This window comes from Muntiacus reevesi, chromosome X (assembly GCF_963930625.1).
Source record: "Muntiacus reevesi chromosome X, mMunRee1.1, whole genome shotgun sequence".
In the NCBI taxonomy this organism is placed as follows: Eukaryota; Metazoa; Chordata; class Mammalia; order Artiodactyla; family Cervidae; genus Muntiacus; species Muntiacus reevesi.
The window spans coordinates 38,612,616-38,754,869 of NC_089271.1; the positions used below are offsets into that span (position 1 = coordinate 38,612,616).

The following is a 142,254-nucleotide window of genomic DNA, read 5'->3' on the forward strand; positions in this document are numbered from 1 at the left end:
GTCCTTGGCCTTCATTCCAGTCTGTGGCTGTGTCTGGTCTTAATCCCACCTGCCAGTTCTAGGAAATGTTGCTCTTAAGCTATGGGAAGTGTCAGGGTGGTGGTCATGGGTGACCAGGGGAACAGAATCCAGGACTCAGGGGACTAACATTCTTATAAAAAAAAAAAAAAATTGAGAAAGGGAGTTCAAGAAGAAAGCTACTTATAAAACACCCATATGGGACTTCCCTGGTTGTCCAGTGGTTGGGACTCCATGCTTTCATTGCAGGGGGCACGAGTTCAATACCTGTTTGGGGAACTAAGATGCACGCACATGTGGGTGTGTGTCTGTCTGTGTGTAGTATAGCAAGAAAAAATAAAAAAGATTTTTAAACACTTGTATAATGTGAAAACAAAACAAAACAGATATATGAATAGAAAAAGAAAGTTGAAAGGCTATTCACCAAAACCTTGTCTCCCCCACCCATGCGCTTGCAGTAATAAAAAATTTAAAATTTTTAAATTAAAAGAATTTTTTAAGTTCGTGCTTTATACTGAATTCACTTATTCACCAGGAAATTAACCAAGACCCCAGGCTCAACGGCCTCACTGCACTGTTTCTCTGGGGGGCACTTAAGGCAGAAGCTCTTGAAATTGTCTCTTTGATGGTCCAACCCCCCCACCAGGGGGTGACTCATCCAGACTATGTGCAATATGGGAAATTTGTGTTTCATATTTTTGAGTGAAAGAGAAGGAAACCCTCCAGGGATTTACATCAGAGTTTGCAAACTGGTAGGTCTGGGCCTTCCTGAGATAGTTTTGCTTGGCCTATTCATTGTTTTATCAATGTCATGAATGCAAGACCTGGCAATCCAGGGTCCAATCACAGCCACAGCTAGTCCCAGAGGCACACTGCCCCTTCCCATAGGGCATGGATGGTTCTCACAGGCCCTGTCACAATCTGGTGTAAGTAACCCAGTGTCAGATGCATGTGAGCATTCGGCCCAAACTTTCCTCCTTTATGTTGTTTTGTGAAATGTAAATTCCTCTGTGGGTATTTCAGCAGGGCTCCTTGGTTTACACTCACTGAATGGTTTCCGCTCCGTAAAGATTTGGAGCAAAAGGGAGTGTGATGGCTTAAAATCATGCCTCCGAATTCTCTGATCCTCTTCCCTCAGAAGATAGAGTCTAGGGAATTCCCTGGCTGTCCAGTGGTTAGAACTCCTTGCTCTCACTGCCAGGACCCCAGGTTCAATCCCTGGCAGGGGAACTAAGATCCCATAAACTGTACAGCACGACCAAAAAAAACTACAATAAAAAGAAAAAGGTGGAATCTAATCCATCTCTTTTTGAATACAGGCTGGACTTGGTTATTCACTTCTCACAAATAGATGTGGGGAGAGTGACAGTGGGTGACTTTCAGAGGTGGGTCATAAAAGGAAAGCCTCAGAACCATCCCTGCTTTTAAGGGTTGCTTGCTCTGGGAGCCTGGCCTCTGTGGGAGGGAAATGTCACAGGCCACAGGCAGAGTGTAGGTGTGCCAGCTGTCAGCCCACTCCCTTCATTGGAGCCCCAGCCAACAGCCAGCTTCAACCACCAGATGTGTGACAGAAGGAACCTCCAGAAGATTCGAGCCCCAGCCTATGAACCACCCCAGGGGATCCCAAGTGGAGTGTAGGTGAGTTGTCTCAAAGGAGGCCTGCTAAAGTTATGGATTCATGAACAAAATGAATGTTGCTGGCCTTGTGCGTCTGGCTTTTTTCATTCAGCATGATGTTTTCAAGGTTCATCCACGTTGTAGCAGGTGTCAGTACTTCATTCCTTTCTATAGCTAAGTAATATTCCACTGTATAGATAGACAACATTTTCACATTTATTCATTCATCAATTGATGGACATTAGATTTATACTGTTTCCTTTTCACTCATGAATAACACTGCTATGAATATTCATGTACAAGATATTCTGTGACTGTTTTCCTATCTCTTGGGTATATGTCTAGGAGTGGAATTGCTGGGGCATATGGAAAATTCTCTAGTTAACATTTTACAGTATGCCAAACTGTGTTCTAAAGTGGCTGCATCATTTTACATCCCTACGAGTGATGTACACAGGTTCCAATTTCTCCACATTCTTACTAACATTTGTTATTATCTGTCCTATAGGTGTGAAGTGGTATCTCATTGTGGTTTTGATTTGCATTTCCCTGAAGGCTAATGATCTTGAACATATATTTTAAACTACTTTTTGCCCATTTATTTATCTTCTTTGGAGAAAAATCTACTCAAATCCTTTACTTATTTTTTTAATTGGGTAATTTAATTTATTTTTGTTATAGAATTGTAAGAGTTCTTTCTATAGTTTGAATATGCGTCCCTTATCAGATATAAGATTTGCAAATATTTTCTCCCAGTCCGTGGGTTATCTTTTCACTTTTTAAAAAAAAATAATTTTTATTTATTATGTATTTATTTACTTGGGGCTTCCCTGGTGGCTCAGACGGTAAAGAATCTGCCTCCAATGCGGGAGACCTGGGTTTGATCCCTCGGTCAGGAAGATCCCCTGGAGAAAGGAATGGCTACCCACTCCAGTATTCTTGCCTGAAAAATCCCATGGACAGTTGGCTGTGCTGGGTCTTCATTGCTGCATGGATTTTTTCCTCTAGTTGCTGCTACTCTGTAGTTCTCACTGCAATCACTTTTCTTGTTGTGGAGCACGGGCTCTATAGTGCATGGGCTTCAGTAGTTGTGGCACATGAGTTCAGTAGTTGTGGTTCCCGGGCTCTAGAGTACAAGTTCAATAGTTGTGGCACATGGGCTTAGTTATTCCATGGCATATGGGATCTTCCCGGACCAGGGATCGAACCTGTGTCTCCTGCATTGGTGGGCAGATTCTTCACCACTGAGTCACCAGGGAAGCCCTGATGTTTTTACTTTCTTGCTCATATTATTTGCAGCACAGGTTTTTAATCCTTAAAAGGCCCACTTGTTAAAAAACCATCATTTAATTATTTTTTTTATTGAGGTATAATTGATTTACCTTGTTTCAGGCGTACAGCAAAGTGATTCATGTGTGTGTGTGTGTGTGTGTGTGTGTGTGTATATATATATATATATATATATATACCAACTTGTTTTTTTGATTTGGTGGTTCATGCTTTTGGTTTCATATCTAAAAAAATTGCCTAACCAAGATTTGCTCCTACATTTTCTCCTAAGAGTTTGATAGTCTTAGCTCCTATATGTAGGTCATTGCTCCATTTTTAGTTTATTTTTCGGTACGGTATGAAGTCAGGGTCCAACTTCATTCTTTGCAGATGGATCCCACTTTCCCATGTTAAAAAGGCTGTTTGGGGAGCTTCTCTGGTGGTCCAGCAGCTGAGACCACATTCCCAATGCAGAGGGCCCACGTTCCATCCCTGGTCAAGGAACTAGATCCCACATGCTGCAACTAAAGATTCCACATACTGCAACTAAAGACCTAGTGCAGTCATATAAATAAATATTAAAAAAAAAAAAAAGACTGTCCTTTCTTTCATTGAATAGTCCTTGCACCCTCGTTGAAAGTCAGTTGACCATCTCTGCAATAGCTTCTTTCTGGACTCTTTTCTAGTTTATCCCATTGGTCTATATGTCTGTCCTTATGCCAGTGTAAACCATCAAGCTTGGGAGTGACTTTTATGCAACCATGGTAACTGGAAGAGGGAGGCAGCAGGGAGGGCAATGGCTAGAAGAGATCAAGTATAAGATGGAGAAGGAGAAGGTGGCTGAAGGAAGAAGAGACAGAAATCTTCCTTGCTCCTTTTTGAGATGCCTTAAGCCTATCCTCTGCTTAAATTTGCAGACCCTAAAAATGCCAGTCTTAAAAAAAAAAGCCACCCTTGCACATGCACAAGTGGTTTCTTCCAACCCAGGCACTGGGTCATGAGGGGGTGCTCATTTCTGGGGAACTGAAATCTCGTGGCGTAACAAAACTAGTAGGCCAATTTAGAAAGCTTCAGGCTTGGCCTTCTTAGTCCCACCCTTTTAGCTTGAAGTCATTAGTTGGGGGCATTGTTAGGACTTGTGTAGACCTTGGAAATCTAGCAGACTTGGGGATGGGAGTGACAGAGGCAAAAGTTCAGCCTTGGCCCAATCGGCCAGACTCACAGTTAACCTCCAAAACGTGTTCAAGGTCATGCACCCACCAGCCAGCAAGATTAATCTGTGGGGGAAGGCCAGGCAGATAAGCAACAGTTGCAAACTCTTACAATTTTACTTCTAGAACTGTGAACATAGGATGTGCCTGAAGACCAGAAACTATTTGTTATTTTAAGCACCACAGCAGGCTTGAGTCAAAAGGAATTTCTGCTTCCAAAGTTCACATCCTTAGCATTTCCTTCCTTCTTCTTCCTCCTCCTCCCATTTTCTCCTCCTTCTAGTAACCATTTCTCCTCCTCCAGGGCCCCTCTACAACCCAAAGGCAGGAACTACCCTGAATTATGTATCACTCTTCTTGTTTTTGTATCTTTACTAACTGGTCAGAAACCCATTAAGAGCATAACATGGTACTTGGCCTATTTGGAAATGTTAGAGAAATCTGTCATGCTTTACCCATTCTTCTGTAACTTGCCTTCTGTTTTGGTCAATATTTTGTTTGTGACATGCATCTGTCTTGGTTGGTGTCTAACATCTCTTTGGTTGACTATAAACCAATTTATTTATTCGCTTGCTCGTTCAAAACACCCCCTTCCCAGAGAGGCCCTCTGTGTCCTAATTATTCATCTAAAGCTGAGTTTTTCTTTCTTCTTCCTCCTCCGCCTCCTGTAATATAAACAAATTGAGGGGAAAAAAAAGCAGTTTCCAAAAATCAAATTGGTCCCCTGCTAACTCTGATCCTAGTCCTCTTTTATAGCACTTGTGGCTGAAGGGAAGTTGTTTAACTTTCAGGTCCACCAAGCAGTAGATGCCAGGACTTTCCTGGTCTGGGAAGATCCCACATGCCACAGGGCTACTAAGCCCGTGCACCCCAACTACTGAGCCTGTGCTCTAGAGCCTGTGATCTGCGACAAGAGAAGCCACTACAGTGAGTACCTTGCACGCCACAACTAGAGTGGCCCCTGCTTGCCACAACTAGAGAAAGCCCGTGGGCAGCAAAGAAGATCAAGCACAGCCAAAAAAAAAAAAAAAAAAAAAGATGCCAAGATGGGATCAGACAGGAAATTCAGTCACTGGGGAGGAAGGAGGAAAAGTTAAGGAGATTGTTCAGACCTCGATCAGGTCAGACACGTGGAAGGAGAGGTGAAGGAATGTTCTCAGGCTGCAGTGCAGTTCGCGGCAAGCTCCAGCCAGGCTGTGGCGAGTCTTGAGCTAAAGTCAACCATTGGAGGAACCCTGCATCTCACCGCAATGAGGGGCCTCAGTGCTGCTGCTGTGCGCAGTCACTGGCTGGGAACAGCCCCCAGGGAAGTGTGAACTTGGCCTGAATGCAGTAGTGGTTCCTGAGGAGAAAGACAGCCGGGGCCTCCCATGAAATATACTCCCCGTGCAGTAGGTCTGAACAGTAACCTCTCGTGCCTGGCGCACCCCTCCCCAGCAGCTTGGTTCTGCCTGCCTGCCTGGCTGATCAATCCTCCCATTTGTCCAAACCAGAGGGCTCTGGGAAGGAGGGTGTTGTGGACTGAATGTTGGTGTCCCCCTCAAATTTCATGTGCTGAAAGCTTAACCCTCAATGTGCTGGTATTTGGTGATGGGGCCTTTAGGAGGTAATTAGGTTCTAAAAGTTTAGAGCCCTCATGAACGGGATTAGTGCCCTTTAAGAAGAGGCCAGAGCGCTAATTAACTCCTTTCTGCCATGTGAGCATGCAACCAGAGGTTGGCAATCTGCACCCCCGAAGAGGGCCCTCCCTAGAACCCAACCATGCAGTCACCCTGATCTCGAACTTCTAGCCTCCAGGACTGTGAGAAAGAAATTTCTCCTGTTTATAACGTCTCCAGTCTATGGTATTTGGTTCGAGCAGCTTGAATAGACTAAGGGAGTTACTTCAGTGTCAGACAGGAGAGACACCCCCTCCCCTGAACCAGACCCGAATCCAAACCCCAACTTCTGAACCTGGGCTTTGGGAGGGGTCTTAGTGGGGAGGGGCTGCACAACTTTTGGGGTCTTGTTTTTGACAGAATCCTAAGACCTTTTAGAAAAGGAAGAAGAGTGACAAGGTAATAAATGTTTTAACCTGTCTTTGTTTCATCTTTCTCTGCAGCAGCAGTTATGAGAGACATTGAAAAAAGTCTGAGACGAGAATTACATTTTCTTTTCTTTCCCCTCCCCAACTTATTATTTTGAAATTTTTCAAACCTATGAAAAGTTGGAAGAACAGTTTAATACACCCTTTGCCTAGATTCACCAATTATTATTTTGCTTTTGTTATCTGTGTGTGTGTAGTCTTTTTCGCTGAACCATTTGAAACTAAATTACAGACATCATGATAATTCTCCCTTAAACACTCTAGCATACATCTTCCAAGAATAAGAACATTTTCTTACAAAACCACAATGCTGTTATCACTCCTAAGGAAATTTACATTTATTCAATAATACCTTCTAATTTATAGTCTTTATTTCAATTTCCCCATTGACTCTATAGTGATAGAAACCACATCATTGGTTGCCTGGGGTGAGGAGAATGTTGAAAGCAAAAAGGCACAAGGGAACTTTGGGGGGTGATGGAAATATTAGATTCTTGATTGGGAGTGGTGGTTACATGGGTGTAAAATTGTCAAAACTCATAGAACTGTACATTTTAAATGGGTGTCTTTTATTTTATCTAAATTATACCTCAATGAGATTGAATTTTAAAAATTTTCCCAGTAGTCACAAAAGTGTTTATTAACTATTTTTTCCCTGATCTAGGGAACTATCAAGGTTCATGCATTGCATTTCATTGTCTTGTCTCTTCAAACTTCTCCAATCTAGAATATTCCCTTCTGCTTTTGTTTTTTTATGGCAGTGATTAAGAAATAGAAATAAAGCCAGACCACTCATTTTGCAGAATGTCCCACATTCTGGGTTTATCCATTTCCTCATGATGGGATCTGGTTCTGCATTTTTGACAAGAACACTGCAGAGGTGATGCTGTGTCTTTTTTATTTTTATTCATCGTGTTGGGAGGCATATGGCACCAGTCTCTTCCTCTCCAGGTGAAGCTCACATTGTCAGCTAAAGACTCAGGGTCAGCCATTTCTTTTAGCAACCCCTGGTTTTTGATAGTGGAGAATGGTATTTAGACACCAAGAACTTGATCCTGGATGTATTCATTGCTACTGGGGTATCAATGTTTTGGAGGCCCTTTTGGTGGGCAGACAGAGCTTGGAAATCCAAGCTGTATTTGTTTAAATATAGAGTTGACAATTCAAATCCAACACTGCAAGGTTCTTTCTCCCCTCTGCACATTCTATATTCATATCTCCCTTCTGACACAGAGGTCACGACATTACCAACATATTTATCATTTGCTCTTATAATGTGTATAAAATTATAAAATACTTTCAATAAAATACAATATCAATACAAGTATCACTACAAGAGATCTGCTAAGTAAATTTCATGGTATCTTTGCAGTTATTTTTGTCCTTAGACTATGTTCCACTACGGATGTACACTCTGTGTACTGTTTAAAACTGACTTGAGCTAATTCTTTTCTCTGTGTGGTAATATTGTCAATGGGATACAAAGTTTCATTTGTTTCTGTTTATATTCAAATTCAGCATTTATCCTTATTCATCTATTTTTGTTTTTTGAATATTTAAAACATTAAAAACTATATAATAGGCGTACACAGAGTGTCTTGCCCCATTCCTGACTGAGCTTTTGTCATTAAGGACTAGCATTTGCCATAATTTCTCTTTCAGATAGTTTTCCAGTGAAGAGGTCATCACCAGATGGTAGAGATAAGGAAGGAAAACAAATCTATCTGCAAGAATTTACAAACTGTATGTGATGAGACAGGATCATTTCAGGGTCTTTTTTTAAGTATACAACTTTTTAGAAAGAGGAATCTAAGCATTTATCTAGTGCCTACTACCTCTTGGACACTGTGCTCGGTGCTCCCATTTAATCCTCACAACTCAGAAAGACAAGTATTGATGTTCATTAGAAACAACAACAAAAAACCTTTTATTGTGGAAAATTTCAACTATACCGCAAAGTAGAGACAATAGTGCAAATAAACCTCCATGTATCCATCCATCCACTTCAATTACCAACTGATGATCAGGCTTGTTTTGTCTATACTTACCTCCTTCTTCTCCCATCTCCTGGATGATTTTGATGCAAAATATCCTGTCGTTTCATCCATAAATATTTCAGTATGTATTGTTAAAAGATAAGGTCTCTACCCCCAAAAAAATAAAGCTTGGTGTTCCTATTCCTCTGGTTTTCACAAATATTTCCTAGTTTTAGTTTGTTCAAATCAGAGTCTAAGATCCTTATTTTACAATTATGATATTTCTCTTAAGTCTCTTGTTAGTCCACCTGTTTTTTTTCCACTTACAACTTGAAGAAACCAAATCTTATGCCTTATAGAGCTTCAACCTGGCTTTTGCTGAATGCATACACATACTGTCCTCACATGTTCTTTTGTCCCTTGTATTTCTGGTAAATTGCAAAATAAATCTAAACACTGTCCAGTATGGTAGCCCCTTGCCATACAAGTAGCTACTGAGCACTTGAAATGTGGCCAGTCCAAATTGATATACATTGGATAATCCACACAGATGTACAGAACAGACTTTTGGACTCTGTGGGAGAAGGCGAGGGTGGGATGTTCTGAGAGAATAGCACTGAAACAAGTATACTATCAAGGGTGAAACAGATCACCAGCCCAGGTTGGATGCCTGAGACAAGTGCTCAGAGCTGGTGCACTGGGAAGACCCAGAGGGATAGGATGGGGAGGGAGGCGGGAGGGGGGATCGGGATGGGGAACACATGTAAATCCATGGCTGATTCATGTCAATGTATGGCAAAAACCACTACAATATTGTAAAGTAATTAGCCTCCAACTAATAAAAATAAATGAAAAAAAAAAAAAAGAAATACAAATTGATATACATTGGATAATCCAATAAAATATACACTGGATTTTATTTATTTATTTATTTATTTATACTTTGAATTTTTAGAAAAGTTTTAGTAGAAAAAACTAAGGTATCTCATTAATAATGATTTTTATGGGCTTTCCTGGTGGCTCAGTGGTAAAGAATCTACCTGCTAATGCAGGAGACACGGTTTCGATCGCTGATCCGGGAATATCCCACATGTGAAAAAAGTATGCCCACACGCCACAACTACTGAGCCTATGCTCTAGAGCCTGGTAACTGCAACATGGAGCCCACGTGCTGCAACTAATGAAGACTGCATGCCCTAGAGCCTGTGCTTGGCAACCAAAGAAGCCACTGCAATGAGAAGCTCCTGCACCACAATCAGAGAGTAGCCCCCAACTCGCTGCAACTAGAGAAAAGTCCATGTGGCAATGAAGACCCAGCACAGCCAAAAGTAATAAATAAAAAAATGCCAGTTGAGATGTTCTATCTTAAAAAAAAAAAAAAAGATTTCTATATTGGTAACACATTGAAATGGTAATACTTTGGATACATTGAGTTAAAATATAAAAATTAATTTCATTTATTTTTTTTCCCCACTTTTAAAAATGTACCTGCTAGGGAATTCCCTGGCTGTCCAGTGGTTAGGACTCATGTTTTCACTGCCAAGGTCCTGGATTCAATCCCTGGTTGGGGAACTGAGAGCCTGCAACTGGTGCAGCACGGCCAAAAGAAAAAACCTCTAGTGAAGAACTAAAGAGCCTCTTGATGAAAGTGAGAGGAGAGTGAAAAAGTTGGCTTAAAGCTAAACTTTCAGAAATCTAAGATCATAGCATCCGGTCCCATCACTTCATGGCAAATAGATGGGGAAACAGTGGAAACAGTAGCTGACTTTATTTTTTGGGGCTCCAAAATCACTGCAGATGGTGATTGCAGCCATGAAATTAAAAGACGCTTACTCCTTGGAAGGAAAGTTATGACCAACCTAGACAGCATATTAAAAAGCAGAGACATTACTTTGTCAGCAAAGGTCCGTCTAGTCAAGGCTATGGTTTTTCCAGTGGTCATGTATGGATGTGAGAGTTGGACTATAAAGAAAGCTGAGCGCAGAAGAATTGATGCTTTTGAACTGTGGTGTTGGAGAAGACCCTTGAGAGTTCCTTGGACTGCAAGGAGATCCAACCAGTCCATCCTAAAGATCAGTCCCGGGTATTCATTGGAAGGACTGATGTTGAAGCTGAAACTCCAATATTTTGGCCACCTGATGCGAAGAGCTGACTCCTCTGAAAAGACCCTGATGTTGGGAAAAATTGAAGGTGGGAGGACAAGAGGAAGACAGAGGATGAGATGGTTAGATGGCATCACCGACTCTATGGACATGAGTTTGGGTAAACTCCGGGAGTTGGTGATGGACAGGGAGGCCTGGTGTGCTGTGGTTCATGGGGTCACAAAGAGTCGGACACGACTGAGTGACTTGAACTGAACTGAAAAAAAATAGAAATAACCCAAAACACCTCTAAAAAAAATGTAGCTACTAGAATATCTTAAATTATACATTTGACTCACATTGTATTTCTATTGGGCAATGCTGCTCTGGAGGTTCATCCATTTCAGGTTCAATTTTTGGGTAAGACTATTTCATAGAAGGCAAAGTGTTTGCTTATCAGGAGGCTCAGAATGCCTGGTTGTTCCTTTTTGTTTTCTATTTTTGGTAATGTTGGCATTTATGACTGGTCATTGCCTAGATCTATTTCATTAAGGGTTGTAAAATGGTAACACCTTATATTGGTTGTAATACTGTTATAAAGCAAAACATTTCATGGAGGAAAGGCAGAGAAATGCCTCATTTTTTCCCATTTGCCAGTTTTGAAATAATGAGGTTTTCCCTAACATTGCCCCAAAGAGATCAATGAGTTTGTTGTTTTATACACCATTATGAACTCATGGATTTGAACATATTTAATGTGTACAGTACTCTCCCCTAATCAATGAGGGATACATTCCAGGACCCCTCAGTGGATGGCCTGAAATTAGAGATTTGATGACCCAGTTGGCTACTAAGTGACAAAAGGGCAGGTAGCATATACAGTGTGGAAAAGTTGGACAAATGGGTATGTCCTGGGCAGGACTGAGTAAAATTTTATCATGCTACTCAGGACAGTGTACAATTTAGAACTTATGAATTATTTCTGGGATTTTCCATTTAATATTTTTGGACCAAGGTTGACCATGGGTGACTGAAACCTCAGAAAGTGAAACTGCAGATTGGGGGTAGGATGGAGGGTAACTGTTCTGTATTTACTGCAGTTATCCTCATTGATGCTAAAAGTGGCCTGTATTTACAGGGGCTTCTTCAAGTTGGCTACTGAATCTGGACACAGCCTCACCAGCTTATATTGTGTGTATGTCCATACTCCCTGCAATCAACCATTTCTCAAAGGAACCTCAATTCTCTTTAGTGGGAAAAGGTATTTAGCATCCAGTCTGGGAGTTGTTTATAGTCACTAAATTGTGTCTGATTCTTTTGTGACCCCATGGACTGGGCCCCTCAGTCCATGGGATTTTCCAGGTAAGAATACTGGAGTATGTTACCGTTTCCTTCTCTAGGGGATCTTCCCAACCCAGGGATCAAACCTGTGTCTCCTGCATTAACAGGCGGATTCTTTACCACTGAGCCAATGGGAAGCCCAATTCAAGATCAGGACTACCCGATTTCTTTTCTTCGGTTTTTGGCTGTGCCACACAGCTTGCAAGATCTTAGTTCCTCGACCAGGGATCGAACCCATGCCTTCATCAGCGAAAGCACTAACCACTGGACTGCCAGGGAATTCCCAAGGACTACGCTTTTTCTTTAACCATACCAATCCTATATTTGCATCTCCTTTCTCCCATGCAGAAAACCCCATTTCTCAACCATGCCAAATAACTTTTTTGTTCATCTCACAACACAAACAGGACAGTCTCAGCATCACAATGCAGACACTATCAGCAAGGATAGGATTAGTGAAAATAAACTAATTTATTTATTTACTTAACTAATTTATTTTATTTATTTATTTATTTAATTATTTAAGAGTTTCTGCACTCTTCTGTCCTTAGGGCAAGGGATTATATAGGCACTTTATTCTGTTTTAAAGTCATTTTAAATAGTTACTTTCAGTGTGGTTACACTTCCAACTGGATAGTTAGGGTTTGTTTGTTTTTTGACATTGCTTTTGGTTTATAAATATGTAAACTGTCAAGTCGAATCGATATTGCAAGAACATTCAGAGGAGTAAAGCTTCCACCCCTTTCCCTGGCAGTTTGTTCTTTACCCAGAGGTAACCATTTCTAAAGTGAATTAGAAAGCTGGCCCTCAATTCCTTGTACAGTTGCTTAGTATCACAGTGCAGATGTATCACTATAACTTCAAACAGGGACTGGCTGATGGGCATCTGGGTGTTTTCAGCCTTTTGCTGTTACACTACTGGGCCAACTTGACAAGGAAGATGTCCAAGTGCACACCTGTGGTAAGCATGTTAAGATGAGATTTGGTGGGAGTAGTAGAAAAACTCGAAAAGAACAGTGGCTTCAACAGAATTGTTTATTTTTCTCGAACATAAAAGGCAGGCAGAGCAGGGCAGCACAGGGCAGCGCTGATGTGATGGTTCAGGGACACTAGGTCCTAAGGGACCCAGACTCCTTAAGCACACTGAATGCTCGGCTTCCATGCTTCGTGGTCCAGGGTGGCTGTTGTGGCAATAGCTGTCACAACCACATTGTAGCCAGGAGATAGGATAGGATGAAGAGCATGCCCTCAATCTTTACACCTTCAGAAGAACCATTCTTCTATTCTCCACCTGTGCTGTGAGGGATTCTGTACCTGGGAGCCTGCTACAGCTAGTACGATCTCCTTTGCACTGTTATCTTCACTATGGAAAGCTACTGTACACCCAGTGGGATGTCGTCTCTTATCGGTGTTCCTTCTGCTCCCATGGAGAGGGGCAGGGTGCATCCACACCTATGGTACCTCCTCTTAACCTCTGGGGAGCTCCTTGACATCCAAACTTTTCTAGGCCATGGACAGCTCATTTCTACCTAGAATCAGTTCTTTAGCTGTTCTTCACCCACATTTTCAAACACCTGATGTTTCTTACAATAAGTGCTCTAACTTACCAATGGCTCCTCCAACTGCCATGAACCATAACCTTAAATGTCTCCTAAACCAAGCCCATAACCTCCCCTGCACCCCTTAAACCTACGGCTCCCACCTATTTTCTTGACTTAATTAATAGAATGACCTTCATCCAGTAGAGAACCTCAGTTGGTCGCCAGCCCACCCTTTAACTCCAGCCCAAATACAAATACAAAGAGCCAAATACCTTGGAGTTGTTATTCTTTGTTTTAATTTGGGCTCTTGGGGGCTCCTCGTTGCCTGTAATTCAGGCTCCCCAGCACTCTTTCAGTTCAATCATTTCTGCAGGTCTGTTTTGCTTTGTGTGCGACCATTCCTGCCTGCTGTCTGAGGTGACTTCCTAAAAAACAAAAGTTCGGCACAACTATTAACACTGGTTTTACCTTTTTGGGTGGGGAGTGGGAGAAAGGGTTGGTTTAGGATGACAAGAACCTCTATTTCTGAAATGTTGAGATTCTTTTTTTTAAAACAAAGTGTATTTTTGTATGATCAAAAAAATTAAATAAATAATAGGGCTCCCTTGGTGGCTCAGTGGAAAAGAATGCACTGGCCAATGCAGAAGACATGGGTTTGATCCCTGGGTGGGGTAGATCCCACATGCAACTAACTAAGCCTGTGCACAACTATTGAGCCTATGCTCCAGAGCTCAGGAGCTGAGAATACTGCACCCACACACCACAACTACTGAAGCCCGCATGCTATAGAGCCCATGCTCTGCAACGAGAGGCACTGAAGTAAGAAGCCCACACATTGCAATAAAGAGTAGTCCCTGCTCGTTGCAACTAGAGAAAGCCCACGCAGGAAGACCCAGCAGAGCCAAAAATAAATTTAAAAAAATATATTTTTAAAACTAATAAAGTGGATAAATCAAGAACACTGCTCTCTGATTTCCTTGTCTTCAAGATACATCCCAAACTTCATTTGGTACTCACCAACAATGGGCTCCTGATGCGAAGAACCAACTCATTGAAAAAGACCCTGATGCTGGCAAAGATTGAAGGTGGGAGGAGGAGGAGAAGGGGGCTACAGAGGACGAGATGGTTGGATGGCATCACCGACACAATGGACATGACTTTGAGTAAGCTCCGGGAGTTGGTGATGGACAGGGAAGCCTGGTGTGCTGCAGTCCATGGGGTCGAAAAGAGTTGGACACGACTGAGCAACTGAACAATGGGCTCTCATCTCATCTGACAGTACTGGATTTCCCTGTTCCCACAAATGGCTCTTTCCCCACCTGCCAGGTCACAGAGCTTACAGGACCCCTTCCTCCCCATACATTAAGACCCCATTCAAGTACATCATCTCCATGGCCCCTTCCATCTTCTCTGCCTAGGTGTTCTCAGAGTTGACTATTTAAGACTGAAAACCACTAAGAGCATTCTGATCACAAACAGATTTGATACAAGGAACCTTTGGGAGGGCTGGAGGAATGTGTCAAGGATGACACCAGAATCACTGGATTTAAGAACTAGTCTATTGAGGTTGTCATTCAGGCACTACCACAATCATTACTGCATCTCATTACTCACAAAGCTAAAGACTCATTGTTGACAGGCTGAATCACTCCAACTGTCCAGCATGTCTCCTTAACCTTAATAATAATCAGCAGCCTGTAGAGCAGGAACACACCTCTCCCCCACTCTGCCTTCCAAACCTAACCACAATTCAGAATTCTAGCTGTAAGAGAGTCTAGTAATATTCAGGTGTCTAGCCTCTGCAATGAAGAAAGGAATTAAAAGATGCAGGATGGAAACTGAGTGCCAACTGATAGTACCCAACAGGAATACTGCTGTAAGAAGAGCAGAGTGGTCATAACTAGAAGCCTTGTCTATTGGGCCAAGCAGGTTTGGACTTGATGCTAAAACGTAACAGAAAAACATGAGGTCTGGAGGGACAAGTGACATAGTAAAAGTCCTGTTTCTGAAAAAATATTCCTAAAGATAAAGGATTAGCCATGATGAAGCTTCTGTAGTCCAGCAAGGTCAAAGGCAATGTAAAAGTTTTCTAGGCCATCAGAGATTAGGTAGAGAAGGATCTGAGAACCATCAAAATAGAACTTCAAATTGTCTTCTGAGTCTCACTTCTCTGAAATCTTCTAGTCTGTTTCAGTTCATAGAGACTATAACCTGGCCTAAAGTTATCTATAGGGAACTGACCATCAACAACACTTTAAAAAAAATTTGTTTTAGGAAAATACATAGGAACACAAGGTACTTCCATTTTCTCCTTTCCTCAACAGGTTTATTGCCTTTTAAGAAAATTTTTGTAAAATATAAATACAAAGGCAGAGAATTTACTTACAAAGTTAAAACACAGGTTTCATACATAAACACACACTTCAGAAAATTTTAGTTTTATGTACAATTTCAAGCAACCTCAACATATTATGTTAGTTTTCAATATTTTACAGGGTACAGAAAAAAATAGCTCAAAGTCTTCTTTAAATAAGAGCATAAAATGTTTAAACATATAAACAATCCGGTTTGATGCGTGAAAACTAATTTCACAGCTTTTAAATTAGGATATAAAAGTTTCATACAATTAGTTGTTGTGTGTGGATATGGTTTGAATTTATATTACATACTACTGGATCACATCCAATAGCATTGACCTGGCCCGAGCAGGTACACTGTAAACAAAACATAAAATTACAACATCGCCAAGTGCCTTCCCCGAATTCAACCCCCCAAACCAACCACACGGTTCTGACCCACACTCTCAACAGTTACGGCCTCTGTCATGGGAGCTTTACATGAAAGTAAGTCAAAGTGTGGAGCTCCTTTTCCTTGTTTTGTTTTTTTTTTCTCCTTAAAAAAGAAAAGAAACAAATGTTCCGAGTAAAAACAAACATATCCCAAAGCATGTGTGCACTGAAAAGTAAAGAAACATTTTTAACAACTTCATAAAAACTGACTTAAAAGTTTAAAAAGAAAAAAACTTATTTCTGAGTCCTTCCGACTGGAGTCATGTCTCTTATATAAAGAAGAGATATTTTCATATGTAATAGTGTCCCTTCTTTACAGAAATAGTCGTATTATGACACATATGCACAAGGATAAACACTATGACACACTGTACACGGCGGGCCCCGGCGAGCTCACCAGCAGTCGTCTGAGCCCATGTCGCTGGGGTGGAGCCACTCCATGGATGAGCCCAGCAGAGTCTGAAGCTCGTTCGTGAACTCCACCAGATCCAAGAGCTCCTTGCTTTCAGGGTTAAAGGCTTCTAGGTCTTTGGGGCAAGAGAATAAAAGGCTTGCTGACACTTGGCGGTAGAATTCAGCCTCTGCAATGGTGACAATTTCCACGTTTGGGAAATTGCAGCGAAATATGCGGGAGGACATTTTCAATTTCTTGAGCACGTCGGAAAGCAACAGCCAGTTCCGAGGCCTGTGCCAGAGAAAGGACAGTGGTTTTGAGTTTCTGGCAAAATTAAAAGCTCTTCCAACTATGAACTACCTGTCTCCCAGTGGTAACAAGAACTAGTTATTTCTGCCTTGATTACTTCACTCACTCCACTTCTACTAAGATCTACTTCTAGTGGGGAACTCTGGACCCATCTGCATGTATTAAGAGACCATCTAGGACAGATGAGCCGATTTAGACCTAAGTGGGAGCAGCACTCATGAATGAGCCTTGTCACAAGCTGCCCCAGCACCTCTGGAACTGGTGGACACATCCCAGGCAAAGGCTTGGTCCCTCAGTTCCAGCCACAACTCAGGTCACCCTGTCCAAGTGAATCTCCACCCACCCATCCCCACCCCTCCCCAACCCGCTCTAGTCACGAGGGAAAACTAGTCTGTTTGCGAACCCAAGGCAGATGGCAAGCACCTCTGTGATCTCTCCTCTCTTCTGACCCTCATGGACAGAGCATGAGAAAACAGGCAAGGTCGCCTGTCTTTCCTTTCCCATACCTCCAACCTGCCCCTTAATGTTGTTGGGAGTGAGGCTTTCTCCAAGGAAGGGGATACCATCTTTCCCTGCTGTCCCTTACCACGCTTCATGAGCTCTATTCCTAAGACACTGTTGGCATGAGGACAGACGGACAGACACATTCCCAGGCTCACAGTCCAAGGAGGATGCTACGTCAGCAGAGCAATGTCTCCTGACGTGTTCACTCTGGAGGATTGGGTATAGGGTCACAGTGGCCTGACCAATGGGTGCAAGACTCGATCTGACCCAGTCCAAGGATGCAGAAGATCCCAGGTGTCACATACAGCTTTCCCTAATCTTACACAAGGAAAGGCTACATCTGTGTCGTCCAGTGGACCTTGTGTGCCTTGGAAGGCCCCTACAGTGGTCCTTTGTGGGGGGCTCCCACGGAGGATTCTTTCCCCAAGACTGTAGCGACTGAAACTGTGAGCAATTCCAGCCACTGGCTCTTGTGTCCTTTGGGCTCTGGAGTGTATTCCGATGAGGGTGGTTTGCTGGGATCCCCCACCCCACTCCACCCCTTTCCTGGCAAAGTTCTACTGCAGTATGTGAAGTCGGTGGACACTTGGTGAGGAATTCACCCACCCTCCACCCCCCGCCCCTCATCTGCTGCTTCTCAACCTCATGGCGGGCATGCTCACCCTTGAGCGACGGACACTTGGATATTATAACACGGCAAGAGGGGGCTTTCTGAGAATTCGAATTCAAACACGTCGCTGCAGTTGTCATCATCATTGTCCTTGTCCTCTGGTCCGGGGGGGTTTGCTAAAACGTCATAACCACTTTCATCATCTGGTTCTAAGGGAGGGCAAACGAGAGAGAGGGATCAGTTAAGCCAGAACAAGATTCCAGCTGTTCTCCAAACAGAAAGTCAGCCCTGCTCATGGCACCCGCCCCAAGCCTTCATCCACCCTAGAGAGAAAAGTTCTGTAACTCATGCACGTCCTCCCCGCCCAACTGAAACGAACAAGGCTGCTCACCACACACAGAGCTGCCATAGAAATCCCAAGAGGCACCACTGTTGCTATTGTTATTGCTGCTGCTGTCATCATCATCGCGACCCTGCAGGTCGTTTAAATAATCTGGAGAGAGGGAGGGAAACAACGTTAACACCTGCTGGCGAGAGGCAAATGCTGGTGGAGGTCGGGAGAGTCTCACGCTGGGGCTGGCAGGTTATCTCCAGACAAGCCCCTCTGCACACGCCTCCAGGTATCTAACTAAAAGCTGCACATGCATCTACCCGCGTTCCCGAGTGACAGTCCGCCTCATCGCCCCTGCCTGCCAAACGAAAGCTAGGCCTGGCCAGCTCAGAATTTTCCAGCCATCCCATGCAACACCCAAGTATGTATCTGTTTGACAGACTAATGTTATGCCAACTTTCCCAGTAAGGAAAAAGGAGGAGGGGTGGGGGTGGGGGAAACCTGGCCCACCTAGATTCCTGAACCAGACCATTTCGTGATCTCTGTCATACCTGTTAAGAACTTTTCCATAAGTTCGCTGTGGGTCATTTTCATGACAGTTCTACCTGAGTAGGTCGCCAGGGTGGGGTCAGCACCATAGGAGAGGAGCAAGCGGACAATTTCCAAATGATCATTCTCAACGGCATCGTGGAGAGGCCTAAGAGAGGTACGGGGGATTGATTATACCAGTGGACATGATGTTTGCCTCTAACGACACAAAGGCAAAATGGAGTGTGTATGGTCAAGCCGCTGTTTCACCAAGGAGGGCAGTGTATAGTCACTGCCGTTCCACATGGGGAAACTGAGGCACTGTGACTGGCCCACTGTCAAATGATGAATCACTCTATTATTATTTCTACACTTAACCCTTTATAGGACAGATGAAGAGACTATCTCAGGCCTAATTCTCGAATGCAAATCTCTCTTAATCCACTTAATCCTAAGGAGGAACTCAGGCTATGATGAAAACTTTCCCAATGAACTTAAATAGTGACAGACTGTAAGAAGATAACTTATGGGGAGGAAAAATTCCAACATCACGGAAGTCAACATGACAAGCAATTATTTACACCATTTAAGGAAAAAAGATTGCCGCTTCTAAAAGAAACTAGGGGCAAAGTAGAACCTCTCCTGAAACCAACTTGGAGATCAATGATCAACCCTCTGGCTCAGAAGCAGTCGGCAGGCAGGGTGAGTTCTCAGGAGGGTACAGAGTCCTTCCTGTGTCTACTGGGACTGGGAACATGGCCCACAGTCCCATCTGGAAAGAATGCTTTTTGGAAACCATGAACCACCAAATACATTTCAGTTTTGCTCATTTTATGACTGTCAGGAAAGCCCTAGTGCCCCGCCTCCTGGTAGCATCCCAGGCACAACCCGGAAGATGCTTGGGCTGACTCAGACCTGGGCCTCTGGCCAATAAACCAAGGTCAAGGACAGAGTGCGGGCCGGGGGTGTGGGTGACCACGGCAGATGCTCTGGAGCCTCTGGCCCCTGGCCCTATCTGTACTCCAGGGACTGACTGTCAATGCACGTGTACTTTAAATATGGTGATTGAACAGATGCTGGTAAAGAATCTGGGGTCGTAAAAGGCAACACCCCTGATTATCCGTGCAGGTTCAACATTTTCAGGGATTTCTATCCATGAGAGCATCACTAAGTTTTAAAGTTCTATGTAAATTTGCCAGAAAGATGTTTGATTCCATCAGTGTGCTTACATGGTGCTCACACTCCATCTTTCCTCCTGGGGTTCCTTCCCCACCACTCACCTGGTCCCATCCTGGGCACTGCAGTTGACATCAGCGCCATATTCAAGGAGGTGTCGTACAATATTGAGCCACCCCCTTGCACAAGCTTCATGCAGGGCACAGTAACCCGCGTTGTCTCGATGGTTCACATCACAAATTTTATTCTCCAGGCAGTACAAGACTACTTCCTGTGGGAAGAAGGTAGGGGATGCCATCAGACCACTACACAGTGAACCTTCCAAGGGTAGCCTTTCCATAGCTTCCATAGCTTTCCAAAGCAGTACCCACTTTCAAAGGCATATATCCTTGGATCTAACAGCTCACTGAAGTGTGGTGGGCGTCCTGGTGAGGGGGCAAAAGCTTATGGGAAGGGCTTGGAGATGCAGACAGCGTTGTCTAGGGCTCTGCTGCCCCAGTGGCCTGGCCCCTGGCAAGCTGCCCTTGAACTTCTCCCAAGCTTCCACAGGGCTGCTGAGAGGATGTATTCAGATAGCCATGAAACCCCTCAGCCCAGGGGCTGGCATGGCCCATACAGAGGTGCCACAGTTGCTAACATCTTAGATGACACAAGGCCAAGTATAGACCATTCTCCCTTGACTGGTCCGTTCCGTCGATGGCAATAGTTGACAACACACATTTAAGCATTGATGACTGATGCTTAAAGAGAACTGAAATCCACTGAAGAACATCCCTCACGTTAGAGAAGGAGGGACAGACACCCAGGTCAGCCACATCCTCACACCCCCAGTGAAGACCCCAAATCAGAACCTGGGCCTCAAATACTATCTGTATGTTCAATAGAATCAAACAGAAGCTTTCTCTATCCATCCTCCAGGAATGACACAAAATGCTCCAAATAACCCCACCCTCTATTCTGCCTCATTCTACCCCACAAACTACACATTTCAAGAAGCAAATAAAACAAGTCTACCCTTCCCCCCTTCCCTGAAGGTGTTCTGTGTCAAGAGTATGCGTTAGAATCACTGTTATTAATCTTACTTCTTTGGCGTGTTAAAATATTAATATGAACCGCTCCCAGTTAGCAGAGTGGTAATTTATTCAATGTTTTATTACCTTGATTAAGAAAGTTTTCAAACACATCGAAAGCACTTGCCACCAGAAAACACATTATACTTGTTTTCTTCCAAGTCATGCCCAGCAGAGAGCTGTCAGGTTCTGAGAGCCCGGGGTAGGCAGTGTGTGCAGACAGCCCAATGCACAGTCCACTTTGTAAAGGGGGATGGGATGGGGTCAGAGCAGGACTCCTTGTGACAACTCTTAAGTAACTCATCTGTGAAACCTACAACAGGGTCCATTCCAGCCACTTGTAGACGTAAGATGGGTTCTGTAAAACCTTTTATGACCTTCAAAGGACATGCCAATCAAAGGTGACCACTCACTTCTGAGTGAACTTGTAAGTTCCGTTTGCTTAGTCCATGAACCTAATGGGGCATGTTGGTAAACCTGGCCATTGGTGAGGTTAATGTGGCAGCTCCCTTCCAAAACAAGGGGGAAAAGGGAAAAGGCAAGCCCATGAAGGTGTTTCTTCGTTCAGATCCCAACCTGCCCAAAATCCCACAATGCTTGGGCTCCCGGGCCACCTATCCTAAGCCCTGGTATCCAGGATACCACATGAAGCTGCTACTCCCTTAGCAGGCCCTCAGTAGCCAGACTCAAGTGGACGGCCGCAAGCTAATGGAGCTGCATGCCCCCATCAGAGAGACGCCCCGTCACGTGGCTCCAGATCAGGTCTGAACGCCACCAACTGTTGTGTACAGTTCAGTTTACCCCAGGTCCTGGCGGCCTGCCTGGGTCCTACCAACCAGAGGTTTATATGCTCTGACAATCATGGCCTTCACCTGGAAACCTTTATTGCTACCAGGGCCAATTCAAGGGGACCTAGAAATGAAAGGCCATCAAAGCTGACAGGTAAGTCAAATCTCTGTTCCTAGAGGACATCAGCAAAGGCAGCAGGAGCCCCATGGCCCAGTCTGACCTAACTCAACCGCGCTGATGCTGCTATTTACACAGTGCTTCTCGTTGCCCCAGATAAGGACATCTTCCGTCATCCCATGGGAACCCAGGAGATGTCAGGAAAGGAAGGTAGTACTATCCTCATTGAACACTTAAGAGAAATTGAGGCCCAAAGAAATTAAACCCCAAGTTCAATTAACATGAAGTACTAGACCTATAATTCAAGTCTTTGGTATCTGGTTGGCTGGCAAGATTCAAAAGGCCCAAGGGATGCAATCTAGCCATGATGAGCATCCCACAGGCCATCTCTATTGGGGTCAGTGGGCTAACCACACTCTCCTAGCTGGGAGGGAGTTGGTCTCTAAACGGATGGCAACTGCTGTTACCAACAGAGAGAAAGGTGACAAGGTCAGGCAAGTCTGTCTGCCTAACACATCTTTTGGTTTATTTTCTCTGCTAGAAATGGGAGTGTTTGAAGGCAGCCCACCCATTTCCAAACAAAATCGAACTGTTTTTGTTGGACAACTCTCTGTTAAGCGGCTATAAGCTGAACGCCATTAACCGCAAAATGTAACCATAAAGGCCATAAACCCGACATTGTTAATTAATTAAATGCCTCATTAACTTTTTTAAAAACATGATTTATTCAATTCATAGAAAATTTAACCATTACCACTAAACGCACACGCATGGGGTTGCACGTTGGCATTTTAGCCTAAGAGGCAGAAGCCTTTTTCTGGAGAGGGAAAGGTTTGAGGTCTCTGGCCATGCAAGTGATCTACTGAAAGCAGATCTGAAGCCAGAGCGTGTTTCTAAACTTCCAGAACCAGATCATTATGACATAAAGCTCAGATCGCCTTTTTACTGCACATGATATAAGCAGAAAATCACCAACAATGAATGGTGAAGACAAAGCTTCAGGAAAACCCTCCCCAAGTGCATTCAAAGCACACCCTTATTTGGTTAAGTAAACTATCCCTCAATGTTAAAAGGTTTAAATTGTCAAATCTCCCAACTGGGCCATCATCCCAACATTTAAAATTCTGCCGAGAGAAATCCCAGAAAGTTGGATAAAAAAGTTGAAAACGTTCATCTATAAGTCACAATGATCAGTATCAAAACTGATGATAATCAGTGGATAACCTAACGTGTTGAAATGTACATTTGAAGAAAACCAAGTCTGACCACAAATATTCCCATGGCCTCCTGTGCAATCGAAGGCCAGGTAGGCTACAAAAAAGTATGGATCAAGTGCCCGTTGGTCCAGACCTCAGAGTCACCAAACCAAAATGGAAACTTTCTTAAAGGACCAACAAGGGTCTTTTGAAGTCTCTGGTCCCAAAGGGAGGCTGGTGGAAATGATGCCAAGTAGGCTCCCTACCCCACCCCCCATCCCAGGAGTTTATGTTCTCAACCATAACTAGTACTGAGCAAACACTTGGCACGTGGGGCCTAGCTTAGCACTATGTGCAATAGACACTCTGTCCTCTTAGGTGCTGCTATTCTCTGCTCTTGGGAAAACCACTTGGGTGCTCCTTGGACTTCATCTTAAAGTAACTGTGTGAACCACCAGAAAGTTCTCTCTAGTTAATGGAGAGGTCTCCGAAAGACATGTAGATATAAACAACAGCACATTCAACCCCTGAACTAAGCACAGGTGCTTCTAACTTCCCACCCACAGTCATGCCTTGGGGGGCTGAGGTGGGCATATCTCAAAAGGCTTAGGGCATTATGGACAAGGGAACAGGGGTTCCACAGAGCTGGCTTGGGGTGTGGGAGCTGGGGGTGGGGGATCCAGGGCTCCCGGCCGCAAGGATCCTGCCACCCCAGTGCTAGTCCACACCTCCACGTGCTCAGCCTGCTGAGCTGCATTTTATTATGACCATTCAACTCCCAGAGGGCTGATGCCAGCTTGAAAAAATGCCTCTGCCCTGTGGGCTATTACATCACAATTGCAGCTGACAAGTGCGGTGGGGAAGGGGCACAGGGCGGAAGGAGTCATCTATCTCACAGAGGTTCTAAACTGTTAAAAGGGCAATTCCAATGTGCGCCAGTCTTGGTGAGGAGCGTGGTGGGGGGAGGGTGGGCTGTGGAGCCAGACTGTAGACTGCTACCTATACCAGTATCAGTTAACCCCTCTGAAGCTCAGTCTCCTCATGCAGAAGTGGGCTAGTCCTAGCTACTGCCACGTGAAGATGCCTCCCTTACAAGGGTGAAGGGAGTTACTGTGGATCACACAGGCTTAGAAAGATATCAGTTATCTTTCTATCTACATTGCTCTGGCAGTAGAAGCTATGGTCGTCATCAGCTGTGCTGGGTTTGGGTTGGGACACAGTGGTTCTGAAGGATCAAACCCCCTCTACCATCAGCCCCGGGCTCCGGTACCCTCTCAAAGAAACCCTTCAGGTCTGCCCCATCACCACCCCTACTCTGCACAGACATTTCCCGCTGTTACTCCATGGTTGGGGTGGGGGGTGGCGGCGGCATCACTCTGCCTCCAAACGGCACAGCAGCCAAAAGTAGAGTTAATAACTTCTCTCCCCCTTGCTAATCAGAATCCAAAAGGGCTCATTAAAATTCCCCTAGTCGCCAAGCCCTGGGTTAGGTCAGATTTTATATCAGAGATAAGTGAGCCAGACTGGAAGATGCCAAAGCAGTCTACCTGCCTGAACATGAAGCAAACATCACAGAAGCCTTTCTTTTCACACCGCGACTGAACAAGCCACGAAAGAGCCCGCAGCGTGGGGTGGGGGGCCGCGGGGCTAACGCAAACATCCTGCTGGAACACCCAGCCCCGCCCCCCACGTGGAGGAGAGCTGGGCTCTGAGATCCTGCCCCCGCCCCCGCCCCCGCCAATGGGACCCCCACCCCCAGAGCAGCAGCCGGTATCCAGCGCACCTAGGAGGATGCTCACCTCGTAGCCCAGCCGGGCAGCCCGCTGCAGGAGCGTCTCGCCTGCGTTCTTATTGACAATAAGCCTCCGCGCTTCTGGTGGCATCGGGCGGGACTGGGTGGCCTCTGGCGGAGAGCTTGCGAGGGGCAACTGTGACGTATGCGAAACTGGTAGCAGTGGCTGCAGACGGTCCAGGGGCTTCTGGTCTTGCTTGGCCGGTGGCAGATCATAGTCAGAACTGGGCTCAGGCCGCTTTCGGAACCTCCGGACGGTCACCTACCAAGAAAGCGGGCAGCGCACACATTGTGGGATGTCCTTCCACCATAGCGCTTTCCCCCCTCCTCTTCTGTTTGGGGGTGGGGCTAGAGGAAGAAGGAGTTGCGTTTTTTACTAGCCGGAAACTTTAGCACCACCCAGGAGACAGGCCACCTAGGACAGGGCAGACATTTTGGGGGAGGGCGTTCAGGAAAAGGAAACCTTTGTGCCCAGAAGCGGAGAAGCGGGCAGGCGGGATGTGCTGGCACGACCCGGGGAGGGGGGGATGTGCTGGGGGCGAGAGGTACCTTGCCGTCGGCATTCTCCACGTAGTAGTCCCCCGGCAGTGGCAAGCTGCGCCTGGGCTCCTGTGGGATCAAATGTTTGGTTTTGCACAGTCGCTTCCCGGATGGTTTCTCGCTGTTGTCGGGGTATCTCTGCAGCAGGGAGGCAGCCTGACAATCCTCCTCTTCGTCCGTGCACAGCACATCTGTCTTCTGGCTTTCTTTAATTTTCTGCTGTTTGGCAGGCAGCCTCGAGCCTGCCGTACAGCTTGGCTGACTCTGCTTTCTGCCGGTTAAATTGGTAGATGAAAAGCTCCTTATGGGTGGAGAGCCGGAGAACACAGGCAAGCCTAAATCCGGAGGGGGCGGGCAGGCGGGTGGGAGGCAGGGGGTGGGGAGAGAAAAAGCAGGCGTTACACAGTTGTAGCCGGTGCGGAAAGAAAAGCCCATTGTTACCACTGATCACTGGAGCGGCTTCAGTTTTTAAAGATATACCAATTATGTTTTCAAAGCATTAATATTTTAATTATCCCACATTCAAACGCCAAATGGCAAGTTGTTTCAAAGGGCCGGGACGAGGGGGGCAGAAACCAGCCCTTCCTGCTCTCCAGCCCCCACCCATGGGGGGCCTTGGGTGCTTGGAACTTGAAGACTGCGGACTGCCTGAGCCTGGAGGGAGGGGTCCCCAGGGCCTCCCTTCCTTGCCCAGCCATGAGCCGGGTGAGGAGTAGCCCAGGAAATGGAGCTCCCTCCTCACAGTGTATTCCAGAAGGAAGTGTGGAGGCTGAAAGGACCTCATGGAGAGAACTCCCTGCCTGCCACATGCTAGTCTGTCAACTTGGATAGAGCTCAGGTCCCCTCCAGGGCCCTTTCCCACAGAGAGCAGGTGACCCATCCTCCAAGACACCCCTCCCCCCCGCCCCCGCCCAGCCCCCGGTGCATACCTTGTTCATTGTCACTGGATTTGAGGGACTCTTCCGACCACGTTCTGTTGCCTTTGGCTTCTGCCCTTTTCCTGCCAGGCTTCTCTTCGGAGATGTTATTGCCCTGGGCAGCAACCTCAGGCTGAGCTGCCTGGGTCACTTCCTTCCTGCCCTGCCGGCCAGGTTTGCTCTCTGCTGCCGACACCTGCTGCTCCCACTGTTCTCTAAGGTGCAGCAAGTGGCGTTGCTTTTTGGGATGGAGCCCTGTTAATTCAATGCACACCTTCAGGTTGGTCAGCTCACTATAATGTGGGTCTTCTAAGTGGTTAGTGTTTGTCATTTCCCTCTCAGGCCAGTCATCTAATGGAGAAATAACTACAAATTAATCAAAAAGCCCCCTGGGGCGGGGAACAAACTGTCTTATACATCACTGTCTAGGGGTGGGGGAGGGGAAGGGTGTGGTCACTGTGGAGCTTGTCACCAAGTCTCGGGAGGGGGAGCCTATTTGTCTTTGGTCATCTTTGGGCTCCTATACCTGGCTTGGGACAGGGGAGGTGTGAGTGGCTTGCCCCAGGGCTCCAAGGTGGGACTGGAACCTTCCACTGCTCCACCCCAGGACTTTACTTCCCCTGGGTGCCTTGTGGGGCCGGAAGCTGAGCCAAGCTCACCTTTGGAGACCCGTTTTCGCTTGGCTTTCAGCAGCGGGTCCTCAGGGAGCTCTTCCACAGTGGTCTCAGTGTGGCTGCTGTCCCCCGAGACCTTTCGCTTTCTGTCCACCTGGAGGGTGGGGCTGTGTGGCATGTCTGGGGCGGCCTGGTCGGCAGAGGGATCGCTCACCGGCTGCCGGTCCAGGAAATATTTCTCCACAGAATCATCTTTGTCCTCTGAGGCTTCAAAGGGGTCATGTTTGCTTCCGGCACTATAATCGCCTGGGGGGTGGGTGGGGAGAATGGGGGAAGGAAGGAACAAAGGTTACCAGAGGCAGGCAGGGTTGGGGAGCAGGCGGGACCCCTACGCCCGAGGTAATCTGCTACCAATAGACCCTCCTTTGGAGACTGGGGGCCTCCCGTCCTGGAAGCACAAGACCCTCAGAAAGACCATGTCCCAAAGGAAGGGCAGCTGAAGACACTCTGCCCAGAAAATGAGGGGTGTGGGACACTCACTACTGCCCTCCACGTTCATAGTTGAGGTCGGAGAGAATCAAGATGAGGCATCCGTGTTACTCTTCTATAAGTACATGAGAGAACTGCCTGCCTGCCACCTCCCAGTTGGTCAACTTTGGTGGCCCTCAGGTCCCCTCCAGGACCTTGTGCAACTGTGGGTAGGTGAGCCCCCAGCAAGCTTTTAAGCCAGAGCTGAGCTACCCATCTCCATGGAAACAGCTGAGGTCATTATTTTGAAATAAAGGTTGATGTAATAAAGACCAAATGTCCCCCAAATGCCACATGCACAGGACAGGACCAATGTTCACTTGGGTCAGCAGGGGCGAGGATGAAGAGGACAGGGCAAGAATGGTGGGAGGCTGGGAGACCAAGGGAGGAGGAAGCCTGGCAAAGCCAAAGGCAAGGCTTCCTGTTGTGTGTACAAGGGTGAAGGGCAGTTTCAAAGAACTCAACCAGATCACTACAAGTCCCTGTGTCCTAGTTCCACAACCATTGGGGGAAAAGCATTTCACTGCCCCAGGTGGGGGGGGGGGCGCCAGGCCTGGTGGCTGCTCCTACACTAGTCAGCCCCCTGGCACTCCTCCATGTTCCAAAGACGAGACTCCACCCCCTTCACTGGGGGCTGAACTGCTCACACCCCAGCCCTGCCTGCTTCAGCTCCCTCCACTCAACCTAGCACCACTTAGGGCTTTCTTCCAATCATCCCAGCCTCACATCACTCCTCACTTTTGCTCCAGCCAAAGAACAGTTTGGTTGCATTGCTGATTGTATTTTTTCCTAGCACACAAATAATTCCATAATGACTGCTGTGATGTTAAGGTGTTCCCCTAAGATGACCCTGACCATCACTGGGGGGGGGGGGGGGGGGGGCGGGGCGGGTAGTATGACTTTGGTATTTCCGTTAACACCCAAGCTAAGTTCCTTGAGCCCACCTTTCTAGATGAAATCATAGACACACTCTTCATGTGCTGCTCCCAGATAACACTCTCCCTTCTGCCCAGCTGGCTAGCCCCCTAATCAACCTCTCTTGCGGGGGCATTCTCAGCATTTAATGGCAGTCAGCTGTGGGGACAAATTTCACCCTGGCCTTGGCTAGCCTGGCCTGTGTTCTCAATGCTGGAACTCATTGATCTTTTCTCCAAGGGCATCCCAAGGTGGGACAGATCCCCGTCTACTCTTGCCAAGGAATGGTGGAATCACCTCAACTGCTTGGGTCTCCTGTCATGGCAGCAGGAAAAATCCCAGACTCCTGGCCTATGCTCCAGGGGGATATAGTCCAGATCACTGAGGGCTTGGGAAGAGGGTACGCTGCAACTCTCATTTTGGCTGCTCCGTGACCCTCTGAACCACTCTGGCAGGAACAGCGCCTCTTTACAACTCGGCCCCCTTCAGTTGTAAAGTGGGAATGTTACTGCAAGCCTCCTCCTGTGGGTGGGCTTCATAAACACAGGGAAAGGCTGGAAAAATTCCTTTAACCAAAAGATGCCAAGACTTTCAGAGCAGCTTGAATTTCGGGTCTGAAATGTATGCTGTCTTAAGAGGTGAGCCCTCCTGGTTATACCACTGGACTTCTCTGGTCCAATCAGCCTTTTCTAAAAGCCTCATGGAAGGGGACCCATGGAGAAGTGTAATGGCTACTTATGAACCCCCCATGTCCAATTTTAAAGTTCATTCAAAGTGAGTTCTCCACCCCCCCCAACTTTAGCTAGGAAAGATGTTTCCAACTTAGTGGTTTGGAAGGAGAGGTAACTGGGTGATGTCAGCGAATGCTGTCAGTGTGGGGCCCTGCCCATCTGAGATGTCCCCAATCACATGAAGAAGCTGTCTACTCTCAGTGTTTCTGATTCCACTTCCACCTATTTACATTTTAACTCTGTATCTGTAACAGTCTCAATTCATCTAGGGAGGCATCTGGCTCAGGGAGAAGGTTTTCCATCTAAGTTTTCACCCTCAAGGCCAGCTACCTTCGTTAACAGTGAAATTACTTAATATCTTTGGCTACAAAAGGCCAGTATTTCTTGTCCATAGAAAACCACCTGGGGGATTATGATGACAGTTTCTCAGGTGTGGGCAGGCAGTGACTGTGGAAGCTCTTCCCTCTGTTCCTGGAAGAGTAAGTGCACCCCAATGAGTCAGACCCTTCCTGGGGGTTCTTCTAGGCTTCCCATCTGGTAAAAGCTGCCTGGGTGTAGAGGGCACCCCTTCACCCACCAGGACCAGGAGCGTGCCACACATGTGCCCGCCATACCCACTCAGCTAGGGAGGGCGCTCCTGCACCTGGACCTTCCCAGTGGTCCTTGTCCCCAGGGGCCCCATGGTATAATGTCTGTGGTTCCTCACCCTGGACTATTAATCAGGAAATTTCCACTGCTCAAGTCAGGGCTCACCGAAATCATCCCTCCACGCACATCACTCAGTTGCTTTCTTCCTCATTAGGTGAGAGGATCTTTTCCCAAACAGGTCCAACCACTCTTCCCCCAACTCCTGAGTCTTTCAGGGCAAAGATCTCAATTCTTCTCAGTTAAGCACCGCCCCCCACCCCCAGACCTTATGCTAGTGTGACCTTACCCAGGCCAATAATAACCCTGAAGAACCCTGAAGGACACCCACCCCGACTGGCCAAGATACCCATGGCTACCACCTATGGGGGAGAGACACTTGTATCACCTGGAGCTTCTCAATCACTGTTCTAACCACAGAACTACACAGGACCCACAGGACTACCCTTGAGGGTAAAGGAGATGGGGAGATAGATACATGGGGATCCCAGCCATCAGGCTTTGCCATCACTGCTACTTTTTGGCACTCCTAAAAGCGGGAAGCCATGGGCCCTGGGTCACCTAGTCTAAGCAGGTGTGAACATGGCTGTATTGTTTGAGGTTTAACACTTGCTCCCTGCAGTGTGGTCATATGACTCACAACACATATATCCCATAATTTATCATGGTTGTGCCATAGCATCACCTCAGAGAAACATCACCATAGCAACATTTACAAGTCACCGTGGCAACAAAGCACCCTCACCATTGTTGAGCCATGCCCAGTGAGGCCTAAACAAGGTGGGAGGGTTCTGAGATGTCGGAGGGCTCCCCACGATTGAAATCCCCTTCTCTACAGCTTAAATATAGCACCGCCAGTAAAGGCTAACCTTGTTAAAACTTACACCCTCCACAGAGGGAGCCTAGGGAATCTCTGTTTCAAATTAAAGTAGTTTACAAATGTGCAGATGCTCATCTGGAAGAGAAGTTCCCTGAGCTAAGAAGTTTCATGAAGCCCCTTGAGTGAGGTTTCCTCCAGTTTCTGGCCAGGCACTGCTACCGAGCAGGTCTTAGGTCTGTCCCAGCCAAGTGGTTGGCAAAGGAGTCGGTCATTTCAAGTTCGAGAAGGAAGGGGCCAATGCCTCCCTATCCCACCCCATTTTCAAATGTCACTGAGGGTTCCTAGTAAAAATGAACTTCCCAGTTTGAGGAACCTCCAAACTCATTTGGTGAACTTCCGCAATAAAACGGAACTCAGCCACCCCTGCGATCATAAAGAACAGTGATCATAATAAATGAAAATCCTGGCCATTGTTATTTTCAAGTTAATTCACTTTTTTTTGAATGAGCCACTTGCAAGCCCCACCATCTTAGAAGCACCTGGTCACTCTTCGGGGAGGGGCTACCTCAGGAGGGGGAAGGCAGAGGCGTCTGGACCTCTTGTGACCCCAGCCCACCCCAAATCCCCATCCCGGCTCCCAGGTGCTCACTCTGCGGCTCTCAACCACACTGACACCCATGAGAAGGACCCTCTGAGCCAGCATGGGCTCAAGATATGATGGTTTAAGGACAGGAAGGCCCATTAATTTCCAGTTGAATGAACTGAACACCTGCTGTGCTGTGGATTCGGAGGCGGCAGTAAGGACAACGGCTCCTTTAATTAGGTGAGCCTTCTCAACCAACTACAAACCATAAGTCTCCAGAAGGCAAACGGAGCTCCTCACTTTCCCCAACCCTCCTCCTGCCCTCCCATGGTGGCAGTGATTCAGTGACTCACTGGACCATGTCCTGGGTGCTCCAGGAAGAGACTCATGCCCTGAGCTTGGAAGGGGTAGTGGGGGGGTGGGGGGTTGGTGAGGCGGCTTTCCAAATCAACCGGGGCTCAGGCCCTGCTCCCCACCAGCCTTGTCTTGAGGCTCAGCAGGCAAGACAGGGAAGGACACGTTAACTTCTCTGGGAAGAAGGCTGGAGTGAAGCCACTGAGATGTGAGGGGCAGTGGCCACCCTGCGTCTGGCCATGTTGTTGGAAAAAAGGGCAAGAAGACTCGAGGCCAGCTAACTTCCTGCTCCCTTCCTCCAGCCTCCCTCACCATACCCCCAGAACAGGCAGACCCCGCCACCGCCCCCCCCACCCCCCCACCCCCCCGCCGCCCTCCGCGCCCAAGAAGCAGCCTTCTAGGAGACCATGCAGAACAAGCCGGTCCTGGTGTGGCTCACCCAGAATCCTGGCCTGGAGATTCATGGCTGGCAAGGATGGCTAGACAGACCCGTTCTCTGAGCAGCCGCCACCCAGACGTCGGGTCATCGGAAGCATATTGCTTCCTCTCAACTCCCTCAGCGCCGGGAGCTGAATCACCCCGTTCCCACCCACAACATCCAAGGACCCAGACCTCCCAAATGTGCCCACCATCCCCAATTGTCCTGTCTCAGGAGGATTTTCCACCCACCCTGTCCTTGATGTTCACCTCAATGCCCTCATTCACCATCACTGGTGAGGTCTCTGGGGTCTGGAGTGGGCTGCAGGCCCCAAGCATGCACACTGAAGAAAACACGGAAAGACCTCCACCGGCTGCCAACATAACTCCTGAGCTCAGGAAGTCGAGAACACATCCCACAGTCAACCCCAGTGGAGGAGCAGTGGTTGGGACAGCAGAGTGACTCAAGGCATGCCCTAGCTTTCTCTCCAATTCTGCCTCCATAACATAAGATGCCCCCTGTCTGGTGGGGTGTGATAAACACCCCCCTTGTTCATCCCATGCCCTCGGAGTGTGCTCTCAACTCCTAATGGCTGCAAACAAACCTGCCACAGAAAATAACTATGCTCATCTTGCTGGTGCCTTCATCAGCCCTCATCCCATTTTAGCGAAACTTCTGCTTTCGGAGGGAAAATACAAGGACGCTCCATTTCCTACCAGAGGAGACCATCACTATGGAAGGTCTGGCTCTGGCTGCAAATGTCATTCATCCCACTGCTACCAAAAACCCATACCCCTACATGCTATAAAATATTTGCTGCGCTTGAGGTCTTACATTGCCATTCCTCTGCTCTATTGTATTACCCTGTTATTAACTATGGGACCAGTGTTTCTCTGGAAAAGGAGACACATCCCAGGAAACAATGTCTCATATGTGCCTCATGTATCAAACAGCCAAATCGCCCTGTTCTCACCAACATGGTACCACCCACAAGCCGCCAGGGTTCACTTACATCTCTCACTGTCGTTCTGGTCAGCAACGGCCTCCTCCAGGGTGACCGACTTTGGCTTTTTGTCCTGACTTCCTTTCAACCTTTCCCAGTCAGTGGGGCTGAATTTGCACACCTCGGAGTCCTTGGTTGGGGGGTGGCCACCTTCTCGCTCTTTCATCTCCAACTCTGAGAAGCGCATCATTGCACGCTAGGAAGAGAATGGAGATGGAAAAAAAAAAAAACAACACACCTTACCATCAAAGCTATTTCATTGGCCTTACCTTAAAGGAAAGTATTTTCCAAGAAAAGTTTGCCCAAAACCAACCACACTTTATGATACAATTTAGATACTTTAAAAGTTAATGATACAAATATAAGAGTGTCTATATGTTAAGCAGTCACACATTCTTTATTCATAAAGCCATATGTGTGTAGAGATGTATGCGGTGTGTATGTATAGCCATACATACACTGTGGCATAGAGACAGACATTCTCTTTCGAAGGTAAATAAAACAAAACAGAAACACAATGCAAAGAAAGCAAAACAAAAACACAACAGAAAAGAAAACAAATGCACAATGAATAAAGACGACCATGGCCCACAAACTTCCCTTTGTATATTTGGAAATGAAATTTAACTCAAAAGGTTTATGTAAGATTCTAGTAATAAAAATTTGAAGAACTGACCTCACAGTAAGCAGCGGGTAGACATAAAATACTGTCCTCTTGTAATCCTTCCATCTATGTAATTAAAATGGGCACTCAATGGATCATTTAGATAACTTCATCCATTTTTATAAGCATAAACCAATCTTTTTCTTAACATTGCAAAACAATTTGGCTTTATTTAGCTTTTAATTAAAAGTAAAATATCTTAAGGAAATTCCTAGACAACATCTATCATTCACTAGCAAGTTAAATACATACTCTATCCCTTTAATCGAGGTTTTTGTTGTTTTTTCCTTTTTTTGGTGAAAGAAAAACTGCACAAATCTCACAGACATGCGGCGGCTACACACCTCCACCAAGTATCACGTAAGGCATTCTAAGCAGTGCTGTTAGGTTTATTTGTTAACGTACAGTAAAGTAACGGCAGAGAAATCAAAGCAATTGATACGTCAATGTCATGCAGTATCTTAGACATCCTTTAAAACTTCCGTTATCAGCATTCAAGTGGAGTTTGCTTAAAATCCACAAGAATCCACTTATGTTCCCTTACTGGATACATTTCAAAAAATTATATTATCATAAACTTCATTAATCAAATCTGCCCGGTGTCCTGCTCTCTAGTACCCCCGCCCCCTTCCTTTTCGAACATTAAAAAAAAATAAACAAAACAAAAAAAAAAACTGACAACTGGTCAGGCTCTTGCAATTTGGGTGGGGGGCTCACCTGCAATGCCCGCTGCTCCCGGCTGAGCTGACTGGAATCGGCATACAGTTCGGTAGTGACGCACTTGAACCGGTCACCCACGTAACCAGCGGAGTTGGCGATTCTCTTTGCCAGCTTAGATGGCTTTGGTTTCAGAACTTTGCCATCGGTTGATTCTGCCTCATCGGCTCCATCTTTGGTATAGGTGGGGGTGGCGTCCATGCTCGGTGGGGCACCGCCCACGCAAAATGGTTTGGGTTCCTCTTGGGTTTTCCCAAAAGTGACCGCGGGGCCATCGCTCCCCGGGGTCGGCTCCAGGAACGGAGTGGAGACTGGCATTGCCAGGTTCTCCTTGTTGGTTCCCGCTGGAACATTCTCCTTGCTTAAGTTGAAAACCGACTGGCCCGGAGCCTGTTTGAAAGCATAGGCTTCGTGGAAGTCACTGATGCGCCCCAGCTCGTCTCTGAGGGAGATGAAATCCCGGTGGGGCTGCAGGGCCGGCTCAGCCGGGGGTTTGCTGGGCTCAGCGCTCTGGCTGACACTCTCAGCTGTGAAGCTGGGTTTGGACGTGTTGGCTTCAGTTTTCGCATCGGGCTCTTCCCGGAGGAGGTCTACATAGACAAGCTTGTCACTCTTGACGACGGTCTTCCCTTGATTCCAGCTAGGGCTGGGCTTGAGGTTCTTGTCCGTGGGGACTTCTGGATGTAGCTTGGTGCCACTAGCTTCGAGTACCTCGGAAAACCGGTTTCGGAGGCTCGGGTCCTCGTAGCGGGCCCTCTCATGGGACCGGGACCTCCTCTCCGCTTTCTCCTCTTTAGTGATCTCGATGGGTGTGTGAGGTATCAACATGGGATGCACCATGCCCAACCCCAGCGCGTCCTGGTAGGTCATGAACTCTGGCCGGCCCGTGGGCAGCCCGTAGGGCAGTCCAGGCTTTGGGGCGAGGTGCCCAGGAAAGAGACTGCCGCTGGGCAACAACACCGGGTGAGGGTAGACGGGGCCTTTGCCATGCAAAGAGAGGGGACTTATGGCAATGCCCTCGGGTGCTGGGTAAGGGAGGTAACTCCTGGGGTAGGGAATTGGTGGGGACCTGAACGCCTCATTTGGAGAGAGAAATATTGAGCTTGGTGGGAGGCCGTTCTCATTTGCTTTGAAGCTTGGCTCTGGGTTGCTGGCTTTGGCGCCCTTGCTGCCGGTGCTGCCGCTGTGCTTGGCAGGCGTGGTCGGGGGCTGGCCCACGTGCTGGATGACGGACGGTGTGGTGTCCACAGAGGCCCTGCTGGTCTTGCTGCCATCGGCAGTGGCGTTTGGGGCTGGAGATGCAGAGGCCGGGCGGCCGGCGCTGGACACTGAGCCAGACACGTTAGTGACCACGGTGTCGGTGGCACCCATGCGGGGACACGAAGAACTGCGCTGCTGTGGGAGGGCCCAGTCCAAGGCCTTGTTCTTCAGCGGCAGGCCTTTGCCACTGTTCTCTTCGTTAGGACTTGGCCCAGGCACCACCCAGGACGAGGGAGCCGTGCTAATGATCTCAGATCTATAGATAGCACAGCCATTTCCTGGAGGAGATAGTGTTTCTTTCGGAATCTCACTTCCGGAGAGCACTAGGCCACTTCCAGCTCTGCTGTGAACCAGGACCGTGGGTGCCATCTTCTTCATGTGGTCAGCTTTGGAAGCGTCTACATCCACCACTTTAGAAGACAAGTCTAGTGGCTTATCGGTGACGTCTTTGGTAACCGTCTGCTTCTCCAACAGAGGAGGTGAGCTGCCATCCTTTCTGTCCTGACCCGCTGTTTTCCGAGTGTGCCCAGGAACTGGCTGGGCGCTTTCGGCTCCCTCTGGAGCCTTTGGATACTTGCTGCTGCAGAGCCTGGCCGCGGGAAACTCACTGCTGACCGTCATGTATGGCTTTGACAGGGTGACAGAAGGTGAGGTGGAGATCCGGGCATAGTGCTTGTGGAATTCAGAGTAGGTGTCTGCAGCAGGCTGGGAGGGAAGGTGGACTCGGGGTGAAGGCCGAGGCGAGGGGGGCAGCAGGAGAGCAGTGTCGCCCGGCAGGCCGCTGGTGACCGCCTTGGCGGAGGGCACCCTAGGCTGTTTGCTGTTCTGGATGTGGGGGTATGAGTGAGAATCAACTGGGTTCCCAGGACTGACACCCATCTTCCAGGGCAGGTTTTTGTCTGTGCAGTGGACCAGAGGCGGGATGGCCGGAGAGGCGGAAGGCGTCGAGAGCCTCATGGGGGAAGCCAGGGACGATGGGATGTGGGGACTGACGTAGTGAGGTGGCGGCAGGTAGAGAAATCGCTCCCCGTTGGTGCAGACTGGCGAATACAGCGGCTGGGCCAGGCCGTACGACTGCTGAGGTAGCAAGGCCTTGTACATGTTTAGGGAATACTTATTTGGCGAGTCAAGGAAAGGGTAGATGGCTGGCGTGGCCCCCTCCATGTAGGGATTGACCCAGGGCAGCCGCAGGTAACTAGCACCATTGATGTTGAGCGGGCTCTGTTTGTCGCTGGCAGGCCTATCTAAGCCCAGAGTTTCTGCCGTGGGGACAGCACTTTTTTGTATTCCTGGTGGTGTTTTGTATATAGCACTGAAGCCATTTGGGGGCTTTCCAGAGACAGCGGAGGCCTCCACCGTCTCGGGTGTATTCGGTTTGAACTGCATCTCTGGGTTTCTTTCAGAAGAAAACCCCAGACCGCCTAGAGTGGTTGTGGCGGCCTCCCGCCCTTTCTCTGAGCCCAGTCCACACAAGCTAGAATAGACGATGTTTCCGGGGACACGCAGTCCTTCCCGGATCAGGCCAGTGCGGTCCATGCTCAGCGCTGCCAGGCCATCAATCCGATGGGCCGTGGTTGCGTCCACCTTCACACAAGAAGAATATGGGTGTTACCGAGGATGTGCCTCCAAAGCAGCCCATCCCAAAGAGAAACCGCACACTAGCTCAGCAGGATATCAGCCTCAAGATCTGGGTGGAAGGGGTTAAAAAAGCAAGGCTTCACAAGGTCTGTGGCCCCCTCCCCCCTGATCCAGCACCCTCCTCTGCCTGCCTTCTCACCTTTGTCCGACTAGTATCCTGGAAGCACGTAAAATGATCCCTTTAGACTTGAGGCCCCTGCATTAATTCAGTCATCTATTAACTCTGGAAAATCCACCTTCTCAGCAAAAATTCTTCGCTGTAACTAAGGTGGTACCAACTCCACTGCTCTCAGCACCGACCTTGTGGGGTACAGATCTCGGACTCGCCCTCCCTGGGTCTGGTCAGGATGGGGTGGGGTGATGTTCACTGGGGCTTTCCCAGATGTGGGGAGGCATTATTTAACATAACAAAAAAACCCCCCCAATCTTTCAGGGGGACAGAAAGGAACAGAAGACTTGAGCTGTCTCATTTCAAAATCAATAAAGAGGCCATGGGTCAAACTGCAGTTGTGTCTTTCGACTCCTTCTCCCTTGTGTCTGAAGACGGCTCTGTTTCATATTTTACTAGGAAGGTAAACCCTCAGGGTCTACTTGGAGGCTAGAAATTTCTCCATCTGGGAGCGCCGGTGGGGCACATAGCTTATCAAAGAAAAGGTGGTACGGACCCCACCAGTCACCAGGGTACGAGGGCATAAATGTCAAGCACGGCCAAGAAAGCAAGCCAGGAAGAAAATGGGTGAAGCCTTGTCCCACTGCCTAGGCTTTCTCCAGCAGCCCCCCAAAGGCCCTTTAATGGTATGCAAATGAATGCATGATTGATTACAGATCACTGATACTCAGATAGCACATCAACAGAAGCCATTAATCTCTTACCACGTTGTGGTTCAAGGGATTTTCTTCCCTTAGTTCCAGTCTGGCCTTTGAAGCGTCACCATCATTAACGGGAATTTTCCTATTTAAAAGGATACACCAACTTCGTGAAAGCATTCCTCACTTAATCTTTCATAGATTACCCCGGAACAGGCCAGTTTCTAGAAACTCTATTTTCCCAACTACCCTTAAAATAAAACCAAAAAAAAAATTCCTCCCCCATGGCCCATATTGAAAGTTGTCCCCAAATGGTGATTCAATGGGACTGGGAAAAAACCAAGGCAGGGCAAAGGAACGGGGATGTGAAATCACAAATACGTCCCTGAGTTGGGTAAGGTAGAAATTCTGCACAATCACGTCTCCCTCACGATTGTTTCTCCACGCAGGCTGGGCCCTGCAGTCCGAACAGACCCTTATAAGCTCCACCTGAGGACAGGCGTGTGGGTACAACGGCCAAAGCCAAAGGGGCAGACCTGGAGGCTAAAGTCTATGGGCCAGTCATGTCAACCATTTCTGTGTTACCCAGGAAGACAGGTTCTCAAAACTTTTCACCAAACAAAGTTAGGCACCATGTCCTACGAAACTGGTTTCCATGGTGATAATGAAGTCATATTTGACAGCCTATATCAAAATGATGGGGGATACACACAAATATACAAATGTTAGCCGCTCCAGGCTCCAGAGGAAGAGGCCACACATCTGTGCCAGGCTGTTGCGGCTGCCCTGAGACTTGTTATCAGAGAGCATCGATAAAGAAAGTGCTTGATGCCAACTTCCAAATCCCCAGGATAAAACTCGCTGACAAACGGCAGAGCAAAGTTTCATCATTACCCCAAAGAGCAGCTTCAATTATCTACTGCTTAGCTGCCTCTACCCCACACTCCCAAATTACTGATTAGGAAGCATAACAAAGCTGTTGGGTGACTGAAACCAGGAGCCGGTGGCCTTGCCAAACAGGCGGCAGAGGATCCGGAGAAACAGTGGGCCTTCCATGAAGTGAAGGGTGGCTTTTGCCCCATTTATTACTGAGCAAACTATTTGTTTTAAAAGCACATCGAATGCCGATCCACCTGGGCCCACACTCCTGACATTTAGAGTTAAAGCAGCATATAGACTGGGATTAATTCTCCTTCATAAATATGAAATAATAAATTAAGGACGAAAGAGCACTGAAAGGCCGCTTTAGGGGCTAATCTCTTAAAGGGCGGCAATGCTTCGCTGAGCCGGGTTGCCTGTTAAAACTGTAAATCAAGGGCTGCCAGCTAGGCAGGAGATCTCCCCCCCATCACCCCCCTTTGGGCCCACTCTGGCCGTGAGGAGGTGAAGGGGGGCTCTGCTTAGGAGCCCCAGGGAAGGACCCACATGCTCCCCAGGCCTCAGCCAGACCCACGCATTCACCTGTCGTCACTGATCCCACACATGCGGACCCTCTCGCTGTTCATCCAGCTGTGAACGTTCCCATACAGGGGGGTTGCTGAAAGCATGTCGTCTTCTTGGATGGCAGCTTTTCTTCAAACGTCTAGTCTGTTTAACAACAACAAAAAAAATCCCAGGAGGTTGAATAAAAAAAGAGCCAAACGGGGAATAAGAGAAACCCTCTTTCTAGGCAAATTCATACAGAGTGTGGAATGCACACTCAGGAAGGCAGATCCTGCTTGGATGTTCTACAGATGGCTGGGAGTGCAGGAGTACACCTGACCCAAGGGTTCAAAGAGGGGGATGGAACTTCCCTGGCAGGAGGCGCCAGGGATGTGAAGGATCCAGCACCTTGGGGCCCCATCAGTCAAGGTACAGCACGCAGCACCCTGCACCTGCCGTTCTCCCTTCCCCTTTCCCAGCCTTTGGAGAACACACTTGCACAGAAAGCGGATGGTGGGGGATCCTGCGGAGCTCCGCACGGATATTTTTCTTGGGACTGAAAGGATGGGGAAGAGCGGGTCGGAGGTGGTGGGGGTGGAATAAAAGGCACAGCAGTCCGGTGCGGCAGCCCAAACTACGACTCATTTCCAGGGTTGTGGTGTGCACGACTTACAGGTGGAGGGTTAAAAAGAGTCAGTGGGCTGGCGAGCCACCCCACCCGAACCCTAGATTAGATTAAGCCCCAAACCCGGGTGGTTTTGCCTGGGTGGTTTGGCCTGGGAGCTGCAGAGGGAGGCGGCTGAGTAATTCAATGACGCCTGCTCGCTGGGGACAAAAATCATTAGTGAGCGCAGAAGTCTTAGCAGCCCGGGTTGTTGGGCTCCGGCTGCGAGCCGCTGGCACTGGGGGAGCGGGCAAAAGCCACCCATTTCCCATCCACTGCGAAGGAGGGAGGGGGAGGCGGCACCTTCCCCCCTCCTTACCTTCTCTGCCCACCACCCCCACCCACATCACATTCTAGTTTGCTGCATGAGTGAAGGGTCAGGACAAGCTGCATTTTATTAACAGGATTATCACGGCGCGTGATTTATCCTCGTGCAGGATTTTAATTGCTCTTTGGAGGTTGAGCCGTTTCTTTTGACTGCGCTTCAGCCCATATCCTGCTGTTAAATGCTGGGTTAATAAGTAGGGGAGCCTTTAATGCCTGGGACCGATGGCCCTCGGCAATTCCCCCAGCTCGCACGCTGCCTTGTCCAGGCACCCCCCACCTCCCCCCCCCCAGCCACAGCCTCCGTACACCGGGACCCAAACCTGAGTGTGAAATCCCTGGTGTGCAGCTCATGGGGGAACTTTTCTTTCTCCTCCCTCACACACCCACCCACACAGTTTCCGAAAGCCCAAATGTTCCCTAAGTCGACACATTTCCTTTGTTAGCAGGGAAAAATATGCAAATGATTGCTTTTACACTTCAGCACAGGGAGCTGACTGCCAGGTCGGTTGGGTGGGAGCCACTAGGACCGGGGAGCACCTGGGAGACCCCAATCCCAAAACTAGGCTATCCCTCTGCGTTTCTTTGTCCTAACTCGGGCTTTTGTCCACCAGCATCACTCATCGGCCCCTATACATAGAACACCGTCTGTTAATCGAGAGCCACGCGCGCAGACACACACCATGCATAGTTAGAGCTCAACAATAAAGCTGCGAGAGATAGCAATCTCCCCGTTGTGTCTGGCCTGGTGGGATCCTGGAGAGGCTATTTGTCTCAAGAGTGTCCCTTTCTTCAGACAGGCTGGGACATTTCCAGGGGGCTGGCTACAGTGCCCCAAAGACAGACTCAGTCGGATGCAGGCATTGAGGGAGGTTCTGTGGGGGTTCACAGGCCGTTCTTCTGTGTTCCGAACATGCACATCAAACTGGGCGCAGGCCACCACGAGAGAAGGCTCACTCAGCAGTGTGTCCCCTCTCTAACCCCTGCCACCCCTTCTAACAAAAGACAGACAGGTCTCAATCTGGAAGGTGGAGCAACATTCCTCAGTGCAAGTGTCCTGGGCATATGGCTGCCACGGGAGGGCCATGCCATGCTATTCCCTGGCTGCATGTCATGATGAAATTCGGACCTTACACCAAAGGGTCCCTCTATCAAACCCTCAAGAAAAGGATGAGGGGTAGAACCGTGTGTGCCCTCGAAGCCCCGATCTTCTGGTGTTCCAGTCTTCAAAAGTTACACCGGCTGCCTCCTAAGAGCTTCTGTTAGTTGTCACCTGGGGACAAGGACCTCTGAGCACCTGACTGAGGAAATAGGAAGGCTGTCGCCACAATCACCCTACTGAGCCCTTCCCCCACCCCCAGGGCCTGCAGCCCCCTTCCCTTAAAAGGGTTTTTCTTTGGAAAGGGCAGCCTGGATTTAGCGGGTGAGGGAGACACAGTTTAGAAGAGACAACCTGGGATCACAGAGTGCGTTCAAAGCTCCTCCCCCACTCCAGGTCTCGATTGGTTTGCAGTATTAATACTGCACAGATAAACAACATCCTGCGTCAGAATGAAGTGTTCTGATCAGAACAGGATTCACATAGAGGGCTGAGGCCCAGAGCATGGTCCAGTGTCACAGGGGTGGGGGTGAGAGGAAGAGGGGTGAGGCCCAGTACTGGATCCTGCTGACTACACCTACACACACATACACACACACACACTCTCTCTCTCTCTTATAATCTTTAGCTGCCCCATGAACTTTTTGTGAACTGTTTAAAAGTGGAGGTCTGTTGAACAAACAGCGGCGCCACTGCCAGCCATAATTTCATTGCAACGAGCTAAAGACTTTTAACTCTTCAGGCTCCTGGCCAAAGATGGAGCTGCGTGGAAAGGGCCACAGAGCCAGGGCCCTGCCCGGCGCGAGGCCCTTCTCCAGAGTGACAGACCACATCCTGGGCAAAGGCCAGACTGCTTACACCCCCCATCACTGAAGGACGCCCCCCTCATCTCTCTGAGATGGAGAACTGACGAAGGGGATCTTGGGGGTAAGGGACACACAGACGGGGGCAGACAGACAGTCATACTCAGCCCACTCCACTTTTAGAAAGGGCTACTGAAATTGTTGGAGAGGTGGGGTCTCTCTTTTTAACCGAGGAAAAGTTCTTCAAAAGTGACTTCCCTGACCCTTGGCTGTGGGTCACGGTGAAGGGGGCAAACGATGTGATCTGGATGACAAATAGAGCAGAGACTGTGCTGCTATACATAAGATGTGCATTCCCCCTTATTTCTCAATGACCACCCCACCCCACCCCGGCCCGATCTTCCACAGGCAGTCTATGCTTCTGGCAGTGCCAAGATGTGTGAAGTCAGTCATGAAAAGCACTTTACAAGCACCAACCTGTTTCCAGGGCAAGCTGCTAAGCTATACCTTGGCTCTGGGTTTTAACCCTTTTTTCCAGTAGAGGGGAGAAGGGGGCAAGGATGCTGGAGAGGGATAAAGAGGGAAGGTGGCTCAGAGAAGGGGTCAGCCTGGGAGACGAGAGTGTCTGGTTTCTGGAAGAACAGACAGGAATTGTGGTGGCTGCCCGCTGAACACCCAGCTCTGGGAGAGACAGCCACCCCGCATGGAGGTCCCTCTGGCTTTGTGTCTAAATGCAAGCATAGGAGAGCTTGAGTCTTCCTCGACAGACTTGGGCGCTCATCTGCTCTAGGAGCCAAGTTATGATTACCCCCAGCCCGGCCTGGACACTGGGGAGAAGAGCCTGACTGGCAGAAAGAGGTCAGAGGGACTACGATTAGGAGCTGTCACCCCCACCTTGGCATCCTTGAGTGGGGGCACCTTGGCATTCTGTGAAAAGACACGTGGGGGAACACGGGCTCTGAGCTGCACCCCACCACCACTGGTCTGCCAAATCCTGCCATGAAGATACCATTATGGGCAGAGGAAAAGGAGAGAACTTTTTTTTCCTTTAAGGCCGAGTTCCCCTGGCAGACAACAGACAGGGTGCAAAAGGAAGGAGCCGTGGTTGTTGAGAGGCCAGCCTGAGTGCAGGGAGGGGGGCAGCGCTGGGCCACTCTTGGCACCTCTCCTTTCTCTCCACCCGGCTCCTCCTGGCACCGGGCCACTTTCCACTGCCTCCGCCCTCGAGGCGGCGGATGGATTGGTTCAAGTCTGCACATCAAGCTTGTCAAGTGGCACCGACAAAATGCGAAGCAGCACCACCAGACTGGCCCCACTCCATGCCACCACCACCGGTGCCCCTTCCCAGGGCCTCGCTCACTAGGCACCCCTTAATCCATCAGGCACTCCACCAGTTAGTGGCCAAGGAGGCCTGGACAGGTTTGAAGGAGCACCTGGTTCAGAAGACCGAGTGGACATCAGGGATCCCAGGCAGCATGCTGTGTGCCAGGGTCGTCCATGGGTTGGGGACCTTTGTGGGGAAAGGGACTCTCTCACTGCAGGGCCGGTTCTCCGTGGAGGATGCGTTGAGAGCACAATCACCACTGCCTCCCCGCTCTCTTGTTCATAGCCTGTCTCTGGGCAGGTGGCTGAACCTCTTCAACCTCAGTGCCCTCATCTGTAAATATTTGGCACCCTGTTTTCCAGAGGATTAAACTGCACTCAGGACTTGAGTTCTGCCTGGCAATAGCTGGTGCAGGCCCCATCTAAGGCCATTAAGCAGCATCTAACTCCACTAAACATACTATGTAACAAACCAACCCCCAGAATGGCTGCAGGGTTCCTTCCTGGCAGTGGGGAGGCTGAGGAAGGGACACAGAGGGGCCAGGGAGGGGTGACCTTCAGCAGGGCAAGGGGCTTTCATGGAAGCTCGCAGCACAGGAACCCTTCCTGGGGCTGCTCCAAGCCCAGACTGAGTCACGCACAGGAACTTCTCTATGGGTGTCAAGGAAGGGAGGGGTGAAGAAGTTCCTATTTTAGGATGGGGGGCTGCTTGGATGTGGGAGCTGAGAAAAAGTGGTCCAGGGTGTGAGGCGTTGGGGTGAGTCCTCCTGGGCTATTTTCCCCAGTGTGTGTAACGGTGGGGAGAGGGGAACCCCAAGGATGCCTCCCAGGTCAGGGGAAGGTTGCAGGTTTCCAGGGCTATGGTGGAAGGAGGTTGCTGGCTGGGTCCTCCAGCCTGTACAGGGGTGCTGAAGTTGGGGTGGGGGGGAATGGGAGGAGTGATCCTGCCTGCCAAGGCACTATCTCTCCGTGCACCCTGCAAGTCGGGGCCTCCCGGGGCATCCCCACTCCCGCCCCAGGTTTTGCATTAGTTAACAGCACTGCTGAGGACTAGCAATGGGGAGTGGGGGGCGGGGAGAACGAGAAACTCGAGGCAGGCCCTGACCTGCAGCACCCAGCACCCAGCACCTTCCCCGCCTTCCCCCAGGGCGCCAGGGATAGAGCCACTCCGGGCAGTCAGGAGTGAACTTGGCCTCCGGCGGTGGCGGGTGGGGGAGGGGCGCCCCCTCCCGTGTCTCAGCCCGATCGGTCGGCAACAAAGGGATTTTCTCTCCCACCACACACACACCCCCGTGTGGCTGCGGGCTCCTCCTCGCAGCTCCTCTGCCAGGTCCCCGCGTGGGGCAGCGGCCAGCACACATCCCCGCCCTCGGCCCCCGCCCAACCTTCCAGGAACTCCAGCTCTCTCCACCAGCCCTCTGAGACCCTCGTTCACACCTTGCCGTGTGCACATCTCTGGGCTCTCCCTTTCCCAGGCGCCTGCCACTGAATCTCGACAAAAAGCAACTTCGAGTGGGCGCACGGAGAACCCAGAATGTGTGGTGGAGCTCACCAGGGGACTGCACTGGAGACCCCTGGGGCCATCGGCCTGGGCTTCCTTTGGCCAGTCTGGAGTGTTGCTCTCCATGGATGCTTCCCCTGGCCTCCACCTCCCCTGATTGAAAGATGCAAGCCAAGTGTAGCCAACTGTAAAAGGGGGCTGGGGGCTTGAGGAGTAGGGGGGGACCAGCAAGGATCAACCTGGAGAGCTGCTGCCAAACCAGGACTGCTGCCCGCCACACACAGCAGAGCCATGGCCACCCCTTCACCTCCCCCCCCCCCCCCCCCCGTCGGCTTGCGGAACTTCCCCTTCTCCCCTGAAGCCATGCCTTGGCTTTTTGTCCCTTGCACTTTCTTTCACAGTGGTGCCACACACAACCACCACGTGTGTATGCAAGAGAGGGCCCCACTTGGAACCGGGTGTCCCCCCACAAGAGGCAGCAGCCCAGGACAGGAAACCTAGGTTGAACGCAATCACCCTTATTCCTTCACCTTCTGCCAATCCACACCCCTCCCCCGCCCCACACCCCCTCTGGTGGGGTCCCTACAGGGCTGGGTTCCCAGCTGGAGTCTCCCCCAACCTGGAGGCAAATGCAGAAGAACCGATCCATAAGGCTATTAACAGCAGCTATCATTAGTACACACAGGAAGCACAAAGGAACTTTTTACGAATAAAAGATGCAGAAAACACAGGGTCCTGCAGTCTGCACCCGGATTCCCTGCTGATTGTGTGCCGCCTAGGAGTCCTGGGAAGGCTGGGGATGAGGGTCAAGGGAGGACAGGGGCTCCCACTTTTTTAACAGGGAACAATAGGAACCCCATGTCTGCTACTCAATCTTGGAACCTGGAACACCCCAAACAAAGCTGTGGGAAAACTGCAGTAGACGTGGGGGCCCGTGAATTTTTGTAGCTGTTCAGAGCTTAATTACTCCTCCTTGATCCGTGGGACTAGACACGACACCGCCAAGGTTAAAATGCCCCGAACAGCACCGAGCAGATGTGAGCGAGCTGGCAGACGCGCAAATGAGGCCTGCCTCGGAGCACGATAACAAGTGACTAATACATTGCATATCGTTGAAAGAAAATTATTTTTCTCTAATTTGCATTTGCTTGGGGGAAAAAAAAAAAGCCAACCAGAGTCCCTCCTCACAAGCACGAGTCTAATCCTGGAAATACAGCCCGGCTGCTTTAAGAGAGCTGGAAGGAGGGAAAGACTGCCAGTGTTTTGGCGTTGCAGGCTTGTTTATCTTTCCGCCTTTCCTCCAAGGCGAAACTCGTTTTGCAAGCAACATTCCTACAGAAAATGGCACACGTCATAAAAAGAGACCAATTTATAGAACTGGCACCGAAGTTCATGTATCATTCCAGAAGTATCTCCCAGCTCCCCACTAGGGAACCCAACTAGATGTAGAAGTCCACACTGTAACTCCAAGCGGGGGGTGGGGGGGTAGGTTTGGAGGTGGGGGGGGGATGAAATCATCATTTGCAGATATCCTGAAAGCTGTACACCCAGGGGGCCAAAGTCACACAGAAGGGCAGGATATAGAATTAAGTCAGCTCTGAATGATCCTCCAGAGCCTCGAAGACTTCAACCTTGAGGCTGGGGTGGGGAGGAGTGGTTTTTATACTCAGTTGGCCCCAGGACAGTCCAGGGGCAGGCCCAGCCTCCTGACCATCCATGCCCCTTGCCAGCTTGGGCTCCAGGACCGGCCCCTAGCGGGGCGGGGGGGGTGGGGGGGAGAGATGGCCGCCACCCACCAACTGTTCTGCCTCCCACCCTGGCGCCTCCCCGCACTGCCTGGCAGAGGACCAGGAACTCAGAGAAGGCCTGTGGCTGTGGGCATCTATCTAGTTGATTAAGTCACAGAGTGGGTGGCGCTGTGGGCAGATCTGAAGACAGTGGCGTCCTGCAGCTTAGAGGCAAGTGCACTCTTAAAACACACGAGAAGGCAAAGGGACGTGGGTAATCCAAAGCTTTGGGTCCTGAACCTACACACACTGGTGTTGCCAATCCAGGAAACAGGGCCCAGTGCATAGAACACAGCAGCCGCCTGTCTCTCGAACTTGTCTGAATAACAGGGCCATTTCAGAGGAAGAACAACGGCCTTCAGAGCCTCTGCAATTTCCAGAAAGCCTTCAGTTAATAATACATTCTTTCCAACAGGCTTGCTTTAGGGCGGAAAGTTATTTTCCCAAATCTTAACAACCCGGTCACAAGCCGCTGAGGCCCCAGGCCCCAGGCAAACCCCTCCAGACAGCTGACACTCATGACCCTGCAGGCCTTCTCCTGCCACCTCTGCCTAACAAGTTCCCTAAACCACAAAACGCCAACCAGGGCGCCCGGTCCACCCAGGTCCCGGGAGCCAGAGGGCCATGTGTCCGCGGGGTGGGGATGGGGCGCCGCCGCCGCCGCCGCCGCCGAGGCTTGTCTCGCCTTGCATCCGAGGACGCCGCGGCCAGCAAGTGGCGGCCACCTCTGCGGCTTTCCGTGGGCCTGCATAGTGCGCGCTTTGTGTGAGCGCCGGGGAGGCACGGCGCTGCCCGTGCACCAACAGCTGTCACATTATTTGCACTCGCTGTAAACAGCCTTCACATTCCCCCCTTACCACATAGTTAAAGCCAGACTAACAATCCACAGTTAGAGATCAAACCAACAACAGCAGTATTGTGTCTGCCTTCGCACCAAGCCCAGCAGCTGGCAGGTTTCTCCGGAACAAGGGACCCCCCCCCCCCCCCGCCTTCCCCCCAACCCCTCCGGGCTCCAGCCCAGGCTGGCCAAGGCAGTGCTGCGTGTGTCGCTGCTGATTGTTAAAGCAAGAGAACACAGCCATTTCGAGCAGAGTTCGGTGGGGTTCACCGGCTCTCTCTCAGAGTTTCCTCCGCCAGCTAGTGGCTCGGGGCAGGGCAGCCTCCCCACCTCCCCCATCTCCTCCGCTGGGAAGAAAGGTTGTTCAGACTCCCAGATTCTGCTCAGCAAAGCGTGGGCCAGCCTGGGGTCCTGCAGCCCTCTCTACCGTGTCCCAGAGGAAAGGCAGCTTGGCCCCGTCTGCAGCTCACAGCCCCCTTGTGTTTCTGGAAAACTGTCCAAGCCCCTGAATCCTGACTGGTCGCCCCACTGATCAGAATGTCTCCTTTATGATTTTTGGTTAAGTCGAACATTTCCATAATCGTCATTATTAGCGCAAATTACACGCCTAATCGGTCCTTAAATAGATTTTAATTAAATAATCATACAAGGCTCATTTTATGACTTAAGAAAGGCATTACTTTTCGTTATAAACTTTCTACCAGAATATAGAATAAGGATAGCAGACAAATACTTAGTCTGTGAAAAGCACCAATAACTGATGGGCATCGTACTGGGAGGGCAGACTCAGCCTCACACCTGGAATCAAAGTGCAGACTAGACACACCACATCTGCCCAACTTTCCTCCTCCAAAGCATGACTGTCTTCTCTTTGGGGCCAGACGAAAGGAACCCCAAATGCTCTTTTTGTCCCTGCCCGTCTAGAGCCCACTCCTCACCACCCCCATCTGTTTTCCACCCCTCGGTCCGCTGAGAGCCGCGGTGGAAAGCAGGCAGGCTGTGCTTGTTAAATGCTGTGTAAAATGCTGTTAATAAAATAATAAATACAAAGGATGGAGGCTGCTGGTTCCATGGGTGTTTTGACTGGAAATGCCTTGGCACTTGTCATGTGTTTATGGGAGGGCAGACAACTCGAGGATTTACATAGTTTGGACATTTCTGTACTTCATTTATTCTTTCTTAAATGACGTAGGCCTAGAGCTATTTCAAGTTTGCCTTTGTACAGAACTGTTAAATGCCTAAGAGTTTCTCCAATTAAACCAAGTTTTAAATCAGACCCAAGGCTGGAACGGACTGACTCGCCCCACTCCACCCCTCAGCCCGAGGCTGGAGAAAACAAACAGACCCTCCACAACAATCCCCTGGCCTTGCTCTCCCCACCTTCATCACCTACCCCCCTCCACGGAGGGGGGGGGGTCGGTGCACCTAAGGGTAAAGGTTAAGGTGTCGTCAGAATTACAGGCAAGGCCCTGGCTACACACTCTGAAAAGCACTGTAGTTGGGCACATCCTGGCCAGACTCTAACCTCTAAAATAGTGAGCTAAGATGGGGGGAAAACTGCTGGCCTGGTAAAACCCACTGTTCGCAAAACAATGTCAGCAAAGGCTGGGAGGCATTCTTTAGAGAGGGACCAGGGATTCATGCCTACTGAAGCTCTTTCAGCACAAAGGCTTTTAGGGGAAGAAGGGAAAAGGGGGGGTGGCTGGGGGTGGGGGAGAGAAAGGGAGGGCTCCTGTTTCAGAGCAGGCATCCCCAGAGAGTCAAGAACCAAGTGTAGCTTCAATCAAACGCTGACTTCCCCTCTGGGAGTCGAGTAGGAAACCTGATCACAGTAGCTTACTACCGGCCTGCATCCATACAGGTCTGGTTTTCTTCTCATGCTAGTAATTTTTTTAAATACATATCGATATAAAAGAAGCAATCCCTGGCAGACTTTATTGAAAACCACACTGAGACCTCATAACATCCGGACTTAATCCCTATCAAACAAACCACAGCACCTCTGGCCTCTACAGCAGGCCAGACCCTCTCACCTCTTCCCACCAGGTCTCTCGTCCAGCTGTTGCTGTTCCCTCCCCCAAAAGAATGAGGGGGAGGACTAGCCAAAGAGCACCTAGATACTGGTTCTGGAATCAATTCCTAACCATAAAAATGATCCCACTCGGGCGAGGGGTGGGGGGGAGAAAAAAAAAAACCCAGCCTTTTCATATGGAATCCTTTAAAGCCCAGAATGTAAAGAACTGTAACAAAGGGAAAGAGGAACCCACCAAGGCAGACCTGGAGAAAAAGCCTCAGGAACACCCTTGGAGGGGAGCTTAACCTGCAGGTTGGTCCCCTCCAAGGTTGGCCTAAGCAGGTGGGGGGGGGGGGTTGTCCTCAGGGGCAGAAGGAAATGGAGAAGCAACCTATAGGAACCTGACCAGTCATTCAAAGCAATTACTTACTAATCCTCAGGGCCTACTATGTGCCCAGTAGTCTTCTTTGATCCTAAAGGTGGATAATTATTCCCAGTCTTACAAATGAAGAAACTTACTGAGGCTCAGAGGCCATAAATAACTTGCCCCCAAGGTCACACAGCTAGTAAAAATGGGCCACGGTCAAACTCAGTCCTGGAGTTGCGGAGAGGAGCCAAGTATTGGTCAAACTGTGCCATTCGGAATTCCCAAGAAGTTCGGGAAGCTTTCTCAGCCCTTTTACTCCAATACAGGGTAAAAGGATAGCACTCAGCACCTAGGAAACTCGGTCTACCAAGAGCCTGTACCCTAGTTTGTCCTACACTGAGAAATCGCTCGGTCCATATGAAGTCTTTACATTGACATCCTACACATTGCCCTGCACTGGAACACCCCAGTGTGAGGCCAGGGATCCCCACAAGGCTCCACACTCTCCTCCTCCAGGAAACCAGAACAGGCAGCAGACAGTGGGCGCTACTCTCCGGTCTCTGTAAGAAGTGCTGACACCTGGAACTAGAACTAGACTTGCCACCCTAGTTTTACCACATGGGGCAATAAATCAAGTTATCTAGGTAGAGCAAAAGCCCTTTGGAAAGAGTGCCTACCTTTCTACCTACCTTTTCTAGGGACCCGAGGACCAAAGTGGGCTGGGGAGGGAACTGAGGGGGAAGTGGCCAAGTCCCAAGTCCCAGCTGGCGGCCGGGGTTATCTTTTCGTTGCTCAACTTCTCATCCCAGAAGCCCAGTGTCAGCGTTCAGCATCCCCTTCCCACCCCATCCTCAATTTCCGGGTCTGTCCCGGGCTTTCAGACGCTCCGGGAACTCTCCACACCCGTTACCACAGATGCGGCCGGCTTCAGGACCGAGGGCCGTCTCCAGCTCGGCTCGGTGGGAAGGTGAACAGGCAGGAGCACCGGACACCCAGCCGACCCTGTGGCTTAGGAGGTGGCTCCTCCAGAGGCCGAGGCTCCGGATGTACGAAATGGCTCCAGGAGCCCCTGGGGCAGGCCAGAGCCTCGGCCAAGGGAGGGATCGAGGCGATGGCGGCGCCGGGTCCTCACCCCTCTAGCCAGCCGAACACGCCCCGGCGGCCCGGCCGGCCCTGGCTCCCGGCCAGTGGCTTTCTCTCTTTTTTAAACTTTCCGGCCTTGGCGATAACTGCCAATCGGGGCAGGATTTCCAGCCCCCGCCTTCCCTCCTCCACCTTCTCCGTGTAGGCCCTTCCAACCTCCAGGGAGACGACCCCCGGCCCCGCCAGACCATCCCCGATCCCCGCCACTTGGGCCACCTGGAGAAAGCTTCCGGAAGAGATCGGCGTCGGGCCGAGTCTGGGGCTGGTCCGGGGAGGACGTCCCGCAGTTTCCAACGGTCCGAACCTGACTGCGGCGTCGCTCGCGGATGCAGAATCGCCCCCTATTCTAGAACTCTAAGACCGGACGATTGGGGGGTGGGGGGGGGAGGTTAAAGGCCTGCCTTTACAAAAATTTTTAACGCTTCAGATGCAAGAATTTTGCGTGTCTTTAGGCATGGCTGTGAGCGCTCAGGTAGAACAATAGAAATGAGGGGTGACGGAAACGGTTCAGGAAGACCCCTATAGCCCTATAAACCTCTCACCCCCCTAGCAGTTACTATTAGCATTAAAAGACCCCAGTGCCTTCAATGCAATAGTGCCGGTTTATAACTTTTTCCCCGCTGGGCTCCCATACCCTAAACAAGCCCCCTCCTCACATTTTGAAATCACCAGAGGAAAGACAGCTCCCAACCCTCTTGAGTTTCCAAAGCTTCTCACCTGGTCTGCCCCTGGCATCCTGACCTGACTCACCCCCATCCCCCCAGTAGTTTCTCCGGTTTGCACCTAGACAATAAATTTAGTTTAATTTAGCTTCCGGTCTTTAATTTTAGCAGGTCTCCTTTTTGCATGCAAATCAATATGGCAATTACCATCTAAAAGCTCGCCCAGCCCCGGGTCAATGTAAATTGATCATTGTCCGCCTTCCACAAAATAACACCGGGAGTCTGTGGTGCATAATGAGATTATACTGGAAACTGTCTTTTAGATCACAAATTATATTTTATGCTGTCAGGATCTTCTCCTAGCGGACTTCCCCGCTAATCACGGGGCGCCGGAGCCCGTGGGTGCTGAGGGGCAATGGTTGGCGGAGGAGACAAGGCTCTAAGGCGTAACTAAGTGCGGGGGCTCCCCCCCGCCATTTCCAAGATCCTCAACTGGGGGCGGGTGGAAATGAGCCTGTAATGGGAAAGAGGGCCTTCTATCAAAACGTTGCGGGAAAAGCTCGTTCTTTAATTCTCATCCAACAAAAAGTCAGCTATCCCTTGCGGAGGAACACATGGGGGGCAACCAGCCTTAGCCGTCGGTCCTGGGCTGGGGGTTGGTAGACGTCCCCGACCAAGTGCTCGGGACACAGGAGGCTGGGCCGCCCCGGGGGCGGCGTGAGGAGACCCTTCCACTCCTACCCCGGCTGTTACTCAAGTGGGCGCCACCACCTAGGCCCCGGCAGCGCAGCCAGCCTTGCAAACAGACGGAATCTTGCCGGCCGGACTTTCGGGCAAAGCAGCCCAGGCGGGCTGGGGCGGGCCTCGGCCTCCCCTCCCCAAACTCGGCGAGGCACCGCCAGGCCCGAACCGTGTGAGCAGACGGCTGGAGACCTCCGAGCCAGGAGAACGTCCTTTCTCGCGGAGAGCAAGGCCCTCCCGCCCCGGCGCGGCCCCCGGGCCACGGGTGTGACCCTGGAGCCTAACAAAGGGCCTTCAGAGCTCCTTTCGGCCTCGGACTGGCGGGGGAGGGGTGGGACCCGCGGGGAGGGGGGCGGCGCGGCGGCCCGAGTGTACCGGCGCGCCCCCTGCCCCGCCGCGCCGAGTCGGCCGAGCCCGGCGCCCTCGAGGAAACCGCCGAGGTGGCTTGATCGAGGCCGCTGGGCACTCCCCAGGACCATTCAGGGGTTCGGGCGGCTCGGCGGCCGGCGAGCCTCCCGCCCAGCCCCGCGGCCCGGCCCTGCCCCGCCCGACCCAGCGCGGGCTCCACCCGAGTGCGGTCTTCCCAATAAAAGCTGGAATTCCCGGCTGGGCTCAGACAAAGAGGGACCGCGGCAAATCGACGCCGCGGGCAAACCAAACCCAAGCCTAGTTTACGTGCACGTCTGGGGTCACAGAGGCGCCTGCTAATCCTCCCTGCCGAGCAGGCCGTCCCCGCACGGTCTCCTCCAGGAAAAGGGGGAAAAAAAAAAGAAAAAAAGCATTCCTCCCCTTGATTTCGCCCAGAGGCCGAACTTCGCACTTCTTTCGGTTCACTAGACCCTGTGCTCCAACCTTAGCAAACAGAACTTAGAGCAGCCCAGCATCCCTTCCTCCCCAGCCAGGAGCGCAACGCTTACTCCTCGTCTTCCTCCATCATCCATCCTCTCAAGGTCAAGAACTCAAAAATCTTTTCGAAATCCTCCAACCTGGTCAAGACATACCTTCTTCCCCAGTCTAGACAGGAAGAAACTATAACCAGAAGCAACCTTAGCGACTGAGGACCATCCACCCTTAGCTAGGCGCCTCTGCCCTCAGTTTCCCTCTAGCCAAAGACACGTTATTTCTCAGTGAATGAGTGTGTGAATGTGGTTGTGTGGCGCACACTTCCGTGCCCTGGTCGGTCTCCCTGGGCAGGAAAAGTCTCCATCAGGCATTGAGGAGTTTTTGTCATTCAGCCTGTGTATCTAAGCGTGGATGTGTGCATATGAATGCTTTTTGTGTTTCCAAGTGACCCTCTTCACACCTTTAAATGGGCTTTTGTCTCTGGAACGAACTTACAGAAATTCTACCCCAGTTTCCAGCTCAACAAAGTCTGGGATTTTCTCTCCTAGAATCTCACTCTAGGTCTCAGTATTTGCATATCCATGTTTACATTCCTCTTGGCCAGTTCTTTATCTGTTCTGTATCTCTTGTTCCGTGTGGGCATCGGAGCCCAAGTGTCTTGATTTGTCTCAGCACATGTCATTCAGGCACACATCTTAATCTGTGCATTCCTGTCTAACACGTACACCTTCCCACGACTTACATTCTTGCTTTGCCTATAATCTGGCTCATTCCAACCAGACCAATGTTGGTTTGTAGTTTAAATGTAGCTAGAGGATTTCCTTAAGGTTACAATCCCTAAAAGGGAGAGGAAGGGGGAAGGAGAGGAGTGTAACTAATGATTCATTTTTATATAGAGTAACCTACTCACCAATTGTCTACCTCTGCAAAAACTAGACCAGTGCCTTCAAGAGTTGTATTAAAATTTTAGACCAATTCAATGTTGAGTCCCCGTATGTGGCCATACATACATTGTACACATCACTGTCCAATTCCTGTTTGGACGCTGTCTCCCTGCACATATCTGATCTGAACTCTCCACAAGTTCATGGTTAAAAGTGTATCTCTACACAGACAACTCGAGGACCCTTCTGCTCTCTCCCATGCATACCTGTACACATGGGCCGGGCATTTCAGACTTGGGTCGGCAGCAGTTTCCGTCAAAGGCCCCACCCCACTAAAGCTCAGAGCAGACCTTTCCACACCGGGCCGCTGGGAACATTGAGATCTAACCTCTGCATCTCCCAAACTCACTTCCTTAAGTGAAGGGTGCCCACTGTGTGTGTTCACACCTCCCCCCATTAAGAAGTACCGGGTCAAATTAGATCACCTAGATGCTGCGTCTGGTTCGTCGAAGAATCGAGCCGGATGCACCAGGATGTCAGCGTGCAAACACACAGAACAGAAAAAGACAAACCCTGGGTCCAGATTCCCGCCCCCTCCAACCTGGAGGCTACTTTGCCTCCAGGAATTTCTACTAGACTCCCCACCCCGACTCTCCCCATCGCCTTTAAAGGGTTAAGAGAAATCCTCGCAGCCTTCCCTTCACCCTTGGTCGCTGGGCCCGCAGGGTGGCTCGCTCACTCGCGGCTCACGGGAGTCTGCCGCCGCCTCCGCGGCCCGCCCCCCCCTTCCGTCCTTCAGCCGGGAGGGAGCCTGCATGCCTGTCTAGACCGATCTATCACAGGCACACCAACAACACCCGCGAGAGCGCTGGGACCCTGCCCGGGTCCCCCCTGCCCGCACGGCTTCCCGGCGGACCGAACCCTGGAGCGTGACCGCACCGGCGGCGGGGTGGGGGTGGGGGTGGGAGCCTCCGGGCGCGGGCTGCCCCGAGCGCACCGCGCGGCCGCCCCGGCCCCCAGCGCTCCCGCCAGCCCGGCTGCCGGGGCACAGTCACAGCTCTGCGCGCTGGGCAGTCCTATTTTTATCTTGTCTAATCCCAAACTGGGCGGGGAGCACAGGCGTCGTGCTTAGAGAACAAGAGATAGGCGAGGGAGGCGGGGAGGAGCAGCCAGGCAGCGACGCGAGCGGGAGTGAGTTAAAGACACAGTCGAGGCGACCGAGAGCAGGAAGAAAAAACGGGCTGCGCGGGGCCTCAGGGCGCCGCACGCAACACGCCGCCGGCGAAGTTACACTCGCCTCCCCGCCGCCCCTCGCCGCCAGTCCTTCCCCACTTCCCAGCGGCGCTCCCCGCAGCCCCGGCCGCGGGGCCCCGGCCAGTGTGGGAGGCAGAGGCCCGGCCGGCCCTGCAAAGAGCTGGAGAGAATCGCTAATGAGCTGTGCGGCCCATTGATCCGGAGAACACTTCCTAATTAACTCTCAGTCACCTACTGGTGACAGCGCCTCAAAAGACAGCGCTGGGGCCGTCCAAGCCCCAGCCCCGACCTGCCCGCCGAGCGCCTGGCGCCCGAACCCCGCGCGCTCCCCTCACTACCTCGAGGCAATCCCGGTGAGTGGCGGCTTCAACCCGCATACTTAAGGCCGGCCTCGGATTAAACCTGGACGGCATATTCATCACCATCTCCACCCTTCCTCCACGCGGTGAAATCATGGCCCAAATAAACACGAGAACCACCACTGCAAAGCCCAGACCAGATACCAGATCGGGGGTGGAGTGAGAAGGGTCGCTAAGCAAACGTACTCTCCAAATGTCCACGTACAGGAGTCTCGGAGGCCGACACTTAAAATGCCTTCCACACAAGCAATTCTGTTGGCAAAACCGAATCCAACACCTCGTAAGGATTGATTTCGGCCCGCGGTGTCCGTTTCCAGTGCCACAGGAAGTGTCAGATGGCTAGAAATACTCAAGTCTGTCTGCGTTCACCACCCACCACCTTCTGGGGTGGGCCATTTCCTCCGCTTTTTTATTCCGAAGTCATTTAAAAGATTTTTCTCCAGGAGGCTACCCCTAGAACCAAATTGCACTACCCCATCTCTGGCCTTCTCTCAAAAAAATAAGAAAAAAAAAAACAGCTAAAACCCTGAGCAGTCTAGTCTAGACACAGGAGGCTCTACGGATACCTATTTGAAGCGCACTGGTTTCTTTTTAAGGTTTGTTTTTAAATACACATAACCCTCCCCCCTCCTTCGCTCTTCCATTCCCCCAACCCCCACCCTTCAGACGCCGGCGGCGCGCGTCCTCGCGCGCGGGCACTCACTAGCTGAAGATCGCGGACTTTCTGGGAAAGATTCATTAACAGCAAATTAAGCCTCGCCCGGCCTCGGCCTACACGAGGCCAGGCTCAGCCGTCTCAGGGACTGGGGGACGTGCCCACTCGAGAGTGCAGGCGGCGGGAAGCCCACCGGGACCACGCATGCCTCGAGCCGACCCACTCCGCACACGACGCCCCAGGGCTTGCTTGGTAAACAGCCGGCGCACGTCGCCGCCGCCCCGAGCCCCCGAGTTGGCGGAGGCTCTGCAGCGCAGCCGCCCGCCTGCTCCGAGCGCGGGCCCCGCGGCGCGGAGGCGCCTCGCCCTCCCCGCCTCGGCGGAGGATCGCGCCGGGTGCGCAAGTTCCTCTTCGCCCTCAGCCTCCGCGCCGCACGCCCTCCGAGCGGGACCAACTTCCTCCGGCCACAGACTTGCACACGCCCTACAGGGCTTCCCACCAGACTCGTAGCTGCCCAGGTCTAGCCCCCACCCCCCAGCCCTCCCTTCCCGCCGCCGCCCCCGCACGATCTACCCCCACCCTGGGGACTCACAACTTGAAACCAACCCTGCGACGTCGCGGGGAGGGTGGGAGTGGACCAGGGTCACAGATTAAAATTTTAAAAGAACATTTACAAAACAAAGCGTCTGACCTGGCGGGCGGGTGGACGGGCCGAGTCGGAACCCCTCGCTCTGCTCGATTTCCTAGTATTTTTTTTTTAAAATCCACGTGATTCGCGCTTTGGAGCAAGCCAAAAAAAAAAAAAAAAAAACACCCCGGGACTCCCCTCCCGAGTTGCACGGCGGCGGCGGCAGCAGGTCGAGCTCGGCTCGGCCCGGGGCGCCCGCCACACACACCCTGCGCACGCACACGCCGTCGTTCCACGAGCAGGAACGAGCGGCCCCCGGAGAGGCGAGACGAGGCAGCGGCGGCTGGGGGTTTTTACAGTTCTTTCCCGAGTCAAAAAAGAAAGCAGACGGGAACCCGCCGCCCTCCCCTTCCTGCTAGCGAGCTAACGCCGAGCCGAGCTTCCCAGCTTCCAGCCCAGCTCCCCCCCGCCGCCCGCCCCCCCCCCCCGCGCCCGACTCGCGGCGCTCAGCGACGACCGCGCTCCCGCGCACACAGGCACACACTAGCTGCAAACTTCCACTCCGTGAACTCCCCGCTCTCCTCCCAGCCCCCCGGGAGGCGGCAGCCCCCCCCCACCGCCGCGCCCCTCCCTCGCCGGAGCCCACTTGGGGCCGCTTAGGTTGGCTGCATTTTTAATAACTTATAGCTAAGAAATAAAAATGAAAGCGAGCAAAGCAGCCAAAGTGAAACGCGAGGCACAAGCTTCGAGGGGGTACGCGAGAGAGTCAAAAGAAGCCACCCGCCGCGAGCGGGGGCCCTGAGGGAGGGGGTCGACTGCAGCCCGCCGCCCGCCCGCACGCTCGCCTGCCCGGCCTCCCCCCGGGGAAAGGTGTTCCGGGCACTGACCTGAAATCCCCAGCCGGGGAGTAAGCAGAGAGCCTGCGATCCGGCGCTTTGAAGTTTTTCCCCGGAGCAGAGTCGAGGCGGCGAGGAGGAGCAAGGGGCGATGGGGTGGATGGGAACTGGTTTGCGGGGTTGGAGGAAAGTGGGGTGGCGACGTTGGCGACGGGAGAAGGAGCCGGGCCGGGGAAGCGCGGAGAGCAGCAAAGTTTGCCGTCCCCGGCTGCCCGCAGCCCGCTCGCGGCGCCGCGCTCGCTCGCCTCCCTCACCGTCTGCTGCCAGCCGGCTGCCCTCGGGGTCGGCCCCGCCGAGGGGTGGGCTCTGGGCCGGGTGGGGGCGGGGCGGGGCGGGGCGGGCTCAAAGCCTCCGGGCAGGTGGCGACAACCCCGCGCGATCCTCGGGGCTCCGGCGGCTGGGCCGGGCTCGGTCGGGCTCAGCAGCTCCCGCGCCGCCGCTGCTGCCGCCCGCGCTCGGGCAGGAGCCCCAGCGCCATGTTGACGGTTCGCCGCGAGCGCCCGCTCGGGCTGGGTGTGTGTGAGTGTGTTGGCCAAGTCGTCCCTGCGCGGCGACAGCGCGGCTTGGGCTCCCCGCCCGGCGGCTCGCGGGCTCCCCCTCCGCCGCCGCCTCGTTCCCGCTCTCGGTCGCGGCTCCGGCGCGTCTCCCCCGCAGCCGCCGAGCTCGGTCCGCGTTCAGCGAGGAGCGTAGCTCTGCTCACCTTGCCGCTGGGAGCCTGGGCTCCGTCTGCCGCCGCACGCCGCGATCCCAACGCGTCCCCCCTCCCTGGTTCCCTCCTCTTCCTCCTCCCCCTCCCTCCGCCCTCTCGCCCGCCCTCCTTCCCTCCCTCCCTCCCAGCAGCCGCCTCCCCTCCCCCCGCAGGCGCAGCGCTCGGGCGACAGCCGCCCGCCCGCCCGCCGCCGCCTCCAGCTCTCGCAAGTTTGAGCTCCCCCAGCCTCCGCTCACCCTCCGCTGCGGTGCCTCGGCGGTGGGGTTTCGGAGGGGTGATTCCCCAGGAAAGGTTTGCCCGAGTTTCCCCAGCCGTCATCGATCCTCGGCGCGTTTCGCTTCTCTGGGTCCGAACCCCAGACCACTTGGGTGGCGCCCCCCCCCCCGCCCCTTGCCCTCCCCTCCGCCGCTCGGACCGAGTTGGCTGCGCACACCCCGCCCGGGCGCGCGTCCTGGGCGAACCAGAGACCGACTCGGGCGGCGGCGGCGCGGGCGGCCCGCTGATTCTGAGCCGAGGGGATGGGGGCGGCGGGGGCGGCTCTCCCAGCCGCGCGCCGAGACTCCCCTCGCTACCCAGAAGGCCAGTGGAGGACCGCAATTACCATAAAGCGCCTCGCACTCCGCTCAGCCAAAGCTGTCAAACCCCAGCGGCAGCCGCCGCTGCCTCCTCTCGCCACCAGCTCTGCGCTCTCCCGGTCGCGCGTCCCCTCCGAGACCCAGCGGAGCCTGGCGGGTGCGCGTCGGTGCCCATCCCCACCTTGGGTCGCCCCTTCCTCCCGGAGGAGCCCCTTCCCATTTCGGTGTCAAGCACTACCTTTAGACACCACCCTGAGCAACGGTGGCCGTTCCGCCCGAACTCTGCGCCCGAGTTCCCCGGACGTTTCGATTGTGTGGGAATTGTCTGGAGAGGCTGGGGACGGAGGAGGCAGCCCGTGGGGCACCGGGAGGCGGGGGTGGGGGCGGTAGGGGAGCGGAGATCCGCCAGAATTTCTCCCCATTCTCGTGCATTTCACAGTCTGCATCTCAGATGATTGGAGGGTCTGTCCTGGCCCCTCACCCCTGCCTCGGGAGATTATCTCCCGCGTTTTATTTTCCTTGGCAGGGAGCAACTTTTGGCTTACACCGTTCGCTCCATAAATTTCCAGTCGGTAACGTCGTGCTGATCGGAGCTCGGCGGCGGCGTACAGCCTGCGCCCGCAGCAGTTCAATTCAATTGACACGTATTGAGCTTCTCCAGCGCGCCCGGCGCGGCGCTGGGCGCGCAGGCGGGGGTGGTGGGTAGGGTGGGGGCAGGCAGGCGAGAGGGGGAAGCGGAGAGGCGAGGTTCCGGCCTCCCCTGAGCGCAGAGCCTCTAGGGCGAGCTGAGAAGCCCCAGTTTGAGAAGCGGGCGGGAAGGGATGGGGGGGGAGGGGTGTTCCGGCCTAACCGCACCCAGACCGCGGACCGGGACGTCACCGCAATAGGTGACCCCACTCGGTTAAAGGATAGGGTCTTTTTATGCTGAAGGTGGGGGAGTCTCTTTCTGCCTAAGGACAAGATGGTGCAAGCTCGATGAGAACATCAATCTGAAATGGAGGTGGCTTGTAAATCCACACGGAAAGTTTTAAAATATCCTGGAGTGTCTCCATACCAAAAATAATCAAAAGCATCTCAAGTTGATTACTATGTCAAGGTCAAGGCCAAAATCAGCTCTAGCTAGTAGACCCCTTTAAAAAAATTAGACTTAATCCTGACTGTAGGACTGGTGTTAGGTGCGATTTTATTTATTCTGTTTTAGTTCTCAGTACATAGTTATAAAAACAGCTCTTTTCAAAGCAGAAGTGAAACATCTCTACCGTTTGAAACCTGAAACTTCGGGCAGAATTAAATCTTCATGCTCCAGAGCTGCTTAAAACAACTGATGCAAAAGACGGGCAGGCAAGTGCCCCAGTGAGCAGTCCCCAGGCGTGCGGGGCCGCCACCGCTTCCAGGACTTGCGCCTACATAATAGAATGTATGCCTTTTTCTTCCCCGTCTTTCTGGAGGTGGATGTCTCTGAAAGCGAACCCACACATTTTTTTAATCTCTGGTAACAAGCAGAAAGACACCTGGACTATTATGCTGTAAAGCTATTTTTTATAAAGACATTTTAGGGCCAGACATTAAAAGTTATTAGACTGAACGCATGCAAGTTACAGACACAGCTGGAGAAAAGGCCTCTGGTTGTGTGTTGTAGCAACATTTCTTTTTGAAGCAACTCCTTTTATTCAAAACAAGTCTAAAATAACCAGGAAGGCTGAAGTTGGGTATTTGTGGGGAAACTCTCTGAATGCGGTTCAGAGGCCACAAGGAGGCAAGGAGGCCGCTGCGCCACTGTGGGCCTCGCGGGAGAGCTGGCCTGGGCGAGTTCGGAGCCGTGCCAGCCTCTTCCGGCTCAGTTAGGCTGCCGCAGAGACCCTGGCCCCTTGCCCGGCCACCTTCTCTCCCCTTCCCATGCCTCCCCAACTCTTCCCCACCCCCCCCCAGGCAGGGGCCTTTCCCAGAGTTAAAAGTTGCATGTAACTGTCCAGAACTTTTGGAAAATCCAGGAACCAAGTGAAAACATGGAGCCTGCAGCCTCTCTGAGTCCTGTGGCCTCCCGGGGCTGCTGACAAAGGGGCCTGTTTGTCTACCTTTAAAAGTCCTAGAGTTAAAAATGAATTGGGGAGGGGGGCGGTGCTGTAAATGCGAAGGGGCCAGAGAAGGGCTGACTGTGGGAGAAATTTGATGCTGGAGACAAACAGACCAGTAAATTTGCCTTTGACGTAATTTGCAGCACACACACACACACACACACACACACATACACCCTTTTTAAGGAGTCTTGCCTCCATGGTATCTTTGTGCAAGTTGGTGGGATTAAAGGGTTTCTCTTCCATCTCTGAGGGATACATTTCCAACTCTGGGATTTTTAAAATATCTTATTAAGGGAGTCCTAAGAGGTATGAATGTATGTGTGAGGGGGAGGGGATTCATGACTCACTGGGAATTAAAAGGTGAGATTTTTCCTGAGGTGCTCTAAGGTGGAGGAGGAGTAGCGAGCTTACACCTATTGGCCCGATTCATTGGCATTGTTCCAGGGAGGAGAAGCAGTCCCATCTTGCACCCCCACCCAGGAAGGTGCTCTGGGAGCTGGGGACACTGCGGAGCCTGCAGCGTGTGCGGGCCTCCTCCTGCTCCCTCCCTCCCCTGCCCTCCCAGGAGTCCCTTGGGAGCTGACCTGGGGGTCAGGCTGCTACACTCGGCACTCAGCAAGGGGAGGATTTCAATGAAAGCAGAGGAGGAGGCGGTGGCGGGAGAGAGCCAGCGAGTGAGCGCGTAAGGGAGGGGAGGCCGGGAGGCCGCAAAGCCAGCGGAGAAATAAAGAAATAGGCTCAGAAAGGGGAGGTGCTTCCAACCGAGCTGCAGGGGCCACCCCCTCCCACCTGCCGCTGGTCCCCTGGGAAGGGCCTCCCAGTTAGAACCTATGGCTCTCAGGCACTCTCCTGCTGCCCATTCTATCCGGGGTCTGCAACTGGACAAGCAGGTTGGCGCTTCGAGGAGCAGGCCTGGAGCCTGGTCGCCCTTTTCCTGCCAGGTTGATTGTGTAAGGCCCACCAGGTCCTCTTCCACACCTTCATTCACCGTCCAAAGCCTAGGGGAGAGGCCATGCATCCCATAGTGAGGATCCTACATGGAGTTTGGGGGACCCTGGGATCCCAGCATAATGTGTGGGGTTTGTTTGTAACATACATGTGGGGACTAAATTATAAAGCTTTATAGGCCCCAATGGGGCTCTTCAGCGGCTGTTCTCTTCTATGATGCTGGGTACTGAAATGGGTGGGATTGGGGTGATTACAGAGAATGTATTTTTATTTTATATACTGTGAGCTACTTTGTTAAGTATTTTTAAAAATATACAAACACCCCCAGGAACAGTCTTTCCTGGTCACTTTGTAAAAGAACTCTGGACTTACCACGGGCTCCACTTAGAAGATCCACTGGTCCATCCCTCAAGCAAAAGGCATCTTTTCCCCAGGGATTTCAGTTAACTGGAAACATCTAAAGGTAGCTGCCTTCCCTGGTAGGAGTCTGCTAGACTTAGGAGTCTCCAGGTTGAAGATGGCTGCTCTGTCTATTCTTTGAAGGGTTATTGGGCCTCCTCCGGAGGAGGGTCAGGAAGGCAGGCCCAACATGGTAGCAGCAACTGCCTCTCAAAATTTCTGGTCTGGGCTCGATTTCAGGCACGGGTGGGTGAACTACCGTTGACACAGAGGGGATTTCTGAGTAGATGGGTGTCCGCGGCTTGGGGAGGCCTCGTCTTGCGCCCCACCTGGTTCCGGCTTGGCTTAAGAGACCTGAAAGCCGCCGAGCTGGGCTAGATGCTCCTGTAGATAAACTCGGACGCCACGTCCCGCCCTGGCTGCTTATTTAGCGAGGCCCCTCCAGCTCATATTTGACCTAGCCGGGGGCAGTGAGTGGGAACCGCGGGGAGATGGGGCGGAGAACACCAACTCTTCGCTCGCAGACCCTGCAAGGCGGCTTTCGGCCCGAGACGTTTTCTCGGCAGCTTCCCTCCACGGCGGCCGCGGGAACCCGCGGACACGCACCACCCCGAACCCTGTCGCGGACAGCACCCCGGGGACTGGAGGGATCCGGAAGGCTCCGCCAGCCCCTCGCTCGGGGCCGGAAGGGAGTACGGCCCAGCAGATGGAAACGCGGCGCTGGCCTGTCCCTGAGTACCTCTGGGCCCCCACAAAGTCGGGCAGCGAGGTGAGTGGAGCGGGGCAGCTGCCTAGGGAAGGTCAGCCAGGAGCAAAACTTGGGGCTAGCGCAGGGCGGGGGGATTCCAAAGGGCCTAATCCGCGGCACTTCCCCCACCCCTCCCCCGATTTCCCCTCCGGGTCCACTCGGCTCGGCCTTCGCCCTCGATGCGCGCCCCCCCCCATCCCCGCACCCCAGAGTCTCCAGCACGTTGGCCACCGCACAGCCCCCGGCCGCGAGTGCGGGCTGGGGGGGCGCTGGGTGGTTTGTGTTGCGAGGCCTGACAGAACCTTCTGTGTGCAGCGCTCGGAGGAGGCTAATGCATAATGCACAGCGCCTGGAAGCCCGGCCATTAGCGGCCTGTCGGTGACACAGACAAACGACTGAGAGGGAGGAGATCTAGCTCGCTCTGGAGTTTAAATATACCAGCGTGGAGGGGAAACGCCATGATTTAAAAGTGTGTGTTTGCAGACACTCGCATATATTTTAATGATTTCCAGCAGGCCATGCATCCCAGCCTCGCATCCCCCTCCCCCAAACGGGGATGTGTGCGGGGTGGAGGGGAGGAAAAGGCTGGGGGGGAACGAAGGCAGAATGAGAGGCCTCAACCCGAGACCCACCGCTAGCTTTTGAGAGATGAAGGGAAGGTGAGGTTGGTAAACGTAGGGCGGAGAAAGCGAGGCCTAGGGAAGCCACACGTCCCAAGGCCATACCCAGATTTTTTTTTTTTAATCTGGCCATCGAGCCTTCCACCCCGGACTGGACCTTTTCTGCGTTGTACTAGAAAGGCCTGGGGGAAAAGAATAAACCCTGCTACCCTGGCTTCCCCCCAAGGTGTCCACATTTTTGAATCTTCCCTTTCCACTGACAATCCTGAGACCTCCTTCCTCCCCGTTTAACACACCAGTGTTTTTTAGCAATTAAGGCGAGAAGGGGGTGGGGATAAAGATAAGCCAATTTTTTTTTCCGCCATGCAAGTGTGAAAGATAAGATAAGGCTAAGCTGAGGCAAAGCGGCTGCTTACAACCTCCCCTCAGCGATTTTGATCGGTCACTTCTTATCTCGCAAAAATGCTCCTTTCGAAAACTGCATCAAAAAAAGAAAAAGGCTGAAGGAAAGCATTTTCATTTGGAAGTGACATTTAAAACCCACCTCCTCTACACCAGCAACCCCCTCCTCGTCTGCGGGACTCCCCAGGAAAAGTCGCACCTCGACTACAGGGTTTCAGGCTTTCTCGTGGGGGGCAGGATTACTAGTGTAATTAGGCTGAATAAAACCAGGGATGCGTGATCAGGAATTATCCTGCCTCCAACCCCAAGCTCGCAGCCGAGTTTTCCTTCTCTGAGTTCCTGATCGGTGTTTGTGTTTCACCGTCTCGCTCGTGTGTTGAAACTAAACAGGTAGTTATATTTGGGAGGGTCATATAACTATGTCAACACGAAGCGGTTGTTAATGCGAAATAATAAGAAACTCTGCTGATTTTTACAGGCCCCTGTAAAGGAAGAAAAAGGCGTCATGAGCCTCGGAACCTGAGAACCCTCAGCCGAACCGGACTCTCGAGGAGCCTTATAAAATCCTTTTCTCGCACAAAAATCTCACCAAGGGGTTTCCGGAAGACTTTGTTGAGGGAGGTTTCGGTATTGAACTCCAGGCCTGCAGAGCGGCCTGTAAATTTCCCCCAGCCCAGCCGCTGGCCAGATCGCAAACATCAAGGCAGGCACCCCAGGCCGAGTTGATGAGCCTCTGCCCCCACCTCCGGCTTAGAGCTCCCGAGATCCCACCTCTTCACCCCCCATCCCGGGTTCGCACCTCGGCGCTGGGCGTACACTGAGTCGGCCCCCTCCGGGCGCGACCTAAAGCCCCGGGCTAGCCGCGGCCGGATAGTCCCCGGGGAGTCGAAACCGCCGGGCGGGGAAACCCCTCCTCTCGTCCTTCCCCGAAAAGCCTGGCCGCGGCGTAGGCGCCGAGCGAGCGGGCATCCGCTGACAGCCGGGCCTCACGTAAGGCCCACACGCGTCCCATTAGTCAGCCTGAGTTCCCCTCGGGCGAGCCGTCTGGCGCGGCCCCAAGGCCGGGCGCGGGCGGGGAGGGGGTGCGGGGCCGCGGCGAGCTGGCAACGGGGCGGGGGCGCGGGCTCTGCGGGGCCCGGCCGGGCTCGGTTCCGCGTTCCTGGGCCCGCGGGTAAGCTGAGCCGGCGGGGCAGGCCGCTCCCTGGCTGGCGCCGAGGCGCCGAACTGCGCTTCACGTGCCCGCCATATCAGCGGCGGCGGCGGCGGCGAGGAGCGGGGGCAGGGAGGCGCGCCGCAGCTCCCGCGGGGTCTCCGGCCCCCGCCTTCCCCGCCCTGCCGGGGCCGGGTCGGGACCACCCCGCAGCCCCCATCCCCGCGCCGGTCGAGATCGGCGCTGCCAGACGCAGAGAGGTTCCTAGGGCGCCGTTCCGAAAGCTGCGCGGCGGCGACAGCCAGAGGAGGGTGCTCCTCGCGGCCGCCCCGGGAACTTCCCAGCCGCCCCGCCGCCGCCGCAGTCACCGGGACCGGAAGCCCTTGCGCCGCCCCGAGCGGCCTCCGCTGGCCCCCAGGGCTGTTCCAGACGGGGGCTGGTCGCGCGTCACCTTCGATCCCTCCTGGTCTCAGGTGGCCGCCCTCGCCCTGGGGCATCCCCATTTAAACCCGGAGGACCTTGCTCGCGGTCCAGCGAGACCTTTCTCTATTACCACCATCAGCGCGGCTCCCCCCGCAGCTGGGACGGGAGGGGCGCGGAGCCGCCACTCCGGCCGGGCAGGAACACCTGCTCCCGGGCCCTGCAGCTGGGCGCGTGGTGCTGGGAGAGGCTGCCTACTGTTGTGTGCAGAGATCGCGGGGGAGAAAATGGGGCTCCGAAGCTCAGGGCCAGGCGCAGCCGCGCCCCGGCCGACCCCATCTCCCATCCTTTCTGTGCGATCAGGCCCGAAGCTCGGGGACTGGGGTCTTCCTGAGGGTCGAAGGGCCGCCAACCGTGGGATCCGGCTTCTGGCCTTAAGAGGTCGTTCGCAAGGCAGATGGGGCAAAACCTGTTTTGGGAGCCATCCCGGTGTCCGCCCCCGCTCTCCAAACCAGACACACTCATCTCCCCTCGGCCCTCGCTGTAGCCTCCAGCGGGGGACCAGAGTAGGTCATGGCGGCACTGGTAAGGGGTTCGGACTTTGCTACTCCGCGTGGAGAGGGCCGATGGACCCTCCCCATCTCCTCCGTACCCGGAGGAGATCGGGCAGCCGAGATGACCTGCGCCGCTTGCCCTGCCTCACCCCTCCTCCCCCGTCCCGCCCTCCCCGGCGCTCCTGGCCCAGGGCCCGGCCGAGGAAGGCGTTGTTTTGCCAGCGGGAGCCGAGCGAGTGCGCAGAGAAAAGCCTCCCTGCTCTAATGAGAGTGCACACAGCGCTGCGGCGAGGAGGATGATTACCCGGCGGGCGGGGGGGCGCGGGCCCGGGCCGCGGGCGGCGTGTGCGGCGGCCCCGCGGGCCCGGAGTCCCCGCCTGTCTGGCTGCTAATCGCACGCTTTCTGCTGTTACGGAGGCAGGCGGGAGCCGGCGGCCGAGCCCAGCGCCGGCGACTCGGCGGGTGACACGGAAACATGGCGCAGCGCCCCTCCCCCGCCCGCCCTCCCCGCGCTCCCGCCTCCCGCCTCCCGCCTCGCACTTCCTCCCGCCCGCGCGGCTTTTGCAGTTCTAATGCTCTGCTGTCCGCCCGGCACCATTACGCTAGCAGCCGCTTCTCGGCCGCCCCGCGCGTCTCTTTCCCCTTTGTTTTCGGGGTCTATAGAAAACGTTTGCTTTTGTCCCGAGCTCTCGTTAAACCAAACTTGTGGTGGCAACGGAAGGCGGTGCGGGCGGGGAGGGGCCCGGGGATTTTGGCAGCAGCCGACCAGAGCGTGGTGGAAACTTCTCTCGCTGGGTTCCCCACCACCCCGCCTTCCACCCTCCCCTCTCACACACAGGCCGGTCGGCCTGCCGACGCTTCCCCCCTTCTCCCCCGAGAGGCCTCAGAGCTCCAGGAAGGACGTCTGGGGTAGAGGGACTACGACCAGGGGTGAAGACCCTAGGGTGCATGTCTGTGGGCCCTGAGTTTGGGCCACTCGGTGACCTCGCTCCTTGAAGCCCTGACTTGCCTCTCCCTCTCTTTGGTCATTTTGGGCTTTGTATCAGCCGGTGAAGAAGGAAGAGGAGGGAAGAGAAGAAAGTGGTTCACGTGTGTGGCTTTTATATTAAGGGTTTGTTGGAATCTCTCATCTCCAACTGTATAGCCTCTTTTATAGGATCTACGGTGAGAAGGGGGAACGTGGGGCCCATGGGGGAAAGGGTCAGAAACCTAGGCCTGGGAGCTGGATCTTACTTTACTGGTCGGCTCAGCTACAGTCGGTCCGCAAGCGGGGTGGGGGGTGGGGGGTGGGGGGGGCGCCCTGCCGAGTGGGGGAAGGAGACCCTGCAGAGTGGGGGAAGGACGGGAGGGTCAGATCCCTCGATCCAGGAGAGGCCAAACCTCCCTCCCGGGGGCTAGAGCGCAGGTCCCCCCGGCGCGCTCCCCAGCCCAGAGCGCACGCCGTGACTCCGCACCCGAGCTGCTCAGGCGGCAATTTTTTAAGCCTGCAATTAAGCGAGGCGTCGCCGTGTCCTCTGCTAGTGTCGATCCTGTCAGTCGCACATGGCCTTGGTGCTCCGGTCCGAGGCCCCGCGATTAGTCACAGGCTCGCTTCGCTCCTTCCCTAATCCGCCTCTGCAGGCAGCCTGGGGACGCGGCCGACTTGGCGGCGCTGGCAGGGAGCCACTGCGCGCGGGGCGGGCTGCCTGGCCAGTACCAGCCCCGCTGCGCCCGAGCCGGCGCGGGCCCCGGGGTGCGGGCTTGGCATTCCCTCCCTGCTTCACAGCCCCCAGGCTGGGGCGACGGTGCCCCTCCTCCTCTCGCCCCACTCCGGGGCCTGCGAGATCTATTTGTGTGGTGTCATTTGCATAAAAATAGGACAAGTGTTTCAGTGCGTTCGAACGCGGGAGGCGAAATCCTTATTGATGTGTCTGTGTGGAGCCCTCGGTTGTCGGAGCGGTTTGATTTAGGGTGTTTGTGTTGCCTTGAGCGAGAAATGAGAGGAAATCCTGCGCAACGCCTTCGGCGGCCCAGGCCCCCCAGAGCATACCCTCTGCGCGCCCGGAACGGTCCACCGCCTGGACCCCGGCGCCCTGAGAGTCCACAGCGAGCAGGTTGAAGGCCAGGCGGGGGACCCATTATGACTCAAAACCGGGCGGCCTAATCACCAGCTGCCAACCCGTTTACGTGTGGAGCTTCCCAATGCTCCCTTAGTCCGGCCTGGGCCTCCAGCAGGTTCGCCCCGGACACGGCTAGAGCCACTCAGTGGGGGCTGATCAAGTGGTTGCTCATTCCCGTCGGTAGCGCGGCTTCCCTTCCCGGGCGACCCCCGCGCTCCCGGCCTTTGCTGCTCGCCAGCAACTCCTCAGCTTGGACAAATAGCTGGGAGGGCGCCGGCCGCGCGGAGCCAGTAAATCAATCATTAACTCCCCGGCGAGGCCTGGCCAGGGGAGGGAGTGGCAGGCCAGAGCCTAGTCTGCGGGGCCAGGAGGCCTCCACCGCGGGTTGGGAGCCGTCCACGCGCCAGCGGGCAGGGTGCGTGAAAGTGGGTCCCCCCGGGGCCTCCCGATTTCCCCCCCAGAAGCCTCCGCCTGCCAGGCCTTTCAAGCCCGCACCTGGTCTCGCCGGGCAGGTCGGGTTACTGTGCGGCCCCCCGAGCGGGCTGAAACATTAACGAGCCGCCCCGGGCCTCGCGGCCTGCTCTCCCCTGGAGAGCCTGCTGTGCTTGGGCAAGCTCCTCGGATCCGGTCGGGCTCCTCCAGACACCGGCTTGCCAAACCAAACCGATCGCCCTCGTGTCGATTAGTCTCCCTGCGGCGCCCTCCCCACGGAGCCCACCGTGGGAGCAGCACGCAGGGGGTTAAAAGCTCCGGTTCGCCCTGGCTCCTCGGCTGCGTTGAGGAAACGCTGATCAGAGTGTTTGCGGGGAAGGAAACACACACGCACATTCGGGCCTGGGTCGAAGAAGGGCGACTGGAGAGACTGCTCGGGAGCCGCCTGCCTCGGCCCGCTTTCCCAGACTCCCGGGAACGCGGCAGCGGCGGCCCGCGCGATTCTCTCTGCGGAGCTCGGCGCGGCGGGGCCGGGAGGCCGGCGAGGAAGGGGGGGAGGAACGAGGGGGCGGGAGGCGAGCCCGGGCTGCGCGCCAAGAGGCCCAGAGCCGCAGATTAGTCACCGCTCGGCTGGGCGCTCACGGGTGCGCCCGGGAACCGGGAGGGCAGGCGGCGGCCCCGCTCCGCCGGGCTCCCGGGGGCTCGGCGCCGCGGCGCGGGTGCCCCTGCCCCCACTCTCGCGCGCCCCCGGCGCGACGGGATGGACTCTCGGGGGCTCGCGCTGCGGGGATCCACTTGTCAGTTCAAGGGCAGGATAGAAACTCTGCAAGCGGAGTCTTGCGAACAGGAAATTTCTCATTGACAAGGTGCTGCCCCTCCCCCACGCCCGGCTTCAAAACAAAACAAAAACCCGGCGCGAGCGGCCAACGCACCCAGCCCGGGCCCGCCGTGGCCTGCGCCCCCTCAGCCGCCTGGGCGACCCCTGCGGCTCGGCCCCGGTGCGGGGACCGGAGAGCTCGCCGAGCCCCGAGCCCCGGGCCCCGAGCCCCGAACGCAGGCGGCCGCCAACAAACAGGCCCGGCGGGCAGGTTGGGCTCGGGTCCCGCCCGGGGCGCCCAGCTGTCACGCTCCGGGGCCCCGGCAGGGCCGGGCGGGGGCGCAGGACCCGGGAGGTTCCGTGCCTTCTCGGGTTATGAACCCGGCGGAACGGCTTCGCGGAGCTGGAGGCTGCCGGGTCAGCGGCTCCCCGGAGGCGTGGGGGGCGGGGAGGCCGCGAGGCGCCGCCGACTCGGTGAATCCCGCTGCGGGGACCCGGGAGGGCGGCGAGCTCGGCCTGGCAAAGTTCCTGTAGAAACTCCATGTTTAGAAACTCCAGCGGCGTCGTGGGAGGAGGGGGCGAAGAGGGCGCGCGGGGCACGCGGGGGCAACCGGCACCCGCCTTGCGCACTCGGGGAGGGTCCGGTGCCCCCCGGGCCCAGGCGAAGTCTGGAAGGCAGGGACGGCCGGGTCCCCGGGCCCGTTCTTTTGTGTCTGCCCCTCTCTTTCCTCTACTCTCTAAAGGAGATGTCTAAACCCGTTTCATTTACTGAATTCAGCCAGGAGAGCAAGGCTGCCTTTTTAGGGACCCTGATTTCAGGGTAATTTCGTATTTGACACATGTAAATACTTAGTACTCTCAGGTAAGGTCAAATTATTTATCATCTTAATTTATATTTCAATAGGCCTACAATTTAGAGGCGCGAAATGCCTCCTTATGAATCATTATGGTCTATTAGGGGAAGTAATGTATAAACAGCACTATTTGGGAGGGAATCACTTATGTTGACATTTAAATGGCTCTTCAATAGTTAAAAAAAAGAGAGAGACATTCGAGTGCCTTTGATTAAATATACAATTTACACGACCATCAGCAAAGCCATCAGGAATATAAATTCTTCTTGGGATTTTATTTATTTATTTCCTTTTTTTTTTTTTTTTTTCTTTTTTAAGCCTTCCAGGGTGTGCATGTCATTTAATCCCTATGGGAAAATCTAATGGTTTTTCAGAAACCCAGGGAAATCACTGGAAGTGTGAGCAAACTCCACCAGCAGGCACCCAGTGGGATGTTTGTAGATCTTTGTACCTCAGTAATAAAATCAACCACTTTCTAACAATATTGTAACTGATTTTGAAACATCCGTAGCTTCCCTGCTGGATTGGAACCTTCCTGAAGGCCTGTTTAGGAACCTGCTGTTCTCACAGCTCTCAGCACAGGGCCTCATACCATTTTAAGTTATCCTACACCTGCTAAAATATCACTGGGGGAGGCTCTTCCTGGCTGCCTCACTCCCCCACCCCCATGCACTCTTTATTGAATTACTGTTGCATTCATTCCCTTGCAGCATCTTCCATCTTTAGAATGCTCTTCCTTAACCCCAGTCACCAGCTCCCTATTTATCTGTTCCCCTGCACAGCTGTACTTCTCAAAAGAGGGGTCTATGTCCATATAGTGTTTCCATTTCCTTACCTTGTGTGAGCTCTCAGAGTCAGCTAGTTTCAAAGTCTAAGATACTGGGATACATTGCAGCTTTGAAACAACATAAGATCAGAAACAATGTCCAGCAATGATGGAAGTTACATGTACACAAGGTAATATTCTGTAGCTATTTTTAAAAGTCTGCTCTGTAGCACTGATAGGGAATGATCCCAAGGTCTATTGTTAGGGGAAAAACAATGTGCAGAACAGAGATATATAGTATGTTACAATTTGAGTACTGTTTACACCTTGTATAAAAAAACAACGTGTTTTTCGGACACCTGTTTGTCCGAAAGGTAAACATCTTCAATACTGCTGGGGTAGCACCCCCCACCCCCAGCACCACTTTCTTTTCGGAAATGGGAACACACTGCACAAGCTGTTCTGTACCTCAACTATGAAACTTTGTGCTACATCTTACAGAGCATTTTCTATATCAGCACTTGGAGATGGGCTTTGTCTGTGCCAAGGCTTGTGGAATTTCACTGTATAGATGCATCATTTATCACCTTCTTCAACCCACACTCTTCAACCTCCACCCTCCTTAGCTATTCTGCAGAAAGGGCTCAAGATCACCGGTCACTTCCTTTTGCTGCTGGGAGATGGCGGTGCGGAGGGTGGGGGTGGTGGGGTGGGGTTCAGGCCTTCCTTGGCCCTAGAAGCACTCAGCACCCTTGATCACTCCCCATCTTAGCTTCCCAGATGCCACACACACACCTGGTTTTCATCCTACCTCTGAGTCTCTTTTAGTCTCTTTCTGGACTCTTCTCTATGCTCTACTAGTTGCCTTGGGACTGGGTCCTCCTCCCCTCCCCTAATATCATCCAGGCCCCTGGCTTTAAATACCACCTACTTGTGATGGCCTTTTATACAGTTCATGAGGTTCTCACGGCAAGCACACTGGGGTGGTTTGCCATTCCCTCCTCCAGTGGGTCACGTTTGGTCAGAACTCTCTGCTATGACTGCTATGACCCATCTGTCTTGGATGGCCTTGCATGGCATGGCTCATAGCTTCAATGAGTTACACAAGCCCTTTCTCCATGACAAGGTGGTGATGCTGGACGGCATCACCGATGCAATGAACATGAACTTGGGAAAACTCCGGGAGATGGTGAGGGACAGGGAGGCATGGTGTGCTACAGTCCATGAGGCTGCAAAGAGTCTCGGACACGACTAGACCACTGAACAACAACAACTTGCTGATGACCCTTCAATTTGTTTTTCCAGTTCCAGACCCCCATACAAACTGCAGAACTGACATCTCAATCCAGCCATCTTCGACCAGCTTCATGATAACAATAGTGAACACCTGCACAGTGCTGGCAACACTCTTCTAAGGACTTTCTAGAAAATAACGATTAATCCTTACAACGACCCTCTGAGGCAGGTAGAATCATTGTCCACATTTTATGAATGAGGAAACCATGTCGGAGAGGTCACAGAACACCCCCAAAGTCACTCGGAAAATGGTGGAGCCACAACAGAGGGTGAGATGGTTGGATGGCATCACCGACTCAATGGACATGAGTTTGAGCAAACTCCGGGAGATGGTGAAGGATGAGGGAGGCTGGCGTGCTGCAGTCCATGGAGTCACAAAGAGTTGGACATGACTGAGCGACTGAACAACAAAGATTCAAACCCAGGCAGTCACAGAGTCCATGTTTTTTTTCCTGGTCTGCTTCATAGCACGCCTAAAACTGTATTCTTTTTAAAAAAAAAAATCAATGTACAGATATTTGGGGGGTATTTACTAAATGCCACACCCTGTGACAGGTCCTGGGGAAAGAGTAGCAAGCAGGGCAAAATGTCCCTTAAAAAAGTGACCAGCTCTTCCCTTGGATCCTGCCCTTTGTCCCAACTCCCTTCCCTATCACAGAAAATGTCTCAGCCACTTAAGTGTTTAAAGCAGAATCCTGAAGGTGGGAGGAAAAGGGTCATTCTAGACCTGTCTCCATCTCTCACCTCACCTTGCGCTAGTTTGCTGGCAAGGCTAACTGATTCTACTTCCGAATGTTTCTATCCAGTCAACCTCCTTCTTCCCATTCTCCCAAATCCACCCTCACCAGGGCACCATCTTGCTGGGATGAGCATGCAGGGTTTCTAGTCCCACTGCTCTTCCTGCTGTTACTCTCACCCCGCTCCAACCCAGGCTCCCCATGGCAGCTACAAAGGTCTTTAAAAAAAATTCACATGTCACTACCCCACTAGTTCCCACTACATTTGGAATAAAACCCAAACTCCTGAACAACACTTCCAATCCCTGCCACCTCACGGCTTGCCACTGTCTGACTCACCCTCTGAAGGTCAGCATACAGGGGCCTGTTGTCAATAGGCTCTGAGCGTTCCTCCCTGGGCTGTTGTCTCCCCAGCGAGACTGTATGCTCTGTAAGGACAGGGCGCGTCATAACTGTACACTGACTTTGTACCAATATCCAGCAATGAACATGTATAAACATAACATTCTCATAATGTTGTTTGTAGCACATCTGTGGCACATATAGATGCTAAAAACTGTTTTCTTTCATTTTTTGCTGCACCTCACACCATGCAGGATTTTATTTCCTAGACCAGGGATAGAACCCATAACCCTTGCAGTGGAAGTACGGAGTCCTAACCACTGGACCGCCAGGGAATTCCTCCTAAAATACTTGATGAACAGTACATGAAACACTGAATGCTTCATACATTTTGCTAACTCTAATCAATATTCTCTATCATGGCCAGAGAAGAAACCAAATCCAAGAGAGCAAGACAGTTGCAGGTGTGCGCGCCAGGAAAAGTGGAGTGTCTGGGCTTGTGGCGGGTAGCTCTGTAGTTCTGGTGAGGATCAAGACCACAGAAATTAGGAAAGTCAAGCATGAGGCTGGAGGAGCTGTTACAACCTGGAAAGGCTCGTGGGAACGTGGGATGCAGGTATACAGGTCTTTGCCAGAGTTCCTGGGTGTGCACACAGGGGCAGGCCTAGTCCCCCAGAGATGAGAGACACATCCCAACAGCAAGACATAGCCCAAACCAGAACCTCTTTAGTGTATTCCGCCTGTTGCCAACAACCATTGGGTCCTTTCTTGGTGGCAAAAGTGTGAGACCACCTTTCTGCTCCAGACCCTGGGGAACCAGAAGAGTGGCTTCTGGTCACAGGTGAGCCTGGGCAGTCGGGAGTTTTTCTCTCAATGCCATGACATTCGACTTTGAACAGTAACTGTGTCATTACGATGCATTTGATAGCAAAGCAAGCCTTTTTTAAGGATGAATACATTCCTCCATGATAAAAATAGCTACTGTTTTTTGAGAGCCTTCACTCTTTTCAGTTACTTTATTAGGTACATTCCCGAGTTACCTCACAGAAGCCCCCCAAATAACCCTATGGGTTAGGTATGATGATTCAAATTTTATTTTATTTTTTTCCGATTCGAATTTTAGAACTGAGGAAACTGAAGCTCACGATTGCCCTCCCCAAATACACAGCTAGTCTAACTGAGGCTGGTGACGGGGATTTTATCTGACTCCAAAGCTGGGCTCTTTCCAGTAGAGTAATTTTTTGTCTCCCATGCATATGTACCATTCCCCCAAACCTTAAACTATTTCTGGGATCAGATCCGTCATAGTTTCTCCAATCCTGTCCTTCTGGGGTCGTCTTGACAACTCGCCAACTGCAGGAAATATCACAAAAGGAGTTTGTTTCTTTCTGGGATCAGCAGGTCTTGGCTGATCTGTTGTGTTCACCATGGGAACCTAAGAATTTATCATCTGCATGAAGGCTTGCCTTCCTCCCAGGTAAGCTTTAAAAAAGTGTGGGGCCAAGTTCAAGGAAAGGACTTCCTCCCCAGCACAAGTAGATTGTCTAGCTCTGTCTGGAAAGTTTCTGCACCTCCACCAATACTAAATTATGGTTGTTTGGCGAGATTATAAACCACCTTGCCCTTTCAGACTTCCAGGCAATGTTTTTCCTGGCGTTGGGCTTCGATAAAAATTACTCTGCTCCCACCATGGAGAGAGCTAAAGCAGGGAAGAGAGGATATCGGAAAGATCAACTACACAGCCTTTCTGAAGCCCTTGAATTTGGGGAAGAGAGGGGCCACTAGCCTTTTTCAGCTCTTAGAAGAACAATCACTAGGATTTATAAAGGGCTCACTATCCACCAGGCACAGTTCTAAACATTTTATAGGCATTACTAATCTCATTTCATATAGAAAACTACCCTATAATAAAGCTACTATTAGTAGCTCCATTTCACAGATGAGGAAACTGAGGCTTAGAGGATAATTAACTTGCCTGCTTGCCCGGACACTCATTGCCCGATTCCTAGAGCCTCAAGTCTGATCCATGCAGTCTTTCTGATTCTCCAGGCAACGTCATTACTCAGCCAGTTTCTCAGGTGCATCATCACTGGATACTTTCTTTGGATCTAAAGGAAATGGCCTTCACTGCATCCTGGCGTGTCAGTGATGTCCCCTGAGGACATGACAGCAGTGAATTTGTCCTGAAGGTCCCTCTGAGATGCCTCTTGCATACTGTCACTTTCCAAGACACAGCCCGTTTGGGGCGGACAAAGCTCTGCGATGATGCCCGTGACAGAGTGCGGTCATCCCTGCCCTGGTCTCTTTGACAAAAGCACGCTGGGCAGTCGGCGGGTGCCCTCGCCAGTTCAATGCCAATGGCTGCGCCAGGACCTTCCTGACCTACTTGCTGGCACAGGGATCGTGGAGAAGGGAAGATCAATCTCCAAGATAATTTAGGTTCTGTCTTTCTTCAAGCCAGCCTCTGTCCTCTGCTCTAGGTCTGCCGACGATGATTAATGCGCTACCGACTATTTCCTCTCTTCAGCTTGTCCCTGGCTTTGGGCTTTATTTTACAGCCGTTGCCAGAGTTTCTCCTCAGTAGAGAGTAAATACTCAGAGATTGGAGCACAGCCCTTGGTGTTACTCAGAAAGTGTCCCAGGCGGCAGGTGGCACGGGGCCATCCCTGGAGTAGGTGATGCCACTGTTTAGGGTTCAGTGCTAAAACATCACCTCCACCAATGAAAGCCTAATCTTTTAATTATTCTGAAAATACCCAAACTAAGCATTGCAGGGAAGGCAATTAATAGGATTCATACAGTCTAGTCCTCATTCGTAATTATATATTATTATTTTTCCCCCTACTTTGTTCCAATAATGATTTAAGGCTGCTTCCAAAGATACACAAAACCCAGCAAAGATAAATAGAAGAAGTGGGACATGAATTATACTGTCATGCCCGCTGACAACCCCCGTGCCCCATCCCACATAATAGAACTGAATTCATAACGCCTTTCAAAAATGAGGTAATTCTGCTCTTTTGGTGGCAACACTAGGCTCTTTGTAAAGCAAGGGGGTGGTACACAGTAATGAAAGGACTGGGGAGGGCCCAGGAGATTCCGTTTCTGATGCTGGCGCCCTTGCTTTGTGACCTTGGGCAAGTCATTCACCCTCTCTGGACTTGGGATTCTGAAATCCTCAAACGTCTCTCCCCATCTCTGAGGTCTCCCTTCCCCCGCATCCACTGCCCTCACCATCACCATCACGCGGGCAGAAGCCAGCACTGCCCATCTGGCAAGAGGTCTCCTAGGAATTACTGTCAGAGAAATGGATTCCCAGGAATACCTCTCTCTCTGTCCTTCCTCCCTCCCTCCCTCTCTCCCTTCCTCCCTCCTTCTTTCGCTCGCGCGCGCTCTCTCTCTCACACACACACAGAGAAATCTTCTGGGAAACTGGAACAATGGACTTGAATTGTCTCTCCTCCTAAAGCAAGGACCCTCTTCCAACGAGCTAAAGAGACCCTTCCAGGATTGGTTGAAAGTGAAAGTTGCTCAGTCGTGTCCCACTCTTTGTGACTCTATGGACTATACAGTCCATGGAGTTCTGCAGGCCAGAATACTAGAGTGGGTAGCTGTTCCCTTCTTCAGGGGATCTTCCTAACCCAGGGACTGAACCCAGGTCTCCTGCATTGCAGTGGATTCTTTACCAGCTGAGCCACCAGGGAAGACCCTTCCAGGATCGGGTAGCATGGAGAATATCCTTCTTGGAGGCAGGGGGTCTCTCTCTCCCTCAACTTTGAACTACTTTCCTTCCTCCTCTTGCATTTCAAGACCCTCTTAGAACCCAGCCCACCCTCTTAGAATCCAGATCCGGTCTCAGCTGCCTTCACTCCCTCCTAACCGCATCTTCCATTTTTTTTTTTAATCCCTTCCAGCATCTAACACCATGATTACCACCCCCCCCCCATAGTCCTCTCCCTCACCCAAAGTCTCTATCACCCCTCTGTTGCCTTTGTGAGGGCTTCTCCAAGTTTTTCTGGAAGGATTCCGCAGGCCAGAGGGGCACTGAAGGCTCAGCCCTCCTCACTGGCCTCAAGGGGGAGGCCACTGGGAAGACTGGTTTTAAAATGCAGGCTTGCCTCCAAAGAACATGTGCAATAGGATTCCATTGACCTGAAGTTTTAATGTAGGCAAAGGCAGTCTAAGGTGTCAGCAGTCAGCACAGGGGTGACCTTGAAGGAAGAGGGACAATGTGCCCCCATGTAAAGATTCATCAAGCTATATATTTAGGATTCGTATACTTTTCTGTCTGTGTGCTGCACTTCAATGGAAGGTTAACAAAGTAAAAAACACAACAAATAGGGACTTCCCTGGCAGTCCAGTGGTTCAGACTCCATGCTTTCACTGCCGAGGGCGTGGGTTTGATCCCTGGTCGGGGAACTAAGATCCCGCAAGACTTGGGGCATGGCCAAAAAGAAAAAATAGTACAATAAATTTTAAAAATAGGTAAACAGATAAGGGAAGGCTATGACTTATAATTGTATTCGAGCTCTGGAGAGTGGGGGATACTCTGGGTGGAGTGGGGTTAGGGGAAGAGGGCAGTGAGGTTGTTCTAGAGACAGTCAGGTCGTACAGTTTAAAATCACGGAGACAGGGGACTTCCCTGGTGGCCCAGTGGTAAAGACTCTGCACTTCCCATGCAGGGGGCACGGGTTTGATCCCTGGTCAGGGAACAAAGATGATGCATGCTGTGCACTGCGGCAAAATAATAATTAGGCTTCCCTAGTGGCTCGGTGGTGGAGCATCCTCTGGCAAATGTAGGAGACACAGGTTCCATCCCTGGTCCGAGAAGATCCCACATGCCGTGGGGCAGCTGAGCCCAAGCGCCACAACTGTTCAGCCTGTCCTCGAGAGCCCAGGAACCGCAACTACGGACCTGTGTGCCACAACCCACTGAAGCCCACACTCCCTAGAGCCTGTGCTATATGACAAGAGAAGTCACCATAGTGAGATACCCATGCACCTCCACTAGAGAGTAGCCCCCGGCTCACCGCAACTTGAGAAAAGTCCACGCAGCAACGAAGACCCAGCACAGCCAAAATTAAATAAATAAATAAATAATATCCAAAAAAATAAAATAAAATAAGATCACAGGAATGGAAGCAAACTTTCTGCTCCCTGATTGAAGCGAGTTGTTGTGAGCCATGCACCAGGCGGATGGGCCCTGTTCAGGGTGAGGATTCACAGCACAGCTTTGCACCCAGGATGCCAGAGCGAGAGCAGCAAGTAGATGGCATTAGTGGGTGGCCAGTGCTCCACCCCTCATCCTGCTTTTCCTGCCATCTTCCTCTCCTCCGGGGGAACTTCCTTCCACTCCTGCCAAACCGGACGTTTCACTCTCCCCTAAACCGGTGAGCCTTAACCCATGTGCTGTGCTTAGTTGCTTAATTGTGTCTTTCCGACCCTGTTGGGATGCTCCAGGCCAGAATACTGGAGTGGGTTGCATGCCCTCCTCCAGGGGATCTTCCCAACCCAGGGATCGAACCCAGGTCTCCCGCATTGCAGGTGGTTTCTTTACCATCTGAGACACCAGGAAAGCCCACAAGTGGGTGCCCATAAATGTTCCCCTCCAGGAACCCGTTTCCCCCTTCCTTCCTCTAATCCTGCTTCTTCTTCCTGGTCCTTGCCAACCACCTGGTCATGACCCCCTATTATGCCCAGAGTGCAGTCCAGGGGCTGGGGAGTCACCTCTGACCACCCCGCCCCTCCAGCCTGACCCATCACCATATCCTATTTTCTGTCTTCTACACAGCTCTAGGAGTCATCCATTCTCTCGGCATCCAGCGCCTGCCTAGCACAATCTCTTGCCTAAGACCTGGCAATGACCTCCTAACTGGCCCCCCTCATCTACTCCTGCCCCCCTGCTGTCCATTTCCTGCCCAGTAGCCAACAGCAATGACCATCCCTGGACTATTCTCGTAAATCTCAACTGCTACTGGGTACCAGGTGCCCTCCCAGGCACTCAAGCGCACCCTGGGGAGCAAAACAGATGCCTGTTCTCAAGGTGCTTATATTCCAGTAGGAGAGAGATGCATGATAAATAATATAGGTCTTAAAATTGCCTTGGATAGGAGACAGGAATATATGCCATGGAAAGAAAAGTGGGAGCTGGTAAGGGCCAGCAGGAGGACATGGGTGTGGAGAATGTTGCAAGATTCAGGGGTGGTCAAGGAAGTCCTCTTTTGAGAAGGTGAGATGAGGTGTAGTAAAGACTTGAAGGAGGTGAGGAAATGAGCCAAGAGGATTTTTGGAGGAAAGAGTTGCAGGTAGAGGCATAGCCCGTGCAAAGGCCCTGTGGCAGGAGAGTGCCTGTGGTGTGTAAGGAACAACCAGGGTTCCAGTGTGGCCAGAGTAAGGGAGAGGATGGATCAGAGAGGTAATAGGGGGCAGTTCCTATAGTTGGAGCTTTCATTAGTGAGATGATAAAAACACTCCAGCAGCCCATCAGGCCCTGCCCTTCAGACCTTTGCTCTGGGCTTCTATTTGCAGCCCCTTTCCACATCAGAGCCATCCCAGGAGCCTGCCCAGCTGTCTCCTCTCCACCCCCTTTGCCTAGTCATTGGGCTATGTGTGTGTGCTCAGGCTCAGTCGTGCCCAACTCTTTCCAGCCCTATGGACTACATACAGCCTGCCAGGCTCCTCTGTCCATGGGATTTCCCAGGCAGGAATACTGGAGTGAGTTGCCATGCCTTTCTCCAGGGGATCTTCCTGACCCAGGGATCCAACTCAAGACTCTTGCATCTCCTGCATTGGCAGGTAGATTCTTTACCCTCAGAACTCTATCCAAACAGCCTTGCCTCGAAGACACATTCCTCGAAGCAGGTTAGTCCCCCAGCTTCACCCTCTCAAACCACCCAGCCCTTCCCCTACACACAGATCTCATGACTATGCAGCAACCTAGCTTTGAGTCTACAATGAGTTCATTTGCTTTATCACATCTCTGACAGGTGTTTATTCTGTGCCAAGCACGGTCCTGGGTGGCAGGGCACCATGGAAAGCAGGCCTGCAGAGTCTCTGTCCTAAGGGAGATGGACCATAAACATAAAAAGAGAGAAGATAACCTAGGGTGATGATATGAGCTACAGAGAAGAGGAAATAGGGTAGCATCGTTGCAAGGGGCAGGGATGGTCAGAGAGGCCTCAATCAGAGCATGACTTCTGAGCTGTATGGGGTGGGGAAAAGAGCTCTAGGCAGCCAAAGGGCAAGTACCTAGGTCCTGAAGTATGACTGCCCTTGAACTATTTGAGCAAGAGAAGGACGACAGCCTGTGTGCCTGGAGCCCAGGGGGCTTCTCTCTCCAGCTAGAAAGGCAGTCCCCCAAGACTCCAGACCCCTTATGTTTCCTCTCTGGCTGCATCCACTGCATCTGCCCCCAGCTGCCACTCTCACCACATTTGTTGGATGATGGAGGAGGTGTTTTCTTTCTGACCCTCCTTCAATCCACCTTTCTCCCTGAACTCTTCCCAGCCCTCTCCAGACCTCCAGGAACACTTCCTTCTCTAAGCCCAAGCCTCAGAACCTTTGCTTGAGATCCCTGGACAGTCGGCTTGGGGCCGGGCAACCCCTTGTCCATTTCTCTGGGAGTGTGTGCATCAAAGCCAAGGACGTCTGAGGCCTGATTTTTCAAAACCTTTTATGAGGGACTTCCCTGTGGTTAAGATTCCATGCTTCCACTGCAGGGGGTGCAGGTTCCATCCCTGGTTGGGGAGCTAAGATCCTGAGTGGTGTGTGATGTGGCCAAAAAAATTTTAAAGGCACTTAAAAAACAGTCTATGAAACAGTGAGTCAAACTCCTGGCTTTGCAGATGCGGGAACTAGGGCTCCCCATCAGGCTGTCAGCTGCTAGGCCACAAGATTCACCTGATCTGGCTGCAAGAAGCCAGGGTGGGCTCTTTCCTTGGCACTCACAGCCTCACATCCTCATGTAGGGTGGCTTGCTGCCGGCCCCTTCTGCTTTGTGGTCTTGCTTTAACTTGTAAGGCGCATGAAGTCTCTTGTGGTCGATGACCTTCCTCCTGGGATTATGTGTTCCTTGAGGGCAGGATGGGGTTGCTGGACTTTTTAAAATATCGCTTGACTTTCCTCTCTACTTCTGTGTCTATGCTCTTCCAACTGAGGGACCCAGCGAGAGCACCAGCTGCCATCAGCTCCTTCCTCCCAGGATCGAAGGATCGTGGAAGCTGCCACGTGGGGCATTCACCGGCTTGTGGTCAGGCCTGAGGCTGGATATTGTTAGCAGCCTTTAGCAGATCATCCTGAGAATTTCAACTTACCTGTCACCAGGGCTTAGATCCCTCAACCACCAGGGCCGAGATGGTCTCTGCTTGTAAGCAGACAACTCAGAATCCAGAGTGAAGCGATGTGCACTTCTTTCAAAGGCCTACAGACCAGCGTCACACTTAGCCAGTGGCTGCTCAGGGTCCACCCAGGGCCTGAAGAGCAGTCAGACTTTCAGGAGAACCGTCCTGATTTAGCAGAAACTGCTCAGCACAGCAGGGGATCTGGGCCCACAGCTGGGTGGTTAGTATAGATAACCTCTCTCCTGGACCCTAGGGTACCTCGGAGGCCAGGGAGTCTCAGATACAGGCTGACCTTCCTTACTACAGGTTGAGGGTCTAGCAGCAACTTTTTTTCTTGGTCGTTTCTTACATTGTTTTTAAAATTTTTATTTTATGTTGTAATATAGTTGATTTACAATGTTGTGTTACTTTCAGGTGTACACACAGTGGTTCATTTATTCGTATACATGAATCTGTTTTTTTTCAGATTCTTTTCCCATAGAGGTTATTACAGAGTATTGAGTAGAGTTCCCTGTGCTACCCTGTGTTGTTGATTATTGTATATATAATATAGTGTGTGTGTGTTAACCCAACCTCCTAATTTATCCTTCCCCCTTCCCCTTCTCCCATGGCAACCAGAAGTTTGTTTCCAAATCTGTAATTCTGTTTGTTTTATAAATACGTTTATTTGTACCATTTAAAAAAGAAAGATTCCACATATAAGTGATATCATAGGATATTTGTTTTTCTCTGTTTGACTGGCTTCACCTAGTATGACAATCTCTAGGTCCATTCATGAAAGTAGCAATTTTTTAAAGAAGGGGGATCCTAGGGATCAGAAATCCCCATTTTGGTGCTTTCCTGAAATCCTTGGGTGAACTCCCCTTCCTGATGAATTTGTCTCTCCCGCCCTGGAGGGCACTTGCCACCAAGCGGTGTGTGCAATGGTGGGGGAGGAGAAGGGGGTGAGAGAGGGTCTTGGGGACCCTCCAGTGGGGTACTGTGGGCGGGAGGACAGTGTAGTCAGTAGGGGTACTACAGTCATTTAAGCGCATTTTGGGGGTGCAGGTTTCGGCACATTCACTGTTCGTTCATGGGGTGTTCAGAGGTGGAACTCACTTGTTGGGCCCCTGGCAGAGCTGCAGCTCTGACAATGGGTGTTGGCTTTTTCAGCCTTTTCCGCTAGGCTGCCACCACCACTGTCGAGTCCCTGAGCTGCACCGTGTCCATCAAGGTTGCAAATAACACGGCACTGGACCTCTCCCAAGTCAGTGCCTTTTCTTCTTGTTTCTTTCCACACTTTCTCATTTCTCTTGGGGTGGCCAGACCTGCAGCTGTGTCTTGCTTTGCTGCATTTATCTGGCTCCAGAAATGCAGTGGTACAGCCTGGGAGATAGATGTGGACTGGGGTGCAGGATAGCTCCCTGGGGTGGATGTGCGTGTGTGTGTGTGTGTGTGTGTGTGTGTGTGTGGAAGGGGGTTCCGGGCTGGGGGCAGAAATGCTTCCTCTCTCCCAGCATCACCATTCCATCACTCCACAGCAGAGAAAAGTCAGGTTTAGTGTTGAAACAACACACCTTTGAGGATGCCACATGGTGAGGAAGGGGAGCTGTGGAAAGGATTCGGGGAAAGGGGAAAGGTCTTGGAGGGGAGGAATAAGCCCCAGAGAAGCTATGATAGGAGAAACCTTCCAAATCTCAATTGGGCTCCTGGTGACGTTCGGGTATGAGGACTGGGAGGAATTGTTGAATTAGGGGTTAAGAGGACCACAAAGATTCTGAAATCAATTCTGTTCTACAAATGATAATTAAACACTCTGTATGTATAAGTCAGGTGTTCTAGGAATGAGCCTGCCCTGAAGAAGACACTCCAAGCACCCGGGGGGAAGCATCAGGCCAGACGGAAGATGGAGGGTGTGTGTGGGCTGGCGCAGGGAGTGATGAAGGCGAGTGGGGCCAGCCTGGCTTGTTCTGTTCTGGGAGGGTCCCCACACAGTCCACTCAAAGCCAGGGCAGCCAATGGCACAGGCAGGTAAGGTCCCTGCAGCCCAATGAGCCCTGGCAGGGACATACTAGGGGCAGCCACCTTGGAAAAGATGCATGTCTGCTGGAGAGAGTGAGTCTAGGGGGTTTAAGGACCCAGAGTGGGAGTTTTTCCTTACTCATGGGCAGGTAATAAAATAGCAGAAATAGTAACGCTAGCAGTTGCATGTTTGAGTATTTCCTATGGTGAGATACTGTATAGTCTCCTGAAGATGGCCATAACTTCTTTGTACCTCCTCCCACCAAAGGGGTATGCCAGGGGCTAAATTGTGTCCCCTCCTAAATCCACATTTTGGATTCCTAAGCCCTAGTAGCTCAGAATGTGACTGTTTGGCGTCAGGATCTTTAAAGAGGTAATTAAGTTAAAAATGCAGTCATTCAAAATGAGGTCACATTGGGACTTCCCTGGTGGTTAAGAATCTGCCTTGCAATGCAGGGGACACGAGTTCCATCCCTGGTTGGGGAACTAGGATCCCACATGCCTCAGGGCAACTAAGCCCGAGCCAACTACTGAGCCCATGCACCACAACTAGAGAGTCTATGGGCCGCAATCAGAGATCCTGCATGATAACAATGAAGATTCCATGTGCTGTCAGCTAAGACTCACCATAGCCAAATATGTAAATATATAAATAAATGCTAAAAAAAAAAAAAGTACCAAAATGAGGTCATATAGATGGGCCCCCCCGCCCCAATCAAGTCTGACTGGGTCCTTATAAGAAAGGAAATAATGGCCACTGAGACACACAGAGGGAAGACCGTGTGAGGCACAGGAAGAAAATGGCTCTCTTTAAGCCAAAGAGACCTCAGAAGAAACCAACCCTTCCGACACCTTGATCTTGGACTTCCAGCCTCTAGAACGGTAGGCAGTACATTTTGGTGGTTTCAGGCATTCAGTCTGCAGTACTCTGCTATGGCAGCCTGAGCTGATGAATACAGAGTGGAATCTATGTCCCCTTTCCTAGAAGCCGGGCTGGCCTGGTGACACGCTCTGACAGAATGTGGCATAAGTGATCCTGTGTGATTTCTGAGGCAAGGCCTTAGAAGACCTTGCAGCAACCTGCTTCACCCTCTCGGGAAGTTCTGAAAACGCCATGTAAGGAAACCAGTGTTGTGTATTAGAGCAGGGGTCCGTCCCCAATCCCGGGCCTGCTAGGAACCTGGCCACACAGTAGGAGGTGAGCAGCAGGCAAGTGAACAAAGCCTCATCTGCTGCTCCCCATTGCTCACATTACCACCTGAATCACAACGCCCCCCCCACCCCACCCCGCCATCTATGGAAAAATTGTCTTACACAAAACCAGTCCCTGGTGCCAAAACAGTTGGAGACAGGTATGTTAGAGGATATACAGTGACAGGTTGGAGAGCCACCATTCACCCAGCCAAGAGCTGGCAGCAGCTGCCAGACTGTGCATGAGGTCATCTTGGGCCTCCTCTGAGGTGAGTGAGCTGCAGGAATGAGGGTGGCTGACCCGCCCAAGGGGGAGGAAGAAGAAATTATTGTTGTGTTAAACCACTGCATTTTAGAGCATTATTGTTAGAGCATATTAGAGCATATTGCTGTTATACAGCAATAACAAACTAATACATCTCATGGAAACATACTGTAGAAAGGGTTCCATCCCAGAGTTTTAGAAGAAAGTTATGTCCTGGCTGTTGGACAAAGCCCTCCATTAAATGAGAAAACCCTTTATCTAGAACTCTCTCTTCCCTCAGCTACCTCTGGCTTGACCCCGTCTTGTGTCTGTGGCTGCGGTTTCCAGTTCTGGGCCACAGCAAGGGGTGCCTCTCAGGAGGAGAAGAGGGCAGGGAGAGCTTTCCCTGAGTCAAGAGAGAAGAAGACCGTCATTTCTTTATTTGTCAACAACAAGCGGCTGCCTAAGCTAGTCAGGTCCCCAGATGTCGTCTAACCAAACACCTTCAGGATACACAGCTGTAGAACCACTATGGACCCAGCAACCATTTATTAAACACCTACTAAGTACCCATTCCAGTATTGTTGCCTGGAGAATCCCACGGACAGAGGAGCCTGGTGGGTTGTAGTCCACGGGGTTTGAGAAGAGTCAGACAAGACTGAAGTGACTGAGTACGCGCACACCAGTACTAAAGTGTGTCTTTATTTATTTTTTAGTTCTACCACTTTATTGCTACCAACCCATCTCCCTTTCACCCTCGTGCACACATGCTCAGTCATGTAATCCCATGGACTTCAGCCCGCCAGGCTCCTCTGTCTATGGACTTTTCCAGGTTAGAATACTGGAGTGGGTTGCCATTTCCTTCTCTCTAAGTGTGTATTTAATGCATTCCCTTAATTAATTCTCATAAAAGTACGAGCAAAACAAATCATTACTCACATTACCCTCTTGTTGGTGAGGAAACTGAGACTCCTAAGGTCGCAAAGCTAGTGGACCTGGACTTACAAACAGATGGTCTTACCTCTCCCCCAAGGTTTGATGCTTAAGGAGAATGGGGATTACTCGCCTCTCTCCCCTCCCCTCACCCGGCATGCCATCCAGTGAATAGAAATGTGAAGAGCTGGTCTATAAGGAGAAGCCAGGCCAGGTTTGCAAGGGAGAAGAAGGGTGGAGCCACAGGGAGCAGGTGAACGCATTCTGAAGGTGACCAAAGTCTGAAGGGGGGAGGTAGGTGCTGAGAGGCCTTGGGGAGGTGGGGTGGGATGCCCACTGGCTTCTCCTTCTGGATGGCTCTGCCCTCCCAGGCAACTCTCCAGGCTCCCCTCCCTCCTTGTTATGCAAATCCCTAACCAGTGAAGACCAACTCTATTAAGGGCTGACTGTGAGCCGTAGGCCCTTGCCAAGTGCTTATCTGCATCCCCTCATGCCATCCTCATGAGACTGCTTCAAGGCGGGCATCTTGTTACGCCCATTTTACAGATGGGACAACTGAGGCACAGAGCTGTGAGACGATGTGCAGCCTGCAGTATGGCCTAGCTTAGTTAGTCCTCTCCTGGCCTCCCCAGCCCTCTGAGAGCCACCCAGACATGGATTCTTGCGGTGCTTATATGCATGTATTATTCACTTGGGCATGCAGTGTGTGTTCATCAATTTGTTCTCCTTGTCCAGCATCACGGGGCCTGTGGACCATTTCTTGCCCTCACCCTGGTGTCGGGCACATAGAAGGAGCCCAGGAAGGTGAGCTCTGGGGCTGAAGTGTTGCAAGGCTGTGTGGTTCTGAGTCTCTCTCCACCCTGCTCTGAACGACACAGTTGCCCAACGTGACGCTAGTGGTGACGATGGTGGATGGGAGGAAGCCCCAGAAGGAAAACCAGGAGAACCAGAGGGAGCAACGTCCCCAGACTGCCAAGCACGGGCCCCATTGCCTTTTCCGAGAATCAAAGTGTGAGTGAGAGGGGTCCATGGGCCCCGACCTCAGAGACAGCGCTCGACCACCTTCCCGAAGGATAGTTCATTGGAGCAGATGCTTAAGGGCTCCTCCTTTTGCTGTCCTGCCTTCCCTGTGGGGCAAATCATACCCACCCCGGCACCGACTGGAACCCAGCCTCCCTTTTAATGCTGCCTTAGCTCAGTGGTAAAGAATCTGCCTGCAGTGCAGAGACCCGAGTTCGATCCCTGGATTGAGAAGATCCCCTGGAAGAGGGCATGGCAATCTGGAGAATCCCATGGAAAGAGGAGCCTGGCAGGCTACATTTTATGGGGTAACAAAGAATCGGACACGACTGAAGCAACTTTCACTTTTACCCAGAAGCACCTTTGAATGTGGCTCTGGAAGACAAGCCACCCTCACCTTCCCCTGGCAGCCCAGGTGCTGGCCAAAATGGTCTCCCTTTGACCTCTCCTCAGCCCCCCAACTCTCTTCCGACCTGGGGTGAAGAAAGCAAGGGCGGAGACAGGACCCACTCCTGGACAAGAGGAGGAAGAACCACACCCACAAGAATCACTCTCTGATTGCTTTCTTTTCAGCTACCACTCAGTTCTGCATTCAACACATGTGAGCCTCCAGAAGATGCTACACCAGAGCATCTGTCCTGGAGACATCGTGTCCTCAGTCGAGTGTTTCCATTTGGAGCCCAAGAAGGTTCCAGTTGAGCCCAGGTACTTAGTCAGGGCTGATATGGGGTCTCAGGGGATCCTGGAAGAACTTGTGTACCCAAAACCCCATCAGGGAGTCAGAAAGTGTGCTACTGTTGCCCTGTACTATCCCAAGGGACTAGAAACTGAGAAAGAAGGAATTCCCTGGTGGCCCACTGGTTAGGACTTGGCGCTTTCACTGCTGGGGCCCACGGTCAGTCCCTGGTTGGAGAACTAAGATGCCGCCCCCCAAAAGAAACTGAGAAAGATCGTCCCTTCAGCCCATCCTTCCAGCCCAGTGGACATGAACAAAAGGAACTGGAAACCTGGAACCTGGCACTGACTTTGCCTTGGGAGCTCCTGGACCTCAAACAAGAAGAAGAATTCATATTTGTCCAGCACTTCAAAGACATCCTCTCACTTAACCTCATCACAACCCCATCAGATACTGTGGCAGCTTTAAACAAGTCTGTGGGTCATTTGACACACTTTCCACAGAGAGGTGGGTTTCCTCCATGGCTTAGTGGTAAGGAAACCTCCTGCAATGCAGGAGTCACAGGAGACACAGGTTCGACTCCTGGGTCGGGAAGATCCCCTGGAGGAGGAAATGGCAACCCACTCCAGTATCCTTGCCTGGAGAATCCCATGGACAGAGGAGCCTGGTGGGCTACAGTAAAACATAGGGTCACAAAGAGTCGGACATGACTGAAGCAACTGAGCATGCATGAATGCACAATTGAAAGGTGGGGGCGATGCTCCCACTCTGAGAAATCTGGGTAAGTTCGTGACTGCTCTGAATGCAACAGAAGCGATGCTGTGAGACTTCTAAGGCTTTATCAGAAGAGACCATGCAGCCTCCTCCTGGCTCCCTGGGGCACCCATTCTGGGACAAGTCAAAAAGAAGTCATGGCCATGCTGGGGAGTCACAGGTAGATGCCCCAGCTGACAGCCCAGCTGAGCTCCCAGACAACGGCCAGTAGCAACTGAGAAGTCCTTTCCAGCCCCACACAACTGAGACAAAATGTAATAGTTGTGCATCCGATCGATAAGCATGCTGTGGGCAACTGGTATGTGAGAACACCTTTCTGGACAACGTGGTCCCTCCAAGAACTTCCAACAGAGCTGAGGAGGTAAGGTATAACTGAGCAACCAAATGATAAGCTTTGTGGCTGTGATGATAAGCACAAAGGCACCTGGGAGAATTCAACTCAAAGGTAGTCTGGGAGGGCTCCGTGGAGGAGGTGTGCCTGGAGCTGGGCGTCATGGTGAGCGAGGAGATCATTCTACATGGGGAAATCAGGAGCTGAGTCTCCCTCAGGGGGAAGAGAGGGCAAGAGAGTGTGGGTGGGCAGTGGGAAGCCTGGGGCTGTCTGGCAGGTGTGTTTGTGGAGTATGGAAACCAGTGTAGAGCAAGACCAGATTGGTGGTGCTCGGGGTGGGGAGGTGGAGTGGTGAGGGATTTGTGGCTAGATCCAGATTTTTATTTTCTCAGTTTCCAAAAGCTACTGTCATTAAAGATCAAGGACCACATTTCAGCTTTTCCAGAAAAGTAAAAGAAAACCATGTGCTTTTATTTCCCAGGGCATCAGCTAACATTTTCCCCAGGATGGTTTTATAGGATACACTTGGGAGACTTTTCATGGAAGACAAATACTTTTGTTAGTGCCCTTTAGAAGCTTGGACTCTCATAAGGTCCACCAGAATGCCTAAAAAGAGAGAAAATTCTAAGTGCCAGCAAGGAGAATTCTTCTCTTCAGCTACAGGAATATAAATTGACGCAACCACTTTGGAAAACTTTTTGGCACCAACCATTACAGCTGAACACAGGTCCAGAGACTCATCCTGTGGTATACAGATACTAGCAGAAATGCATCCATCCGTCCATCTATTCATGCTTCCCTGGTGACTTAGTGGTCAAGAATCTGCCTGCCAGTGCAGGAGACATGGGTTGGATCCCTGGAGAAGGAAAGATCGGGAAGATCCACTGAAGAAGGAAGTGGCCACACATTCCAGTATTCTCGCCTGGGAAATCCCATGGACAGAGGAGTCGGGTGGGCTATAGTCCATAGGGTTGCAAAGAGTCGGTGATGACTTAGCAACCAAACAATAAGAATATCCATCTATTCACAAGAAGGAATGTACATAAGCGTTCATAGTGGCACTATTAGGAATGGCCCCAAAGCAAAGCTGCCCAAGTACCCATCAACAGGAGAGAAATATTAGATAAATAAAATGTGGTGTATTCACATTGTGGAATGTGAGTGCTGCGTGTGTGTGTGTGTGCTAAGTCGCTCAGTCGTGTCCAACTCTTTGTGACTCTATGAACTGTAACCCGTCAGGCTCCTCTGTCCATGGAATTCTCCAGGCAAGAATACTGGAGTGGGCTGCCATGCCCTCCTCCAAGGGATCTTTCCAGGGATCGAACCCGTCGCGTCTCTTGTCTCCTGCATTAGCAGTCGAGTTCTTTACCACTAGCGCCACTGTGGCATGGTACACAGCAAAGGGAATGCATGAACTATAATGCACACACTATGAGTGGATTTTACCAGCATAGTGTGTGAAGCAAGAGGAGCCAGACACACAAAAAGCTCATGGTGTAGATTCCGTTTCTATAAAGTACCAAACCAGGCAATGCTAATCATACCAAGTTAGGTTAGCAGTTATCTCTGGGGCCACAGTACTTGGAAGGGGGGATGAGATGATTTCTGGGGTGCTGGTGGTTTCCTGATCTGGGTACTGGTTATATGGATGTGTTCATCAAGTCCAATGCAAATGATCTGTGCGTGTTTCTGTATAGCTATTTTGCATCAATAAAAAGCAAGTCATCATCATTGTCATCATTATCACCTTCTAATGCAGAATGAAGGCAGAAGGCACAGAAGGGCCTCTGGGCTGGAGTCACGAAGAGATTTACATGGAGAGTGACAAAGAAACAAAGATGAGGGACATGCCAACAAGGATAAGTTTAAGATGGACCCAGTTAAATCAAGCAAAGTTGTCACTGAAATCAGAAAGCAAATTGCAGTTTCAAGAGTACCCGCCCTGCTCCATAATGGTTGGCTAGTCTAAGAAGCAACTACACCCAGCCAGTCCCCTTTCCAGATCTAGGCTGGGATTAGTCACAGAAGATGGATCACCTCCCACAGCTTTGGAGGCAGGAGGCAGAATTCCCCCGAAATAAAAGATGCTTTGAATCCTCAAGGGGCCCCACCACTAAACATCTACCCCAACGCTTGATTCTCTCTGCTTACAGGATGTAAATCTTGATGCTGTCACCCTAAATTTTTGTACAGTGGATTCCTTTGATTGGAATCACTTTGGGCAAAGGCGATTAGACTCCATTAGCTGTGGGAATCAATTGAACAGCGAGCTTTCCTTCCTAAAGGGAAGGGCCAGGTTCCAGTACTTGGCTTACTGCAGAGTCCTGGAGGAATTCATTGAAGGGAGGCCCGATTTTAAACATCATCACTTTTGGAAGAGACATTAGGCATCCCTCCCACATTATTCAAGGATGAAATGAGAAAGGCAGGGCAGGACTGGGGGAAGGAGCCATAAGAAGGAGCTGGAACCTTCAACTTACTTCCTAAAACCATCAATGCATAAAGCCATGTCCTAGACAGCCAGTGAGACAAGCTGAATGTCCGCTTGGTAGTAGAGTGAACTCCAGTGGTGACACTTCCTAGGTCTTAGCCCACATGGGTGAGGCTCTAAGACGTGCTCAGAGGCTAGCAAGGACACTTGTTAGGTCTTGGGTCTCCTCCAGTCTTTCCCACCTACACTCCCTCATTACATAGGAAACCCCAGCAGGAAGAAAGGTCTCCACCACGGTCTCCTTCTCTCTAGGCCTCGAGATGGCCTCTGGTCCATCTTCTCAGGTTTCCTGAGGTTGGTGGCCATGATCCAGAAGCCTCTGGTCCCATAATAAACCACCTCAGGGATGTTACTGTGTAATTATTGCATGGATTTATGTAATCTAAAACAGAAAACTCCAGCAAAGGCGGTTATATGATTTCATATATGTATTTATATATATATATGTATATATATATATATATATATATAAAATAGCTAGAGATATATAGTTTGGGTTTGAGCCATCTGTTTCAGATTGCATTACCGTTAAATCTCCACCCTGCCCTGTTTCCATACCCTTTGCCATGTGACCTTACAATTCATCCCTCTAGAGGTGGAGTGGATCTCCCAGCTCCATCGCTGTCAGGTCACAAATGTCCTTTGACTAATGGAATGTAGGCAGAAGTAACACTGCACAAGCTCTGAATCTAGGACTCGAGTCACTGCGTTTCTACTTTACCCTCTTCAGGTATCGCCAGGAAACTATGTCCCAGGTAGCCTGCTTGTCCTTGGATGATGAGAGACCCATGGAGCAGACTGGACCCAACCCCCACTCAAGTCCAGCTGGGCACAGTCTAGATCAGCAAACAACAGGTAATCCACAGACACGAATATGAAAAATAAATGCTTCCTGATGTCAATTACTAAGTGTGGGAATAGTGTTTTGTTTTACAGCATAATTGTGGCAAGACCTGACTGATACACCCTAAGCACTTTATTCCATCAATGCACAATCTAATGTCTAAAAGAACATCTCATCTCTCTCCCCTCTATTCTTTTTCTTTGACCACACTGTGGGATCTCCCTGACCAGGGGTCAAATCCACGCCCTTGGTACTGAAAGCTGCAGAGTCCTAACCACTGGACAACCAGAGAATTCCCCTCCTTTTTTTTCCCCTGCTGTGTTGCATGGCATGTGAGATCTTAGTTCCCTGACCAGGGAGCGAACCCATGTCCTCTGCATTAGAAGCACAGAATCTTAACCACTAGGCTGCCAGGGAAGTCCCTCGCCTTACCCTTTTTAATTCTTCATAGATTTATCACAACCTGAAATTATATATATATATACACATATGCATATATATATACACACACACATATGCATATATATATATATAATGTACTTGTTTGTTTCTCAAGTGAAATAAAGTTTTATGATGGCCAAGATACTGTTTTGTTCCCCGCAGCTATAAACACCCAAAGCCCTAGTAGGTGCGCATGAAGTAAAAGTCACTCAGTTGTGTCCAACTCTTTGTGACCCCATGGGCTATAATGTCCATCGAATTTTCCAGGCCAGAATGCTGGAGTGGGTCCTCTTCTCCAGGGGATCTTCCCAACCCAGGGACTGAACCCAGGTCTCCCACATTGCAGGCAGATTCTTTACCAGCTGAGCCACCAGGGAAGCCCCAAGTAAGCATGTGGTAGGTGTTAAATAATTATGTGTAGAATGGATGGATAGCCCTTTTTGTCTTCAGTTAATATGTCTCCTGTCTAATTTATGTTCCTCTGTGTAGCTCAATGACTTGGTGATAGGCTAAGTTGAGGAAAAAGAACACATTTTGTGGAGAAAAAGAATCTGTGAGCAGGAGATCTCTGGGTGTTGTCTCTGGTAAGGGCTGAGGGGTTCCTTCTCAAGGAGCAGCTCCCGGTGGTTAGGGTTTTCAGAAACCACAGCAGGCCTCCAGGACCTTGACAAGTCAGCAGGCGGCCTGTCCAGCACGATCCAATGGAACCGCGACACAGCTACATTTCTGTGGCCCGTCTCAGAGGCTGTCCTCAGCCGTAGGAGGTTTCTATGTGTCAGTTCACTGGGGGGAACTTGAAAGGGACTGACGTGGCTTCCAAGAGCCGCCAGAACGTTTGACTCTCTGGCATTGTGCCAGCATCACACGTTAATTAAATTATATGGCAGAAACACCACAATGTCAAGGTCAGATATTACATCCGTCAAAGCCTAACATGAGGCTCAGTATTTTATAGCACAGAGCAAAGTATACCTTTAAACAAATTTCCTTATCTTGCCCATGTCGACTCTAGCGTCCAGCTCATCAGACATCTGCCATTCGATACTGCCCATGTGAAGAGCATCCCGGACAACTTTATCTGAGGGTCCGTAAGACCCTCTCTGGCTTGTCAGACAGTGTGGGGGGGAGACCGAGCAGGGGGTATTCCTGCGATCACACTCACTTGCTCCATCTGACCCTCGACTTGGGACCAAAACAGGCCTTTGTGAACCTGCAACTCCCTGAGGGTAAAGGATGTATTCTTCCTGACTTTGTCCCGAAAGTAAACGCTAGTTCTTTCTTCGAAGATGGTTCTATCAGCAGGGCAGCAACTAGCCAGGCTAGAAAACGGGAAGAAAAAAAAAGAAAAAGACTTTCCTTTCAAATGTCTTTTTAATAAGCACGGCTAGAAGCTTTCCGTGAGTGTGGAAACTGTCCACAGGAAGCCCCTGGCTCTGAGCAGAGCTGAGCGAGGGCAATTCTTTCAGGCAGGAAAGGACTATTAAGCCACATTCCGGGTTTCCTCTGGCCTCTCTCACGGTTAGGGATGAAAACTGGGAGGCCATGAACTCGGGGGCCCAATGACTCTCAGGTGATCACCAAAGCAAAGCGGATACCAAGTGTGTTGGTCTCGTCTCCTCAATAGCTATTAAGTACCTTCTACATGCCAGGTACTATTTTATGTGCTTTATCTCCACCAACTAACTTAGTTCTCCCAACATTATGAAATCTGTCGTTTTTGTCGCCCCCTCCTCCATTTTACAACCAGGCAAAGTGAGGCCAAGTGGGACACCGAGAGTGACCGCCTACGGCCATACAACTAGTCAAGCGGCTGAGCCAGGTTTGAAAGGAACTGAGACAGCCTGCCTATACCCTACCTGCTACTGTGCAGTCTTGGCTATTGAAACCTAGGAACCTCCCATGAGCCAGGAGCCCTGATAAGGTGCTGGGGGTTCTGGGGGGAGGACCCTGTATAAGCAATGTATTCACAAGGGCCAAGTATTTCTAAGTAACATTGTAAAATAAAGTTAAACTAATTCAGATCTTTGAAGGGGTTTTGAATTCTTTCCAAGGGTAGGAGTGCTGAATAAATATAGTGCTTTGGAAAACCTGCCTTCCTATATGGGTGTTCATTGTACTTGATCTTTACATTTTTCTGTGGGTTTGGAATTTTTTTCAAAATAAAATTAAAATTATTCTTCTATTTTTTTTTTTAAAGAATTAGCTTTAATAGACTACCTTGGGGAGGGTAAGCAAGAAACCGGGAGTGGCGATTGCCTGCGGATAGGTGCCCTGGGTGACTGAGGAACACGACTCGGGGGGACGGGAGAGTACCCCCTTGATATCCTCAGAATTTTGTGCCATGAATGTGACATTGTCTGGGTGGAAGCTCGGGAAAGAAAGCACAGAACTCCAGGTTCCCGAGTCCCCACCCCGCAGGCCGATCCCTCAGAGTGTGGAGGGTCTTTGGTCACCCAGCTGCAAGCGGAAAGTGGGCAGACACTCCCACCTACTCTCTGGCCTAAAAAATATAAGCTTGAGGAAGAAAATCAAGGGGAGCTCATTCTCTTGGCTTTAGGTAGTGTGAACAGAGGGAAGCTTTCAGCCATGTGGGGCTCAAGTCTCTCGGGGAGACTGTAAGTTCTCTAAGGAGGGGCCTGGGGTCTCCCCCAGCCAACCCGAACAGCTGCAAGAACAGCGCCCAACAGAGGGGCTCTATGGAGTGTTCATGGAATGAATGAGCTGTACTCCATCAAGGTCACCTGGCCCGATGCTCTCCCCACGATATGTGTGGGGACCTCTTAGAGCCTGGATGTCACACTTACCTCGAGTTACCAGTGCTTCCCAGCCTTGACACGCATAGAACATGATGATATTTTTACGACGCACAAGGATAAACAGTGACCAAGTGTTCACAAGGGCCCCACTTGGCTGCTCGAGGCCTGAAGCTACCAGTCAGGGGAGTTGTCTACCCCCTCCCCACCCCTGCCAGACCCACCAGGCTACCCCAAGGGGCTGGCCCACAGACAACACCCTCAATCTTGGCAAGCTCTGGGTTGATAGCTACAGGGGCCGTTCGCTGGCTGTCTGGAGCTAGTCACCTAAATGAGGAGAGGGTGGGCCGAGGGGGCTGCGGAGGGGCAGCTGGGTTTCCCGGGATTCAGAGTGGGTGTGAGGGTGTGCCCTGGGCTGGGGGGCGCCGCGGGCCTGAGTGGTGGGCTGGGACGGGGCTGACTGCCAGCTCTGGCTGGCTCACAGCCAGGAAGTCTGACTGAACTTGGGCCAGCCCTGTTGGCCCACAGACTCTGTAAGCTGAACTGCTCCAGCGCTCCTGGGCCTTTGTTTTTGCTTCCCCACCGCTCTCCCTTAGTGTTTAGGAATGTGCTTTGAAGGGTCCAGCCTGTTTCGCCTCTGCTTAGGGAAACCAAGAGCAGAGGCTGGGCCGAGGCCAGATGGCTGCAGGGAGGGCACCTGTCATCACACTGCAAGCGCCCCAAGGGGCAGGTGGAATCCAGGGGGCATGGGGGGCGGGGGCGCCACTTAAGACAGCCCCCTTTCTCTGCTGGGAGACTCTGTTTCCAGTGTGAAACCTTGGAGAGTTTCGGGTTTGTTTTGTTAAGGGAGGCGGTATTCCCTTAACAGCTCCCCCAGAGAGCCTCCATTTGTCCAGGAGCTTTTGGGGGGTGAGTTACATGCTTATATTTGTCCTGGGCAAGAGAGGGAGCTGCAAGCAGTGCTCGAGCTAGTAAGAGTTGCCTCTTCAATTAGCCCCCGGGCTCCATTTCCCCGCCTGCCTTGGAACACACTGGCAGGCCCTCAGATGACAGTCAAGTGAAGGGCCCTGGTCCAAAGGGCCTGGCCTCTCTTGCACCCCCCGCCCCTGGGGAGCGTGGTCTCACATCCAGGCTGCCCTTCTGTAAACCTTGCTGTAACACTTTGAGTGGCCGGCTTCCTTTTTCCACAGCCCCCTCACCCACCATCCTTCATGGCCTGTGTTACCCTCTAAATCACCTGCTTGGGCCTTTGAGAGCTCCTAGCGCTGTGGCCTCACAGGCCCAGCACTGTGCTTTGCCAACAGCAAGCTGTTGATAAATTTATATGATAAGAATACCAGAGCACTTCGGTGACTCCAGTCATCTGGGCATCTGGGCAGAGATCCCAGGCATCTGGGATCTCTCTCTAACCAGAAGTCCCCTGTCTCCTCTGATTCCCAAAGCAGCGTGCTCTGGGCTCTGGCCTTCCTTTGGTCACTGATGTGTCCCCTTGAGCTGGCATTGTCACCCTCTGAGCCCATTTCCTCAGCTGGACTAAATGGGGGCCCAACCAAAGCTCTGGCGGCCATGCTCGGCACACACTCTGGTTTTCCTGGCTGTCGTTTTAAGCCCAGGTCGGCCCGCCTGGACTCAGGTCTTAGTGCGGTCCCTGGCCTTAGGCTGAGGATGCCTCCTGTGCTTTTCCATGGTCCGTTTAGCTTCACAACACACACACCTGGTCCTTGGGCTCCTGGCACGTGTGTGCCTTTCTGTCCCCCCACAACTATTTATACAGCTCCGGCTCCCACGTGCGACGGGGCCGTGGCACATGAGCAATAACTCCAGGGCCACAAGGGCACCCGAGGCATTTTTCTGCAGCTAGCGTTGTGTTTCAAGCCACGCAAGACCTCCCTCCTGCCTGGTGGTGACACAGGCCCTGTTTAGTTATGTGTGGGGTCTGGATTTTTTTTTTTCCCTTCCTCATTTCCATTTCTCCTTGATTTCAGCATGAGAGTTAAATGTGCACTCAGAGGCTCTGCTGAGTATAAAGAGAGAATGTGATCAGTGGCATCCCTTTCCTGAATCTGCCCAGGTAATGACTGCCTCCCAGCCTCGCCCCCGAGTTTCCTTTCTGTCTTCATATACTTAGTGCACGTTGCCCTGGATAGAGTTGAATCAGGCACCCATGCACCCAGGGGCAAGGACCCAAGGACCCGTCCTGGATTGAGCAAATGGGGCCCAGCACCCAGTGCAGGAACCTGCAGCCTGCCTCCTCCTCCCCTCCCCCGCTGGCTGGTAAGTGATGGGCTGCCAGCAGGTAGGGGAGGCTGTCCGTTCCCAGCTAATGATCGCCTTAGGCGCCAAGTGATGGAAAATCCAGGCGGGCTGGCGAGCTGCAGGGCGCGGCCAGGGACAATTGTATGGACCAGTTTTAACAGGGGAGGGTGGGTGGATGGCAGAAGGAATGCTCTGTGTGTGTGTGTGTTTCCCGGTCTCTGTCTCTCTTCTCTCTCCTCCCCGCTGCCTTTCCCTCGTTCCTGCTCTCGCTTTCGATTTTCTCTTCTGTTTCTAGCCCACGCGAGTTGAAATTAGAAAGGTCTCTGCATTCATTTATTTGTTTTTAATAAAGACAGCATTTTTAAGCGGCATATTTGCAGCAATTGAGTGCTAAACTAAACACTAAGCCGACTAAATGTGTTAGGGGGAAATGAAAAGTCAGTTTACAAGAAACATATAATTAACACGTTCTCTGACTTTCCCTAAGCCTTTGTCTGGCTGAGGACAAGACACAGGAACCATAATCAACTTTAATAAAATGAAAGATGGTATCGAGGCAAAAGGGGAACAAAAAAAAGTTTAGAGTGGGAAACAGTCCTCAGGAGGGGATTCTTGAGTTAGTAATAAATGTTTTTTAAAAAATGAATCTTTTGTTGCCTTATTTTTAGTCAACAGCCATTTTCTCCTTCTAACTACAAAGGCTCCAGAAGGTTCTAGTTAGTACTGTACCTGTTAACAGCGCCTGAAGCTGAGAGCTGGAGGGGGGAGGTGGGGAGGTGGTATAAGGAACCTGCAGGAGACGCGCAGCAGTTCCCACAGGCTGATCTACCCAGGATAATGGAAATTACTATTGCACAACCCCAGAATCTTCACGTGGCCTGACTTCCAATAAACTGTTCCCCTCCTCACCCCTTGGAGAAAGTGAAATAAGACATTAGACTTTCAATAATCTCATATGGTGATGATCAATCAAAACCCAGAGGAGAAGGCCAATTTATAGAAATTGTATTTGCTTCACTGGGCGGCTGGAACAAGGGAGCTGATAAGAACACTGTGCTCGCCTTTGATGTGTGAAGTTGCCCCAAAATGACAAATGCCAAAAAGAAAAACAAAAACACTGCCTGTACACACAGGGTCTTTTCAAAGGGAGAGGGTGCTCGGGAGAGGCCTGTGCTGAAGCAGATCACTGAAGGGAAGCACATGTATAGGCCACATAAAAAAGACTTATTTTTATTATCTTTTGGCTATTTCAAGTTGGCATTTCCATCTTTCCTGCTTGTGTTATCGCCAATGAAGTTTATTTGCTGAATTAACTTTTAATGGATCCTCTACTTTGTTCTTCAAAGTTGGATTCTGGGACTTAGGCCTTTTTAGTCTGGACCCCTCTTGCCTTTGTGACCAGCTCTCACCCCCCACCCCCATTCCAATCCTGGAGGTGAAGGGCTCAGCCTCTGTTAACTCCTTGCCTGCTGGTGTCTTTTCCCTGTAACTACTAATCACCTCCTTTTGATCATTGCCAAGTTCTCAGGTTGAAGGAAGGAGAAAGGACCTCTTGACCATTCTGGCTGGCTTTCCACATGAGCCTGAAAATGTCGACAAATTTGAAACATCTGCCGGCCTGCTTTGGTCTGATTGCTAAAATATGCCGACCTCAAGCCCCCGCCCCCCCGCCCCTTTTAATCTGTTTCATATTCACAAATTAAGCATTTAGTCTGGGTAATAAATCAGGGCGGTTTACGAGGTTCACACGAGACAAACAAGCAAGCAGGGCAGAACACAAGCCCCTGGAAGCGGCGTGCGCGGAGCTGCCAGGAGTCGGGAGCCCCACGCGCTCGAATGCCGAAAGCAGCCCCGGCGCGCCCTGACACGCCGCCAGCACCCACACTTCGGCTGGTCCCCGAGCGGGCGGAGCGGAGAGGTGCAGGGGAGCAGCCCCAGCCTGGGCCCACACCCCTCCAACCTTCCGCACGAACCCGCGGCGCCCGGCGCGCCCCAGCTCTGGGCAACTCGGCGCCCCCGCCCCGCCAGGGAGGGACCGCTGGCATAGGCGACAGCCTCAACCGGTACACACCCTGCGGTGGGCCCATTAAGCCGAGAAGCCGAGGAAACTGGATGCCCCCTCCCCCACCTCTTCCATCCGGCTGGGCTTGGCCTTAAAGATCCCAGGCCCACAGTCGCAAGCAATACGAAGGATCCCCTCCACATCCACGTGTGACCTCCACTGAGCCTGGGCGCTAGGCACCGCCCCCCCCCCCCCAAATCTCTCCGCGTTGCCTCCTCCCAGGTTTCGGTCCCAGCAGCCACAAAGCTACTTTCAGATTCAGAAAGGGGGGGTGGGGTGCGGGGGAAGGGCTCTCTTTTAGAGTGGATCAAGGCTTAAGAGAGGCACAGAGAGGGGAGCAAAGGCACAAAACAAGGCTCTGGGCCCCGCTGCAGAGACCCGCGTCTGGGCTTTAGTGACCACCCAAACTCAGGGGGCTTCAACCTGTGCGCTTCCCGCCCTCCCCCGTGCATCAGCGAGAAGTGGACCCGGACCGGGGGTCTCAGACCAGTACCAGCCTAGGACCTTGGGAGACTCTGAAGGGGAGAGCGGCTCCAGGTCACCCCGTCCGAGCCTCCGGCGCCGTGCCAAGCTCAAGTTCCCTATCGATTGGCGTTCTCAACGCTATCGTGGCGGCAGAGGGACGGAGGGCGGGAAATCGGGAAGCCGGAACCTGCAGCCCACCCTGGACCCGGGAGGGGGGCAGGCGTAAGAACAATTCCCCCATCTCGCAACACAGTACACGCACGCATCGCCCTTCCTCCTAGCACACATTACGACTGCGAAAGCCATTACCGCCGGCGCGCGAGAGACTTTTTAAATATTTACAGCCCGCTCTCCGCACGGTAGCCTGATCCATCTTGTGGGCGCGGAGGCGGGGCGCGGGGCTCCGCTCCGGGGGAGGTGCGGAGTCGGGGCGGGGGTTCCAGCCGCCTTCCCCCGCGGCTCCGGGGTCCGCCCGGAGCTCCCCATCTTGTTCCCCCCGCCAGGTGGGTAGTGGGCCGGAGACTGCGCGCAGTGCGCCCAGGGCCCTGTCGGGGCCTGAGCGGGCGGGAGTAGGGGGGTGCAGCGTCCGGGAGGAGGGAAGGCCGGGAGGCTGATTTAAAGGTTCTCACCGGGAAGCGAGAGAGGCACAGACCTGAGAGCCGCCGCGCGGTGAAATCCGAGGAGCTCTCTTGGCGAGGAGGGGCTGTCAGAGGCCATTTATCTCTCGCCAGAGTGGAGGCTCGGCTCCCACACCGCCCGCGAGTAACAATGGCAGCGATCAGCAGCTCTGCACGCGCTTCAGTGCATGAATGGATTGCGGAAGATGCCTGCGCTCTTCTTCGCTCAGGCGGCTCTCGGAGCGCCCCCTCCCCGCCCGCCGCCCCCGCCCCGCCGGCCTCCTCCGGCCCGAGAGCGCGCGGTGCGCCTCGGGGTTCGCGAGTCCGGCCCCGCGGCGCGGTCACTCTTACCCCGATCCCCCGTCGCCCTTCCCCCCTACCGCGGCTCCCAGGGCTCTGGCACCTTGCCACCGAGTGTCATTAGGGGCTGAAACTTGACACAAGCCTTCCCGACGCAGACACCCCCGCCAGCCCCTCCCTCCTTCGCTCCCCTCGTGGCAAGTTTACTTTCAAGGAGTTGGACGGTGTTTCCGCCTCAAAGGCCGGCCGAGTGCGGGTTCCAGGGGGAGGGGCGGGCTCGGAAGGGTGTCTTCACCTGCCCCACGGCCTAGAATGTTCGCAGGTCCCCGGCTGGCCCCCAGTCCGAGCGCCCGAGGCCCGCGCCCCCTCCTCTTCGCTTTGTAGCGGCTAATCCACCGAGAGTCCCAGCGATCCGCACACGCACTCCGGGCACCCCCCCCTCCCCGGACCCACACGTCCGGCCACCTTTCGGGTCAGCGACACAGCCGTGTACTCCCAATTCTCAGAGGCTTACAGTTCTCAGAACGCCACAGACGGCGCGAGGAGGGTCGCAGAAGTGGTTCCCTTCAACTCTGCAAAGGTCTCATAAAAGTCCCCCTCCAGGTGCTGCCAAGGGCTGGGAGCCGCGAGAAGCGCAGTGAGAGATACTCCGAGCCTTTCTGGGTTTGCTTTGAGGGGAGCTAAACCCAGAACCTCGGGATGTTTCAGTCCTGGAGGTCGCCAGGCTCTGGATGCGGCAGACTGGGGCGGGGGAGGGGGCGCCAAGGGTAGGCCCTCTCCGCGATCCGACGGCCGTGCCAAGTAGCCAGCGAGTAGAGGCTGGGTTGAGGGAAGGCGGCCACACACGTGCGCAAAGAGCGAGGCGCGGTAAAAAGCTTGAGACGCACTCGGAAAAGCAGAGCGCGCCCGGCCGACCCAGGAGACTGGCGAGGGCAGGCGAGGAGCTGGCAGCGAGACAAAGCGGGAGGAGAGCGCCAGGGAGGCTCAGCCGCAGACCCGGAAACGCAGGCAGCAGCAGACGCCCGAGCCCCGACGCGGAGGCGTGCGCAGCCAGGCCCGGCCTGGCATCCCTGGGTTTGCGAGCCCGGGGACGCTGACGCGGACTCTTGGCGGGGCCTTCTGCCAGACCTGGTCTCTGTTGGGCCTGGGCTGGCTCGGCGAATCAGCTCGGGCCTTCCCAGCAGATGGTGGGGCCCACGCGGTGGGCTTAACTGATGGGGACCCCTCTGGTCCCCGCCCCTCCCTGAGCCCCAGGACAAATGTGTGGGTTTGAGGAGGTCAGGACTTTCTCCAGGCGAGAGTACAGCCCTCACGTGTCCACCCTGGGGGCCACTGGCAACTGTTTATCTGGCTTGGAGGTGCCAGGAGGCCACCACCCTTGACTGAATTGACATTCCAGCTTGGCCATCGCAAGACCCCTACGGCGAAGCCCACGCCCTGACTTTCCAACCATTGGGAATCGAGTGGGCTTCCCACAAGGAGGAACAGTGTCATGTGAGAGGAGCCCCTCAGCTTCCAGTTCTCTGCTGCTCCCTTCCACTGCCTGCACAATGGACCCAGCACGCGGCTCCTACTGGGCCAGGAGCACCTTTTACTCACTGATCTCCCCTTCACTCCTCCCCACACTGCCTGGGCAGCCCGGGACAGAAGTCTCCGAGCACGCCTCTCCAACCTCGAATGAAGCTGAGCGCTTTCTCCAGGCTGTTGGCTCTGCCGCACACTGGCTGCACACACACACACCACACCATGAGTTGTTCACACATACACACACCCCCCACACACACCACGAGTTGTTCTCGCCCTTCCTGTCTCCCTGCTGGGCGCCCTCAAAACCTGACTGCTCAGCCTGAGTGCAGAGCCCCGGCAGAGTGGGGAACCTGGAGCACCAAGAGGAGGTGGCCAAGGGAGAGAAGGAGAGGGCCGGTAATGGAGGAGGGGGCGCATGCCTGAGAGAGAAGAAGCCAGCTTGCAGCCACAGCCTGGAGGAGAGGAGGAGTATAAAGGGAAAGCCAACACTAATCCCTCAGCCTACCTACGTGGGGCCTGACAGTTTACAAAAGCCTTTTCCCTGAATATTATCTCATTCGCACCGGGCTATAAGGGAGGTAGGGCAGATAGCGTTACCCCCATTGACAGAGGAGAGAGAGGACGCCCAGAGAGGTTAAGATAGGTCTGTACCAAGGTCTCAGAGCTGAGTGGTGGAGGAGCCCCCAGGCCTGGGGTTTCCTGCTCCCAAGTTCACTTTCCTGTTCAATAGCTCTGTGTGTGTGTCTGGGTGACTATCTATGTGAAGGGGAAGGGGGGGTTGGCTGGACAGGAATGAGCAGTCCAGTGAGGGAAGTCCAGGGAGGAAGGACATAGCCTCATACCTCTTCCTCTACTCAGGTCTCACCCAGCAGCCTCATGCTTTTTCCGTAGCAGCCTGTGAGCCGGCCCCCAACGCGCCTGCCCAGGGGCGAGCTGTCTGTGCCTCCAGCAGTGGCTATTCCAGCGGGCTTAGATCTTTGGGAGGCCCCGCTCTGCCTGTCTGCTCGGCTCTCCTCTCTGCCTGTCATCCCCACCCCCAGCCTCGGCTGCAGGATGCCTTGCGTCCAACTGTGGTTTCCGGGCAATAAAACAACTATTAAAGTCTCAGGCACGGCTGGTGATTTGCATCACATCCTCTCGTGCATGGATTCAATATTTAATACACAATATTGAATACGGATATTAAAAATCAATAGCTGAGGACCCCTGGGGAGGCGGCACAGTGCGATCCTGCTTCGGGAACACAACCAGCTCCTCTAAAAAGACAGGAACGGCAAGTTCAGCCAAGCTGAGCCCAGCGCCAGGGGAAGTGAGAAGTAGTGGATGCCTCGCAGCTTCCTGATCTACTTAACTGCATCATTCCTAAGTCAGGCTAAAGGGAGGCCAAAGGAACTCACTGTGCCCTCAGGCTTTACTAGCTGGCGAGTGGGGTGGGGTAGAATTTGTTTCCAAGCAAGCTACCAGGTGGATGGAGATGCCCCTTTTGTTGCCATTTGCTCTTTGGTTTGGTTTGGTGCAGGCAAGCACTCAACACTTCCCACCATGATGACTCCTTCCCAGGTCTCATGACATCTACCGCCCATAGGCCCCACGGGGAGCTTCTGGCATAAGCTTTCAGGGAGATGGACCAGAGGATGCCAATGGCTCAGAATATTCTTTGTACAGTAAAAGAAATGTTAATTAGCCTCGGAGTCACAGGGTCTTCTGAGGCACCACCAGTCTGCAAGACAGAAACCCTCAAGCACGTGACCTGCCAAAGGGCCTGGTGATGGCCGGCTGGTGACAGGACGAAGACGAGAAGGAGGCAAGACACTGAGGCACTCCTGATCCAGAACAAGAATCTGGATTGCCTGTTAAACAGCCAGGAGAAGAGGGAGCTCCCGGGACGCATAATTATCTTTTCAGGCCTGAAGAGGAACACAAATTACTCTCTTCTTTATCAAAACACAGAAATACACTTTCCCCTACATAGCAACAAGGTTCTTGCATGCTGATAGGGAAGGGGTGAAAAAGAATAAACATTTTTGAGAGATTTCGTTTTTTTCCCCAGTACAGAAAGAGAAGAGAAACTAACAGTGGGAGACACACTTAGCTTATCTGATTGGAAGGGCCTGGATGTTTTTCGATGCCAAAGAACTAGGTGAACTTGACCTATTGAAGTGCCATCCTAGACACCAACTTACCATATCAGTTTTATAGATTCTCTTTTTATCAGAGCTTAAATCAATATGGATGGAGTTGGAAAACTTGCTCTGGTTATAAATAGAAAGGACACCTCAGGAAAACCCCAAAGTGGCAATTTGGGTAAAAGTGAGAAGGGAAGGAAAGAGGTGTTAGAAAATGACAGTTAATGAGCCAGTGGCCTTGCCTCTTTGTTCCCTAACAGTTGTCAGAGAAACCATCAAAGGGAGGGAACAGGGGCCCTTCTCAGAACCGTCACAGGAAAAGCTGACTCGCTTTCTGGCTGCTGCAGATCCCCGCGGTGGTGGCTCACAGACCGGCCCCCTGGGAGTTTGCCTGTGTATATTTATGCGTTTCCGGGCTAGAGGTGCCAGCACTTTTTACAATGTCAGGCCTGGGCCTGTGAAACCCACTAGTAAAAGTTCTATTCAAAGGAAAAGATGTTCTAAGGCAAATGTTGTATATGGAACAACTGCTCCAGCATAGTCAGCAACATCTTCTTGGGTCCTTCAACGCTACCAAACTCCCTCGCTTCTTCCCACCTTGGCCATTGGCCAGGCTCTGGGCCTCCTCTAGACCCATGCAGACCTGACGGTTTGCAGACCCCACAGTTCGTACGGAGTAGGGACATATGACCAGGGTATGAGCCAGCTGGCCAATGGGGAAAGATGGCTCAGCTCGAGGGGACCCAAGGACCCAGGGTACAAGGTCAGAACCCATTGAGGATGACACCTCCCCCTTGGACCCACCTGGTACTCCAAATCAAGACAAAAAGTGGTGGCCTTGTCCCATATTGGTGGACTACACCTAAGGTGGAGGCGACTTCTGTGGCATGAAGAACCTACACGTCGGGTCCCAAATTTGGAAAGGATTTGGAGGGAGGAGGGGGGGTGTGTATCTTCAGGCCTCGCACCTCTCCACCCTTCTGAACATTTTCCTGGAACCAACTGAAGCTACTAGTGGAGTTGTTCCTGAAGCTCCTCCGGAACTCCTCCTGGTGCACGGCTGCAAGGAGTCTGGCCTTCTGTCACAGGATCCCTAGGATAGTATTTGCATTCACCAAAACAAGGGGCCTCAGATTCAGGGGCAAAGTCTCACAGTTCCGATACTGACTCTGCCTTCCCTCCCACACCTCGCAGAAACACACCCCCAAACTACTGGGGTGTCCACCGAGCTTGAGGCCAGGGTCAGTGGAGGCACGGTGGCCACCACCACCAAGTTGCCGGCCGAGATAACAGCTGCGGGAGGGGGAGGGGAGCCGCAAGCAGCCACGACCGAACGGTTGCGATCTAGAAAATTCAACAAGAGGCCGCCGCCACCGCAACGGCGGCGGCGGCGGCTCCAATTAGCTGAGCCAACTGGGAAGGCAGAGAGCGAGGCGGCGGCCCCGCCGATCGTGCCCGGGGCGACCAGGCGGGCGGGGGCGCGGGGCCTCGGAGCTGCCCGGGCGGCCCTCGGTCGGCCCCTCCCGCGGGCTCTCGGAGCGCGCCTGGTGTTTACACACTGTCCTTCCGACACGGGATCAAGTTTCAGGCCGCGCTGGAGGCGCCGGGGGCCGGCCCCAGGCCCGGGAGAGGGGAAGAACTGGAACGGGATCGAAGGCAGCGCTGAGCGGACCAGAAGGCCCGGCGCGCGTGGGCACAGTCAGTGCCGCGATCCCCTCGGGGGTGGGGCGAAGGGAAGTCCGGCAGGCAGGGTGGACCGGGGCAGGTGGGACTGCGGAGAGCTATCCGGAGGGAGAAGCATCCCCGAGTCGCTAGAGTGGTGTGCTTTGCTCACTCGGGCCGGAGAACTAAGCCCCGACGAGGGGCGGGGAGGACTGCCCAGAAGCCAGGCGCCAAGAACGCTCTGAGCGCCCCTCGTTGAGCTCTCCGCTCTTTCCCCCCAGCACCTTTGATACGCTACCGGATGGCTTCAGACCCTAGTGGGGCAGGAGGGGGCTACAAGAGCAACGCGCTCGCGGAGACCTCGAGCCTCCCCGCGCGCCCTGGCCCCGGGGCTGCCGAGGCCTCGGGCCGAGTGCCGGAGGGCTCGGCGCTCCGCGTCTTCTCTGAGCTGGCAGCGCGCGGGTGCCCCATGCTGTCAGGCGGCGGCGGGTTATGCTTCCAGCAGCAGGCACGCTGTAAACAGCTGCGTGCGCGCCCTCCCCGCTCGGGCTGGGAACCTCACCCAAACACCATGTCGCCTTCTCTCCGGCTCCCGGCAGAGGCTGGGGGTAGGGGGTGGGGCGGGGGGAGGAGGCGCGGGGGGCGAAGCTTTCTTAACCCAGCCGGGAGAACCCGGGCCCCCACCCCACCCCCAGGCCAGCCGGGCCCGGGAGCAAGCGTTCTGAACCTGCAGGGGTGCGGGGTGCTGCGGGGAGGGGAAGGAGTCAGCGCCTGCCCCCTCCCCACTGAATGTCTGCTTTGTTCCGGAAAACAAGGGAAGCATTAGGCTGCTGCCCCCGGGGAAACACAAAACTTCTTTTTGAATCTCGGGAAGGGCGGTTGACTGCGCTACGGGGCTCCCGAGACAGACCGAGGAGGGGAAAAGCTGAGAGGGCGGGTGGAGACAGGGAGACTCCGGAGGGAAGACGACGGACAAGTGTGGGGCGGGGAAGACAGCCGCTCAGGGTGACCGGGCGGGAGACCCGGGAACCCGACTCGGCGCGAACGTGCCGCGCGAGTTCCAGCGAGCAGCCGGCCCGGCCAAGTGGCGCCGGCCCAGCCGGCGGCCGTGCCAGCTTCCTGCCCTGCCCAGGACCGTGGAGCAGTCGGGGACGCCGCCGCAGGCTGGCCCGGAATCGCAGGACAGCGGGGTAGGGGGCGCAAAGCTCCCAGTAAACCCCAACCAGAACTTTGTGCATCATATTTCCCCCTCATACCCAGGGTGGGCCCGGACCCCAGACCTGTGGGGCGTCGGCTGTGGGCTTACAGTCTTGGAGAAAGGAGGGGGCAAAGGCCCAGGGAGCTCCCCCGCGCGGGAGGTGGGAGACTGAGGTGTCTTTGGTCTCATTTGATGACCGCTAATCGGATCGGCTCCCAGGCCCGCTGTGCCGATGCGAGGGGGCGGGTCACTTCTGCCCTGGCCGGTGCGTGCGGGCGAGGGGACGGAGCGAAAGCAGACCTGGAGCTCTCGCTCTCCAGTTCTGGATCCTCCCCCGACCGCCACCCCTCACTTCGCCCTTCCAGCACCTAAGGAAGGGGAGCGCACCCAGGCTCTGCCCCACCCTTCGCGGGGCACTCCCCTCCGCCTCGGAAGCTCAGAACTAGAACGAGGGTTTTCCCCCTTTCCCCTGGGCTCGCAGGGTTTCCAACTTCCTCTAAACCGCCCTCTCCGCTCCGAAAAGCCCCGAGGAGAGGAGCCGAAAGGAAGCACGCCGCTGGTCTGCGAAATGAAGACCATGTGTGAGGACGGCGGCATCAGAGTGCAGCCGCCGCGGAGTGGGGGGGTGGGGGTGGCGAAGCCTCCGCGCGGCCGGAGGCTCGGGACAGCAGCAGCCAGCGCCTCTGCTCGGCGCAGGGGACGCGGAGCCGCAGTGAAGAACAGCGGAGAGGCTGGGCTGGCCTCGTGGCGGGCAGCAGGGAGGGGGTGCGGGGGCTGCCGCGCCGTGGGGGGCGGGGGGGCGGGGACGCAGCCCAGGCTTCCTGGGCCGCAGCTGCGACCGAGGGCGCAAGAGCAGATCGTGCTCCGCGGCGGCGGCGGCGGCGGCGGCTCGGGCCCGCCGCGCTCGCAGCTGAGAATCAACAAAGGGAGGCGGCGGGCGAGCGGGGGAGGGGCGCCGCCGAGCGCTCGCTGGCTGCTGTGGAATAATAAAAAATAATTAATAATGATAATAAGAGAAAAATCCCCGGGCTTTCATGGCTCTGGGTTTCCGTGTGGCTGCAGCGGGAAGCGCGCTGTCCTTGAGGCGGCCTCTCCCGCCTGGTCTGCCCGCCCCTCCCCCCCCTCGCCCCCTCCCCTCCCCAGGAACCGAGAAGAGAAAGGTCTGCAGCTGACAAATATTATCCATTCTCCCCATCGATCGCGGAGTGTACAGATGTGAGCGCTTGATGTGCCCGCGGAGCGGCGGATCCTCCCTGCTCGCTCGCTCTCGCCCAGGCTCCGCTCGCCGCCCCCCTCCTCCCCCTTTGTTCTCCTCCCCTTTCCCTCTCTTTAAATAGATTTCAGGGCGCTGCCTGTTGGAGAGCAGCTGGCGATCTCTCCCGAGAGAGGGAGCGAGCGCAGCCCGAGGTGCCCTGTCACCAGTCTCCCCTCCCCCACCTCGCCTTCCCAGTGAGGTCCCCCCCCATCCCGGCCTTTCTCCAGTTTCCGAAAGAGAAAACACCGGGAACACCCACGTCCACTGCACCGCGAGCCTCTCGGAGCCTTTGGACCCCTCGCGTTGTCCCCGTGCTGGTGTCTGTGTGAGGAGGGGGGGGGGCGCACGGAGGGGACCCAGGGACGTGCCGGAAGAGCCGAGGGTCGGGATCTTTCCCCGGCAGCAGCAGGCACGCAGCCCCGGTCACGCTGAGAGGGGACAGTTTACCCATTAGGGAAAGTCGGCGGAGGCGGCCCTTTTATTCCTCTTTTGCAGATGGCAGATTAAGCCAGCAGCGTCCGGCCTCAAAGGGGCCGGCCGCTCGGCTAAGGGTTAACCCGTCGGCCGGTAATCGCAGGCACACACACACACTCACACACACACGCGCGGGCGCGCGCGACGCGCCCTCCCCGCCCGCCCGAGCGCCCGCCACAGCCCGCAGTGCGCCCGGGGCTGGGGTTGGGGGGGGGGCTCGGGGGGAGGGGCGGGGCGGGCTTAACCAGGCCGCTCGACTGAGCCGAGGCCACCTCGCCGTCTGTCACTTAAATGATTGTCCTCCGCTCCGCTCCGTGCGGTCAGTACGGGCTGTTAACAGGCAGTTGCAATCAGTTTCCGAAAGGTCAGCCAAGGTCCTCCGGCTCTCGCAGACGGAAGGCATTACGAAACCGCTTTTGTATCTGCAGGCACTTTAGAAAAAGACGCGAGGAGGGGCGCACCGCAGCGCCGCGGTGCTGCGAGCCCCGGGAGAGGGGCGGGGGCCGTGGGGCAGAGGAGCTCGCCCACCCCCGCCCCCCGCCGCTGCCTGGACTCGGCGGCGGAGAAACCACACCGCGAGTGACCCAGGCCCTCCCGGTTTCGATGGGGAAGCAGGAAGGAAGGGGGGGAGCAGGCGGCAAGGCAAGGAGGAACGGGAGGAAGTGGGAGAGGCGTCCTGGCTCCCCTCCACTCCTGGCCTTCGGCCCACCCCAGGACCCAGACCCGGGCGGGAGGCCCTGGGTGCCTCAAGACCCCGCTTGGACTCTCAGGTCCTCCTGTCTCTGGGAAGTGGGGCGGGGGGAGGGGGGCTCGGGGAAAAAGACCCTCGCAGAGCAAGCGAGTCCCCGCGCGGTGTCTGAAGAAGCTGCTGCTGCCGCCGCTAGAAGTCGTCCATCAGCAACCAGTCCAACCTGCCAGTGATAATGTGCGATCAACACCAAATCACCCCCGCCAGGCGCGATCCATCATCGCTGCGCGCCGCGGGCCCGCGTGAGGCTGACTCGGGGCTTGGGGTGGGGGGTGCGGAGCAGGAGGCTATTGCCCAGCGCACTGGGACTCTCAGCGCACCTAGTTGCCCCTTCGGGAGGCCTGCATCCTGGCGTTCATAACTCTCCAAGTTCCCCAGCCGCAAAGCTCAGATCCGGTGGCACCGAGTTCCCAGCACAGGTCACTTAAGAGCCCTCACGCCTTACTATCCAGGTCACACCCTCCCTTCCTCGGAGCTGCCCTGCCCGTCCCCTCCCCCTCCTTCGAGAAAGCCTGGCTGGCGGGAAATTAATATTTAATATCGTGAAATTGATTAAAGGGCTGGAAGCCGGCGATGGGGTGGGGGGAAGGGTAGGGGCGTAATTAAAGATCTGAGAGTCGTGGCCGCTCCTCGTCTGCTCTAGCCGCACGCAGCCTTTGTGAGGTCGAGGCGGAACTGCGCTAGGCTGAGCCCGGCGGCCCCGGGGCGGTGGCCGGTGCTGCCCAGGCTCTGGCCGGCGCCCGAGGGTGGAAGGCAGGGGGCGGGCTGTCCGGAGGTGGCCAGTTAACCTTAGCGCACCTGAGGCTGTGCGTGCAGCCGCGCTTCCCATGCCTCCCTGTACCGTGGGCTCTTCTCGGCCGCAGGAGCCTGAGGGTTGGGTGTTGGAGATTTTCGCTGCGAGTTCGGCCCCGAAGCGCCTTCCCCGCCCGGGGGGCACAGGAGGGTTCATCTCCCCTTCGATTCCAGGGTCCCCAGCGCTGCCTCACACCTCGGGCTCCGCTCCGAAGCCCCGGCCCCAACCTTTGATTGGGGTCTTCTGGGTCTCCCACGCCAGCCTTTCGGAAGCCATGAGCCAGATACAGCCAGTTCTGTAACTGGGGTGGGGGGGGGTTCCTGAGGCCGAGGCTGCCCGGAGCCCCCGCCGGTTCTCTCCCGTCCAGGCCCCACCCCGGACCGCTCACATTCAGTCAGCTGCACTGCAGATGGGGCCTGCCGCTCGAGGCGGCGGTCTCCAGGGAGCCGTCACCGAACCAGCTCCGCCGGCCGCCTGTCGTACCGTTTATGGTTACTGCGTCTCCCGGGAGGGGCACGGGGGCTGGACATGGCTCGAGGTGGGTGCCCCTGGGCCACCCGAGCTGGCGCTACTAGAGGAATTCGGTGGGCGCAAGGTCAGCGGTAACCCTTCGGCGCGAGCTACCGTGTAGAAATCGGATGGATTTGGCTCCGTGGTAGGATGACCCCCAGCTCCTGCAGGCCTGGCTCCAGAGGGCCGCTTTGAACTTTTTCTTGTACATGTTTTATTTTTTTGGTGAAGCGGTCTGTCTGAAAAGTACCAAATGTGCAGAGGGGAGAAAGCACAAACACCACAAGCAGCGTCTTTGGCCCTAATCAGCTGGGGGCCAGGAGGGCCCGCCAGGCTCCAGGCCAGCTAGAAGGAAGGTCAGGACCAAAGAGGATTAGGCCCAGTCTTGGGTTTATTGCTGTACTTGAACAAAGCACCGGGGGCTGCCTAAACTGGAGCAGAGAGAGGTAATTAATAGAGGGGCTGCAGAAGTAAAGAAAGGCTGGTGTGGCGGCTGCCTGGGTGGGTGGAGGAAGTGTTCTCCATGAGAATAACCAGCCGGTGCAAACGTTATGCAGAACGACTTTATTTCACCAAAACAAAACTAAAAAGTTCACTTTCAGCCTCTCACGCTGAGTTGATAAGCTACATGCAAACCTGGGATGGAATCTTGAGCCAGTGGGAGGTGTCAGGCTGCAATTTACAAAGGGCGAAGGGAAGCTTTTCCGGGTACCACTCCGTTTCTACCATTGTGATTCTACCGGCATCAGCTACTCCCTTGGGTGGCCCTTCTGACCTCCCAACCTGAGCCCGAGGCGAGATCACTCAGAAGGCATCGCATTCATCAATGCCATTTCTGGTAAATTGGACCTCAGGTTCTGGAGTGTCCTAGAAGACAGGCAGCTTACACAGTGCGCATACCGATGTCAGAGCAAATGTGATGGGCTGCTCATATTCTGTAGCCTCTACTGGACTATATTACGGATTTCCTAACGAGATGTACCCCATTTTCCAAGACATCCTTGATTTCAAGAGCTCTCGGCCTGTATATTAATTGGGCGCGATCCTCGACCTGCGGTCATGGGTATTGTGTCACTGTACACCAAACGTGTGCACCAATCGTGTCCCACGCCGTAGCGGCCGAGCTGCCAGGGTGGAAGGGAATGGCTTGGGCTTGAGGTCTGCATCCAGTGGTACCCACTGGTCCGCTGTCCACTGTGTCTAGTCCGGCAGCCATCCTCCTCGCAGTCCTTATCTCAACCAGGACCTGTCCCTACCTCCTCCTATCGAGAGTCTGGGGGAGTTGGGTGATAAAACATCCCTTTAGGCGTCATCCAGGTAGGACGCTGGACCTGGGAGCTTGTCTGGGGAAGGGGCAGGGCTGGGTCCTCACCGGTCCCCTTAGGCCAAGGAGGAGCGGCCTTCCCGCAGGGAGGCCCAGGCCCCGGCGCGCAGGGTCCCGGGGGGCTGTGCCCGCCTTTCCCCCGGGCGCGGGCTGCACGCCGGCCGCCATCTTGGCGCGGACGGTGCTGCCCCCGGCGGTGGGACCGCAGAGCCGCTGGCCGGGCCCAGGCGGCAGTGCGGGCGTTCCCGGGGCGCCGTGCCGCTTCCCCTCCAGCGGCCCTTCCGCGCACTTGGTCGCGGCTGACCCCTGGCCCGGGGCGACCGCTCCTGGTTAAAGCGCAGGCTGTGGTCGCCCCTAGCCGCCACGCCAAGGCGGATTTTAAGCCCGAGGAACGACCTCAGGTTCCAGGACTCCTGAATGGCCCAGGCGGTATGACCTCTCCTGCACCCAGCGGCCTGCCTGCAACTTGGCCTGCCGTCATCCTGGGGGCAAGGCCTGCAGCACAGTCCCCACCGTCCAAAGGGTCTCTGAGCAGCTTTGAGGGCAGAGAGGATTTGAAAGTTCTGTCTCTTTAAGGGGTCTAGGTTGGAGAAGACTCGCTCTACTTTTCGGCCTTTTGACAGGGCTTTATGGAGAGCTTGCTAAGGGCTAGGCACTGAGGCCCTAGGGGAACCAAAAGTACAAAAGTGAATTCTGTAAAAAGGCACCCCTGGCCCTCAAGTAATTTACAGTCTAGCTGGGAAGGCAGACTTGTAAATGACTAACTAAACACAAATAAAAGGCAACGTGAAATTAAAGTAAACAAAGGGCATGAATCCTGCAGTAAATGGTCTGGGGAAGGGCCAATTAATTATTTTTAAAATAACCTTTACTTCTAAAAATGTAGAATCAGTTCTGGGAGGGGAAGGGAGGATAAAAATATGCTAACACTGAATAGTTTCAGGGTTCCAGGGAATAACAGTCATCACTTAAAGGTTGTTGTTTAGGAAAAATGGTGAAAGTTTATTTAAACTAAGCAAAATACCAAGATTCAGAAACTTAGGATTCACGTCTCAGCTCCTGACATCAGCTGAGCTGTAGAGATGCAGTTTTCCATCCAAACACAATACCACCACCTTCTCCCTCCCTCACTTTGAAATCGGTAAAACTCCCACCACACTTCATAAAAAGCAAAGTTTTAGAAAATAAAACTAAATGGAAGATGAGAAACTTCTAAAAAGGTTTGCGGCTGGAAGACAATGGGAATGAAAAAAGAAACACACAGAACAAAAAAAGATCAGCCTTTTTGCAGATGGGCTGCAAGATGTGAACATGCAAAAAAAAAAAAAAAAAAAAAACTGCCCCAAGATGATTTGTAGAGAGGTTGGAGAGTGTGGGAAAAATCAGTCATAGGTCAAAGAAAATGAAGCAAATAGAAAAAGGAGGCAATTATTAACTCCAGGGGAAAAAAAAAATCCTACAAGAAAGGAAAGGCAATCACTGAAGCTCATCTGCCTCAGCAATAAACAATCCATATGTGGTTACAAAGTAAACACTGGACATGAATTTAATAAGAAATTATGGTACAGGTCTATTGTGAGGGTGGGGGAGGGGAAGTGTGACACAGAAAACTAAAATCCTCCTCTACCACACCAGGAGGTCAACAGATGATATTATTGTGGATTTTTTTCAGAGAAGGCCACATCTACTTATTACTTAGAAAGTTTGGCAGAACAAGGGAGAGGGGTGCTTTCTTGTAACAAGCCTTTACATACTATTTGGGCTTCATAAACTTTGGGCAAATAATTCCTTTGTGAAAAATACAAATTTTAATTTTAAAAAGTAAACACACATAAAATACAAATAAAACTATAGAAATAAAAATATTTTAAAAACTGAGAACTCCCAGCCACAATGATGTAACTTTGAAACTGTCTTTCTTCAACATACCCAGCTCCAATTATGCAAAATTTGGAAAGAAACTGGAAGGCAAACGGATTTAGAGCTCCTGGACTGTCCATCCCTAGCTATAAAGAGCAAGTCACCTAAATTTGCTGTTCTCAGGAGACGCCATTTCTGGCTTTACAGTGAAAATACCTTCCAAAGTATTAATGGAATTTCAAATACCCACACTGCCCACTATAGAAATGAACAGGAGCAAACTTTACAGGGCTAATTTAGAAGGCTTCCAGAGGCTTCCCCTAGGAGCCTACTACTCACACCAGAAAAATCCCTCTTTGGAGTTAACTTTGATTAGGAATTGCTTTCTTTGGATGATCCTCCACTTTTAAATGCAAATTGTCTTTGCCCATTACACGTTAATGTGAATTTCAGTTCACAGGTAACCTGTTAGGATGTCCAACTCTATTGCACCACCTGTTTGGGTCTTCCACTCAAATGGCTGCACCCACTACATATAGTCCTGCAGCTAACAACATCCCCGAAAGGCTTCACTTTCAAAACTAAAGAAAACATCCCCTACCCCCGCCCCAACTTCAAATCCCACCTTGCTGGCTAAACAAGAAACATAGGTAGGGTGACACCCCTGTCTTTTTTTTTTTAACTCCAAATAAAGCCTAGGAGGGATCTAGTAATTCAATAATTTATGAACACTGGACCATGCAGATGAGAGGGGCTGAAACAAAGAGCGAGTAACGGGCCTACTGCTCCAACCTGCTCGGTCGACGCTGGCTTGATCTACAGCCTAAGGCTGGCCCGATCTGCTCCCAAGATGCCCTTTTGACCCCCATCCTGTCCTGTGTCACCGTCTCTTTTCTTAGTGATCAGAGAGAAAAATCTGTTTTGCCTCTGCCCTGAGAACAGAACTGCCACTAGCCTATTTGCTGATATCAGGAGCACTGGAGAAAAGTGCCTCTGGGCCTGAATTCCAGTCCTCACTCTCTGTCGTGGCTGGGAGCCCTAGTACAGTACGCAAGCTACACAACCTGACATGGATGGCCCTGCTCCAGAAGCCAGCTTCCTTTGAGGGCTCTACTGAAGCTTGCTCAGTTCTGACGCACAAGGTTCCCGCTCCATTTGGGTTTCCAGCAGAGCAGACCTGTTTTTCAGCCCTGTAGACCCCTAATCACCTGAAGAGAGGCTGAGGTGAACCAGGTACATCCTGGGAAGTTGGGGTGAGGTCAGGAAAGGGGCAGGTCAGTCAGAGTTTAACTGGGAGTCCTCCACTAACTCAGGGATTTCAATTTTCATTGAGATCTAAAGACAGGAGCATCCCGCCCCAAAGCCTTGCTGAAAATGAAATCTTTATGAGCAAAAAAGGAAAGCCAGCCAGAGGGTGCACATGCCTTTTGGAATTTCAAAAACGGGAAAATGATGAGATTTCAGATTTAGGGAAGGCGTGTCACATTAAGGGAGCCAGAGAAAATAATAACTGCCAATTCCGAAGCAAAACAAAATCGTGTTTTTCCACTGCGTTTCTATCTCTGTCTCCTAGTCGAGCCACAATGAAATAGCAGATCAAATAGCAGATCAAAGGCAGAGGCAAATACAATTATGTTGCCTGTGAAACCCCTAGCATGAAATTAGAAGTCAAACTCTCCATTCAGGGGTTAGAGACAAGGATAATGGGAACCTGGGGCCCTAGAGATGTACCCAGCCCCTTTCAGTCACAACACTATCCATGCTGGATATTTAAAACCACACCTGGGGGTAGGGGACAAACAGTAAGTATTAGAGTCATTTATTACTAGAGCAATGTATTATTTTTTCCACACTTTAGCACATACACTGACTACAGTTCCAGCTCTGTACCACAGAAAGGTATCTCTATGTTGAAAGAAAAAAAGAAGGTGATTTGCAAGCAAATCATGAAAATAATGCTGCCTGAGGCGATGAAGGGTTACCACAGATCCCCTAAGATGGCGGGTGAATGATGGTGGCAGCCAGATTCCACAGTCCTGTCCTTTACCTGCTTTCCCTTTCAATGCTGAAGGGCCTACAACCCAGCTGATCCCACCAACCAATTCTTCCTTAGTCCTTCCTACACATCACAAGCTCACAGAGAGAGCTATCCTTTGATATCTATTTTCCATAAAACCCATATTTGCTTTATGGCTCTATTTCTTTTACCCTGGCCTAATTTTAGCTCTCTGTCTCCCCCTCACCCCCCCATATAATTTATGCAGCCTCTTGAGGGTACAAGCTCCTATTATAATGTAGACTATTCTGTTTAGAGCCAGTGCTAATTAAGCTTAGCTCTCAAGAGTGCCTGGCATGGCTTGCTTTCTTCTTTCTTTTTTCCCCAGTGACCATAAGTTCTTTGACACTCCTCTCAATGAGGGGTAGGTCTATGTCCCTTCCCCTTGAATCTGAGTGGGCCCATGACTCACTGTAGGCAACAGAATATAGTAGAAATGATGCCACATGGTTTCTGAGGGTGGGTTGGAAAAGGTGATGCTGGAAGGCTTGTTTTTGGAGCCCTGAGCTGCTGCTATGTAACTTCAAGTCTTACTGCCCTTAAGCTGCCATACTGTGAGGAAGCCCAAGCCACACACAGAGCCCCTTGCTGGTGCCTCTGAACACAGCAGCGGTCCCAGCCAGCAGCCTGACAGGTGGGTGAGGTAGCCTCCAGATGATTCTAGCCCCCAGAATCTCCACTGAATTCTGGACCCACTGAGTCCATAAGGAGAATTCAGTTGCTTTCACACTAGCTCCCTTGCAGCTGACAAGCTCTGACCCTCACTTCTGATAGTAGAAGGGGAAGTCAGTTTTATAACATGCCTGCTAGAAGGCGAGCTGGATTAAAATCAGAAGTGTGGAGGGCAGGACATATTTCATCACAACCCAAATCCTCGACCTTGGGTGGCACAACGTCTTGTTCTTTATGGGATCCCTGGTGGACAGACAGTGACTTGTCTCCCCCTCAAATCTGAACTCACATTTCCCCAAAAGCAGGGGTCCTCAACCTCCGCAATCTAATGCCTGATGATTTGAAGTGGAGCTGATGTAATAATAATGGAAACAAAGTGCACAATAAATGTAAGGTGCTTGAATCATCCTACACACACCCCCCGGGGGGTCCGTGAGAAAATTGACTTCCATGAAACTGGTCCCTGATGCCAAAAATGTTGGGGACTGCTGTCCTAAAGGATCTGGTTGAAAGGACCCCAGTTGTTACCTTCTAACCTACGCTGGCTGTACAAGGGAACCAGTTCATGGGGCAGGAGAGCAGGACCAAACATTTCCTCCTCCCTCCCCACATTTTTCTTGCCTCTTCTGGAAGGTTCTCCTGTCAGGGAGGGAGTGGGATGGTATACAGAAGGGGAGTCAGCTTGCCTCACTTTCTTCCCAATTCCTCCACAAACCCCACATCTTCTCATTCCCTGACCCCCATCTACCCCATTGTGTTACAGTCCAGACAAACACATTTCCATTCCTGATACTCAGGGTCACATTGGCTTGGCCACACCTGCAGATTCACCCAGCAGCCCCTGGGCCTCTCCCTCCCTCCCATCCCCCTCTTTCTCCTTCCCTGAGACAGGTACTCAGAATCCCTGCTGCCCAGGCAGCCCACTGACCCTAATTCACAGCCTACCTTCCTGGGAAAGTGCTGAAGGAGAGGCTGCCAGACATCTGGAATGTGGAAGACTGAGGAGGGGGAGATGGGGGGTCCAGGTCCTAATCCCCCTGCTCCCACCACACACACCCAAAAAGCATGGCAGCCAAGGGGCAGGAGAAAAGAACAAGCCACCTGCAATGTGGAGACAAATTGGCCAAATTGTGTGGGGGGTGGGGGATGAGAGGTGAGGAGCTACTGAACAGGCCAGAATGGGCCAAGAAGCAAAGAGAAGTAGGCACTATTCCTCCCTGCCCCGCCAAATGCCAAGGGGTGAACGTGTCAAAGATAAAACACAGCCATCCTTGATGGCTCAGCAGGTAAAGAATCTGCCTGCAATGCAGGAGATGCAGGTTCGATCCCTGTGTTGGGAAGATCCCCTGGAAAACATAGCAAGCCACTCCAGTATTCCTGACTGGGAAATCCCATGGACAGAGGGGTCTGGTGGGCTACAGTTCACGGGGTCGAAGGGTCGGACATGACTTGGCACTGAGCGGATCAGCAGAATCATGAAACAGGAGCTGAGGTGAATGAAGCCCAAGGGACAGTTCTCCCCCAGATTTCACAGAAAGCCAGCACCAACTGGGGTTATTTGCTACCACTCATCTCAGGTGGCTTGGCTATAAGAAGTCTTGCAGAGGAGCACACAGGGGCCTGGGCCCTGCCCCAGAGCCTGAGTTCAAAGGCTGACATGCCCTCCCTTCCCCAGCTCACAGCCTTGGGGCTGCCTGCCCCTGAAGAGTGGGGTCCTAGTACTCAATTCCCAGGGCTATGGAACACACATTTTAGAAACTATTCCCTGCTGACCCAGATCCCAGGCCCATGGGGTCTCTACCCAGCTAGGACCTTTCTTCTTATGCTTCAAACAGTATCAGCCCCAACCCTGTGTCACTCCTTCAAGAACAAGGGCACAACAGTTATCAAAACCTTATTATTATTATTGTTGACTAAAACCTTATTATTGCTTTACATGCAATTACTTCACCACATCTTTCCCCCATCTGATGATGCAGGCATTCTCATGCCCATTTCACAGATAAGGAAACTGAGACTCCAAAAAGTTACATAACCACTAGAGACAGAGCGTTAGTTGCTCAGTCGTGCCTAAATCTGTGCGACCCTACGGACTGTAGCCAGGCTCTTCTGTCCACGGGAGTCTCCAGGCAAGAATATTGGAGTAGATTACCATGCCCTCCTCCAGGGGATCTTCCCGACCCAAGGATCGAACCTGGGCCTCCTGCATTGCAGGCAAATTACTGCTGAGTCACTAGGCAGAGCTCCCATCTTAAGCCCACATGTGTCTTGCTCCAGAGCTTTCCACCACACCTGTGATCCTCCAAACATTTTGACCACATATTTAGTGCCAACCTGCACTAGGTTTGCAAAGACAGTCTCTGCCCTTGGGGAGTTTGTAGTCTGTAGTGTGGGAGACAAAAACACTACAATAGGATAGGATAAGGGCTCTGAAAGTGGGGGTGGTCCAAGTACCTTGGAGTGCTTCTTGATCATTATCACCCTTCCACCTCTCTGCTACTTTCTTAGTCCCTCTGGTTTCTTCCTATCCTTCCTTCAGTACTAGCTGCTGGCTTCTCGTCCTTGCGGGTTTCTTTTCTCCTATCAACGGAGTCTGTGCTTACACACCTGGCAGAGATCCTGGCATCCTACTTGTCTAGAAAGGCTGCCTTGGCTATGGAGATGTCTTTGGCTTCTGGGGTCCCTCTGGGAGGAGCTAGGCCCTATTGGTCGAGCCAGGATTCCTCCAGTGGGACACGGGTACAGGGGCCTGGACACCGAGCAGGCTGGTAGGCCCTAGCAAGGCTTTTATTGAAGCTTGTTAAAGGGCTTTGGGCTTCCTCTGATGAAAGGCGCTTAAGTGCATCTGGTTTTGATTACAGGGGAGGAGAAAGCCAGGCGGTCTCTCGGGGGTTGGACCAGTCATCTGGCTCTGCCTTCCTCCGGGCAAAGCAGGCTGCTGGTGAGGCCAGGAGGCCAGGTGTGGGGGGCAGGCAGGAAGCAGAGCCAGTACAAAACCCTCCAACTCTCCCAGTCTCCTGACTCCCAGAAACAGCATGGTGGCTAAGAGACGTCAGGCTCCTTTGATAAAGTCAAGTTTAGAGTCGCTGCTGGCCACCCCTGACCAACTGCTCTTCACTGATTTCCACCCCCTCATCTCCACAATATCCTCCTAAGAACCCCTGACCCTCCAACAACCTTCCCGCCTGGCTGCTCCCTCAGAAGAAGTTACAATAGGCTTCTGCCTCAAGGGCTTCCGCAAGTGATGAAAACTAAGGAAATGCAGACTTTTAAAAGTTAAAAAAAACCCTTAATGTTCTCTTTCTCCTTTTCAACTAGCCAGTTATCATTCCCCATAAAATAGACGTCGTTAAGGATTCCACTTCACTATAGCTGACTACAGTGCATTAAAGGAAGAGATCAGTATTAAAAGAAGGTGCCTGTCCTGGACGATCACCAAGCACCCCCAAAGCCGCTCTGTGCCCCGCACCTGTCCCCGTGCGGGACTCCACGTGGGCACAAAAAGCTCTTGGGGGATCGGATGGGTTAAACGCAGGACGCGGTTTTAGGAACGAAAATGCATTTTCTTATTCCCACCCTGATTTAATCCTGCTGCGTGTTATTATTGTCAAGTCTCTTCGCACCACCGTTTCTAAAAAGAAAACCCGTGGGTCTGCGCTGCCCTTCGCCGCCTGCTCGGCTTTTATTGTGCTCGCAGCCCGGTCTGTCTGCGTGGATTCAGCACGTCGTGACCGCCTCGCAGGCGCGCACGGACACCCTCGGATTGGCATTTCGATAAGAGCCGGGCGCATTGTCTCAGCGGCGGCACACACACTCATGCACACAATCGAGGGCTACAGACCCCTGGCCAACCCTCCTCGCAACCCGTAATTAGAGATGACCTTTGCGAAAAGCAATTAAAATATGGTAATGTAGGATGCGTTCGCCCCTTTTCAGACAGGCAAACACACAGGTGTTGGCTTCGGGAGGCTCCACCTGGCCCGGCCAGGAGGCCTCCTCCAGCTTATGAATGAACTCTTTCTCCCGGGAAGCTTCGACTCCCCGCTACCTACGCGAGCGCGGGCTCCCCCCCTCCCCCACCAGTGCTCAAGCAGCCTGGAGCCCGCCGGCGGCGGCGGGGCTTTGTCATCGGAACGCACACACAGACACGCACACGCGCGCACCCGGTCGCTACGGGACCGCGGCAGTCGCCGCGCCGCGTCCTTCTTCGCTGCGCTCCCCTCCCCGCCCCCTCTCTTTTAAGAGCTGCTGCAAATCCTTTCTTCTGTCTTTTATGTGTGCGGTCCTTTTAATCGAGGAGCTCGGAAAGCGTTTTAGAGGGGCCTCCCGCGGGGCGCAGGACCGCAGGACTCGGGACGCGCGCGGAGAGGACGCGTGGGCAGCTGGGCTTTGTTCTGCCCCTTGCCTGGGTCCCCGGGGCGTAAAAGCCTCTGCTGCGCGGGGGCCCACCGATGAATCGGCGGGCTAGCACCAGTCCTTCCCAACCCCCACCCAAACTGGAACGTGAAATCCCCTTCGGAGTGCACTCCGGACTTGATCCGGGTGGGGCGCATCGCACTGGGGAGGGTCCCGTGGTCACAAGCGACTCTCCCCAGACAGACAAATCTGCAGTGTCATTATGGTAGTTCCTGTTGCTCCAGGCCCCGGGGGTGCCCTCGCGGCGCGCACGCACCCCTCGTCTACACGGCCTGGAGAGCGAGAGGGGGGCTCAGAGGCTGGGACTCCCCGGGGGGCTGCCTGGAGGAGACGCCTCGTCGGGCCCTCCCGCACCTCCCGGCTGCCTTCCGGGATCGCGAGCACAGAGCCAGGGCGGCCTCTCGCTTTTCATTACCGGGCCTACGAAAGCAGCAGCCCAGGCAAATATGTAGCTATTAAAATTAATCGCCCTGCGTTGTCAGCTGAACATAATGCAAATTATTTATGGGCTGTCTGCGCAATATTTATCATCGAGCAGGCTCCAGGCGCTTCATGCCTCCCGGCCTCCCCCGCCCGCCCCGGCCTGCTCAGGGCGAAGCTGCGCGCAGACTGCGGCGGCCACAGGGCTCTGGGCACCCGAAGGGAGTTCCGAGGGCGAGGCCGCGCAACAGCCTGCTTTACAGGCCGAGGGCCTCACTTTGGTTTCAACACTCATTCCACATTTGCTGGAGGCCTACTACGTGCGAAATTACAGAACGAAAAAAAAAAGAAACTTGGAGAAATTGGAACCAAAGATACAAGCTCGGGCCGGAGGGGCGATACAGGCCGAGGCCTCTTGGCTACCCGACTGAATTTTCTGTGACCTAAGTCTATCCTCCAACTCGGGAAACCCATGTTTGCCGAAGCTGGATTCGCACTCTGAGAAACCCAGAGCCTCTAAGGTGCCCAACAGAGTACAGCGCTGTCGACTGGAACAGGAATTCGCTGTCCTTCGAGCCTCAAAACTTGTTTGCAGATCGCAGATAACAGATTAACTGCTAATTGTCGAAATCGGCCAACCATTTAGTTTATCACTGCTGGGGGCCCCTTGGTATTCGCTGCACTTTTTATATGTAAAAACAGCCTTGGTACCTCCTAAACGGCTTTTGTGTGGCTTTTGTTTCTCTTTCAAATACGGTGTTTTAAAAACCAGCAGCAACACGCCACCCCACCCCCTCTCCAACCCAGCCTTCTCGTAAAAAAAAAAAAAAAAAAAAAAAAAAACCCAGGAGGAGAAATAATCTATAGGACAATCCCCCCCTACTGGTCGGCGCTGGCGTTAGGGCTTTTTACGCAGATCGAGTCGCCCTGGGCTGCAGAGGTAAACAGGCTTTCTGCACCGTTGCTAAATGAATCACGAGGGGAAGAACGGGGGCTGCGGGCGGGCAGGGGAGGCCTCCAGATCCGGGCTGGGTGCCAGGGAGGGGAGGGCGCAGCCCGAGGGGCAGTGGGGTAGAGGCGAGTAGACCCTGCCCGGAGGCCTCGGGCAAGGGAGGGTAGAGAAAGGTCGGTGGGCGGTCCGGCTAGAGGCCCCCGCTTGCAATCCGCGAGGCAGAGTGAATGCGCGGCCCGGGCTTCTATCCCCAGTGTGCCTGGGCGCCACCTGGGGCCGGTCACGCTGCGTGAGTCCATCTGCGGGGAAGGAGGTCGTCGGGCGCCGCCTCCCACACATAGTTTTAGCAGCTCTGGGTCCTCAGGACATAGAGGCAGGCCTAGGTCTTTTTTCTTATGTTCATTTAAAGCAAATGATTGCCCTTCCTCACTGTCTTCCCCCCACCCCCCCAAGGCCAAGTCACCTCGCCCTTAGTGGATCAAGTCAGGACCTATTTCCGGGGTCCTATGGGGGTGGCCTGCTATCTATAGCATCTGCTCTCCAGACTAACAGAAGGATAGGGAGCCAGAAAGCTACTTAGAATTTATATTCTTCATCCGGTTTTCTTCTTCTTAAAGTGCGATTTGACCCGGTTTCGAGGTCTTTTTTTCTTTTCATTTTACCCCCACTTTGGACAGGAATGTTTCTCAGAACATTCCCAAGAATGTTCTATTACCTCAGAAAGTTAATTTGAAGTGATGTAAAAGAAGAGGATGTTCAAAATCTTAAATGGCTTTTGAATTCTGTTTATCTGTACATTCCTGCGTGGATTTGAGGAAGGGTTGGTTTTTACTTTTTTTTTTTAATCAGCAAACCACTGTGTTTTCTAGGGTAAGAGAGATCGAACATTAGTCACAGAGATGGGGAGGGGGTCAGGTCCTGTTTACCAAATGCTTTAAGATTTTGGTCTTCAGAATCCCACCTACGAGGGGGAGGAGACTGATTCTCTGCCCCCAACCCCAAATAGTTTCAGGAACAGTAAGTTTCTGGCCTAACTGAAAAGGGGCCAGAAGTCAGCTGAAACCTACCAGCTCCTGCTTGCCTCCACTCTCCTCCAGATCAATGTCATTTAGCAAATGTTGCATACTGGGACCCAGGTCACCTTTGGGTTGAAGCAGCCCCGACAGCCCACATTTTAGGTACCTCTTTCGACAGCCTGCAAACCGCACGGATCACCTCTTACAACCCTCTGGTTTACTCACTTCCCTCCACCGGGTCAATTCCCACTCCAAACCCGGGAGGACAATTTTAAAGTGTTTCTGCAGACAGACCCTCCAGCCGCGCCGGAAGTGTTTTATGGACCTGTGAGCCGAGTTAATCCCAGGAGGGGCGGCAGGATTAGTCCCTGGCATGGGTGGGGGATTCCTGTATTAAGGTTTAATTCTCATGGGAGGAGAAGAGATGGGGGTCGGGTGGCTTCGGCAATGTGTGCCCCCCCCCCCCCGCATTAAACTTCGCGATTGGGGCTCGAGGCGGATGGAAACTGAGGCATGTCGATACCCCCCGAGCCTCAATCCTCGCCGAAGCATTGTGTAAAGGGGCAGAGGGCGCCCCGCATAGACGCATCCTGAGACCAGTGCGGACACGGAGGGTGAGTGGAGAGCGCAATTGTGTGCTACCTGGCCCCACCCCCGCCCCGGTTTTATTCTTCCCTCTCTGGCAAGGAGAGCCGCAACCCGGGGAGAGAGCCGGAAAGAAACACTTAATCACCGGCGTCTCGCTGCTCGTCACGCGAAGATGGCAGCGGCTCCCCAGGGTTTCAAGGTTCCGGGAAAGGCGTGTGTTCTGCCTTGAGACGCGCGGGCTGCTGCGCTCCCTCCCTCGGCTCGGCGGCCGGCCGAGGCCTCTCAAAGCCCGCAAGTGCGGATAGTCCGGTCTGCCAGTCCCTCCTCGGGCTCTGGCGGTGGCTAGGGCAGCCGGGCCCAAGGGTCTTCCGAGCTAGAAGTAAAGGCTCCAGAATGATGTGAGATGGGGGCTGATTTTCCAGCGCCGCCTCCGACCACAACACCCCGCACCCCCACCCCAAGACACACAGGGCCACACTCCGGCCCGGGCATGCAGAGTGTCCAACTGTGGCCAATACAAGCCATGCAGGGCAGACTCCTAGTAGCCGTGGTCGAGACTCGGCCAGCTTTCCCGGAGAGGGGATTTATCGCCACCCCCATTCACGCGTAGGCCCCACTGTTTGGCCCTCGCTTTTGACCCCCGGGCCATCATGAAACACGAAACAGTGCATAGGTCGCCGGCAGCCGCCACCACTTCCCGTGGGAGTTGGGGATCCCCAGGCCTGGCTGCTCGCCCCCGGGGCGCCAGCGTGTGCACGGACCCTGGGGAGGGGCGGGGTGGCAAGGCTCCCCTAACCCCGACTCTTCCGGAGTGCAACACACAACCGCCACGGGCTTCGGAAGCGCCGGAGCTGGGAGGAGGAAGGGAAGGCGGAGGCCGGGAGGCGGGCTGCGCCCTGGAGATCCGTGTGTGTGTGTGTGTGTGTGTGTGTGTGTGTGTGCACACGCGCACGCGCGCGCACCCGGAAAGGGGGATGAGTGTATGGGGGAGGCAGGGTGAGTGAGTGTACGAGCAACCCGGAACCAGCCATTCCAATCGAGACTCGTCTAGCTGGCCTCTCCAGCTCCGGTCCTGAGGCTCCGTGCCCAGGGCTGGCGGCTCAAGCGGAGGGGAGCCCGGAGGTGCGGAAGGCGCTGCCAGGCATTCGGCCGGCTCCGCGAAAGGAGTCCGGGGGCACACCCGGGGCCCAGGGACCGGCCCGACCTAGCTCGCACCCCCACCCCGAAGGCGGTCGTTTAGCTCCACCTCCTGAGACCACTGACTCTCGGCGATAAGGAGTTCCTCCGCAATCGGCTGTCCCCAGCCCCCAGTCACCTCCGGCGGACGTGACCGCCGGATGCTATGTGGCGACGTGGGGCGAGGGGCCTTTGCACTGCCTTCCCTGGTCCCTTCTGCCGCCACAGCAACGTGCTTCTGTAAGAGGCTTCGGGACTTCCCTTTGCAAGATAAGGGCCAAATGTCGGGCTTCCCCATCTCTTCCCATAACCCTTTGGAAGGTGGAAGGTCCAACGCCCCCCCCCCCCCAACACCGGGGAGGGAGCACAGCCCTACATTCCTCAATTGGGGACCATCCTGGCGATAGCCCGAAATGTGCCATGGAGCCTCCTAACCGTTCAGGGCCTCAGTGTCCTCATTTGTAACATGATACCAGTAACAGGATTGTGTTCAGAATGATATGAATTCATACATGAAGTGCATAGGACTCTGCCTGGCATACAATACTACAATGTTAGGATTTGATACTTTCTTACCAGGTTTCCCTGGTGGCTCAGAGGGTAAAAGTGTGTGCCTGCAATGCAGGAGACCCGGGTTAGATTCCTGGGTTGGGAAGGTCCCCTGGAGAAGGAAATGGCAACCCACGCCAGTACTCTTGCCTGGGAAATCCCATGGATGAAGGAGCCTGGTAGGCTACAGTCCATGGGGTCGCAAAGAGTCGGACACAACTGAGAGACTTCAGTTTCAGTTAACCAGGCTGAAACTGTTGAAGGCAGAGTTTGGACAGGGTAGAAAGGGTACTGGTGCTGTGCTGTGCTGAATCCTGTTGGACTCTGTGACCCCATGGACTGTAGCCCACCACACTCCTCTGTCTGGAATTTCCCAGGTAAGAATACTGGAGTGGGTTGCCATGCCCTCCTCCAGGGGATCTTCCTGACCCAGGGATCGAACCCAGATCTCCTGCACTGCAGATTCTTTACCTACTGAGCCACCTGGGAAGCCCAGAAAGAGCACTACTGCCCATAAAAAAGTTAAGAAGACAAAATGGGCTCAGACTGTCTCAACTAGACTTTCCCTTAAAGACCCATGTGTGTGGTAAGGATGGAAGGGGAAACTTTGCTTTAATGGTGCTCATTTAGACTGGATTAATGGGAAGCTTCTGCCAGGGCTCAGGCACCATTACCCATCCTCTCCCTGAGGCCTTGGGCGAACAGCCCTGGTTTAGAGGACGTCCGGTAGACTCTTGCAGGCCACCCTTTCTGATGGCTCAAGGCCACCTCCTATAAATCAGTTCTTAGAGACGCTGGGCAAAAGCCACATCCTCTGGGCATGTAAGTTAGCCAGAGTTTAACGCAGGTCCAGAGCTGGCAGGCAGCAGGCCTCAGTCCCTGGGCTGCTGGTGAGTCTCATTTTAGGGACACACAAATGCACCACGATTTACGTAAATAGAATGGGTCAGATGTCTAATTTCCAAAAGCTTCCCATCTCCTTTGAAATGGGGTCTCTTGGCACGATGGGGCGGGGCTGGGGCGAAGAAGCGCCCCGAGAAGGCCTCGGCGCCACAAACTCCGCGCCTGGCCTCTCCCAGGTCACTCATAATTCATTAAGTGGGACAGCCTTTTCCTTTTCAAAGACAACGCAAATGGCCTTTTCCTTACGTGGCTGCCGGCGTTCGCCTAGTCACTGAAATGTGCTGGCGGTGCGCTCTCACTCTCACAGTTGATCCTTATCGGAGCTGTGCGTGCCAGGCGGCCAGCCCCGCGAAAGACAAAGACGCGGGCGCCTCCGGGTTTGCTCCCGAAGCCTCCGGGTCACCTCCGGGGCTTCCCCTTCACAGCCTCTGGCTCCCGAGCAGCTGCCGGCCAGCCTCCGGAGCAAACCCGCAGCCCAAAGTCAGAACTCCAGTTCTCGAGCGCCACCCGGAGAGTTCACTTTCCCCCTCCGAGGCCGCGTGGTGCCGCGAGCGAGAGAGTCCGAGGGCGGCGGCAGCAGACGTTTGGGGCCGGAGCCGGGGTGGGGGAAGGTACTCCACAGCACCCAGCCGCACGAACGCAGGAAAAGAAAAAGGCAAGAGAAAATCGTGGGCTTATAAAAGCCAAGACCCAGGACCATCCACTAGGAAGTACTAACAACCCCAGGCAGGGTTTTGCAAGGAACAAACAAGCCCCCAATAGAAACTATAACGAAAAGAAATCCCCGTGGAGAGTTACAGTAAGAGTCCTCGAAGGTGGAGTGCAAAGGGGACTGCGGTTTCTCAGGACACACACGGCCTGCGCCAAGATACATCATGCTCAGCCCGTTACCTCCTGCCCAGACTTTTCATAGCAGGCGGAGAGCGGCGTTTCAGCTACAGATCAACCAGTTCTCACAGTATTTGTAACTGACTCAATGTGTACTTGATTAAAACAAAAAGATCGATCTTGCTTGAAAGCTACATGGACAACCTGTATTTAGTGGGGTAAGTTCTCGCAGCTGTCTGCCCACGGTTGTCTGGTCTCTCTAAGAATCCACGTTTTCTAGCCCGGGAAGGGGCAGGCGGCCCTCCTGGCTCCTCCTTCGGCGGTTTCCTGGCTTGGCGCCCATCCTCCCCATGCACCGGGAACGGAGGCGGCCGCATTAATACTCGCGGGCAGCCTACTCCGACCTATACTGTCATTTTTTCCATCGGTCAGAATCGGGCTGGGGTGGGGGGTGTTCTCCTCCGAGGGGCTGTGCACGGATCACTGGGTTTTCCCCGGCGAACTTAACACGGAGGCAAAAGGGGCAGATGGAAACCAGGCCTCGGCTGGCCGGGCGCGCGTAAGCGCCGCATTCGGCAGCTCGACGCAAAGCCAGGGCTGGATTTTCGCGGCCCGGGCCCGGCGGCCTCCCAGCGCCAGCACGATCCTCTTTCCCTGGGGCTGAGCAAACGTGCTCGCCTAATTCCGCCCTGAAGACTGCAGCTGTGCGGCAAGGGGGGTGGGGGAGGGGGGTTGGAATAACCCGCAAGTTTTCCAACAGAAAGTGTATGCGCACAGGAGAGGTGAAGGCCCACCCAATTCCGGGCACGTACCGACACAGCATCTAATCAGTGTCACTGCGAGGAACACGCTTCCGCGGCGGGCGACACCTCGGCCCCCGCCAACCTGCAGGCGGAGGTGGGGGGGAGGAGGGGGATGCAAATGGCGTCTCGCGTCGCCCCACACTCTGCACGGCTCCCGCTGCCTCAACTCCCTGCAGACTCCGCAGCGGGGCCAAGCGCCGCCACTCGGGGGACGCGAAAACGCTGGCCGCCCGCGCCCCTCTGGAAAACGAACTAGCCCCACTCCCCGTGCCCAAGCCATTATTCCCCTGCCTCCACCACCGGAAGAACTGCCCTTCCCCGATGAGGGGTGTGGTGGGAAACTTTGTGCGAGGACCATGCCGCCCCTCTTCCGCGTGGCGTCCGAGAGGAACATGGGTGGGTTTCCCATCAGAGGCCTGACCACACCCTCCCACTTATCTAGGCCTCGGACCTCAACCGCGTGGACTACGGAGCAGAGGGTAACACTTAAGGCCACTCCGGGAGGGGGGCACCGAAGTCAGGCGTCCTCAAGCGCTCTGGCTGCTGACCAAGTTCGTGTTCTTTCCATCCCACGCCGGAGTAGCGCTCGCTACTTCGGGGAAGCGTGAAACTCCTCATCCCCAGCCACGGGGCCACCCCTGTCTTTAAGGTAGGGCCGATGGTCTCCCTACAGCACCCTCTCCCGCTCCGCGGCCCCCCGCACAGCTCACACAGCCCCGGGGCGTCCCCAGAGATGGCCCGAGCCTTTCCTTCCGGGGGAGAGGGAGGTGTGTAGGTCGTGTGCACCACGACTCCAGCCGGCGCCCTCCGCGGAGCCACCGCGGCAGCCCTCCCCGCCCGAGTCGCCCTGCGGGATGCAGCCTCCCCCGCGCGTAATGGGGCACCCCTGGGACGCAGACTGGGATGGCGGTTCCGGTCGTTCCGGGATTTGCGTGCAAAGACGAAAACAAGGCCGGCGACTACAGGAGCGGTGCCTCCATTCTCGGGGTTCAGACGACCGCGCAGTCTCCGCGTGGGTCCCGCTATCGCCACTCTTGCCTGGGGTGGGGACCCGCTCCCGTACCCCCACGCCACCACCCCTCCCCCACAGCGATCTCCCGTCCCGCCCGTGCGGCACCACGCGGAGCTCCGAGCACGCTGGCTCCAACCCCAGTCCCTCCATAACTCGCGCGCCTCCCTCGCCCCAGGCTCGGGACGCCACTCGCTCAGCGGCCCCGAGTACGCCGGTTCCATCCTCGGCTGCGAAAGCCGCCGCCCGCTGCCACCCCCGCCCGGCCCGGCCCTTGTCCCAGCCCGGCTTCCCCGCCAGCTGCGCCGCCACCGCCGCACGTGACCCGCCCCCGTCGCGGCTTCCGCTGAGCTGCCTGTTCCGGAGCACAAACAATTTCTGCTCTGACGTGGGGTCTCTCGGGCCCCGGCGTCCTCTCCTCCCTGCTTCCCCCCCTTCCGGGCACGAGAACTCAAAACAACTCGCTGACCTTCGGGCCGACCAGCTCCGGCTTCCACCGACTCCGGCATTCCGTTCAAACCCGGCAGCCGCGGCTTCTAAGATTTCACTCCGCGCTGGGCTGGGGGGAGGGGGTGATTTCTCCGGGAGGGGGTGTCTCAGATCGAAAGAGCCACTTCGCGCTCATTCCTCTCCTCTCAAGTGAGTTTTTTAGACTGTCGGCAGACCCTGGGGAAAGCCGCGCGCAAAGAAAGCCGCCCCCCCCCCTCCACTCCCACCCCAACACACACACACACACACACACACACACTCACGTCTTGACGAGAGCCTGACCCGATTTCCAGGGTCACGGCCCAGCGGCAGAAGGCCTGGTCCGCCTCGGAAATACCACCAAGCGGTGGAAGGCGGCAGGGATCTGAGCTGGGGTGGGGTGGAGGGATCGCGCTAAATAATAATAGTACTTCCACTTCCGCGCTGTGCTGAGTACTTTACGAGCCCTCAAACTTTACAGGTCAGTTACAGGAGTTTATCAAGTCACCCAGCGAGTTAAATGACTTGGTGGGAATTTGAAGTCAGGTATCCCTGAGTCTGAGTGGTTAAACGTTGTTAGTGGTCACCTTGGAATCAGAAGTCCAGACCCATCTACAAAACTTAGTGTGTGAGGACTGTGTATTTTCCACAAGGAGAAAAGGCCTTGTGACCGACACACAGTAGGCACTTAGTAAATAATGGTGAAATGAATGGGTATCTGAAGAAACGATTAACAGAACCACCCATGGCAAGGGATTTCAGAGAAAACAGCCCCAACCACTGCTCCTTCTGAGAGGACTATTTTAATAAAATCTCTAGCTGTTTTGTGACTGTTTGCAGATAACAGGAAACTCTTATTCAAAAATACATTAACTTCCCACTCCCCCCCTCCCCCCAACCAATCAGCCTGGCAGCGTTTGAACTTGCTGGGGCATATACCCAAAGCAGCTTTTACTTGATCTCAGCCATTTCTCCCCACCCTTCCTTCTCTGTAGGCTTCTGCTCAGGGTCAGGCAGCCTGGAACTGCATTTGAGGTGATTCTGAACATATCACAGGAAAGGAGGGTACACCCACCAAACATGGCTCATTGGTTTCCCTTCCACACGCCCGTGGTGGCAGCGGCGTGGGGGGAGCATGACTTGCAGTTAGCGCTTATTTTTCAATTCACAGACCACATAAGGAACACCATGATCGTGCATCTGTGCAGCTTGCTCCAGAGTCCCAGCCCTCACCAGCTGTGAGGTCACATCTCTTGGAAGGCAGTCATCTACTTCAACCAACAGCTTGGAGACGGCTGGGCAGTAGGACCACATCTGCCATTCGAGCAGCCTACCACTGGTGCTCTGGGCCGTCCGGCTCCTTCCAGTGGTCCAAGAGAGGATGCGATTTTTAAAAAATGCATGTGTTCAGGTAATCCAGTAGAACGTACTTTTATGCCATATTGTTACTCCCCACACCCTCATTTTCTAAACCTAACCAGTTGTCCATTCTGTGTCACTAATTGGGCAGCCTGAAATGAGGACCAATTTCATTTCCAGTTACCTGAAAGTAAACTCTCTTCTTTCCAACTCCATTCCTCCAGCATCTGTTGAATGCCTCTGTGGTGTAAGTCACTCTCTTAGGCAGAACATGGAGGAGGAAAATGGCTAGCCTCTGTTTCTGATTATGGATATAGTCTGTCCTCCCTCCCTCTCTCCCTCCCTCCCTCCCCTTCCTTCTTTGTCTGTCTTTCTGACAGTTGTCTATTTTGACTCATGTTCCTACGATTATTAACCAAGAAATGAAAGTGTTAATTTTCTAAGTAACAACCCAATCTTGATTAGAAGGCTGGGGCTTCAGCCACCTCTTTTACAGTCTGGTCTGGAGTGACCAACAGGGCCCTGTGACCTCAGCCTGAAACATCAAATGATTTCCGAGGAGGCCATAGGCCTCAATCCCACGTGGCCAGATCATAGCTGAGCACAGCCTTGCCGAAACTCACTTAGCCTTCGTGCAGGGGGAACTGGTGACAAGTGATGCTGAACCGGAGGTTCAGGATGCTAATTTGATTTATTATCTGTGTACAGCCTGGGGAGGAGAAAAGGCTCATAAAAGTGTTCTAGGCTGGTCATTCTGAATGTGAGCATTTATTTATCTGCAAAACTGCCGAATGTCCCTGCAGGAAGTCGCGGGCGCAGCAACCCCTGACTGCACAGACAAAAGTCTCCCCTTTACACAGGGCTGCTTTTATTGTTTCCAACAGCTTTGTGCTTTCCCTGGGGGAAGAGGAGAGTCATAGAGCGAGTTTTCTTCCTCTTTTCTCACGCTGCAGAGGAAGTGATGTTGTGGAAACAGTGGCATTAACTTGGCCTGCAAACCACATCAGAGCCAGAGTTGGGAAAAGCTTGGAGCAGGGTGGCATTCCAATGACTTTTGTACTCCAGGTCCCCCACAAAATCCAACCTGGGTCTGAGCATGGGGATGGCAGGAGTTCACAGCTAGCGCAAAGCAAGAGAAGTCATACTCGGGAATCATTCCCTGGGTACAAGGGGCTCCCTGGGGATGGATGTTTCTGATCAATTAGGAGTCAAGCCCTCAAAGGACTTCTAGAGCACTTTCATTCATTCTTCCTTCATTTATTGGACCACACTTAGAGATTACCCACTTTGTGCCTGGCACTGTGCTGGGCCAGGGTATGCAGTGGTAAGCCACAGAGATACAGTCCCTGTGTCATGGAGCTTACATTCTACTTTGCTTGGCACACAGAAAGGTACTGACTGTGGTCTCGACCATCAAATCCTGTAGGTCCTACCTCCTTAACCTTTCTTCTGGGCTGTTCCCCATCTGACCCTCTTAATTCAGATCCTTGAGAGCTCCTCTTGGAACAATGGAACCCACCCTCCCCAAACTTGCCTCCTCTATCTGATCATGCCACCCACTGCCTTGAATCCTTCAAGCAGCAAGAAGAGGAGAGACAAGGGGAGAAAAGGACACCCCCATGCAACTGAGTCAGCCTCTTTTATAAAGATTTCTCAGAGAAGTCCCACCCTGTGACTTCTGCTCATGTCTCATTGGCCAATTGGCCACCTCTTGCTGCAAGGGAGGCCGAGTAATGCTACTGCTTAGCTTGAGGCCATTGCGGCCTCCAGTTACTAAGGCATTGGTGGGGGGGGGGGGGGATGGATGCTGGGGTGGGCAACCAGCCCCCTTGGCTCATATACCTGCAGAGTATGTGATGGACAGTATGACATCACTTAGGAGGTGGTAGGAGAGCATTCACGAGGGAGCTTTTGGGGTCTCTTCCTGGTTCACATCCCGGTTGTCTGGGACCTCTGTGTCCTCTATGGGGTTGGAATGCTAATAGTCTCTGTGTTGCTTTAGGTGCAGGTGGAGTCTGTCCCCCCACCCCAGGAACAAGGGAGCCAGGGAGAAAAAAAAGCTGGTTAGGCAGGACAGGGCTGGCTATGTGGCATCTGATCAGTGCAATCCCAGGGTCCTGTGCTCAGAAGGGCCCCACACTTGGGGTTTGCTGCTCTGCAGTTGCCATCTTGGCGTTCTGAATAATAATATTTCAAATCTGGGTTTGGTAGGTGAGGTCTGATGGGACAGTGGAGCATGACCCAGGGGCATGGAGCACCAGCTCATGCATGGTCCCCCCTCCTGCCCTCCACCCCTGGTTGACCTTCCTGTGATGGGTTCTCAGATGCTGGCTCCCCACCTCCTGGTGCCCCTGGCCCTACTTGGCCTCCTGCACACCACCCTGGCCTTGGGGCTGCTGCCACCCTCTGCCCCTGGCATGAACCTGGGTACTAACTTTGGAAAGGTCAAGGTTGGGGTCCAGAGAGCCTCATAGCATCTTGGGGGTGGGGCAAGGTAGTAGCACTTTGGGTCTGACACTTGGCAGGAACTTCTCCTCCATGGAGGATCCCAGCCCCGAATGTGTTCCCGATTGGAGGCTGTGATCCCTTGGAGGCCACAGCGTACCTTGGGTTGAGGCAGTGGACATGTGGGAAAGACAGACTGACTTCCCAGCCCCTGGCTGGGGCCCTGAATTTTCGTTTTGTTCTGGGCCCCACAGATTATATAGTCAACCCTGCCTGATTGTGGGACCATGGTGTTCAAGCCTGTGGATCCCAGGCCAGGGAAAACTAGTCTGCAGAAAGGCAGAGAATAATAAAGACATACAATAAAAAAACAGAGTGCCTTCAGAAACACAGGGCCCCAGAGAGGGCAAAGATGGGTTTCTCAAAGATAGGGGTCCAGTGAGGGGGTCCTGCTCACCCCCGGGGGAGGGGGCAAGCCTGGTTGTACTTTTGCTCCTGAGTTCTTCTCATCAGTTCTCTTCTGTTCCTTGTGCTACTATGAGTGGATCCCCCTGATTACCAAGTGCCCCAACCCAGACCAAAAAAAAAAAAAAAGTCTGATTTACAGTTTATAGTATTGGGGTTCTGTCCCAATTTTGCCGTTTAACTAGCTGTGTGGTATTGCGCGAGTTAGTTATTCTCTCTGAACCTTCATTTCTTCAATCTTAAAAAATCAGCTGGACTTAATGGTACCAATGTTGTAAGTTGCTCTGAGGATTATCTGTTTACACCCCTTCTTGTTAATAGAAGGATTTAAGACACAAAGGCATGCAGAGAATTTTGAGTGAAACAACTTCCTTCTCTGTTTTTGCAGTTCTTAAATACTGCATACTTGAATCTGGTTAGCTGAAGTGGTTAGAATAAGGTCAAACAAGATGAATGTTATAGGTTTGAGCACTAGACAGGTTTGCTTAGTGTTTTTCCATGACTAAAGACTCAACCCATAAGGTAGATATTTCAGTTATTTATCACTGTACAATGAACAGCTCCCAAATGTATGTAACAACCATGTTACTGTATCCTATTATCTTGTGGGCCAGAAATTGGCCCAGGACTAAGATGGGTGATTCTTCTGCTTCATGTGGAGTCAACTAGGGACTCTCAGTGACACTCCAGTGGTGGATGAGCTGGCCTGGAGTGTCCAGGTTGGCTTCGTGCACAAGTGTGATGCTTTGATGGGGATGGCTGGAAATCTGGGCTCAGCTGGGACTGTGTAATGTGGTTCTTATCTCCAGCATGGTGGCCTTAGGATAGTAGCACTTTTTTCATGGTGGCCCAAGTTCTGAAAGACCAAGATATAATCTAGAAATCCTTCTCTGACCTAGCCTTGGACGTCATGCAGTATCACTTATGCCAATTCACCTAATTAGAAGAGAGTTAGAAGCTCGCCCAGATTCAAAAGCAGGGGACTGCATGAGGGCATGAATACCAGGATGCATGGGCCATGGGTGGGGCCATCACAGTGGACCAACTACTCATATGTTTGTTCCCTTAGTCCTGAGGGGGCAGAGTGCAACGACATGGATGGAAGAGCTCAGCTCCATCCCCATTCATCATCAGAAGGGTTCTGGGAAATCCTGAGCAAGGAGCAGGAGATGGAAAGGCTCTTGGGAACATCGGCCCCTGCAGAGAGCTAATTCCATAGACTTTAGCTCCGGGATTTAGATGTTAAACCCTAGTCCTGCTTCAAAACCAGCCTCTTGGGCTCTTGAACTTACAAAAAAAAAAAATCTCTGGTTCCTGTGAGGGAGTTACTGTTATTGTTTCCATTTTCTATATGAGGAAACTTAACTAAATTGCCCAGAATCACAGCGAGAAAATGGTACAGCTGGAATTTGAACCCAGATATATCTAATGCCAAAGCGGTAGGTCATTTTATGGTTTACAATTTAAGGAACTTTCCCAGGGTCACCCAGAGAAATACAGAAATACAATTCAACACCCATTCATGGTAAAATCATTTAGCAAACTTAGAAGAGAATGGAAATTCCTTCATCTGATAAAAAGTATGTACAAGCAAAACTTAACAGCAAACATTGTTGTTTAGTCGCTAAGTTGTGTCCAACTCTTTTGTGACCCCCGTGGACTGTAGCCTGCAAGTCTCCTCTGTCCATGGATTTCCCAGGCAAGAATACTGGAGTGGGTTGCCATTTCCTTTTCCAGGGGATCTTCCTGACCCAGGGGTCAAACCTGTGTCTCCTGCATTGCAGTTGGATTCTTTACCACTGAGCCACCAGGGAAACCCCAACAAACATTGTATTTAATGGCAAAATATTGAAAAATTCCCTCCTGAGATCAGGACCTAGGCAGGATGCTTGCTATCACTCTTTCTGTTCGTTACTACTCTGGAGACCATATAGCTAGTGCAATAAAGCAGGAAAAAGAAAGAAAACCCATCAAGATTGGAAAGGAAGAAGTGAAACTATCATTATTCGCAGATGACATGGTTGTGCACAGAGAACATCCAACAAAACCTACAATTCATCTATTAGAATTAATAAGGGAATTCAGCAAGGTCACTGAATTTAATGTAGGGCTCTGGTGAGGAGTCAATGAGAAGTTTATTTCAGCTATTACTAAACCCACCTATTTAATCCTGATAACCACTTCTTTTTGGTCTCTGGCCCCGGTGACACTTCCCTCTTGACGTTCCCTTTACTCTGTCTTCCTTAATACAGTCTTCTTTTGTGTCTCATCCTCCTCTTCTGGTATCTGCTTCTTCAAAGCCAGCTGTGCTGAGTTCTATCCATGAACAGTGCTATGGCAAGCATAACTCCATCATGTTCTATATGGATGGCACCCCCCCCATGGTTGTCTGACACCCTTATCATTTCTTCCCTGCATTCTTCCACTGACTTAGTTCTTGGTTCTCCCGCCTCCGGTCCCCCCCCCCCCCCATTATTTTTATTGTGGTAAAATGAGCATGAAATTGACTATCTTAACCATTGTACATGTACAGTTCAGTGGGATTCACGTTTCGAAACCATCACCACCATCCTCCTACCTTAGTCTTGCTCCCTCTGTTTTCATCTGTTCCACAGGCCTTGGGGGTGACCTTAAGAAATACAAACTTGATCTTGCCATCTTTTCCCTCTTTAAATTCTTTCAAGACTTGGTTAAATTCAACATCCTCTGCCTGGTATAACAGCCCTCCATGATCACAACTCTTGCTTTCATGACTGTTTTAATTTGGGTACCTCCCAAAGCTGACTCTGAGCCAAGGATCTGGGGGCATAAGAGAGGTGATCCCAGGAAGCACATGAGGGATTATAAATCAAGACGGGGAAGGGAGGAAGACCAATATAGGGTCCGTTCATGTACAGGTTATCAACATGAGCAACTGGGGCTCAATTCTGCTGGTGCCTCTGTGCGATCCTGTGTAGCACACCACTCAGAGTATCTATCCACCAACTCCCATCCGGTGGTGTGCTAGTAAACCAGATTTCTTGGAGAACAAAGAAAGTCCCAATTTATGGTGTTCGCCAATTGCCAGGGTATAAATATTCCCACTGTGGCTGATTGGAAGCTACCAGTGTTTTAACAATTGGCTTGCAAATTTTCTGAAAATGTTAACAGTCAGGCTCCAGAGCTCATACCACGGCTCCAGCACACCCCAGCTCTCATGAGTTGAGGATGATTTCTGAGAAGGTAAGCACTTAGGATCTGCCTGCACATATGGTGGCCAGCTGAGCTTGCTTCAGAGGCCTGAGAACTCCCTCTGATGGAGTTTCAGGAAGTCCTCATGTATTTGGGAAATCTTTCCAGGTGCCTTCTGGGTTGGGTGGAAGGACATGGGTGGGACACCAACCGAACTTGGTCTTTGCTGGGCCCTTGCTCCCTGCTTGGAATGGGAATGCCTGTTCCTTCTTAGCCCCCCACTGCTGAGCTTCTGCTCATCCTTCAATACTCAGCTATGGTGTCACCACCTCTGTGAAGCCCTTGCTGATTTCCCACAAACTGTCCTTGCTCTCATGACAGCCTGGAAGCGCCCCTTAGCTTGTTAATTGCTACCTGCCTTTGTCCTTCACTGCATTGGAAGCTGCCCAGGCCCAGGGATGTTGTCTGTTTGTTTCTGTAACCACAGTGGTTAACCCAGTGCCCAGCACAAACTTAGCTACTTAAGAAACAGGTGACTTTCCCCACCCCACCCTAGCACATAATAACGATTGAGTCAAATTAACACTCTCCCCCATTCCCCCTTCCCTGTTTATATATCCAGTGCTCAATCAATCAGTTGGTCTCTACAGCTTTATGGCTTATTCCCATCCTTTTCCAAAAAGGACTTTAGGCAACAAGCAGGTGCTTCTTTTCCCATGAAGGTGTGAGCGACCATATTTTCTAAGGCAATGATCAGGACACGTGATCTGACACATGTTCCAACACATGGTCTGACAATGGGACAGAATATTTTAAATCACCACCGTCTCAGAAAATCTGGACTGCGTGGCTCCATGTAGAAAGGAGCCAGGAGCCACGGCCTCGTCATGCCCACCCAGAGCAGGCAGGAGTGCTGTTTTAAAGACCTCTGTGATTGGAAAAGCGGCATGTGAAGATAGCTGAAGAGAGAAGTTGATTTCTGTGGCACTCTAGCTGGAGTGATCGTAGGGAGCAGGGAAAAATTTGTGGCAGAAACAAGCTCTCATTAAGACCATATGCTGTATTTCTAATCGATGGCTTTTAGAAGTAATTCCCCGACATTTCATTCATTTTTACTGCCTCCCCTTCAGGGGCAGGAAGAGCAGCGTTGTTAGCCCGCCTTTATAGATGAGGGTATTTAGAAACAGAGAAGTTCAATGGCTCAGCCCCAGTCACAGAGTGAATCAGAGACACTGCCAGCCTCGAATCCAGAATTCCGACTTGAGCTTTTGTGCCAAGATCCCTCGGGGCACATTTCCTCTCTAATTTGCATAAATCATCAACATTTTTTTCCAAGCTTGTGCTGAGAAAGCCCCTTTTCAAACAGCGGAAACTCCCTTTGCCTTCTGTCGCCTTAGTTTTATTTTATGAACCAAATTCTTTTACTTCAACACGTAGACTTGCTATTTTCCCTTCCGTTGAGCCCTTTTCGAAAGAGGTCGTGACCTTTGCTTAGAGATGCAGTGGAAACGGGTGAGCCTAAATGAAATAAAACAGATGATCTGCAGGCCATATAACGTGTAATTTCAACTAATGTTCAAAATCCCATGCAGTTGATTATAAATCTTGGATCCTGGCAGGTTATCAGGAAAGTAAGAATGAATAAATGGCGCTACCGATGTTTGGACCCCATAGGGTGGAAGATGTCCCTCTAACCTTGGGAACAGATTCCTAGGATTAGAAATGAGAAACTGGACATACCAGAGCTATCAAAGCTTTGAGAAATTTCAATTTGGAAATATGTAGGGAGCCATACCTGAGACTGAAGGTATGTGAGCCTGGGCTTTTAATCACCAGCAAAATTACATAATTACTCACAATCCTTTCACATATTTAAGACATTCTTAGCTTATGACCTCATCTGTCTGATGGTCCTTAGGTGACTCCAGTATTGAGGTTTCTGGGCATGAACTACGCTTCCTGGAATCCCAGGTCAATACTTAGTGCCTTGCTGACACTCACAAAATGCTAATAATCCTCCTGAAAGTAAAAACATATGCAATGTGTTTGGAAAAATCTTCTCCTCCCTGTCAAGTATGTTAGGTAATCAAAATAATTTATGGCTCATCTGTTTAACCATTAGAAAAAAAGGAGTTCTATCTATTTGAAATCTTTGGTAAAATAAAGTTCAGCACAGAGGAAAAGCTTTTTGTCTACATGACATAGTAATTTACTTTATTACTTATCACATTAGTCAGCTATTGCTGCAATCATGCTGTGTAACAAAAGTTTTAAGCACACCCGAACTCAGCAGCTTTAAATGTTTATTTCCTGCTCATGGTGTGGGGGTTCTGTTGATCTCAGCTGAGTTTGGCTGCATGCTGTAGCTTGGGTCCAGGTCTGCTCCACGTGTCTCTTCATTTTCTTTGGCCCAGCAGCTTCCTGGGTGCATCCTCATCTTACGGTAGATCACCAGAGAGCAAAAGGCAAGCCAAACAATGCAAGCACCTTTAAAATCTTTGCTGGCATCACACCTGCTCACTCTCCGTTGGTTATAGCAAGTCACAGACTCAAGTTCAAGGTCAGTGGAGCAGGGGAGGACAACAGCCCAAGAGGGAGGGGGAACAGGAGTAAATATTTACTGAATAATACTCCAGTCTCTCACAATTATCATCCCTAAAAGCCTGTGTTATGGACCGAATTGTGTGAAGTGTGTGAAAGCGTTAGTCGCTCAGTCGTGTCTGACTCTTTGTGACCCCATGGACTGTAGCCCACCAGGCTCCTCTGTCTATGGGATTCTCCAGGCAAGAATACTGGAGTGGGTTGCCATGCCCTCCTCCAGGGGATCTTCCCAGCCCAGGGATTGAACCCAGGTCTCCCGCATTGCAGGCAGATTCTTTACCATCTGAGCCACCAGGGAAGCCCATGGACTGAATTGTATCCCCCCAAAATTCATAATGTTGCAGCCTGACCCCCCAACCTCTCAGATTGTGACTTCATTAGGAAGTACGGCTGTTAATGAGGTGATTAAGTTGAAATGAGGCCATTAAGGGAGCCCTAATACAAACTGGCTGGTATCCTTATAAGAAAAGGACATTTAGATACACAGGGGAAAGGCTGAGAGAGGACACAGCAAGAAGGTGGCTGTCTGCAAGCCAAGGAGAGAGGCCTCGGAAGAAACCAAACCTGTCAGCACCTTGATCGTGGGCTACCAGCCTCCAGAACTGTGAGACAATAAATTTCTCTTGTTTAAGCCACCCAGTCTGTGGTATTCTGTTTTGACAACCTGAGCTAACATAGCATGTAAACCCCGTGTGGGTGACTCAGGGATGTGTCTTACTCACTGTGTTGTCTCTCCCACAGTACTTAGCACATTACCATGTGTACATATTTATGTATATATGGTGAATGAATGAAGTCTTCTTTCAGTTTTGATATCAATAATTATTAATTTTATCAGCCAGACTCATGGTTAGAAACCCGTTTAAAGTTGTTTTAAGCACAATGGAAATTTTTGGGGGTCAGATGACTGGGGCAGCTTGTAACATCTATAGAGTGATTCTAGGAACCAGGGCCTCACCTGCCAGATCCTCTCTCCATAGTCTCTCGCTGAGGCACTTCGCCTTGTTTTTATAGAGAAAACGACTACCAAGAGAATGCCAGAGTATATTTTCCAAAGGTGATGACAACAGTATCTCCCATCCCAGCCACT

At 52.5% G+C, this 142,254-nt stretch overlaps 1 protein-coding gene across 6 annotated transcripts; it reads right to left on the minus strand.

The window, feature by feature from the left end:
* Positions 1-15,439: 15,439 nt before the first annotated feature.
* BCOR (BCL6 corepressor) lies at positions 15,440-101,624 on the minus strand. 6 transcript variants are annotated; one of them, XM_065915580.1, is made up of 15 exons: positions 101,526-101,624; positions 39,361-39,486; positions 37,966-38,044; positions 34,195-37,038; positions 33,490-33,543; positions 32,823-33,009; positions 26,862-27,122; positions 26,215-26,553; positions 25,295-25,620; positions 24,753-25,007; positions 19,886-20,052; positions 18,629-18,774; positions 18,138-18,239; positions 17,799-17,955; positions 15,440-16,614 (listed from the first exon to the last, which is right to left on the minus strand). In XM_065915580.1, exons 2-15 carry the CDS (start codon positions 39,444-39,446, stop codon positions 16,323-16,325), a joined length of 5,295 nt encoding a protein of 1,764 aa, XP_065771652.1. In that variant the 5' UTR covers positions 39,447-39,486; positions 101,526-101,624; the 3' UTR covers positions 15,440-16,322. The 6 variants fall into 6 exon arrangements, with proteins under 6 accessions (XP_065771652.1, XP_065771655.1, XP_065771651.1 ...); XM_065915583.1 differs by lacking the exon at positions 101,526-101,624 and adding an exon at positions 58,098-58,391 and having other exon boundaries at positions 26,215-26,457; XM_065915579.1 differs by lacking the exon at positions 101,526-101,624 and adding an exon at positions 58,098-58,391.
* Positions 101,625-142,254: the final 40,630 nt, after the last annotated feature.

Excerpts from the sequence above, each read along its gene's own strand:
- BCOR (XM_065915580.1), bottom strand. The coding sequence starts at position 39,446 with ATGCTTTCAGCAACCCCCCTGTATGGGAACGTTCACAGCTGGATGAAC. Across the intron at positions 33,544-34,194 it reads GGGAGCAGCGGGCATTGCAG|ATGGAAGGATTACAAGAGGA; the intron begins GTGAGCCCCCCA and ends TTAATTACATAG. Across the intron at positions 17,956-18,137 it reads CTATGGCAGCTCTGTGTGTG|AACCAGATGATGAAAGTGGT; the intron begins GTGAGCAGCCTT and ends GCCCTCCCTTAG.